Raw genomic sequence first — 122,294 nt, 5'->3', positions numbered from 1 at the left:
GTAGTAAACAACATAAAATGACAAGTAATATTTTGATTAATAATAGTTAATTAATCATTAATTATAAACTTATGAAAACTTTATTAAACTTAATATAATAATAAAAATTTATTTAAAATTTTGAAATAATTTCATATTTTTTAAAAATATTATACCTTTTACGTTTTAATAGCATATGCTATTTCCATAGAAACATTCTCCTTTGCTTTCAACTCTCCCTTTCTCCTATTTTTCCTTGTAATTCCCAAACAAAGACTAATTGACTACTATAATTTGAGCAAACAGGAGAAATTTTATTGGCTTAAAAGAAAAAGGATAAGGAAAAGTTTCATGTAATTTGTTTTGATGGATAAATATATTTAAATTAATTCAAAATTATGATTACTTTTTTAAAAGTTAAAAATAATAATTACTTAAAATGTAAAACATGTAAAACTAGTAACTTCTATTTACTTGGCAATTACTTTTTATTTCAAATTTTTTATTTTCTTTAACTTTTATTGAGTTTTAAAAAAATAATTTTAATCAGCGATATCAGTAAGTACCCTACTACAAGGTACTCAAGAATACCCAACCTAATTATATAAGATTAGATTACCCTATAATTAAATTCGGATAGTAATTTTTTTGCCCGTATTGAGTTTAAGTACCACTCTTTAGCTACCCACTACTTGAACTCTATATCAATTTATATAATATTTTATTATTATTTATATAATATATAATAAATGTACTCGAGTTCAAAATTTATACCCATTTATATATTTTATTATTATTTATATAATGTATAATAAATGTACCTGGACCGAACCCTATACCCATCTATATATTTTGTTATTATTTATATAATATATAATATATGTACCCAAACCTTATTCTATACGCATTTATATATAGATAATTTAATTAAATATGTAAAATTTTGTTGAATTTGAACTTGTGTATTAGCATTTTTACCAACTTTGTGAATAATTTATTTTGGTAGAAATTGATAGATATATTAATGATACATGATTTTTAGTCATATTATTAATATGGTGTCATTAATATACTTATATTAAAAAAATATTAGATTTTCAGTTATGTTTAAATAGTATGAATGTCCTATTGTATTATAAGAAATATAATTACTATTTTATATATATTTTCAATATAAATCTATTTATTTTCTATTTTATACTTTACAAAAATTATAATTTATAAAATTATTAGTTATAATAAATATACTTTTATTTATGTAAACTTATAATAGTATATATACTTAAAAAGAGGTTGTGAGATTAAAATAATTTTATAATTTTATAAATTATGTTAATTTATTTATATAATATCTTTCAATATATATGCATTTTTTATATATTATGTTAAGTTATAAAGAATATAATTACTATTATATATATACTTTTAATATAAATATATTTACTTTCTATTTGTGTTAACCTTATAAAAACTATAACTTATAAAAATTATTAATTATAAATATATTTACGTTTGTTTACATAAACTTATAATATAATATATATATATATATAAAGAGAGATTATGAGATTAGAATATAGTTATTGTTTGTCTGCTTTTATAAATTTAAATTAAACAATTATTATTGTAAATTTGTAATTTTATTGTTTATATGTTTTTATAAATTTAATTATTAGTAAATTGTGTGGAATATAGATGTAATTGTGAAATATAATTTAATCGTATATGGATATAAGATGGATTCAAGTTCTGATAATTGTATACTTATAAAGAATTAAATAAAATTTTTGAACATAATTAAATAAAATTTTTGAACATAATTAAAATTTTAAACAGATTTAGGTAATTATCAGATAGTGAGTATGTATTAGAGATCGGAAAGTAAATTTTAAAAATATTTGGATAGTTATGAGGTTTGAATATCTTAAAACTTAATAAAATTTGGATTCGAATATCTTAAAATTAACGAGTATTTTAACTTTAAAATTTTGAATGTATTTTATATTAAAAATTAAAAATATTTTTATAAAGTTGATAATCCATAAGTTTTAATACCAAAATGTAAAAAATATATGAAAAATAATTTTAGATATTATAAAAATAAAATATTAAATATTAAAAAAAGGAACAGATAATTTTAAAAAAATTTAAAAATAAAAAGAGAAAAGGAAAGCACAACCCAAAGAGTATTACTTGTACTATTTATTTGGAATTTAATAAGTTAATCAAATTAAAAAGCATGTTTCATTACAAAAGCAAATTAGGATAAAGTATTTTTCGTAAAAGGAGAAGGGAAAGAGACATTATCCAGTTTTTACAGCTGAAAGTGAAAAAAGGGGCAAGACTCAACGCGCTTCTAAGAAATCTGCCCGCATATTTCACGCTAGATAAAGACGCCCCTGCCTTCATCGGAACTTTCCTTTCTCTTCCAATCAAAATTCCAATCCAGATTTCTTTGGTTTCCTTAAGCTACATTGTTCCATTGACGTTCTTCGGTTCTTTGTAAATCTTCGAGGGAATTCTTCCTACAGTCTATAGATGTCGGTAAGTAAATTCCTTTAGTATTTATGGTTTTGATGGATGTGACCCTTTGCTTAGTTAGATCCAACAACTTCTTTTTTTGGAAAAAAAAAGACAAGACTTCATGAAAGCGAAATATGGGTGTTGTTCTGTTTGGTTGCCGGGAAAATGTAGGAAAAATGAGACCATAAAGACTGGACTTTTGAGTTTATCTTTACTAGAGCCAAATGGTTCTTTGGGTTTTTATAGTTGACCTCATTATAGTTCTTGGGTTATGAAAATAACTTAAATGCAAATATTCAGTTGGATACTCTCTTTAACTTTCTTGGAAGCAAATCGTGGAGTATGGGGACTGATATATATAGAAATTATAAATTGACCTGTAAACAAGAATGTAAATTTGATGATTCCACCCAGAAAGATTGTAACTTGTCCTGATCGTTATGTGGCACTTGGGTTTGATGGTCATGTCATTAACATTTGTAGGTTTGCCTTTAAAATTACATTTTTTGCTATATCTAGTTTATGCATCTTTTGTTATATAGTATGAAGTGTGGTAATTCTAAGTAGTATATTTGGTATTAGTTTGTAGGCTCAGATAGGATCAGTATAAAAGCCTGGTGAGAGCTATATATTGATCTTAAAAATAAGATAAAAGCTGGTTACTTGAGGAAGCATAAAATCTCCAAAGCAAATTATGTGGATGGTTTCCCTTTCGATACTTAAATATATGATTCAATTACGATTGATGTTATGATCCCAAAGCATTCTGCCAACAGTTCAGCGTTATTTGCTTTGATGTAGCAAGTAGAGATGAGCAATTTTCTTGGTAGAAGGAAAGAGTGAAATTTTATCTGTTTTATCCTTTTACTTTTTATGAATTCTGTGGTTGAATAATCTTGAACCTGGTTTTCATGTACATTTGTCTTATTCGTTTAGTATATCCATGTCAATCATATCTCTAGTTATCTCTTGCTATTATAACTTGAAATTACTTTTCTTACCAAGTAGAGCTTCTCTGCTTTAATCTCAAACTCCTAATTGATCATTGCATATGCAGGTTCCACTGGACCATACTAATCAGAGTCTTGGAGCCATTCCACAGACAAATGGTACAGCGAACTGGACAATCAATGTTTCAGATGTGAGGAAAAAATGTTTTTAAATTTGTTTTGGTTGGTGCTATTAACAATAGAGCTCTGTTGATCATCATTTGCTATAGTTAAACTTTTTTAGACTTTTAAATTAGAGTATTTTTTGCATCTTTTTGATAAAGTAGTATTGAAATAGCTGTGAAATGAATTTTAATTGTTTTTGCATTTCAAGATTTTGTGGTTGATCAGAGGAGAGAGAAAGAAAATTTTTTTTATCTCGATTCCAGTTGGAACTATCAGTTTACTTCTTTTGACTTCTTTGGTTTGTATGGAAAGAGTTTTTACATAAAGTTGTGCCATGATGCCACATTTCATGGAATCATATAAGTGTTATCTTAAAATGTTTGATGAGTCTGATTATTATGATATACACTGGCAGTAGAATCCTAAGACTCCACAAGCAGGTTTATGTCTTTGCTACATGTCCATTTAATTGTATATAAGGAATCAATTTGTTTAGTTGTGAAATTATTAAGCTAGGTTAAATGGACACGTGGTTAAGATAAAAAAACTGCTTGTGGCATCTTCAAACTCCACTACCAGTGTATAGGTTAATAACCCTAAATTTCAAAGCAATGTTTCCTTGTTAGAGATGCTGGCATATATTTATCTGCTCTTTTTTTTGTTCTGTACAGATAAGAACAGTTAAGGTCAGTAACATTTCTCTAGCTGCTTCTCAGAGGGATATCAAAGAATTTTTTTCTTTCTCTGGTGATATTCAATATGTTGAAATGCGAAGGTGGGTACTATTGATTGGAGTGCAACTGGTTTGTTTGGACAAGTCATCCTTCAGAAATATTGTACTGAATTTTGCAGGGAGACTGAAAATGCTCAGGTTGCTTATGTTACCTTCAAGGATTCACAAGGAGCAGATACAGCAATGCTTTTGACTGTATGTTAGTTAGCGAACATTAAAATTTTTATGCTTATGTCTCCTTGGAAAGTTTCACATTTATAGATAGTATCACTGGGCAAAAGCGTTATCATAGGCATCTGGATATCTAAGGATATCAGCTTTAGTGATTTACATGGAAAATTCTGGAAACAGTCAGAAATAATGGTCTTTGATTGGAAGTTTCAATGTCTGTTCTTTGTGATGTTGTCATCAGCATTGCCTGTGTCATGTGCTTAAAAGTTAAGACATGAGCTGGTTCCACAAGAGAATCACTCCTCTAGTGTAGCTGCTTGACTTTCAATTTGCAGCCTTACATGCTTGCTTGCAACTTAACTTACGTGAGCAGAATACTCATTTTGAATAAGTTTTTGACTTATTGATTGATTCAGGGTGCTACAATAGTCGATCTTTCTGTCAATATCACACCTGTTGAGGATTACCAGCTTCCCCCTGAAGCTCTTGTGTCAAACATGGTAAATTCCTCCTTTAAACCATAAGGATGATTATATGCAATTTAATGCTGTACATTACATGCTTCGGTGAAGTAATAATATTAATAATATTTGCTATCCCTTGGTTGTCAGGATTACATGGTGAATGCCAGATTCTGTGTTTTTTAGGTGCATATGATAATTAAGATAGTAAATGCATGTCTACTCATACTTCAAAACTACCTGGTTTTATGATGGTTGGCCTTAATGTCTTTCAAATCTTTGAATGAGCCTTTTGTGAAGATAGTTGGTGGACAGTAAATTGAAACACTGGGATGCTTGTTGTGAATATATGTTACTAATAAAGTTTTAACCCATTGTAACATTATTGTTGGACTAGTCTGGTGTTAGCCTGTTTGCAATTTATTATAAGAACACATCAACTGAACTAGCACCGAAGCTTACCAGCTGGAAATATTCTGCTATTTTGAGTCTTCTAGTGTGTGCATATATCTCTTTTCCAGTTTTCCCTCAGTGTGAATAAGGGAAGGGCATGTTTGTTGTTGTGCATCCATGAGAATTCAAAGGAAGAAGTGAATTATTGCATATTCACTATGTTATGCTTTTCTGTCATTGTGCAATTGCTTTATGAAGGAGGAAAAGCCAGCTGTTACTGATTCTACTGTGAAGAAGGCTGAAGATGTGATAAGCACCATGCTTGCCAAGGGCTTTGTCTTGGGAAAGGATGCTATCAACAAGGCAAAAGTATTTGATGAACGGCATCACTTGACATCAAATGCCTCTGCTGCAGTCACTTCTATTGATCAGAAAATGGGTCTGAGTGAAAAGCTAAGCATTGGGACAGCTGTGGTAAATGAAAAGATGAGAGAGATGGATGAGATATTCCAAGTGTCTGAAAAGACAAAATCCGCCTTTGCCGTTGCTGAGCAGAAGGCAAGTAGTGCAGGAACTGCCATTATGAGCAACCGTTATGTATCTACGGGAGCTCTGTGGCTTTCAAACGCATTTAGTGCAGTCGCAAAGGCAGCTGAGGATGTGGGCATGTTGACGAAGGAGAAGGTTGAAAAGGCGGAAGAGGAAAAGAAGGAGATCATTTACAAGGAGAGAACGGGGATCATCAGTGACTTTGCACAGCTCCATCTTGATGAATCTTCAGCAGCAGAGCCTCCAATCGTTCCAGTTGATTCAACTGATAGTAAGCTTGGAATGATATGATTGCTTTTGAATTTTCATTTTCCTTGAATGCCTTGATTCTTTCCTTCTTTTCCCTCCTTTCTGTTGTACAATACACTGTCACACGAGATTGTAATTCAGATGAATTTCTGAATGTGTGCTTTGATCTGTGTCAAAAACTCTTTTATCAGCATCTGGATCTATGAGATGCCAAGTGAATATGATACTAATCTTCGACAAATTTTTTATCGTGCTTTGAGCAAAACATAGCACTTCTGATTTGCGCATTGGAGGCTAGCAATTTTTTGCTCCTTAAATTATACTTAGGAATGATTTCATGAAGCCTTAATAATTTTGTTGACATAATCTCAAAAACAAATTTTGAAATTTTCATAAAAAATTTAAGTTTTAAGTTTTTTATTACTTTTGATTAAATTTTTGTATTTTTATTTTAAATTAAATAATTTTTTATAATTAATAATTAATTAATTATTATTAATTAAAATATTTATTATTATTTTTTATTTATATGATATTGATATGATATTGTTGTGAAAGATAAAAAATATGATATAATCATGATACAATATTATATTAATTTGTTATATTATTATTTATTATATATATGAATATGTCAAATTAATATTATATAATATAAAATAATAAATAATATTTTAATTAAAAATATAAAAATTTATTTAATTTAAAATAAAAATATAAAAATTTAGTTAAATTTAATAAAAATATAAAAATTTATTTAAATTTTTTTATATAATTAGAAATTTTCTTAGATATTATGTTTAACTTTTTTTAGTTATCTGCTACAAAGTACTTGATCTATTCCCTGACGCAGCAAAACATGCCATAAATTCACAATTAGAAATTATATTTACATTTCAATTGAGCTTGGTGCTGTACAAATAAGAAGCGGTAAAACTTGCTAAAACAACATTTGGCTGGCTATGAAGCTTGAGAGAATAGGTTTATGACATCAGAAAGAAAGTAGTGCAGACAACAGGAATCTATTGAAATATCTTTTTAAGGCCTTTCTTATAGGTGTCTTGTTATTTTTCTTTTTCTTTTCTTTTCTTTTTGAGAAGAAATGATGAAACCGTTGAATAACTGTCTTTGAACAGCTGTCTTAAACTTTTCCCGAGGTTTAAGAAGTTGTAATTTGTACTCTTCACTGGCAAATACTAACAGAACATTTTCAGTGAGCTGTAACAGTAATCAAAATGTTTGCCTTTTACCTAGTTTCGAAGTTATTAGTTAATCCCAAATAATAGTTGACTCCAGAACTGTTGCACCCAAATCCAGCAGCTAATGTAAGAGCAAGATTTAATATAATTTCTACTAATTACTACACTAACGTAAAGAGCATGAGAGGAAACACCAAGAAAAACAAAAACAAGGCAGTCTTATTGCTACAGCTATATAATTTTGTCATTGCAGGCATAGTGACAAAATGTTTTTTAGCACAACACTGCATTTGCAGTTATTGAGCATGCAGAAAAAATATAGTTGTGTATTTTACTTCACATGAGCTTCCACTACAATTATGAACAGCTTACAACAACTATCCTTCAACAGTAAGTTGGAAAGGAATATTGTTTCCATTACCCGATTTTTTGGTTTTCGGGGGAGGGTGCAAATTTTGTTACCTGTACCCGCTGGTTGATCGGGCTTTGCTAAGGTCTCAGCCACCTAGCTTCCAACCATATGCTTTTGTTGAGGAGGAAAAAGTGGTAATGGTAAATGATGTTCAGGTTCCTTTCTCTGCCGTTATGCTAGTTTACATACTGTACCAACCAGTCCAAGCTCTGTTTAGTCGACATTATCAGTGAATTTAATAATGTATCAATGATAAATATGAAGCAGAGCAGAAGGAAAAAATGGCAAATGAATATTATAAATACATAATTAGGAACCAGCAGCACTATCAGGCAGATGATGCAAAAGAAAATTATTTTACAACATAATTCCATCATGTAGTGACCATACCATCATGCATTCAGGCAAATCATTATCTTTGGTTCTCATATGAATCTGCAAAACAGACAAGAGTATTAAGATTGCCGGAGATTTTTAATGTATATCGGTATATAGATTAGTGCTAATACAAAGACATTCTGAAGATATTCTTCAAGGAGAACAATGATCAAGTTAAGATAGTACTGCAAAATGTGTGACAAATAGTTACATTATATCGTTCTCAATATAAGTATTTACTTAATTATTGGTGTAGAAATTAGTAATTAAATTCAAAAAGGATAATTATAGTTTTGCAAGCTAAAATAAAATATTTATCCTGTTTCAACCCTCTGTAGAACATAAGGCGGTACTGTGCCTTGCTTTTAGTGATATTATCGTGTATAATTATCTGCATAAGATTATCGACGAGGGGCAAAAATTATCTGCCTATCTCTGTTTCATGAGGCAATTCGAAGCTTCTACATCTTTCAACAGCACATCCTGATTGTAATATTTTGTTACCTCAATGACTTGGTGATATGATGCATGTAGATTGCCATCCATAGAAGCCATTATGACGACCCCGGCCGCAACAGTTGATGGCCAATAACGCAGCTGTTCGTGGTCTGACAGTGCAAGCACTGCTAGATACTTGGCCCGCTTTTCGACCTCTGCATCAGCCTTGGCTGCTCTCAGGTAGAACCTAAGATAGTTTTAGGAAAATAAATCAAAAATTGCAGCACGTAGTGTTCATAGAATAAATAATTAAAGGAAAAAGTCAAAAGAACGTGCATCAGCGTTTGAGTCTAAATGTGTTGAACACTACGTTCTTGGGACTTGGGAGGAAAAAGTGTACCACAGGAAGTTATATATGGTAGGCAGGAAACATTGGAAGTTGAGAACCTCCATCACCAGCCATTCCATGGCCACCACTTCATTTCTGCTGTACGTGTTGCTTCCCATGCAAAAATTCTTTTGCCGCACACTGACATATGTATAGCCACACATAAATTTAGTTTAGCAAGGTCCTTTCGTCAGAAAAAAAAAAATTCAACTCAAAAGGAACTATGACCCTCATTCTAAGGTTATTTTAACCTTTTCCATTGGCCTAGGCCACAGTGGGCTGTAATAAAGCATGTTAAAACAATCTAACAAGTTCCCATCGTTATTTTCTATGTTCCTTTAAAGAGGTTCATCGAAAGAGTGCGACTAGCTAGTCACCTGTTATACGGCTGATTTTCTTCAATTCTTATGGCCAACGCAAGACAGGCTATTCCAACGATCTGAAGACTCCTTCTACTTTTAAAGTATCCTTTACTAAGGAATCTGTCAAGCAAGCAAACTCCAAGGAATATTGTCTCCTGCTGGAAATCCTTTGCAGTACATTGCTGCTTATTGATAATCAGAAAACATACCCAATCAACTTTTACAACTCATTACAATTAAACGAATAAAGAAGAGATTATAATGCACGTTGCAAGCTAACAACAAAAAATAATTTGAAAATGCTCAGGGTTAAAAGGAGAAACACAGCAACGGAGATTGAGGTTTAGCTCAAAACAATGAGTTCTCAGATGCCTTAAGCCTTAACGATCAATGCCATCTATATGAAACGATCGACTTAACTTTACAGTTTACACCCAAGACTCATTCAGTTACAGCCTAAAGGGGATTCGATAGAATCTCCCACAAGGCACCGAAGTTACCGGCCACCGAGGTTAGCACAATCTATCACCAGGCGGTTCAAACAGCAAAATGACGAAGGAAAAATAAAAAATAAATAAACAAAAAGAAAACTTTCAAATAGCCTTGGCCAGTAAAAAGGAAGCAAAGGAAAGCGAACTATGGCTGGGATTCGTAGTAACCGCCGTTTCATGAATAGTTGAATAACACGAAGAGAAGTTGTGGTATGTCTTTCCATGCCTTAAAAGTAGTGACGTGTCAAAATATGATTCAATTACACCGTGCTCGTGGAAAATCCTCAATGCAGAGAAATATCTCAAATGTAGTTTTTGACTTGTGCTTCTTCTTCAAACGTGTCCAGAAAAGAAACTAAAGATCTAGTGCTTTGAGAAAACCAAAGATCCCCATAACGATTAATTGACTGACCTCAACGATCCAGCGGACGATGAAAGAACGTTGTTGGAGAATAAGATCGCCGTAGTCAGTCGCGAATCGGTATTCCTCGGCATAATCATGCAAAAACACTTGCCTTCTCTCTCTCTCCCTCAACCTCTTATAAGTCTCCTCGTCTTCTTCGTCTTCAAAAGTCACCAACTTAACAAAAATAGAACAAAAAAATCACTAGAATTAATTCAAATTAAAAAAATTCACTCAACGGAATAACTGACAAATGTTGTGTAGACTTATTACTGTATGATTAAGTTGACGCTCATCTTCAACGCGTGAGGCAAATTTAGGATCTAAAGGCGAGGTTGATCTAGAGAATTGTTCTTTGAACTCGAGAAAAAGAGAGTAAGTCAATGAAGTAGGAGAGTCATTGCTCGATTTCTCTGAGAATTGGCTTCCAGAATCGAAGAAAAGAGAAGGAGTGTAATCTGACAAATCTAAATCTGAAGTTTCCGGGAAAAAACCTGATTGCAGCCCAGAAAACGCAGTCTCGTGACTCGATGAGTCATCAGAGACGACTTTCTCAAATGAGAACTGTTCGTCACAAGCGAGTTGCGAAGAATCTAAACCGGAGAAGCTCTTCTGCTTTTGGTCCACAACAGACTCCGAGTTCGAAACGGTGAAATTGGAGTCAACGACGTCGTTTAGATTCTCTTTGAATAATGCAGTGCCGAACTTCGAAGTTGAGCAAAACTCAAAGCCGGAAGTCACCGAAACGAGGTCGTTCTCTTTCTTCTCCGATAAGAGTTTTGTGGTTTCATGAGGAATCAGCTCGACGCATGAAATATCCGATCGCGTAACGGCTTCCAGAGAAACCGAAACCGCGTCGTTTTTCTCAATTTCCTTCAAATATTCGCTTCGTCTCTTCAACTTAGAACTTGGTTCACCAAAAACACGAAAATCAGCACCAGAATTGGATTCAACGCAAGAAGATTCACTCACTTCGACTTCATTTCCTTTCGCTTCTCTTTCCTTCTTGTAATACGATCTCGTGATCCTCCTAAACTGCGAACCTCCAATTTCATCATATCCTTGATTTTTAGCTCCATAGCCACCTTGGATTTCACCAAACTTCCTCTTCTTCGGAGTTGAAACTCGGCTCGAATTGCAAGAAACTTCATTGGCGTCGAAGTAAGAGCAGGAACTGGAATCAACGGAGAGAGTCGTTCGCTTTTGGAGAACAAATGGAGCGATCTGAGAACGCCTTCTTCGAGGTCGCTTTGAACGGAGTTTCTTCTTTATAAACATCGTCGTCTCAGCTGCTGGTTCAGTCTTTTTGTTCTTCGATGATTTGATCTTCGATTTCATTTTCAGTGATTTTGCTTAGATTTTGATTTTTGAATTGGAAGTTTTGTTTGGATTTAGATGTTTGAATTGAGAGAGATGGTGCAGTGTGTAATACAGAGTGTAGAGTGTGGAGTTGAAGCTAAGCGGTTTATGGACGTTGTGGGAGTCGTGGGACTGGGGAGGGTGACAGCATTTTTATGCTGTATGCGGTCTCACGTCAGCACCCATGCACCTTCATTATCATATTTTTTTTTAATACGAAAAAACATAATTATTACAATATTACTTTTCATACAAAAAGACATAATTTTCCATATTAAAAATACATCAATAAATTTTTTTAAATTAAATAAATATAATTATCTTTGAAATGGAAAAAAATGGATGAAGGGAAAAAGAAAATAACGGAGAATTACTTAAATTATTTCAATAGGTATCAAATAATTATTTTTCGTATTTGAGTTTTTAATATTTTATAATACTTCAACAATCCTATTTATACATGTTTTCCATAAATATTATTGACAAAATACTTCCAAATTATCAATAATAGATAAAAGTTACTTAGAAAAAAAAAAAAGAGAGCATTTTTAAGGTTACTAAATTTGTGGATGATTAGTTATCAAAAAAGTTATAAAGCTATCTGATACTTCAGAACATTATATTTAATATTTCAATAAACTTATGTTACGGAATATTCATAGAAATAACTTTCAAGGTACGTCCAACATTACCAAAAAATAAATAAATATTGAAGATAATAATTGATTTTGAGGTTATTACTTTGCAAGCTAAGATTATTAAAATGTTATAAAATCATTTAATATTTCAATAATCAAGCATCAAACATTCTAATATTCTTAAGTTTGTGAATATATATCTATATACACACTTGATCTAAGTGTATTTATATTTAACATTTTATTAACACCTAGAGTGAATTAATTCTAAGCTTCAATTGGGACCCATTTTTTTTTTCATTATTTACTTTAAAATTTTGCTCTTCGAGGAAACTGTTATCTTCCCATTTTTTACAGTGCTAATTTCTAAGTATCCTCCATTGTCAAAGATTTTAACCCCATGCAACATCGGTGAATAAAACTACACGAGAGGCCAGTAAGGTTTAGCTAACTCCTTGAACCAAAAAACGTTTACTGCTGCCATGTGAACAAACTAGTACTCCATTGACTGCAACTAAGCTTACATTTCATTTGATTATAGCCCACAAACAAAAAAGTTGTAAATTATTCATAAACTTTAGGCCGCCCCTGGCACCTTTCCTCTGCTACCTCAATCAACATGCTTATTTCCATCATCAAAGCCGGTTTTTCTCTTGTTTTGAGGGGGATGGGCCTTTCTGATATCTTCCATTTCTTCCTCCGTTGGTTCTGCAAAAATAAGTAGTTGGTTATGGCCATGAAAGTTTACTTCAGTTTTTCGGTCTTTTGTGCCTTCGCCAGGCAATTGTAAGTCCAGCACTATGTGCCCGCAGTTGAACCAAAGAAAGTGATAACTCTAAAACAGAAATACGAGATGAGAAGATATATTATTGTAAGCTTCACACACTTTCATGTCAACGACCCTCCTAAAATTTGCTTCATTATAAACACCAAGAGTGATTTTGCAGTTCAAAACAAAGTTTTGCATCTTCATTTAAAAATGATTCCTCCAAGGTTATATCTTTGCCGAATCGGTGAGAAAAAGATATTGCTCCCAATGGCAATAATTTGGTACTCTATGGTGCTAAATCAAGAAGAGAAAAAAGATTGGATTTAGCAATCTAATGATTAAATTCCATCTTTTGCTGATACATGGACACACAGGCAAGCACACAAAGAGAGCCATACCTCAGGCAATATGCTTGGCCAAAGTAAGGATCTTGACATGCTTTTTCTTCCTTAGCTCATGAGGTACAGGCCCAAATACTCTAGTCCCAATTGGCTGGCCTTGCTTATCAACAAGTACAACTGCATTATCATCAAATTTGACCTCACTACCGTCACAACGACCCCTCTGCATGGCAGCCCGTACAACCACACCATAGACAACCTTTCCTTTCTTCACTTTTCCATTAGGCATTGCTTCCTTAACTGATGCAACTATAGTGTCCCCCAGTCTTGCTCCTTTCTTCCCCTTTAGAGCTTGTATACACATAACTTTTTTTGCACCTGAGTTGTCCACAACTTTGAGAACAGTCCTCATCTGTATGAAAGTCCTTTGCTGCTGTAAAACGTCATGAAAAAAAAAAACCCCACAAAAGTCTTGTTTAAAAGAGGTAATAAGGATTAGACATATAGAGTTTAGATTAAACAAAGGTCATTTAGGATTGACTTAGTTAAATAGCTGAAAATGAAGGCAAAAATATGTCTTCCCACCCCCAGCTAAGACAGACAATTAAATAAAAGTGACAGTATCTAGCCTTTGGTTAATATAGCATACATTTTTCTACATATAAGCACAGAATCATGTTTGTCTCAGAGGATGGAAACTAAGACAAATCTACAATAGCATCATCTCCTTGGTCTTTGGTTGAGGATGCTTGAAAGCCAGCCTGGCAGCCTCCCTTATTATTATCAGTCAAACTAAAAATTCACAGAAAAATGGAATCGATTTGGAAAGTTGACATGGTAACCATGGGCTCAGTACAATTTCAGATTAAGCTAGCACTAAGCTCAAGTTCAACAGAAATCAGAAGACGAATGTAGATTTGGTTTAAAATTTGCTCTAATCTGTCACAGACTTACAGCAAACTCAAGACATCAAGGCTCAAACTCACTGAAAACTTTTAATAGAATAGTTAAGAAGATAATAGTCAGTAGACAATCGGTATAACCTCCTAGTCAAATTCATTTACTTATTTCCATCACACTTTTTGGAAGATTATGAGAAACCTGTTCCTGGCTCTGTACTAAATAGATGAAGTGCTCAATAATCTGAAGCACATCGCACATGAAGCAAATTAAACTTCATCAGAATTACCTCATAAGCTTAAAACAAGCATTGGAAAGAATCACTCACCTGAGACCATACATTGTTGCCCACAACCTCATTCGACGCACTCTGCAAACCAGACAAGTTATTTCCAGGCCCTCCTAGCAATGAGCGGCCCACTAGTTTTGTTTTCCATCAGAAAAAAAGATACAGTGAGTCAACCAGGAGAAATACATTAAAGAATTAGAACCAGAATCAAAACCCCATTTTCATTTAAAGAAATCTGGGTAATACTAATAGCTACTAGAGAATTGGGCATAGGCTCCCGAACATTTTAATCACTAGCAAAGCCAAGTTTGAACAACCTTCAGCATTCAGAACCCTTCAGCATGAGACTATCTACATTCCATCATCAACATAATCTCATATCTTACCGTTTCTGATCCAACATCAACAAAATCACTACTTGTAGTAATAAACAGAAAGTTCATAAACTTACGTACCGCGGGAACATTTAGAGGCAAAACTAGCCGCCATTTATCCACCAAACGTTCCACCCCGTAACCTAAGAAAGGGAAGAAACGGAAAATCCTTTTCCTGTATCTTGCCGGCAACCAAATTGAGAAGCTTGAAAATTGAAATGGTAGAGAAGAAACCCTAAACAATTCAGCAAGACTCGTTTTGGGCTTTAGGCCCAAACCTTGACTCTCAGCCTTCAATTGGGCTTTAGCCCGATCCCTTTTTTTTTTTTTTGTAATTTACAGTTGCTTCTTCCACCTACTATTCAAAGCTCATTAAGTCTTCTCGCTCTCTCTATTTGGTTACTGAGGATCTGTGAAGCTCCGTCACCAAATTTTATTCGAAGCATTTCAGCATTTGATCTTCGCTGCCGTGTCAAGTCAGTCTTGTTGCAATTTTCCGTCGTTTTATCTGAAATTTCCCCTTCTTTTCCCATTAACTTTAATTCCATAGCTTTTTGTATTCAATTTTTGCTTTTCTATTTGTTTCAATTAGGTCCATTGAACCAGTACAAAAAATTTTTATGGGTTTGGCCTCTATTGGCACTGCTAGTGAAGGCATGCAACTCTGCATATTTGATTTGAGAAGGGGCCAGCATGAAGGCCAAGAACTTGACAAAATTTTATTCTTCTTTCCTGCTGATTTGCCCTTTTCGTCTCAACTCTCAGTGATTGGGCTCAGTGAAGGGCTTATTACATTCACGCGGTCAGTACTAACAACCGCTTTCGTGATGGGATGCATTCGAATTAAATTAGAACTAATTTTGTAGCGTAGCTAGTTCTTTGAGGAATAATTTGAGTTTCCCGCAGAATTTTCTCTCCGGAGGCGGCTTGCGAGGTTATAGAAGCAGAGAGACATTCTCATGTTTTTTACGAGGCAGAGCCGGATATCTGGATGATTATGGTATGGACGTGGTTGTAACTTTCTTGCATGAAATATTTTACTGTGTCCATCGTCTTCCGAATGATAATTTTAGAAATAGATGCATAAATGCTTTGTTATTCATGTCAATAGACTGTGTTGAAATCATTTTAACATTATATAGAAGTATTTCCTTAATTACCGTCGTTTTGTTGGAAAAGAAAAATGTATATATATCTTGGTCAATCTGAAACAGTTTGGTCCCTTGATATTAGAATTTGTCATTATAACCTTTGTCAAATCTGTTCTAGGTAAGTCTGATATCTGCTATACCTTGTTGTAGGTAGTGGAGAAAAGTAAGGAGTTGGAAGCCATATGGCGGATTGATGCATTAAGAGAGGTTCTTAAGGAAATTCACTCTCTTTTCATGATGTTTCATGGATCTATAAGAGCGTTGCTTGACAAAGAACCTGGTGGAGAACTAACTCGAGCTCATTTATACCCTTTCATCATGGATTATCTGAGAGGTAAATTGTTATGAAATTTTATGGGTGGTTAAAATTGTGCTAATTTTATTTGTCCCTTTGACTTTGATTCAAAATTTTTCATTGTAAGTCACTAATTGTCAGCATGTCAAAAGCGGTCTCCCTTGGATGAGTGCTGCTGGGGTAATGCTGAAGTTGCTGTATCAAATGGCCTTCACTGGATTTGTGCTTCCAAGTTTTGCTGAAGTTGCTATATCTCATGCCTTATGTATAACTTTTATCTTTGAGGCAGATTTTCTGGTTGGGAAGAAACTCCAGTTGCCATCATTCCGTGACTGTTTAAAGGAACGAAGGACTGTACAGATGCTAACTGTAGGACGGGAAGCTGCAATTGAAGTTCAGGTTTGTGATTATACAATCTGTTCGGTAGTCATATGTACTTGAAATGCTAAAATTCATTCATATTTTACCAAACAAGTGGTTTAAAGTTTCTACTTTTGATCAAGAAACTTAAATTTTGGTAGTTTCAGGTTATGTTCCCTTGTAACCAATTCATTAGTGACCAGATTGTATAATGTCAAATTGATAATTTCTGTGGTTGAATGAGTCTGTTCTGCTTACAAGTCTTTCCATAATCATATAGTTTAATTGTGAGCTTTGGGGCCATCATTACTCCGAATCAATTGATCCATCAAACCAATTTTTCCACCATAGGTGTAAAAGTTTCCCATATATTCTTCCCACCATCAACTTCTAGCTATAAAATTAGTGCGAAGTGACACTATAGATATTACTGTAATTATTTGTGGAATCATCAAGATTTTTCTCTCTTGTCAGTTGGCAAGTTAAGACAGTCAATTTCATCTGTAAGGTCCTGAATCATGAGTCCTCTATAGAACTGCTACACACTTATCAATATCATGTTGTCTTATTTTCTTCTAACTGTATATATAGGTATAGCATTAATGGATGAAGGGAATTGCACAATTTACAGGCATTAATGGATGAAGGGAATTAAGAAAAACTAGTAAAAGGAGTTTAATAGAGCACTAGATGCTTCTGTTTGCTTTGTTTTTTAAGTTTACAAGAATAAAAGATATAGCATTAATGGACGAAGGGAATTGGACAATTTTGATGGTTGATCTTGTAATTAAATGTTTGGTTGTTCCCAAAATGCGTTTGGATAGTCCTATTTGACCTTGTATTCCAGTTGCCAGAGTTGAGAGCATTCTATGGTTCTGTTTTTTTGTTCTACTCCAATTTTCAAATTGGTTTTATACTTGAACTGAAACATTTTAAAACCAGGATATTAGAAGCTTATTGCATTCAAGTATTGCTTCTATGCTTGATTAAAACTCTATCTATTTGTCTATTGTAAGCATATAAGTCAAATTGTAAAATATGTACCTTAAAATGGGAGTTGTGCAATTGTTATTTCTTTATAGTTTTAATGATTCCATCTTGTTTTGGCAGACACTGGTCAGGGTACTAGAATCGTGTGCTGGCAACACATCGTGCTCGTCACTCATTTTATTTCAGGACCTGCTCGTATCCACAACACTTTCCCCTGTATGGTCCAATTTTTGAAGCTGATGTAGCTAGTTTTCTCATTTTTGTTAGATGCCTCACCTTTTATCCTAAAGTGGCATAAATCTTCAACAGCTAAATAACTTTACCTTGTCAAAATTCTGATAGGAATGATTCCAGTTAGGCATTTTTCATATTTAATACTAATGCTCCTAATGATCTTGTTCTCAGGAGGATACCATAAACTTATTCACATATGCTGTTCTAAGGCTAACGCCACATGCACTATCCTCTGGTGCAAGTTCCTGGTCCTATTTACGCAAAGGAAATTCTTCATCACATGTTGCTACTGGATCAACCTTGGCCCACTCTGGATCTGTTTCAGAACAATTTTATGGCTCACGTGATACTTCTCCTGCTGGAGATAATAGATATCGTATCACAAGGCCCTTACAGCATGACAAGTGGTTCAAAGGGAAGGATGGTTTTCTTGGTACTGATATTTGGGGTATTGATGCTGGTAGCTTGAATGTTACCACTCCAACAGTTTGGCTACGGCAGACGGAGGAGAGGATGTATCTCTGTGCTTATCAGTACAGAAGCCTTACATTGATCCTTCTTATTCCTTTTGCATCCATCCTCAATGGGGAGCAAGGTGTTTCAATTGTGAAACAACAACTTCTTGAAAATGTTGGTTCTTACACGTGCTATATATCATACTTACCATCAGCATTTCCATTTGTCAACCAGTTCATTTAAATACTCTTCTGTTAGTTTCACACATTCGATGCAGTTTTCTCTTTGTATCCACGTTGTCTTTCTTATAGAGTTGACTTGCCTCTTGTCTAGTGTCACTTCTTATCCTTCAAAATCTTCCTTTTGTATCTTAGATCCTTTGCCCTCCTATAGAGCCCTTTGCCTTAGTGGTTTCTGCTTGTTTGGATTGCAAGTTATGATAGGTTATGTTTCTCTTTTTCTCTAAACCAACAGCACTATTTTGGGCTTGATATTAGATGTATATTCCTTTCTTTCCAAGTCTTCTTACATAAATTTTTTTGCCAATTCATTCATTTGTCACACTCAAAGTTTTGGCATCCATCTTTTTCAATATATAGTTGGTATGAAAAAGGATTGGTGATATAAACATTTGAAAACCTTCGTCTTCTTGATAGTTATAGTCATATTCTAAATGACACTCCTTTGTAGGACATCCCAAATGAAGGAATAAACATGATGTAAGCATCAAAGTAGTCCTAACAGACAATGGTCCTTATTTATTAGGTTCAACATAAATACACCAAGTTGAAAAATGATATGTTTCCATGATCAGCACAGCTGACCATCTCTTTTTTGTTGCTTTTTCTAAAATTTCTAGGCATCACTAAAGATTTTGAAAGTTGAAGAAAAGTTGTCAAAGGGATGGGGTGGAGAGAATGCTTATCACGTTAGTGGGTACCGTTACTTGTTAGTGGATGGTAACAGAGAGATATCCAGGGCTTCACCCCCAGCAAAGGTTACAACACTTACAAAGGTAATACACATTGCTGTTGTTTTGCATGGTTATAACAAATTGTTTGCTTGAACATGAAAAAATTGAATACTTATGATCAATTTCAGTGATTTAAAGTTTGCCAAATAAAAGGTGTTAGTATTTGTTGTGTCTTATAACTAGGTGATAATCAAATTCAAATTACACTTTAAATATTATGAAGAACAGTATTGTGGATAGGAGAGCATGGATGAGTTGAGAAATTTTAATCTTGCTTTATTAGGGGTTAGTGTTGCATCATTTTGATCATGTATATTTTGTAAGTTATATTTTTTTCAATTTTTATTATCATGAAATATGTCTGCCTTGAAGAATGGATTAGTGGATGTTCAAATATCTTATGCACCAAAATTATGAATTTGGAACTTCATCAATTGTTTTGTTGGCCAACTGGGTGCCTTATTTATTTACCTTTTCTTGGCAACCTGATTTAGAGCAAGGATCATAACCATTCATGGACACTTATCTTTCTCCATCCTTCAACCTTTAAAGTTAGTGGCTGAAGATTCACATAGATTTTTGTGAAGCCTAGATATTGAAAATGCTGATGGCTTACAATGTCTAGTTTCTGGGTCAGTGGAAAATATTTAAACAACCTTCTTATGGGGATCTTACAATTGAATCAGTTATGTTTTTGCTATTTTGCTAGGTTGCTGCTTACAGGCAACAGCGTTTAGGAGTGGTCCTGACTCCTGATAGAATTAAATTGAATTTTAGCATGTCCTTCTAAAAAATATTAAGTGCCCAGAGTTCAAGTGACCAAAGCACTAAGCAAAATTTTGCTCTTTCTTTCAGCAAGTTCATAGTATTAGATGATAAGATTGGTTTTGATGATCTATTTTACAGTAGACAGCCTTTATGCTTGTTCTCTTTATTGTTCCCTAAAGTTTATTCAGGTCAAATTTGATATCCAATTGTCAATTAAATTTCAGCTCTAAGAGTTGATAATAAGTTACAGTTGATGGTGCTTTCTGATGTTATCTAGAAAGTAGATGCTTCCCACCCTCAAACCTTCTTGCAATCCACTGAGTTATCAAGCTAAATTGTAAAGCCTTTGATGGCTCTTTGTTTTCATTATTATAATGCAGGAATCTTTGCTCGCCTTAAATAGGCTTAGAGAAGAAGTTGATTCAGAAAAGAGTCGAGCAAAATGGGATAATCCAGGTCATGACAAAGATTTGGAAGTTTGCATTAGAGCGAAAAATAATGCTTGGGCCATTGCTCGTATTACCGGAGGGAAGGAGCTTTATATGGTACTAGAGAAAGCTAATGAAACGCTCCTCTACGCATCTGATGCTGTTGAGAAATTCAGTAACAGGTAGTGGATTTTAGCTGTGATTGTGCAATAGTTCTTTCTACAAGATTGTTATTATCACTTTACAATTTATTCCTATTTATTAGTTCTTATTTCTCATATCTTGACTTTCTTCTTGCACATGAAAATACTCAAATATTTTATGGAGGTACGCAGTTATCATCAATTATTCTATCAAAGTATAGTTTGAGCTATAATGATTTATTAGTGAATAATTCTCTGCCCTGAGCTATTTCTTATTTATTATATGACTAAACCCATGGTCCACCCTACTTTAAAATGCATCTTTTCCTGAACACCAGAGTTTACAATATGATATCCATGGGATTTCAGATCTTTCAAAGGCAAATTCATGATTGTTATTTCTATGACGCTTGCAGATATTGCAGTGGAGCATTTTCTTTGGACTAGTGAAAACTTCCGGAGGAATTGGTATCATAATAGTGTAACAATAATGAGAGATACATATGGTGGGTGAGCATTTTCTTTCCCTTGCTTTGGCAACCTTAGCAGATATGAGGTTTCCTCTCACTACTGATATTTTTGGCATAAACTTAAAAAGAGAAAAGCTAAGCTTCTATCAGTTGTATGTAAAGTGTAATTGGTGGCTGATGCATGCAAAATTGTTTATTTATTCATTTATTTTTCTCTAGTGCCCTCATATTTTTCTGAACTGTTATTTATTTATTCTGTACAAGACATGAAATCGAGCACGGAGCCAGTGAATCTAGGGCAAATAGAAGAGCTGAATACTTTTATCTTCTCATATAGATGTAGTGTAACTTGTAAGAGTATGTTGTACTACTTTTGGCCTATTTTGTCATCCTAGTTTTCCACATGGATTTTTTGTTCTCAAATATAGAGAAGTCATTTCCAAGAACTGCATATGTTTTTCCCTTTGGTTGAATGAAAAGCCCTTAAAGCTAAAGCAGATTACTCTTCTAAGAGAGCTGTACGGTATACTTAAGCTATAACTGCTAAACAGAAAACATCAACAGCTAAAAAATTAGGGGGAAATGATTCACTGACTAATGTTGTGTAAAATGAAATACAAATTAATTCATTTTTGATTAATTTATATCAGGGCTGGGTTAATGGTCATTGACAGGCATTTGTTCGGGTTAGTTAAAGAAATGTTTTTTTTATTTAATGCAGTATTTTTTTTATCAAATTCAAGAATAAATTACACATTAATTATAAAAAAATTTACAAATATCATCTTAATCAGAATTTATAAAACATTTTTATATAAAACATATTTTTTATATAAATACTTTTTCCATATAAACAAGACAAGTGCTATTACACGTTTGATTCAAAGAAAATATTTGTATTTCTTATTTAATAAACTAAATTCAAAATGTTTTTATATCTTGAATAAAAATAGACGTTTGATTCAATGATAGTATATGTATCTCTTATTTAATAAATTAAATTCAAAAATTTTTTATATCTTGAATAAAAATAGAAAAAGATAACTAAACATTCCATTTGTTTTTATTGAATAATAATTGTTTTTATTTTTTAACGGTAAAATATTTTCATCTTTTAAGTTTTAATCTAAATTTCAAGTGGGTCTATTAGTTTTTAAAATGAATATTTTGTCTTAAAAAATATTTTTCACTAGACACATAAGTTTAACAATTAGTCAATCATTAATATTTTTATTAGTTTAATAATGTAGTAATATTGAAAATATAATTTTATTTTTTATTAATATTAAAAATTATTATTATATATTTTTTATTAATTTAAAAATTTTAGAGAGCTGAGAATCGATCGGTACTTGTTTTTTTTCAAAAAATTATATAATAATATTTTAAATTTATAAAAAAATATTTTAATTTTTTCATATTATTTTTTAATTGTGTTTACACTTTTAAGATAAAATATTTATTTTTAAAATTAATAAATTTATTTAAAATTTTGATTAAAACTTAAAAAGTGAACATATTTTATCAATTCTTTAATAACTCTTTGACCCAAACCCTGTAGTTGTTAATCAAATTAAAAGGCTTAGGCCCATAAACTAAACAAAGGCATAGCCCGAACCTTGATAACCATTGGGCTAAAGATGCAAACGCCTACACAGAAGTTCAAGACCAAAAACCCTACTTTAAAAGAACTAGGGTTTTCTTTCAGTCGTCGGAGTCTCTATAAAGCGGCTCTCTGCTCATCCGTTTCTCTTCAAATCAGATCTCATCGGTGTAGCGCCAATCAAGTAAATCTCTACTCTCCCTCTTCTTTTTTCTGCATTTCTCTTACTTTTTCATAGATTCTTAGCTAGTTTTTCGCTATTTTTTTATTTTCTGTTTAAATTCTTAGGGGTTTTCAATTTTCTAATGATAGCGCAAAATGTTTCTGATGATGATGTAAATCATAAAAACTTTCGTTCTTCTGAGAGGAAAATCGATGCGGAATCCTATATGGAGACCTGAGCTGAAGAGACATTTTAGTTTTCCCGCTATTTAATTTCAAATTTATATTTTGCTTTTTGTTTTTATTGATTGATTTTTCATGTTTGCCTCTGAGGATGATTGAAAATGAAAACTTTCGTTCTTCCGAGAAAGTGCATGCGGAGAATTTCTGGAGACCTGAACTGAAGAGGCTTCATTTCATCCTTACTGTAAAAACTTTTAATAGTTTTTGTTAACTTAGCTTATATTCGTTTTACAATTAGTTTTAGGCAAAGATTTTATTTTCAATTTTAGTTATTATATTATAACTTGTAAGTGACCATTTCTGGAATAGACATTGAAGGTCTTCTGTCACTCTGATGATGTTTACTATAAAAACTTTCGTTCTCCTGAGCTAATAAATGCTGAAAAATTATGGAGACCTGAGCTGAAGAGTTTAAGAAGATCATTTCATTGTGATACATGTGGTTTCTGTATGAAAATAAAGTAAAATGAAAAAATTGAACTGGGGTTGTTTGTCATTTTAAGTTAATTAGGTAAATCTTTGAAGAACTAGATTTTGCATATGTTTTCACTAGTAATCCTTTGTTTTTTGTTTCATTGGGCAATTTTCCGTGCAGCTATAATGATATCATTTCCATTCGGGCAATTTTTATGGAGCTGGCATAGTTATGCATTTTCATATACTATTAGTGTTTCAATAAGTTTAGTATTCTTTTTGTAGGCATTGAACATTGTTCCAGTCCCCATGCGGGTTCTATTTTCGAGTTATTGCTATTTTCTTAAGTTTCCTGTGTTTTAATGGTATTTTGTCTTGCTTTTGCAGATCTTTGTTTTGGTTTTACTGGGAGATAGTACTGAAAACTTCCATAGTTGAAAATGAGGTACTAATTGGTCAATCCTTTTTCTTTTCATTGGCTCGTTTCTGTTGCTTTTCATGTATGATACACTAACCCTTTCTTTTGGTTTGCTTCTTCTCTCTTTGCAGTCGGCCAATGGAAGAAGAAGTAAGTTATTTTTTATGTTTTCGTGTAAAATGTATTATGTTCGCTTATATTCATCTCTTGTTTATATATTTGCCTTGCAAAAGTCATTACCCCAGTATCTTTCCTATTTTTTATTGTCCAAAAGCTTATCAAAGTGTTTGTTGCAGACGACAAAGAATGAGGAAGAGGAATTTAACACAGGACCACTGTCCGTTCTGATGATGAGTGTTAAAAATAACACTCAGGTAATATGCCCATCTTCTGACCCCTAGCAAATACTCAACTACATTTGATTGAGCGTGTGCTTATTTAGAACTAAATTTGATTTTTATGAAAGCAGGTTCTCATCAACTGTCGTAACAATAAAAAGCTTCTAGGCCGAGTGAGAGCCTTTGATCGGCACTGCAACATGGTTTTGGAAAATGTCAGGGAGATGTGGACTGAGGTTTGTGTTTCTTTATAGTTTGTATGCTTTCCCCCAACTTATGAATCCATCTTTACATTTTAATAAAAAGGTTTGAATTGTTTCATCATCCTATTGTACAGGTACCAAAGACTGGGAAAGGCAAGAAAAAGGCACTTCCAGTTAACAAGGACAGATTCATCAGTAAGATGTTCCTTAGGGGAGATTCTGTTATAATTGTTCTTAGAAATCCCAAGTAATGTTTAGTACATTCGGTGGTGTCAATTATGAAAACTTCCTTGAGAGTATGGACTCTGCACTTGCAGTGGATTGCCCTCTCGTCCCTACTCCATTTACCTTCATCACTGTCTCTGGTACTGAAGTTAGTGTAGCAAGTATTGTATTGGTTGTAAATTACTAATTCTAGTAACTTGACAGAAGTGTTTTTTGAGTGACTTTTGCATGTTATGTGTTTCCTGAATCAGTACCGGTTATTTAGAGATGTGAAATGAACAGCAGGAGAGGATGTATGAAATGGTTATGTCATGTCATGTCAGAACCATGTTGGATGATCAATGCTTTTCAATGTTGAAGCGAGGCCAGCCTAAATCTGACAACGTCTAGTTTCTCCCTGAATGCTATCTTAGTTCTGCTTCTCATCTGTCTGGTTTTTTATCTTCTCCTTTGAATCGTAGCTTGCAGACTCTTCACATCATTTAATTCTTAAAAAACTCTGCAACCCCAACAATAGAGAAAATAAGATCAGAGGGATACACCAAGAGGTTAGGCTGAAATTAGCTAATCAAAAACGTTGCTGAACTTCCCTTTTATAAATCTATTCTAAAAGTTCGAAGAAAATCATGAAAATCGAATTTGAAAGCAGAGATGACAAATCAAGAATAATATAACAAAAGTTAATATTAAATAAAGTATAATATCCATGCAAGTTCTTAAAATATACCAAAAAGGTTTATTAAGTTTTTATATTTTTTTTGTGTTTAATTAAAGTGTTTATTTTTATTTAAAATTATACTTTTATTATATTCAATTAAATATTTTATTTTTAGATTAAATAAGTATATTTTACTTTTTATTAATTAATTATAATTAATAAGAATTACAATTGTAAATTATCATATCATCTATCACTGTCTGTGTCATATTAATGATAACACTGACACTCAAGCTGTCGCTATGAATTGAGTTTTTCTGTTTTGCCCAACCACGTTTCATAATTGGTTCAGGGAGCTTCAAATCAAACTCCAATGATTTTCTTGATATTTCATACTAAAATATCAAAAACAGGGCAGAAGTTAACAAAAAAAAACAAGAACTTTGATGTGTATTTCATACTAAAATTTCAACTCATTATAATGTTAACGTTTAAATATTTTTAATATAAACCCTAAAAAGATAAAAAGAAACTACTATAAAAAAAAGAAAAAAAAAGGATATAAGATATTAAAAAATGAAAAAAAAAAAGCACAAAACATAACCTTGAAAGGTGTAAGAAAGACGAATAAACCAGATTGAAATGGAGAGTGTATAAATCATAGAGCTAATAGATTGATAGAGCTGGAGGGTTATTTGCTATTACAATACCTTATAATGAGTTACGAAGTATTCTCAAGCCTACCAAGCAACAACCTGTCTTTTGTTTTATTAGTGAGTAGAAACAGCACAGCTGGATTCAACCTATTAACTCCCACTTGGCCACTTTCCATCCAAAAAAGCCAAGTTTTTCCTTGTCTATATACAAAATAAATGGCAGCAGTAACTGCTTTCCGTGGAAGCTCTCATGTTTGTTGTTGAATCTCTTTTGGCCTTCAAATGTTTCGGCGACCATGTCTTGGTTTGGTAATATGGGTTTTGAGTTAAATTTAATCCTGTCTACCTTCCTTAGCTAAAATTAATGGGGGTGGACGGTTTTAAATTCAAAGATAGAGAGAATCTGTGATGATGGCACTGCCATTGACAGACAAAAGGTGAAGAACAGCCCGTGCTTATCCTTCCCAGAAAGTCAGGTCGTGTGGCTCAACATATCTTGCAGAATATTCTACGCCTCCTTTTCTCCCTACCTTTAATGGCTGGCGTGTGCCTGCCACAAGCATCCAAAACAAAATATCATAAGGCAATCTAACAGCAGATTGCTGACAGTAAATCAGAGGAAAAAAACACAGTAAATTATGATGAATTACTATATATTTTGAGCAATTTAGTCATCAAATTGGTCAAGCAACCAGGATTAATAAACTCTAACGCTCTTAGTAATCAGCAGTATATAGTCATTAGTAACTAGAGAGAAAAGGTTCAGGATAACTTAATTTGTTATTCTTCAGAGATGGAGACAGAAAGAGAGAAGGCAATTTGAAATACACAGGCTAAATTCAGTGAATGGAGGAGGAGTAAGTGATGAAGGCAAATGGAAATGGGGAATATTTTTTTAATTAATTCAAAGTAAAGTAGAAACAGGTATGATGACCGAAAGCTAGAAGATATTTCACTAATCGAGGGGAAACCACATGGCCAGTTCGTACAAGGCAATGAATGAGTAGACATGATGGCTAGTAGTGGGTGGTCATGTTGGAAAGTTGCTCAGATATCAGTCTTCCAATGCTAAAAAGTGAAAGCCGACACTTCTTTGTTTTCCCAATTTTCTTTTTCTGTTTCGGTTTCATAAAATAGATCACTTGTTAATCATTTACTTGATCCAAATTACATAATGAAATCTATTACGGTGAGAATGAGAAAGTGAGTTATACAGTTCAAATATCATGTCAAATTTTAAAAAATAATAAATAAAATATTTTAATTTTATATCATAAAAATTTTTTAAAAAACTTGTAAACATAAATGTTATATATCTTTTTAAATTAATCTTTTAAATTTTATAATAAAATGAAATTCAATTCACACTAAACTCATACCAAATACTTCCTAAAAAACGACAAGAACATAATTGGATTGAATAAAAGAGAATAACACATCAAATAATTTTAAAAAATAAATAAAATATTTTAATTTCATATCAATAGGTAAAAAAAATCTTTAATAATTTATATAAATAAGAATGTTTTACATTTCATTAAGTTAATTATTGAAAAAAAAGATTAATCATAAACACTAAACCAAACCAAACCAAACTCTCCCTGTTTGACTTGTTATTAACAAATCAGAAAAAATTTGTGTCTTCTCAGTGCTATTTTCATTTTTATCCCCGATATACATTTTTGTAGTACTTTCATCAATAGCAATAAAGGGCAGAAAACTTTTTCATGTAAGTTCATGGACTTAAACCCAATGACAGTTAGCCCTCAGAAGGGAAGACTGGATATTTAGATCACGAGATCAAACCCTGGATCCTGATAAGTGTTCATGGTGTCTTATAAATTTTCTCACTTATAATTTGAACAGAGAAATATTCTTATGAAAGAAAAACAATATTGCTGGGTCAGCTTTTACAGCGTCTCGCTATCTCATGCCTGTAAAGCGCCTATCATGTGAAAAGTTTCCGACAAAGGCCATAGGCCTGTGCTATTCACACGCCGGGAAGCTTTCCCCCCAACTTCGAAGCATGTAAATCTTCTTATTTCGTCGTATATGGACGAGGCTTGTGCCACACACACGCCCTGTCTGCGTTTTAATCAATCATGATTATTACCTAAAGATTCTAAAATCTCAGGCTCAATCGACCTTTTAACTGTAGCCATGGTAGCAACACTTTTGATCTTCCCGTTTCAAAACCTTTTTGACATAATGCGCTAAGGACACGCCAATTAATGTGTAAACCTACGTACTCTTGCTATAAATATGCATAGTCTCAATTCTCTTGACACCCCGAGCCCCACCAGAACAGAAAGAGCTCAATATTTAGACTCTACACTAACATTTCCCATGGCAGCAAACGGTTACGTTGATCCTGAGAAGTTTAAGTTGCTTTTGGAGGATCAAAAAGAGAGTAAGCAAACAGAGAAACACTTTAAGTCCAGCGAGACTGTCCGAGACATTGTTCTCGGCGTCTCAGATGGCCTTACCGTCCCTTTTGCTCTCGCCGCCGGTTTGTCCAGCGCCAACGTGCCATCCTCTATTATTCTTGTCGCTGGTATTGCTGAAGTTGTAGCTGGTGCCATTTCCATGGGCCTTGGCGGGTACATTATTCTTTCCTTTTAAGTCAACATACTAAAGAAAATGGATATATTAAGCTACTTGTACATGAATGTTGAACAGATATCTCGCAGCAAAAAGCGAAGCAGAAGTCTTCAGCAGTGAACTGAAGCGAAAACATCAAGCCATCATCGACGATCCTGAGCTCGGTACATAGACCAAAGCAGAATTTGGCGTTTGCAATGGTTTCTTAATACATCCATGCTTTAACAGGACTGTTTCCTTGAAATGCAGAGGCTGCTACAGCTACAGAAATTCTATCAAAGCATGGGATAGAGCCACACGAATCTGAACCTGCGGTGACAGCTCTAAGAAGGAACCCTCAACTCTGGCTTGATTTCATGATGAAGTAAATTTCTTTTCAACTACCTATTATACATCATAAACATCTAATTACCTATATACTACAAAGTACTGACCAAAACGGTAAACAATGGCTATATATGCCAAAAAAAAAATTGCAGGTTCGAGCTTGGATTGGAAAAACCAGATCCCCTAAGAGGATTAATAAGTGGGTTAACAATTGCTACATCCTACGTGGTGGGAGGATCGATGCCATTATTGCCATACTTGGTCTTTCCAGTTGCTGGAGAGGCTTTGGTAGCTTCCATTGTTTTGACGATAATTGCATTAATGATTTTCGGCTTAGCCAAAGGCTACTTTACAGGCAGTAATACTTTCAAGAGTGCTATTCAAACTGCCTTCATTGGAGCTTTTGCTTCTGCAGCTGCTTATTACTTGGCTAAGCTTATCAAATAATAATAACTCAACAATAGTATTGATCTTCCCCTCCCTTTCTAGCTTTGTAGCCCTCTGATGTGAAGCATCGGGGCATATCCATTTTCATTTTTGAAGTTTTACGTTTCTTTTTCCTTCTAGCTAAGTATGAATGACTTATATATATTACCAAAAAAGCTTAGACAATATCCCATGTGATTTCTAATTACTTTTACTGGTAATTAAGGAGGGTGGAAGAAATTTTGACTTGAATTTAATTTACTCTAATAGGAAAATTATCTTAGTGCCATTGGTGGAGTTTCTTAACTCCACAAATGAGCTTCATCTCATGTCTTATTAAACTATAATTATTTATAAATTCACATAATTTGAACAATTTGAAAAATAAGTTTATGAAATTTAAAAGACATAATTGCATTTAATTTTTATGAGAAATAAGTCTAAATTAATTCAAATTGATTCGAGGTTATTTGAATAACAATTTATATTATATTTATCATTATTATAATTGAATTGAAGTTTAAAATAAGAAAATAATATATATATTATACTTAGTTCAAGTCCTTCCGTTTTTCACATTATGTTTTTGCAGATAAATTACGAATAAGATGGTTAGAATGATGTACACATTATTTGTTAATTGATTTTCCATTATATCATAAACAAATTATATCTTCTTTCTTTTATTTTTGTTTGAATTTAAAATCATATTGTTGGACGAATTTTTTACGAATATAACTTTTCAATGTCTTGTGCTTTTTAGAGATACTCTAAAAACAATGCTTTAATTTTATTAAACAATGTTATGAAAATTTTATTCTCAAGTGTTATTTTAACATAAATATATTATTTTTTATTTCTTTGTAAAAAAAAGTAATCATGACGAATCAAACACTTATAGCAAGTGACTCTAGTAATAAATTTTACACTATTATATAATTGACAAGTCTTGTAACACAAATTCAGTTATAAAAATTATAAAAAATATTATTAAAAATACCAAAATAATATTGTATTATTCAATTAACTTCCTATTTATTAAGATTGATGCCCACCTTTAAATTAATTTTCTCAAGCAAACTTATTTCTTTTTCACTTCACATGCACTAAAAGAAAATCTTTTTACTTAAAAAAATACAGAAATGTCTATTTCACAAATTTTTAACTATATTTCAATCTAGTTTCTTTTTTTATTTGAAAAAGAAGAGATTCATATACTTTTTGAGTAAAAAAATACACGTACTGAGACCAAACCACTATGAATTAGTTCATGTTATCTTTGTAGTCTAAAAGGATTAAACCATTATGTTGCTGTTCCTCACGTGTGTGTCACATTTATAGAGATGTACAGTACACTCATTTATAAAGAACTTAAGATCTTTTGTTTTTGTCTAATGTGGGATAGAGGTACTTTTCTCGTGACACTCTTTCACCTGATTTCGACAATGAGTCGACCACTTTACCTACCCTAGGTCTTTTGGACCCGAGCGCTTGACGTGAGTCAGACGAAGTTCGATTCGCTCTGATACTACTTATCACGGGTCATTATTCTCTTTTTCATAAACGTACTTATAGGGATGTACAATACACTCACTTATAAAGAATTTAAAATCTTTTATTTTTGTCTGACGTAAGATAGAGACATTTTTCACAATTATTGTATGTGAGACCACCCAACCAGGAACCACACCAAGGTCTGTTTTCCAATTTATTACTCGCACCAAGACAGCCTTTTCTTCACCTTTATTTCTACCATTTGGATTTTGGCATAATCATTCAGTTAGGTACCAAACAACAACAAGAAAAGAAGAGTTAAAAAAACACACACACACACACGCGGGTTTTCGCCATGGCTGGAGAAGAAATCATCAGGGGAAACATTGAACCCGAGAAGCAAAGCCTTCTCAATCAGCATAAGGAAAAGCATTTCACTGCAGGGGAGATCGTCCGCGACATCATCATCGGCGTATCCGACGGTCTCACCGTGCCCTTTGCTCTTGCCGCTGGATTGTCTGGGGCCAATGCCACCTCTTCCATTGTTCTCACCGCCGGCATCGCTGAGGTTGCCGCTGGTGCCATCTCCATGGGACTTGGCGGGTAGGTATCTATTAGAATTTCAATGGTTTAGTCTGATAGTTTAGTGTTTTAATATTTTCATTGACGGATATCGTTTGGTTACTAAGAAACTATACGAGAAAGAAAATCGAACATTGGAAAGAGATTGACAACATTAATGACCGCAATTAATTTCGCAGTTTCCCAAAGGAAAAGGAAGTGTAAACTATAAAGATGTTAGTAGGATTTTATGGGCTGTGTTTGGCTGTATCATAATGATTTCGTGTACAGGTATCTAGCGGCTAAAAGTGAAGCCGATCATTATGCTAGGGAGTTGAGAAGAGAGGAAGAAGAAATCCTTTCTGTGCCTGATACAGGTAACCAATTAAGTAAATTTGAGCCTTTCGATTTCGTTTTTGGTTTGTTTGATTAAGTTAAGGATGACATGAACTTGCGAATTAATGGGTTTGTTTTGGAAAATGCAGAGGCGGCGGAGGTGGCTGAAATACTGGCGGAGTATGGGATAGAGCCCCATGAATATGCGCCTGTCGTTAATGCTCTCAGGAAAAGGCCACGGGCTTGGCTTGATTTCATGATGAAGTAAGTCATTCTCTCTCCTTATCATTAGGTCAAAACACACATTAAAAACTTACAAATCTTGGTGCGGTGGCCTTCACCGCCTCAGGGCTGAGCCATAAAACGAAACAAGTGTTCTGTTTTTCTGTGAATGAACACAGAGTCAACATTACTAGACTTTGACAAATTTGAGTGGCTCCACTGTCACTGCCCTAAAGCAGAATGAAGTGCCAAATTTGCTTTTGAAATCCTCAGATAAAATGCTGGGTGCCCTTTCCATATGGAGACAAAGCCCATGTGGTCCGGAGACAGGGTTGATGGCAATGGCATGCAACTTGGGCCTTATTGTTTAAGGAAAACAAAATATTCTCTTGGTTTCAGAGATTTCGACCTTTTTCGTACATAGATTCATAACTTGGGGACACTTTTCCGATATTGTCATATTGATCCAATCCTAAAATATTCATTCTTCATCTCCATTGGATTATTGAAAGGTAAAGGCACCTTGGATTTCAGGACCTTTGTTCCTCTCTAAGTACTAAATGCCATTGTAATTGAAGTTAAATTATTATATAATGGAAAGATTTACTTGGGTATTTACACTGCATATTCGACTTAAAGTTTATTATAAGTGAATAGTAGAAACAGTTAAACTATCACTATCTTTTTTTTTTGTTTTCTTTTGGGGGTGGTATGAATTGTCATCATCTTTATCATCCAGGTCGCTTTCACAATTACTCCATGGCTTTTGCATTCGCAAGTTGTGTGCGTTTAACTGATATGATGGTTAAGCAAGTAATTTTCTGATTCTGGAGTGAGATTCATTCACAACCCGTCAGGCTTCCGTGTTCCCATTGTTTAAACGGAATCGACATACATACATATACAGGCAACCATTGATAAATAATGCTGGTAAATACAGGTTTGAGCTGGGATTAGAGAAGCCAGACCCAAGAAGAGCATTACAGAGCGCATTCACCATTGCTATTGCTTACATTTTGGGTGGATTGGTGCCCCTCTTTCCTTATATGTTCATTCCAAGAGCTAGGGATGCTGTGGCTGCATCAGTGATCTTAACCATAGCAGCACTCCTGATCTTTGGCTACGCCAAGGGTTACTTCACCGACAACAAACCCGTTAAAAGTGCTTTCCAAACTGCTTTCATTGGTGCCATTGCATCTGCTGCTGCTTTTGGCTTGGCTAAGGTTGTCCATCCGTAGGCCGTACCAATCTATGAACTAGATAGTTATCTTGCTTTTTACGGAAGTTTATTCGTGTTTGTTCTTAACGACAGAATTATCTGGATTTGTTTTCGTCTATTTAATGTGCTTAATTAGATTAAATCCGATATGATTGGTATTTTTCTCCTCATGTTCTTATTGCCACCTATGGTGAATTAGTTGCGATCAAAGTGCTCCTCCAGACTGGTACTAAATCATCATCTTGCTGAAATGAAATGCAACATGTTCACAATTGGAAAGATTAACAATGCAATAATTTTGAAAGGCATGACATTGATTTTGGAGATCTAAACCTCGAGGCGTGAGATCCACCAATCAGAGCTACCTGCTTTAGCTGAGTGACTCAAGGAGGGGAAGAAATGCCCTTCCTTTTGCTGGCAATATAGCTCAATTCTTGCCTGCTTGGGTTTGTGTGTGTTTGTGTTTTTATTTACTATTTCAACCCAAACCAAAGGAAATACTTGTCAAATTATTTCTTTCACGAAAGCAACAGGAGAAAATCAGAGTAATTGGCTTTGCAAACATCAATGCATAAAGTAGAAGATACATCTTTTGAATACGACAGAGTCAGGAATCTCCTATCCGTAATAAAGTGATCGACAAAAGTTATAAAGTTAGAATATACTAGTGCGCGGATAATCTCATCCAGTCTCAAGAATTTTGCAGAAAGGACAAGCAAGCTAAACGGTCCCATTTTGCAATCAACAAGCATGCACGCAACCATGTGCACACCAAAAGAGAGAGGGAGGGAGAGTGATCTCAGCACTAAGAACAACAGATTTGTCCTTGCATATGCAAGTGTATGCATTTGTGTATGTCAACAATCATATATATGTTTCTTTGCATGTGGTTGTGTGTGCACTTGCATGCTCAGTTAGCTTTCATATCAAGAATCCATTCAGTTATGGTAAAATCAAGTGATAATCTGTGTTAATAGCACTTTCCATATGCAACAAAATTATACTTAAAATACAGAAAGAGGGTAGTTATGATTGTTTTTTTTAACTAGGTAATTAGGTATCATAAACAGCACTAGCATTCTCAAGCAAATACATAATTTCTATCATAATAAATCCTCAGACTGCTTCAGAACTATATTGACATGCTTGTATGCAATGGAGAATAGAAGGCCACAAGTTTAAAATGACAACTTTTGTGGCAATTTCCTTAGATAGCTACAGCTACTTTGGCACAAACACAGTCACATATTATCCTCTCACCAGTCACTAGTTGTATTACAATTGTAAAAATTGCTAGGCAGCCCTTTCATGAAGAATATGCTGCATGTATTTAGATATGGTGTAACGAAAAGAATAGAAATGTATAGAAACAACTTACATATAAATTGGATATAGGCTAAGAGAAAACATAATGTGAGGAGATCACAGGACAAGCATTCTGCACGAGAAATTCCTAGTACCTTTCTAAGGAGTTCCTTGTAGTTTAGTACTTTTGGAAGTCAAATGTCCCATTTGTTCTGTCAGAAGTTCAAAGTCCTGATAGTTCTCCAACTGTGATCCATTTACCAGTGGTTGAATCTCCAGGTTTTGCGATTTCCCCATATTTTGTATTAGAAGTTCAAAATTACGAGATTTTTCCAAGTGGGTTCCAGAACCTGTTACCTCCATTTCCATACCGGAGTTGACGGGCCCTTCTTTATCTAGATTTCCATCATCATTATTCTCTACAAAGGTATTAGCTAAAAGAAGCTTTTCCCATGCACCATCATCTTGTAAATCTGGTGGAATGAAAGGTATATGACTTTCATCCATAAGCACTTTCACAAAATCAATATTCATCCAAAAATCTTTTGTTGCATCTGAAGAATTATCAGATTCATGAGGATTTTCAGAATCCACCATTGGTGTGAGTACCGGCTTTGATGTTCCATCGATTGGTGGCTGGTACCTTACTATCAAATGATCAAAAGGCACTGATTCACCATCCTCTGGAACTTGTTCTAGCATATTGCTTGCTTCAGCCATGCGCCAATTATTTTCGTTTGGTTGAATCAGTTGGACCAAAAAGCCTGGACTTTGCATGGCCATTACTAAGAATGACAGCAACTGCTGCTGACTTTTCTCCATCCCGTGAAGACGATCCTTCAAGAGGAGCATCTTATTGTCTGCAGTCTCCTGGTGCTGCCTAAGTTTAACCAACTCCTGCATAAGAGCATTTTTATCAGTCTTCAAATTCTCAACTTCTTTCCACAGCCCAACATTTTCATTGTTTTCACATGATCCAACAAAGTTCTCCTGCTGCTGTGGTGGCTGCTGCTGTAATGATTTACGCTGCTCAGATCCCTGGGAGTATTTCCGCCGAGCAATATTCTTCAGCAAGTCCTTTTGACCTCTGACAAACCCATCATTTGCAAACTCCCAACGATCTGTATCAATTTTTCTAAAACCCTGGAAAAACTTAAAGGGTTACTAATGTCTTCTCCAATGGTTAACAGTCGAAACAGAACACCCATGCAAACACACACTCACCCAACAAATGCTTTCTATTGCCATGCACACACATAGACACACATGCACAATTCACAGAAACAGAGATGCTACATTTGCTCACCAAAATTTTCCTGTTAGAATTCTATTATAAGCAAATCTATCACAATTAATAAGATTTTCTATTTATTACTCAATTAGTATAGTCCTCTTTTGGTTCGCAGAAATTACAAGAGCTACAATAGGTTCATAACCATACCTGCAATTGTTTAATGTCCAAGATAGCTCAAGTGAAGTAGCCAATCTCCCACTAAGAATATCAAATTTTACCGTATAGGCTCATGCATCAGATACAACTAAGCTACCTACTTTGTTTAGGCTCAGCATCAGACATTTAAATTTGGCAATTCATGTAATTTGAAACTACTTGAAATATCTAATTAATGCCCTAGCCAGCTAAATTGCAATCAAACAGCACAACTATTTTGGCAGCAGTTGTTAGAATAATGCCCTAGTAGATGCCTGAACTAGTGAGAAACTTCTATTACAATAGCAACTATTTTTGCACATTATGTATGAAAGAAAACACAGATGCAAATTCTATATATTAACTAATGAAAGGGCACCCCAAGAAAGAATAATCATAGCATGCAGAGTACAGTAGGCTATTGAAATTCATATCTTTAATACTTCATGATGGTACAGATATAAAGGGATCGTTTATCAAACAATGGAACATTGAACAATGATGGAGAAACCCAAAAAAAAAACAAAAAACAAAGACCAAGACAATGTCAACCTAAATTCTAGTAGAAAAAGGCCACATATATTTAAGCATTTGCTTCTGCCTCTCTTCCCACCCACTCGCAACAAAGTACAATGGAAAAGGTCCAACAAACTTGCAGAAATTCCTAATGAGTACTTCCTAAATAAGCAAGAAACAATAAATCATTGAAAGATATGACAACTTCAATGAATTAATTATTACATTCAGTGTTGCTAGGGTGTGCACCTAGGTGCTAAGACACAGCGCCAGATAACTGAACAGATATTAGACAACATTTAGATGTTGCTTATTCTTACAACTGTGAGAGTAACCACAAATGGCACCACACACAACCAACAATTTTCACTAGATTCAAAGGGTTACCAAATTTAGCTACTGCTAATCAGTATAGTGTCTCTAATAGATTTGAACCTAGCATAGAAAGATTGCGTTCATTTCATTCTTACTAATAGTGCCCTAATAATAGAAAATAATTAGTTATTTTCCTTTTTTCTACCCTTTTTAAGTTAGAAAACCTAGAAGTATCAATACAGAGAAATGCATATTGTGGACTATGCTTCATTATCATTTTCTCTAAACATTATCACTCTAGGAACTTGTGAATCTGACTTAGGTGTGTGAGTGTTTTGTCTGCATTCTTTCAAACATTTAGCCAAAAAAAAGTTTAAAAAAAAAAAACAGTAGAAAACTGCATACAGTAAAGCAATTGTTGAGTTCCCTAGACTACTGACATCAACTAGCTCTTTTCCCCTTTCATCCTAAACTAGGCATACAAGTTCAGAATTGAGAGCAAATAATTTCCCCCCTCTTGCGACCTTCTTTCTTTCCTATCCTATTTTCCTGCTACCGTCAAGGAAACTTTACAGGGCAATATAAATTGAACAGCACCATCCCGTGAAAATGAAAACAGCTATCTAGCAAAACTGTAGGACTATCTTTGGCACAACATTACAAATAAAGAAGGTAATAAAGACGAAAAATTTGTCCGGCCAGTAAATTCTTTTGCTTTTTCGCACAGTTCAAACTGATACTCCCTCACCATTACAGCATAATTGAGCAAAGGTTCACCTAGAAATACAGCAAGCAAAAATTTCTTTCCACCACTAAAGTAGAAATTGAAAACCAGCAAGATACCTCTACAAATTTACACTTAAAAACTTGAGTTCCCACTACTTAAAAACATAACATCCAAGACTGCAACTTGAACACACAACCAAGCTCTCACAAGCAAGAAACAAATCTCAAAACCAATAGCAAGCAATGTTAACAAAGGTCATAAGCAAGAAAACAAAACCCAATTGATCAAATAATCAGCATAAAAATAACAAAAAATTACTTCAAAAAGGAATATAATAATAACAAAAAGAAACCCAGAAACAGTTCGCATACAACACAATCAAAACCCGTTTGAGAACTCCAAAACCCAAAACCCAACCCAACGAAAAAAATCCCAACTTTGGCATGGTTTATAACGAAAATAAATACCCATTAAGAACTAGAAAGAAAAAAGACTCACATAAATATTGAGTTGCCTGATGAAAGAAGAGAAATTGCTGTGCTTGAAGTACTTAGGAAGCAAATGAATTGAAAATTCAGTCATATCCCAGATTATAAAACTATCACTGTTTTGGCTCCACGAAATTACTGAATCCGTGGCCTCATCATCTACCATTTCATAACTTTTCTTTAGAAAAGGTGCTATTGACTGAGACCCATTCTCACTTGGTTTCACCATAACTGAATTCTGATAAGAACCACAAAGAATTTTGACAGTGAGAAACTTCTATTTATATATATATATTTAACAAAGAGAATGAGAAGGGTAAGTTGGGAATTCTGTAAATGGAGAATATTGTACGGGCCTTGAAGGAAAGTCTTTGCTCAACCGCGTGAAGTTTGGAATATGCTTTCATGGAAAAACAATAACACTTTTCCCTTTTGTTTTCGAAGAGGCAAAGATAGTCTAGAGGAATGCTGTTTCGCCGTTGGTTTCTGTTTAGTTGGTGCGGTGTGGTCGTTTCGGGACCAATCAGTGAATGTCACGTGGAGGACGTTGTTCTTTAGCTTCGTAAATTATTCACTTTTACATCGATTTGTTCTGTCCTCGGAACCAGGAAGGGACAGCGAAGTTACTTTGCAATTGGGGAGGATGATTGCGATTGATAATTACGACTGACTTGACAAATGTTTTCGTTCTTTCTTCATATTAGGAGACTTTCCTTTTGGTTAAGTTCAAGTTTGCTACATGTATCATATACATTTCACGGATTTAATCTCTCAATTATAATCTTAATTTTATTCTATAATAAATTAAAAATGATCATTATCATAATAATATGAATATTCGACTATTAAATTAAGTAATTGAAGTAATCTTAATCATTTAACGTGGCACATGAATTTTTATATTAATTGATTACATATTTTGAACATTTACAATTATAATTACTGTAATAATCGAAAGAAATGATTAGCTAGCAAAATACACTCGATGTAACTAATATAATGTCGTCACGTCTATAAATTTAATGATTCAATATTTAAGTCAATGAAATTGATTACATATTTTAAATACTTACAACTATAATTAATGATTAATAATCGAAAGTAGTGGTTAGCTAGCAAACTACATTTTATGTAACCAAAATAAAGTCACCACATCAATAAATTTAATGATTCAATATCTAGGTTCGATGATTATTATATATATAAATTAAATTCGGTGAAAATTTTGATGTAAAGATTAAAACTTTATTATTGAAATAATACATATTTCAATGTTAGATGTCAATGTTGTTTTTATAAACAATATTTGAGAAAAAAATTTGAATCTTACTCTTTAAATAAAAAAATTATGCACCGTCCAATGAATTGCATTTAAATTAAAAATAATCATTATCATAATAATATGAATATTCAACTGTTATATTAAGTGATTGGAGTAATCTTAATAATTTAACGTGACACATGAATTTTTATATTAATTGATTATATATTTTGAACATTTACAACTATAATTAATGTAATAATTGAAAGAAGTGATTAGCTAGCAAAATACACTTGATGTAACTAATATAATGTCGTCATGTCAATAAATTTAATGATTCAATATTCAAGTCAATGAAATTGATTACATATTTTGAATACTTACAACTGTAATTAATGATTAATAATCGAAAGTAGTGGTTAGCTAGCAAAATATACTCTATGTAACTAAAATAAAGTTGACACGTTAATAAATTTAATGATTTAATATCCAAGTTTCGATGATTATTATGTATATAAATTAAATTTGGTGAAAATTTTGATGTAAAGATTAAAATTTTATTATTGAAATAATACAAATTTCAATGTTAGATGTCAATGTTGTTTTTATAAAAATGATTTGAGAAGAAAATTTGAATTTTACTTTTTAAATAAGAAAATTATACACAGTCTAATTAATTATATTTAAATATGTACATATTGTACGGTCCTTTTTAAAAGTGTTGAATTGTCGATGGAATTTTTGCATGCATGTCATGATACGTGGCGGAATTGCCTCTTGGAAGAGCGAGCAACACGTGACCTCGACGTCGAGAAATACGAGAGAGTTGGTTGCTATTTAAGCTGAAGAGTATTCTTGTACACATACCCTCATCATCTTCTTCGGCAAATTTTCCTTTTGCAGAGCCTCTGACAGAGAGTGATAGAAGCCGCAAATTAACCCTTTGCAATGGCAAACATGAACATTCTTTCTAAAGGTCTTCTCAAAAGCGAGGCTCTAAAAAAGGTTACTAAACCCATCTTTCCTCTGTCTCTCATTCTTTCTGTATATACCAATTATATGTTAAAAGTGTCTCAATTTTTATATTTGATAGTGCATTTATGATTTACCCATTTTCATGGAAGCAGTACATCTTGAATACTAGTGCATATCCTAGAGAGCATGAGCAACTTAAAGGGATACGAGATGCAACAGCACAGAAGTATCCTAACCTGTAAGTTGGATATTTCCTCTTTGAAAACAGTTTTGAAGGTATATACGACATGGGATTTGGATTTTTTTTTTGTTGTTTTTTTGGGAGCTTTCAGATGCGTAATGGGTGTACCAGTAGACGAGGGACTGTTCATATCGATGCTTTTGAAGCTCATGAATGCCAAGAGGACAATGGAGATTGGCGTTTTCACAGGCTACTCTCTGCTTGCAACGGCCCTTGCATTGCCTGACGATGGCAAGGTGTGTTTACTTAACCAATTAATTAGAACAATGATTTCAATTGATGATCACATTGTTTTTCTGTTATCATTTTTGGTGTGCTGAATTGGATTTGCAGCAAATGAAACTTGCAATTGACAAGCTGCCAGTGTATGTAAATTGCCAATACATCTTGAGTCGAGACTGATTTCGATCATCATATACATTGTACTTTGCAATCTACAAATTCTACTCAAAGTACCTTAATTATTCCCATAAACCCTTATACTGACTAAATATCAAATCTGATCTTAGAATTTGGGTATATCAAAATATTGGTTTTGCCCCAATCTCAGTTTTTTTTTCAATAATTAAGAGAAAGGGATTGAAACTCTGCTTTTTACATAAAAAATCATACACTAATTAATGAGTTAAATACTAAGATGTTAATCTTAGTTCTTTTGAGTTGCAAAACTTTCAATATTCTTGTGATCAACATGAATCTAGCAATTTCACTGTCTCTCTCTTTTTCTCATTCAGATAACAGCAATAGACACGAGCAGGGAGTTCTTTGAAGTGGGGCTGCCATTCATTAAGAAAGCAGGCATGGAGCATAAGATCAATTTTATCGAGTCAGATGCTATGGAGGTTCTAAACGAAATGTCGAGCAATGTAAGTTCTCTAATATCAACCCGATGTAAGCTGCCATATAAGAAAGAGAATATTTCAGATCTCAATTTTCTGCATGCTGATGATTACAATTCTTTTGTTGCAGGAGAAGCAAAAACCAGAGTTCGACTTTGTTTTCGTGGATGCTGACAAAACCAGTTACATGAAATATCATGAACATATAAAGAAACTTGTGAAGATTGGTGGTGTGGTAGCTTATGATAACACATTATGGCTTGGTTTTCTTACTCAAGAAGAAGCAGATGTTCCGGAGAGTGCCAGGGCTTCACGAAAGGCCATGTTGGATTTCAATATGAACTTAGCTTCCGATCCCTGCATGGAGGTTTCCCAAGTTTCAATCGGTGATGGTGTTACACTGTGTAGAAGGATTAGTTAAATTAGAACCAGTATCACCTTTACAAAATGTCTATGACTATGCTGCTCTTTTAATATGTTGACTTCTGTTTTAATTTGAAGTGAATTTGATCCATCATCTCAACTAAATTGGTAAGTTTTTACTTTATTTTTTAAAATTTCACCAAACAAATTTTCAAAATTTTAATTTAATAAAATAAAAGCATATACCCAGAGAAACCCACCTTACAACATAACTCAAAAAATCACATTTCAATCCAATTATGAAGTATTCTCCCATTGTTCATTGAACATGTCCTTGAGCACAAGATTTATGATGAAGTAAAATTAATTATGCTTTAATTGTTCACCATAATCGAGAAACAAAATTAGTGAATATAATCACACCATGTGTCCTTCATGTGCTGCAGTTTTTTAATTGGATAAAAGGTGTTAACTGACGGCATTTGAAGGGGTAAGGCCGTAGGTTTTCTCTTTTTAGGTTTTTTTTTTCTCTCTGTATTTATATAATTAAGCTACCAGTTCAACACCCTAAAATCAAAATTTTAGAGGTGGGTTTTTGTTTTTCCATTTTTGTTTGGTTTTTAGTTCTGGATTTTGAATTTGGTGATCTGGGTTTTTGGGAATTGTGGGGTTTTTGTCTAGAGAGGGAGGGGAGAGAGATTGGAGGATGGGATATTGTTGCAATGGAGAGTTTTCAGTCTTTGCTTGTAATTCTCCAATTGTGGGTTTTAATGTCACTGTGATTATCATCAACAAATGGATCTTTCATAAATTGGATTTCAGATTTCCTCTATTAGTATCATGCGTTCACTTCACATGCTCATCAATTGGAGCATATCTGTTAATCAAAGTGCTAAAGCTTAAACCTCTAAGTAGTTGTTGATGCTGGAGATTGCTGGAAACGGATACTTCCCATGTCTTTTGTGTTCTGTATGACCAAAGTGTTGGGAATCGTCAGCTTAGGCTACATCCTAGTTTCTTTTGTGCAGAGGCATTCACTCCTGCAACCCCACTTGTTTTACAGTGGTTGGTTCGGAGAAAGTATTTTTGACTGGCTAATTTAGGCCTCTTTGGTTCCTATTGTAAGAGGAATACTGTTCACATCTATTGTTAGAAAAAATATAAGAAGGAACATAAAATAAAATAAGTAAAAACAGTAAATGTTTGAGACGTAGTATTACTGTTTTTAAGGACAAAGTACAAAAATTCACTTGAATACAACCCGTGTATATTCATATGCAGTGGGAGAAATCTGAAATTTTTCAAAGTCTAGTCCAAACTTTTGTGTAGTGAGTTCACTCCGTTTTCCTTGCTTGCAACAAGCTCATAATGAGTTTTTATATATTAAGATATTCACCTTTCAGTATCTTGACAATGTGGGATGTTTGAACCTATGAAATACATTATTTTTCAACAATCCCCACATATTTCGTAAGGTTTTATAAGAAGTTTTGTTGTCAAATTTCATTTGAGTGTAATGCATCATGATTGGTGCTTTTTAAGCTATGAACCACTCTTAGAAAAAATGAAACATAAGTCATAGAATTTTGATGAAGTTTGTAACTTATATGAACCAAAATTCTTTATGTGAAATATAGTTTCATCAATCACATTACACCTTCACAATTTCTGATGTTCAATACAATTTTTCGTGAATAGGCCATACACATGCCTTGTTATTCATAAGTTCTCTAGAGAATTTGTCACAATTCTCATAAGAGCGACCCCACTCCATACTTATATAGGTTGATTCCATCAAGTATATACTGTAGTATAATACACTACCATAAAGGATATGAAATTCATTAAGAGTTTAATTCAACCTCCTTACATTGCAATTTTATACTATTCAAACACCATAGGAGGGACAATAATTTTAATAGTGCATCAATTTATTAATAAATAACTTGTTATTACCTGTATAAATCTAAGTCATGGATCTACAATTACATAGGTTGGGTTACCATTATTTGTTGATTTTCTCATTTGGCTTAAATCCCGTTCCCCTCAATGTAGCATTAATTAATTTTCTTCTCAAGGGTTTAGTCAGAGGATTGGCCAAATTCAACTCTGACTTCACATAATTAATGGATATAATTTCATATCTAAGCAGCTACTTTACTACATCATGTCTCAAATGAATGAATGTGTCTATGTTTACCATTGAAAGTTTTATTCTTTGCAATGGCTATTGGCGCTTGGCAATCACAATGCATAAACATAAAAGGTGTTGGTTTCATTCCCAACGGAATATCTGCCAAGAAGTTTCTCAACCACCTAGCCTTATTGCTAACCAACTCTAAAACTACAAATTCTGACTCTATTGTAAATTTAACAATTTTTGTTTGTTTGACTGATTTCTAAGTTATAGCACCCCTACTGAGGGTGAATACATAACCATTTGTGGATTTCATCTCATTTGAATCTAAGATTCAGTTAGTATCATTATATCCTTCTAATACAATGAAAAATCTATTATATAAAATACCATAGTTTATGGTACCTTTCAAATATTTCATCACCCTGCTCAACGTATTTCAATGATCTTTATTAGGACTTTTTGCATATTTGTTTAATCTACACACAAATATAAACTATGTCTAGTTGAGTGTAATTTATCAAATGCATCAGACTCTTAATAATTTGTGCATATTCTTACTGAGCTACACTATCACTTCTATTTTTCTTTAATTGGATATTACTATCATAAAGAGTACTCACAAGTGTGACATCCAAATGTCTAAACTTTTTAAGTAACCTCTCAACATAATACTCTTGTGTTAACATTAAGCCAGTATTACATCTTATGATTTTAATACCCAAAATAACTTTAGCTTCTCTCATATCTTTCATAGTAAATTTAGAAGCCAAAAAACATTTTGTTTTATTGACCACATCAATGCATGTACCAAAAATAAGCATATTATCAACATATAAACTAATAATCACACGTTCACTATCAACAGTTTTTGTGTACACACATTTATCAACATTAACAGTGAAAAATCTATTACTAGCAATAACTTGATCAAATTTCTTATGCCATTATTTTGGTACTTGTTTCAAGCCATATAATGATTTAATCAATTTACAAACTTTGTTTTATTGACCAGGAAAACACATCCCTCGAGTTGTGCCATATAAATTTTTTATTCTAAATCACCATTTAAAAAGCAGTTTTTACATTTATTTGATGAACAACAAGTTTGTAAATTGAAGCTAACGCAAATAAAATATGAATTGATGCAATTCTTATTACTAGAGCAAAAGTATCAAAATAGTCAATATATTAATTTTGAATAAAACCATTTGCAACTAATCTAGCTTTGTATTTATCAATGAAACCATCAGGATTAAATTTATTTTAAAAATCCTGCAACCAATTGGTTTGGCTCTAAGTGGTAAATCAATAAATTCCCAAGTTTGATTTTGTAAAATCGAATCAATTTCATTTTGTATGATTTCTTTCTAAAATGAACTTTCTTTAGAAGAAATTGAATCAGTATAGGTTAAAGGTTTATTATCTACAAGATAAGAATAAAAATCATTATAAAATTTTTTTTCTTTCTTTGGTCTTTTATTCCTTTTCAAATCATCATTTTGTTTGTCAAAATCATTTTTATTAAAGAGTGCATGAGCAATTGTATAAGTCCTTAAAGCAAAAATATGTTCAAAAAATTCAGCATTTTTTGTTTCAACAATTGTATTATAATCAAGAACATCACTTTTTAATACAAGAATCTATATGCAGCACTATGTTCAGCATAACCAATAAACATACAATCAGATATCTTAGAATCAATTTTTCTCTTCTTAAATTCAGGAAGTATTATCTTAGCTAGACACTTCCACACTTTCAAATATTTTAAATTAGGAGAATAATCTTTCCATAATTCATAAGGTGTCTTATCAATTTTCTTATAAGGTATTCTATATTGATTATGACATGCAGATAATAAAGCTTCACCTCATAAATTTTCATGTACATTAAAACTAACAAGCATAGAGTTCATCATATTTTTTAATGTTCTATTTTTTTTTCAGCTATATCATTTAATTTAAGAGAATATGGAGAAATAATTTCATGAATTATTCCCTTTTTGTCACAAATATCATTAGTCGGTATATATTTACTCCCTCTATCTGATCTAACTCTTTTTGTCTTTTCATTTAGTAAATTTTTTGCCTCATCTTTATATTTAACAAACATGTTAAAAACTTCATCTTTATGCCTAAGTAAATAAATTTTAGTAAATCTAGAATAATCATCAATAAATGTAACATAGCATTGCTTGCCACCTTTAGTCATAGTTTATTTTAGATTTCCTAAGTCAGTATGTATTAAATTTAATAATTCAGATTCTCTATTTACTGAAACACAAGTTTTCTTAGTTGATTTCATTTCAGCACATATCTCACACTTATTAAATCATCCATTTTTAATACTAGAAATTAAACCAAGTGATTGCATTTTTTAAATGTAGGAAATGCTAACATGTTTTAGTCTACCGTGCAATAAATTAATAGAGTTAATCATGTAAGCGGAAGAATTAGCATTTTCATTCAGAACATTATAAATGTTAAGTACAAAGAGTCTCTGATTACAATAACCCTTACCCACAAACACATTATTTTTTATCATTATGATCTTGTCAAATTCGAATGACACTTTCACCCTAACCTTGCCTAATGAGGACACAAATACCAGGTTTGCCCTTATATTAGGAACATGAAGAACATCATTTAAAGCTAGGGTCTTACCAAATGTCGGCTTGAGAAGGACTTTTCCTTTACCAAAAACTTGAACAGTTCGAGAATCACCAAGGTCTATTATCTCTTTTCCTTCCTTTATTGGAATATAGGAGGTAAAGGTACTTTTGTTTGCACAAATATGCTTGGTAGCACCTGAGTCCACCACCCATTCCTTCACACTAGCCACCACATTATCCTGTGAAATGACTGCAGCAATTACATCATCAAATTCATCTGCTTTGACCAAGTTGACTCTTGGATTAACAGGTTTGTCATTTCCTTTTGCTCTTTTCCTGTATTTTGTTGCATGATGCCTTAGCTTTCCACAAACAAAACAACTACCATTCTTTTTGAAGGTGGGATGAGGAGTTTTGGGTTTGCGATCAGGTTTGTAAGGGTACCTTTATTGACGCTGAGTTATACCTTGTACCATATTGGCTTTAGTTGCAACTTTCTTAGCTTTGGAGGTCTTAATCTCCCTTCGAGTTGTGTCTTCAATGATGATGTGTATAATCAAATCTACAAGTGACAACTGCTTTTACTTGTGCTTCAGTTGTTGCTTGTATCCATTCCAAAATTCTGGCAACTTCTTAATCAGCAACCCAACAACGACCTCTTCTTGCAAGTTAATTTTTTCAACCTTCAAATCATCCACTAGCTTGTGGTATTCATTGATCTGACTCTTGATGTCTTTGTCATTTGTCATCTTTCAGTGACAGAAGTTGCCCATCACGAACTTCTGTTTCCCAACATCTTCAGTAGTGTATTTGGCTATCATTGACTCCCATATTTGCTTTTCTTCTTTATAAAGATTGTATACATCAAACAACTCATTAGAAAGTGTGTTAATGATTGTATGCCTGCATACCTTATTTACGTGCATCCATAGTTCTAGCATCTTGACATCATTTGGATTGGAATTAATTAGTGCAAAAGCCACCTCATGAACACCAAGGATTGAAAAAATCTTTTCTTGCCACCTTTTGAAGTTTTTACCATCAAGATTTTTATTTTGAAAATATCTGAAAACGGTTTGGCATATGAAATCGAATTATAGCCAATCTTGTGTATATTCAAGCGTAGGGAGAGAAATCTAAAATTTCTCTAAGTCTGGCCCAATCTTGTGTGCGCATGAGCTCACTCCATTTTCCTTACTTGTAACAAGTTTATAATGGGTTTTTATATATAAGGCATTCACCTTTTATGTATCTTAACAATATGATATATTTAAATCTTATGAAATACACTATTTTTCAACATCTATAACAGAACCTTGATTTTTCTTTTTCTTTCTTCCTTTTGAATGGCTATTGCAGAACTTAGCTTTAACATGTTAGGCGTTTTTTGCTGCCTTATTTGGATGCTTAGCTACTTCTACAAAGACTATCCTTGCAGAATATCTTTGCTGCATGGATACAAGTTTGACTGGTAATGATGTTATCCTTGCAGAATCTTTTCTTGCATAGAAAAGATAGAGAAAAATAGTGTATTTAAAGAAGAAGCCAGGGAGCAAATTGGAGAACGCCTTATCCCTTCAAACTCCAACACGCGATGGGCAGGGGATTTCTGTTCCATAGGAATACTAGCTAGGCATCTATAATGAAGCAGAAATTAATTATGCTTTAATTGTTCATTATAACTGAAAAAGAAAAGTAACGACAGAAAAACTTGCTAGGCATCGAGTAGTTTTGCCACAAATTCATCAATGTTCTTATCTGAACTGCCACCTTCATCAGTTGCGTCTCTAGCCAAATTCTTCCACTTGTTTGCATTTTCCTTAACCTCTTTGCCCCTTTCTCCTTCCATTAGTTCCTTTATGCACTGTTGTATAATCTCTCCTCTCACAATACCTTTCTCATCATGGAAGGCTCTAATTCCAATTCCCCAAATCTCTTCAACGTGCTTTGCATTTGTGGCTTGGTCAGCCCATTGCGGCATTCCCAGCATTGGAACCCCTAAACACAATGCTTCAAGAACAGAATTATAGCCACAATGAGTAAGAAAGCATCCCACCGAGTCATGTGCCAGCACGTCCAACTGAGGGCACCATGCCACCATCAAACCCTTCTCCCCAGTCTCCTCTTTGAAATTATTTGGCAGCTTGGTCTCTTCTGATTCCCTCACTACCCACAAGAAGTAGCAATTGCTTACTTTCAAACCCCAAGCTATCTCTGCCATTTCTTCGACTCCTAGTTCTGCCAAGCTCCCAAATGAGACATAGACCACTGAACCATTTGGCTTGCCATTTAGCCAATTCATGCAAGTGTCAGTGTTTGGGTTGAAGAGATTCATGCCATAGTCATTGTTACCTTCTAGCCTTCTGTCCAAGTGCATGGATGGAATGGTTGGACCTACTGTCCCTAGCTTCCAGATTTCTGACATCCAATCTACAACCTGAAAAAAAAAAAGACAACGCAATAATTTCTTTCCATCTGTCATGTCCGCAAATTAAGAAACATTAAAAAAAAGTCAACCAGGCTGTAAGAAGATAAGGGTACCTCTTTCTCCAATTCGTAAAATGTGTTTACCAGAACCCAATCAGCTGCATCAACATTGGAGAATTGATTCACGATCACATCAAACCAGGCCGGGTATGATCCATAAAGATACACTACAGATGGCAGCTCGGAAACTTTATATAGAGGTAATCCAGGAAGGGAAACATTAGGTCCTTCAAGTGGCAGCTTAAGAAGCCCCTCGCTCACATGATAATTTATGCTGTTAACAGCACAAGACTGCGTGAAAAACACTGCTCCGAGTAACCCAAACTGCCTTGCAACATCAAGTGCCCAAGGCAGAAATGAATCATAGATAATGGCATCAAGTGGAAAATCAGTATCACCAAGTTTCTTGATTAAACTTGCCAGACTTTGAGAGCCTACTGACCGGAAAGTTGACAGGTAAGCATCAGGGCTCCCGGCCTGAGCAAATCCACCTTCGTCGAAGCCATCAGAGATTGACTGGAGATCAATAGAGCTGGTTGGGTCAGAAAGAATGGAGTTGGAGAGGAAGATGGTGGTTACCATTGTGGCTTTGACGCCCTTGGAGACTAAGCGTTTGGCGAACTGAAGCATAGGGTTCATGTGGCCTTGGCCTGGATACGGAAGGATAAGAACATGAGCTTTGTTGGCCTTGTTTTCCTCCGCCATCGTTTGGACTTTCAGGACGTTCTTCACTTTGCTCGCCTTGTTTAGCCCACTTTTAATATATATATATATATATATATATATATATTGTGTAAATATTTCTAAGCAGATTTCCTTTCCTTTTTTTCTTGATAAGAGCATATCTCCTCCACAATTTCTACATGGAAAGTGTTTTATTTTTCCCTTTTTTGTGTTATTTTATATTTCTCTTCCTTGTGTTCTACAATATTTTTTCTGAATTATGCCTCATCTTGCTCTTTTTTGGCTATCCATGGCAAGTTGTACTGAAGAATGGTTTATCATGTTATTGGTTTTTGTAATCTATTTGTCTCCAACATAAGCCTAATAAGTTTTAGCCATATTTGATGATACTACCTTGCCCGGTAATTTCATTTGAAATAAGATGGAGCCCCATGAGAGTATAATATAATAAAATAAGAATGAACCCAAATTAGAGCAAAATGGAAAGTGTGACTTTAAAAAATTGAAATCGAACTCAACCATCAAGAAATTTTACCACTGCAATTTAAATTGAATTGAACCATCCCATGAAATGAAAATGAAAACGTTTTTCTAGTAAGAATTGTCATGATTTTATTTGAATCGACATTACATTAATAACATTTTAAAATAAAAATAACAAAAAATTATTTAAAAAAATGAACTAACAATTGTTACATATAAAATGCTTAAATCTCCTAATCAAAACTTCAAAAATTCAAAACCATATACACATGTGTTTATGTTATGATATTTCATATCAAATAGATAAAAGAAGAATTTTGAGTTAATAAGTGATTGATTTTTTACAATACTTTTTTGTGATAAAGTGATATTAGAGTTGCCTTCAAAGTGACATCAGGTGTCTTAAATAAATCACGAGAGTGAAAGTAATTATTATTATGAATGAGACACGTGAAATTTTATAATTTTAAAAAACTTAAAAAATCAAAGGAATCAATTGATGACATCTTCATAGAATAGAGGATTCAATCGAAGCAATTTAAAGTTAGGAGCATCAAACGGGAAAATAATACAACTTCTGGGTTCGGGTCAAAAAGTTTGAGTTTCTCCAACTTCTCGCTCCTTACTGCCTCGCTTTGCTCTTCCTCAGTAAGCAGTTACCGTTAAAAGCTCACTACTTTTTTTGTTTTTTTGAAATCTATGATGATATTTATAGTTTCTTGATTCTCTGTTTCGAGCAATTTAGCGTTTTTGGGTAGTTACTCTTTGGTGGAATCAGGTGAATTGAAGGCATGGGTCGGTCGCGGACAGTCTCTCGCTCCACTGAAGATGATCTCAATCAAAGGTTTCTTTTTAATTTTGTTTAAATTTCAATTCTTGTCTCAATAAATTTTAATTTCAAATTTTCCCCCCTTTTTGGGTTTTTAAATTGTATTTTGATTTCGATTGTTCCAGTAGATCCAAAAGGAAAAGGACTGTGTATGGTGGCGTCGAGAATCTAGAGCTTCCACCTTCGGGTATCGGATAATTTGGGCTCCGTTCAATTGTTTTAGTATTTGCTTGTTGTTAAACAAACGTAATTTTACTTTACTTTTTTAACAATTTTTGGAAATATTAAATAACAGGAAATCAGGCAACAAAAGCAACACTCAAATGGAACCCTAATTGTCCGTAAAGTTGTTTATAAAAAATAAAATGCTACTGGTTTATCTACTCGGTTGCTTTTGCTCGTTTTAGTTTTGAAATCTTACTTTCTGTTTTAGTGGTAGAAGTTATGAACTTATTTACAAGGATGTAAATGTGGCTCTTCTAATCTTGTTCTTCTCCACTGATTCGATTTCTTTCAATAAGGTGTTGGACATGTAGCTAATGAAGCGAAAGGGCCAGCTCTATATCACTGTAATTATTGCAACAAGGATATTTCTGGAATGGTTCGGATTAAATGTGCAGTTTGTCCAGATTTTGACCTTTGTGTGGAGTGTTTTTCTGTTGGAGCTGAGGTTACCCCTCACAAGGGCAATCATCCATACAGGGTTATGGTTAGTTCCCGTCTTTAGAGTTACTTTTTCCATTGTCATTTTAGCAATTGATGGTCATTGCATGATTGCAGATAGTTAGCTCCAATTAAGATTGTTTGCTATCAGTCTTATCTGAAATCTGAAACGTGCTGTTTCGTCTCGTCCTGCTTGGGGAGTATATACAAAATTTAGGATCAGAACAAAGGAATCTTTTTCTTTGAAATATTTCCAGCCTTTCATTTTTTATTTGAGCAAGTTGTTAGCTCTATAATACAGAGAAGTGATGTAATTTGAATAAATGGAGACTTTTTTTTTTGGAAGAAATAGTAAATGAAACTGTGGACATTCATTGATAAATAGATGTTATAAGAACTGTTTATCTGTATTCCTGTTTATTTTGACATAAAATAAAAGCATTAAATGTGTATAATGCATAAATCAACTAGAACTTGCTTTGCAAAACAGATGTTAATCATCAGAAGATGTCTAATCTCCATTGAACATTTTGGCATCTGCTTGGTGGCAGAAGGTTCACTTTAATAAGCTAAATCATCAAAGATTTACAATCATGTGCTTCACGTCATTTGCTTGGTCACAAAGGGTTACCATCGAAGTGCAAGTCTCTGTCCAGGCTTGCTTGTTCAATTGTCAGGAAAAAATAAGCAATGTGAGCATCCTGTTTTAGTAAATTTTAAGTCATTTTAGACTAGAAAGTATAGTCATCTGGTTTTCAGACACAAGTGCAGGGTGGAAGAGATAATGAAGTCTCTCTTTGGCAGATATTGGAGCTGGTTCTTTGTCAACACTTCTGTCTATATACCTCTAGATTGAAGTATGAAGGTGTGCTTGGGCTGTAAATGCATGGAAATGGAAATTAATTTGAGGTTTGATTTTTTTTTAAAAGAGTCCCACACAGGTAAATGAGTATAGCATACTAGAGCACTTGAAAAGAAGTCAAAGAAACATGGTTACAGATTATAAGCGAGTTAAGAACAGATTAGTTTTCTGTTTACTACCAATGGCATTTTCAGCTGAAGTTCAAACCATAGATTTCATATGTGTGTCACAACTGCATCCCCCACCCTCTCTCCTTTTTTGTGTAATGGTGGAAAATTCTTTTATTCACCTTGCCTGAAAATCTCACTTTGGTGGGACATAAATGGGTGATGACCACCTGTAAATTTCTCTACTAATTGTTTCATTAATGCTATCATTTTTTCATCATCTTTCCTTCAGCAAGTCTCAAGATGAATGATTTCAAGCATAGTTTTGTCCCTTTTGCTATTGGTTTGGTAGACATGTTATGAGCATATATTAATCATTTTCTTCCATGCAGGACAATTTGTCTTTCCCTCTTATTTGTCCAGACTGGAATGCAGATGAGGAGATATTACTTCTTGAGGTCTTCCTATACGCTATAATCGCTGCATTTTTGAGGCATAATTTTTTATTGATTGATCAATATATCCGGTAAATGCTGCTTGTATTGCTCCTGATTCTGCATTCCATTGGATTTGATGGTTAGAGGGTGGATGTCTTTATTTCAGGGAATTGAAATGTATGGATTTGGGAATTGGACTGAAGTTGCAGAACATGTTGGAACCAAGAGCAAATCGCAATGTATTGATCACTATAATGCTATATACATGAACTCTCCGTGCTTTCCTCTCCCGGTAAGACTTGTGCCATAATCTTGGCTTTGAAGACATAACCCACATAAGAACATGCAAATGCACAGAAGCACATAAATAAACATGCAATTTCCTAGTAATAACAATGATATTCCATGGTTATTTTCTTAGGACTTGTCTCATGTTATGGGAAAGAGCAGAGAGGAACTCCTTGCTATGGCTAAAGGGAATGGTCAAGTTAGAAAAGGTTAGAAAAAACCTTTTCAAGTAATTCTCCTGTCACTGATGTGTTGTATTGACATGATTTTATGGCTGTTTTCCATCCCACCGTGGCCTTTTTTTTTTTTTCCTTTTTTCTGGGGAATATGGGTAATCTGCAGATTCTCAATATTCTTGTCTGATATCTTTGGTTTCTGAGAGTCCTAGTTTTTACGTGTGCTTTTGTGAAATGAGATTGCTATGTTTATTTCTGCAGAGTTCACTGCACATGGTGAGCATACCCTGAAAGAAGAGTCTCCCGTTGCTGCAAAAGTCAAGTAATCTTCCCTGTGCTGTCCTTTTTTTCCTTCAATTTTACTTTATTTTTGGATATTTATTTACTCTTCTCCTGCTGTGCTTGATCAGATATGACGCACCCAGAAAGGATGATCCAGCTTATCAATCATCATCTAGCTTAACTGGAGGTATGACATTGGCAATTTTGAGACAGTTTTTTTTTTCTCTCTCTCTCTCTTAAGGCATGAATTGGTGGCAATATTGGCTTGTATAAAGTTAATACATTTTCTTTGACATCAGAGGTAGGGTCCCATATAGATTCAAGCAGTGGTAACTCATTTCAAGGTTCTGGTAAAAAGACAAACTTGGCCCAGAGTAAAGATGGCATTAAACTAGAAGGTATACATTCTCTCTCATTTTATTGAGCATCATGACTGTTGCTCGTGGATTTACATTCTGCATGAAGTCATTGACTAGGCCACCTTGAAGGTGCTGATACTTAGTTTATAAGTATTGAGAATGGAGACTTATTCTGAGGCTTTGGACTGTAATGCTCCCAGTCATACTTTATGAGGCAAATGCTAATTAATTACTTTTCTATCTGTAACATGAGTTAGAATGAGTCAGAGTTTGTTTAGTAGAGAGCCCTTTCTTTCCTTTTCCTTTCCTTTTTGATTTTTGGTGATTAGTATGATGTATTATGTTGTTTATCATGTTCCATGGATTTTTTTTCAAGTACTCAATACTATGTTTTTTTTAAACCTTGTTCTTAGAACCTCAAGCAGACAGGAGCATTGGTGAGAAAAAACTTAGGGTTTCCACTGACGAGGAACCTTCTATGACAGAGCTCAGTGGCTATAATTTCAAGAGGCAGGAGTTTGAGATTGAATATGATAATGATGCAGAGCAGTTATTGGCAGATATGGAATTTAAGGATACTGACACCAAGCCCGAGCATGAATTGAAGTTGCGTGTGCTACGTATCTACTCAAAAAGGTATTTTTCTACTTAAAATGTGTATTCATGTTGTAAACAATGTTGACATGGCAAAGGTTGTTGACCAATCAGCATTTTTCAGTACTGTAAGGGATCTAAGACGGAAATGTAGAAAGTGGGTTGTAGGCGTAGTCAATGTGAAAATAATGGAGTCCTTTAAGAAATGATGTCTTTGTTCCTAATTATTATGAATGCTCTTAAGTGCTGATCCTCGAAAAAGTATATGCCACTGTCTGTCGGTGGATTGAAGCAATTTATCTAATCACCTAAACCTCTGGTTTGAAAACCAGCTGAAGCTGCCCTAAGGAGTGTAAAACTCTAGTCCATAGCATGTGAGTTTTCAGCTTCATGCACCAATGCGTTCACTTGATAGAACTCTCCTACAATGTCGTGAGAATTTCAACTTTATTTCAGAATCTTGTTTCTCTACATTAAGTCTTGAATCCAAACAGTTTAGAGCATTCCAAGTACATTCAAGGCTGGTTGGTTTGTGCTTGCTTTCTTTCATTTATTCAATTCTATGTTTATCATTTGAGTTGTACATCTTATGTGTCTGCTTTTACATTTAGTTGTCAGTTGGGTTCTACCATTTTATCTTAACTAGATACTCGTAGGCCCATGGACTGGTACTCAATGTCATGCCATGTTTGCCAAAATGTGTTGAATTGTGTATCGTTACTTTTGTATCATTTTTGGTATTTAGAATTATTCTATGGTGACTTTTTAACAGGCTTGATGAGAGGAAGCGTAGGAAGGACTTTATATTGGAACGAAATTTACTTTACCCTGACCCTTTTGAGAGAAACCTCTCACCCGAGGAGAAGGAAATATATCAGCGTTACAAGGTCTTTATGCGCTTCCACTCAAAGGAAGAGCATGAAGAGTTGCTTAAGAGTGTCATAGAGGAACATCGGATTGTCAAAAGAATACAAGACCTTCAGGTTAAATGCGTGCCTTATGCTGACTTTGTCTGCCTTATTTGCTGCTTTCATGCAAAATATTTTTCAATTGCTCGAGCTCTGTTAAACAATGAACTAGTGTAGACTCCCACAAAATGTAAATTAGGTTTCCATGGAACTATAATTACATTTTTTCTATTCCTGGAGGGTGGTGCCAAATATTAGAACTTAGAAGTCGATATGCCTTCAATTTGGTGCTGGGTTTCATCCTTTAATTAGGCTGTTATATTTCTTCATATTCAAATGGTTCAATTCGATAAGGATTTCCTTCCTTTAGGGCTGAAACATTTTGCTTCAGATACATCTATTGAAGCATCTAAAATTTGGAGCATTTATCTTGACAGACTTTAGCCACATTTTGCACATCTGCATTCATCTATATATGCATCATAAATACTCTGTACTCAGTTAAATTTTTCAGTGCAGGAAGCTCGAGCTGCTGGTTGCCGAACTGCTGCTGAAGCCAATAAATTTATTGAACAAAAGAGGAAAAAGGAAGCTGAAGAAAATGCCCAGAGACTGAGGGAAAGTGTCCAGGCTGGTCCTAGTGGTAAGGTGTTATTGCATGGAAGCCCACAGGGTGTCATGAGGGGGTCCACTAGTTTACAGCCTATCAGTAAAGAAGCTTCAACTGTCATTGGAGGAGCTACCACCCTGGATGATTGGGATATTACTGGATTCATAGGGGCTGATTTATTGTCTGATACTGTAAGGATACCTCCCTCTCTTCTTGTTCTACATCACTTACACTCTCATGATTATCTGATCAGATTGCTGTTATTTTTACAATTCAATTTGCATTCTCCGGGATACTTGATTCAACATTTAAGTCATTGAATAACTGTCAAAACTTAATGGATGCATTTGACACGTAAAGTAGCATCAAGTTTAATTGGAAACCATTTGCAGTCTGTACTCATCTGAATGTCCATTTCAGATTTTCAGTCTCCTATAATGTCCTTTTGTGCAGGAGAAAAAGCTTTGCAGCGAGATCAGAATACTGCCTTCACATTATCTCTCCATGTTGCAAACTTTATCGGTGGAGCTTATGAAGGGCAATATTGGCAAGAAGTCTGATGCTCACAACCTGTTCAAAGTTGAGCCAAGCAAGGTGGATAGAGTCTATGACATGTTGGTGAAAAAGGGGATTGCTCAAGCATGAAAAAAATTCAGCATCTCCAATTTTGTAGATCCACATTGTACAGTTATGATTCGGACAGGTGAAAAAGACAAATCATATTGTTCATTCATAGAACATTTTATCATAAGCAACCACATTTATAGGAAGAGTCAGGCACTTAGTTGGAATATGGTACCAGATTCTTTTGTTTTTTCTTCCTTTTTGGTCCTTCCACTTGAGCATACGTTAAAGTACACATGTCAACATTTTCTCATTAACCAATCATTGATCCATAGCTCTATCTTTCTCACGCAAGACCAAGCATTTTCCAATCAGAAAGTGTAGAGTTCCCTACCGTCTTTAGATGGCAATGCCTCTACCAGCATTAAGGAGACCTGCATTTTTCTATTTATAAAATGTGAACATACTGTTCAGAGTTGAAACACGCGTATTCTCTTAGTGTATATTTAATGCATTTTGTAGATTTTTACGGATACGTACATTCAAAGAGTCAATATAACAAGAACGATGCACGATTATATGAACCAGAATGTCATAGATCATACATCAGTATAAATAAAATGATTCATAGATTTATAAATAATAATTATTTTTGCATAATAAATATTTATTTATAAATATATTTTTTTTTACGTACTAGTGCATATGCGACAATTTATTTCAATAAAATCTTTTTAAGCAAATTTTATCCACTCGTCAAAGACCACTAATATGCCCTTTTGTAGTACTTTTATATCGAACCTAACTTTATCATCATCGTGGTCCTCATCAAAACAACTACTAGAAATGGTGACCACTGACTATTCTCACATGATTTATTCTTCACTAACTAGTTATTTGGGGTGGTAGGTGCATGAAATTTCCCATTCAAACAGCTGAACTGGTTCGTTGGAATAAACAATGATTAGACAGTGATAATGAGAAGGAATCACTTCCATACTCCTAGTGCTATCAAACTTTGCGGCTCTCCTTTCCTCCTCCTTCACAAGCCTGCCTCGTTGAATTGCCCAATGCATGGAACGCTTTATTCCATTACTTAAAAGGGTTATAGGACAAAGGGGAGTTTGAAAAGCAGCAGCAAGGATTTCCAAATCTAAGCCCCATTGAAGGATCCTCCACTAGTTATAAAAAGAACGGTGATCAAAATATATAAATCTATCTTGTCACGCTCGGAATAAGGTAAATTTAATTTAAATATTGTTATATTTTCTGAACCCAAGTTTCAAATATATCGAAGTTATTTTAACATTCGTGATTTCGCATTATTTAATTAAAAAAAAGTATAATATTTATAAAAGTTTCATAAAAATTTAAATGAGTTTTTATTTTATTTATTACATTTAATCAAACTCTTATATTTTTATTTTGAGTTAAATAAATTTTTATAATTAATAATTAATTAATTTTTATGAATTAAAATATTATTTATCAGTTTATATTATGTGATATGTTGACTTGTCATAATGAATAATGACATTACATATTGATATAACATGCTAATATTATCATATAATATTTTTCATCTATCATGTGAACATAACATGATTAATGATAATTAATCAACCATTAATCATAAATGCCTATATAGTCTAAAATAAAAATGTTCCTTGACTTGATTGAACTTAATATAAAAATAACTATTTATTTGCATTTTCTTAAATAGTTTTGAGATTTTTTTAAATTTTATGTTTAAAAAATAATGCATTTGCTTTTCAAAAATTTTATTTGCACACTTTAAAATTTGAATATAAAATTTTCAAATCTAAATTTTAAATTCTAATTTTAACATGTTCAAATCATAAATACATACACTATTTCTATTTATGATTGAGCATTGAAGGAAAATTCTCAAAAACTTATAGTTAAGGTTTCAAGACCATAAATAAAGTGATTAGACTTGATTTTGAGTTATCTAATAACAAATAATACGCATTTAGTTGAATATGAAATTTTCAAATTTAAATATAACGTGCTCGAATTGTTAATACATATAGTATTACTCACTTTGATGCAATTGGAGATGCTCTCAACATCAAATAAAAGAAAAAGGTGATAGGATCATTAAATTTTCTTTGTGGAAATTAGGGATCGTTAATTATGTTTATGTACTTTGGACAACACTTACTTAAATTTTACTTAGAATATTTAGGGGTTTTCATTGTCAAATTCACTGCAAGCCGCGACATGAAAACGCCTCTAATGATAAATAAACCATTGATTAATAATAAGACCCAAAAATCTCCAATGGGAATTAATCCCCACGTGTTAAGAGCTGATTGGTAGGTTTTTGTTTAAGCTCCCCTCCACTTACGCCACTTTGGGGTTTGAAGTGGCGTGTGACTTTGCTAGAGTGCTTCCCCCAATAACTTGTATTTAATTTTTGCCAATAAGAATAGAGTCAATTCTTAAACTTTGCTAAATAATCAACTCTTCATTCATCCAAGAGCCATCATGTATAGTTGAGAATTTACTAGTGAAATAATTTATTGATTATAGCAAACACAATTGGAGAATAAATTAATTAAATGCATCAAACCATAAAATAAATACACTCTAGCATTTCATCTTGACTAATATCAAGTTGGGAATAAATTAATAGATACTTATCAAGGTCATTGTCTGTTTATGGAGTAAAGCATAGAGGGCTAGATAAGGCTTTGCAAATCACGTAATCTCTTAGGTAGAGAGTACTTTTTGCTTTTTGGGTAAGCTTTGAGTGGCCATGTCCTTCTAAAACCACTAAAGACTGCTTAAAGTTTTTAAATGTGACCTAAGTTAATTAGGAGAAGGAATATCCTAACGTAAGTGCATTCGCAATATGGAATTAATTTAATCCACAAGTTCGGTAATCTTTTTTATCAACCTTAATCTCCAACACATTTGAAAATTATCGGATGAGGATACAATTAAATAATATTAAGGAAAAATGTAAGAGCCAAATGCATGTATGATCACATGTTGGAGTCCAAAAATGTTTGTTGCTTTGTCACGTCAAGGTGCAAACGGTAGATAGAGAAGAAGGCCTCCTGAAGCATCTCTTGCTCCCCATCTAACCTTCATCTTTCCTTTGTCCCTCTTTGCCAATTTCAAACCACAGAGAGGTCAACAAAGAATATAAGACTAGTTTCTTTTTCTTCTTTATTGTTTTAATAAATGGGATGTGTTTGTTTTTGTGATAGGAATTTCGTATTAATGAAAGATAAGATGAGTTTTAATTTATAAACAAAAGTGTTTTTCTACTTACGACTAACATGCTTCATGATGTCTTTATTAAATAGATAAAGTCTTGTCATTACGATCACAAATATCAAATATTTTAAAAATAATATTTGTAAATTTGAATTATAATTATAATCAATCAAGGTTTTATGTTTGTATACAATTAATATAACAATTATATTTAGTATAAACAATTAACAAATAAAATTATCATAGAATTGTACCACACTCATATATTATTATAATTATTAAAATACTTAAATTTTGTTTTACATGTGACAATTATTTGAAGAGTTGCTATTTTATGAAATCAAATAGGATTTTATATTATATTATTATCCCTTTTTTTATAAATAAAATCATTCACCCCAAATTTCAAATTAAATATTCACTTTTAATTTAATATAAAAATTAAAAAAATAGTTTGACTTGATAAAGATATTTAACATTGATATATATTACAATTTTTAATATCAAAAAGCGAAAAATATTAAAATTTAATATAAAACATAAAAGAAAAAATTTTTAGCACAATTTAAAAATGAAATTAAAAAAAAAAAAACATTCCTTTTATTCCATTTGAAAATTGCATACCAACTTGTTAAGGTCCACCCAAAGCCGTACTTAAAAGAGATTCCACCCTATCCGTCCATTCTCAATGCAAATATCCCAAACTTTTAGCCTACACTCTGCAGTGCTACCCCATCCGCTAGATCTAATAACAAGAACGATCAAAGGATAATATCTCTCCACGTAATCACTCCCATCATTTGGCCATGTGCCGCAGTTGTAAACGGCACAAACCTTACTTAAAAACCTTATCTTTAAATTTTCAAGGGGAACTGTGCAAAGGCCATTGCCGGCAAAGGGGTTTTGTCGTTACAAAGTTCTTTCTTTTTTTTTTTTTGGCTTTGCAAATTCAGACAAACAAAACAAAAACATGTGGGACACGTGGCGGGTGGGTGGAAGTCCACACTTAGGACTGCTCATTTATCCGTGCTTATCCACTTAAACCAGCTCTTTTTTTAAAATTAAAAAACTTCCCTGTTTGCGTTGTTAGCGAATATGGTCTTGTGGGTCCCATTGATGACGTGGCGGATAAGTCAATCTGACGTCCAGCTGTTGTAGGCCCTCACGCCCCACTTTGTATCTTTTTCTCGTTTCTCCCCGATATTTTGATTTTAATGATTAGAATTTGAAAATAGAAAATAATAATAATAATAATAATAATTATGCGTGTAAATTACACAAATTTGAAGGTAAAAGGATTAATATATTTTATTTGCGATATTTCGATTGTTACTTGTTTGAGTTTTTTAGTATTTTATTATTTTTTGAAATAAATGACTTAATGTTCAATTTTTTGAAAAAAGAATTAACATTTTTAAAAGATTTTAAGTTTGAAGAATCTTTAAAAAGTAAACAAAAAATTATTTCTTTTTATATTACTTAAATTTAATAAATTTTAAACAAATTATATTTTTTACTAGCGTAAAATCTATAACATTCAACATGATTTAATTGTGTAAAGTTTTGGACTTGTAAGTATAAATCTTTTTTCACTTGAAAGTTATATTTTTTAGATTAAAAATACTAGTTAAATTTAATATTTTAATATAAAAATTTAAAATGTAATTACATCATTCAATTTTAAAATATTTTAATAATATGATAAGATTTATTGATTACAAAAATTGTTTCCTTTTAATGTGTTATATAAATTAAATATAATATTGATTGAAATTTAATTAATAAGGAAATAAAATTATAAAGTCTTTTAAATATCAAATTTGTTCTTAAACTATTATTATTTTTACCAATCCAAACATTTGCTTTCTTTTGACTTCAAGTAAAAGTAAAAATTAAGTGACAAATATAACAATAAAAAAAAGGGAAAATCCACTTGCATAAATGACATTTCCACTTTGGTATCAAACATGCCTTGTATTTGTACAGGAAGAATTCAATCTTATCCTTTAACGAGAGTATTGTCGGATCACGATATTTTGACGTTTTAAATTTTATTATCCCATGAGATATCGTGTAATTGTAGTCAAAACGAGAACACATATCTCGAGAGACCAATTTCTTGTTTTGTCAATGAAGCAAGGAGAAAGCGCCACGTAGCCTAACTAGGCCTCTAAAGCCCAATAGTTGCAGGCCACGTGGGATATCCCGCGAATCATTTCCAGCTATTTTCAGACAAGACCCTAACTTTGTGGGTCCCGCCTCCGCATGTTGCCTCGTGGCGAACTAACCAAAGGACAAGAGGATAAGAACTTCAAGTGCACATTTTCCTCTACTCTGCACCTTTGGATCACACTACAATATCATCCAAGGGTCAGTGTTCATCTAAATTATTTAACCCCCATAAAAAAATGAAAAAAATAAATAAATTTCCCAAAAAAATAAGTATATTTTAAGCTTTTTCTCAGTGCAAGCTTTGGCTAGGGAGTGTTGATTTGGCAAAGAGGATTTGAGATCAGCTAGAGCTTCAAGGAAAGCTAATTGCATATTTTTTTCTGTTTAAAGCTCTAAACTTTTTGGGTGAATTCGAATTTTCCTAACTACCCAATAGGGAAAAAGAAATGGAAATTCTTCAAATATTCAACGACAACAACAACTGCTGGTAATTTCTAGAACTGTTCTTGATTTATTTTTTAACTTCCTTTCAACTTTAGTTTTTTCAATAGTTGTTGTTGTTGTTGTTGTTGCAAGTGTGACAATATCTAGTGAAAATTCTTTTGGTTTAAGTATATTTTCTTAGCTGTATAATCTTGAATCTATTCCATTCCTCCTTTTTTCGTTTTTCTTTTTTTATTTATCTAGATATCAACTTATGTCCACCATTTGTTTTTGATTCACTTCTTCTAAGCTTATCTCCCAATTTCATTCTTTCAACTGGTTTCATTCACCATTTTCTTCCTTAAAAGATTGCACCCTTTTTTCCATTTGTTTGCACTTAATCAAAGAGCCAGTCTTTACCCTGAAATTATTTATCTTGTTCTTTAATATTTTTTAGTGATTTAGAGCTTTTTAGTATAAATTCTGTAAAAGGGTGTCTTTTAATTGTGAAAAAACTTTCCCCTTTAATGGGACTTTTTCTGGATGTGGGCATGGTAAAAGCTCGGTTTTGATTAGCTCTAAGCAATGGTATCAAGATCGTATTCGAATCTCTTGGAGCTTGCCTCTGGTGAGGCTCCATCTTTTGGCCGAATGAGCCGGAGGATTCCCCGGATTATGACGGTCCCCGGAATCATTTCCGATATTGATGATGATCCATCGGAGAGTGTGTGCTCTGATCCATCATCATCATCTGTTCAGAGAGACCGAATTATCATGGTAGCTAATCAGCTGCCTATAAGGGCACAGCGGAAATCGGATAGTACTAATAATAGTAGTAGTAGTAGTAGCAAGTGTTGGATTTTCAGCTGGGATGAGAATTCACTTCTCCTCCAAATGAAAGATGGGTTAGGAGATGATGATATTGAGGTGATTTATGTTGGTTGTTTAAAGGAAGAAATCCATCCAAATGAACAAGATGAGGTCTCGCAGATCCTTTTAGAGACCTTCAGGTGTGTGCCGACTTTTTTGCCGCCTGATCTTTTTAGCCGGTATTATCATGGGTTTTGTAAGCAGCAGTTGTGGCCTTTGTTTCATTATATGTTGCCTTTATCACCAGATCTTGGTGGTAGGTTTAACCGGTCTTTGTGGCAAGCCTATGTGTCGGTCAATAAAATTTTTGCTGATAGGATCATGGAGGTTATTAATCCAGAAGATGACTTTGTGTGGGTACATGATTATCATCTGATGGTGCTACCAACTTTCTTGAGGAAGAGGTTCAACAGAGTTAAACTGGGGTTTTTCCTTCACAGCCCATTCCCTTCATCAGAGATATATAAGACATTGCCTATTAGGGAGGAGCTTTTACGTGCCTTGTTAAATTCAGATTTAATTGGGTTTCATACCTTTGATTATGCAAGGCATTTTTTGTCTTGCTGTAGTCGAATGCTTGGTCTTACTTATGAATCCAAGAGAGGGTATATAGGCCTTGAGTATTATGGAAGAACTGTTAGTATCAAAATTCTCCCTGTGGGGATACACATGGGTCAGCTTCAGTCAGTTTTGAGCCTTCCGGAGACTGAAGCGAAAGTTGCAGAGCTCCTTAAGCAGTATTGTGGTCAAGGCAGGACAATGTTGCTTGGGGTAGATGATATGGACATATTTAAGGGTATCAGCTTGAAGCTGTTAGCAATGGAACAACTACTTTTGCTGCATCCTGAGTGCCAGGGGAAGGTAGTGTTGGTTCAGATAGCAAATCCTGCTAGAGGACGAGGGAAAGATGTGAAAGAAGTGCAGGAAGAGACATATTCAACTGTGAAGCGGATTAATGAAACTTTTGGGAAGCCTGGGTATGACCCTGTTGTATTGATCGATGAACCACTTAAATTTTATGAGAGAATCGCATATTATGTTGTTGCAGAGTGTTGCTTAGTAACAGCTGTAAGGGATGGAATGAATCTCATTCCATATGAATATATAATCAGTCGACAGGGTAATGAGAGGTTGGATAAGGTTTTGGGGTTGGAGCCATCTACACCAAAGAAAAGCATGCTGGTTGTTTCAGAATTCATTGGCTGCTCCCCATCTCTGAGTGGGGCAATTCGAGTAAATCCATGGAACATTGATGCAGTGGCAGATGCAATGGACTGCGCCCTTGCGATGGCAGAGGCAGAAAAACAGCTTAGGCATGAAAAGCATTATAGATATGTGAGTACCCATCATGTTGGATACTGGGCTCATAGTTTCCTTCAAGATTTGGAGAGGACATGTCGAGAACATGTCAGACGAAGATGCTGGGGTATTGGTTTTGGGTTAAGTTTTAGAGTTGTGGCTCTTGATCCGAACTTCAGGAAGCTCTCAATGGAGCACATAGTATCAGCTTACAAGAGGACTGCTACTAGGGCAATTCTTCTAGACTATGATGGTACTTTAATGCCTCAGGCTTCCATTGACAAGAGCCCATCATCTAAATCCATTGACATCCTAAATAGCTTGTGCAGAGATAAAAACAACATGGTTTTTATTGTCAGTGCCAAAAGCCGAAAGACACTCACTGAATGGTTTTCTCCTTGTGAAAAACTAGGAATTGCTGCTGAGCATGGCTACTTCTTGAGGTGAAATGACCCAGCTTTGATTCTAATTTCTATTTCTATTCTTACCATAAGATCGTGGTTTTGACCTGATAGTTATACTCTATTGTTTCAGGCTTAAGCGAGATGCGGAATGGGAAACATGTGTACCAGCAGTAGACTGTGCTTGGAAGCAGATTGCCGAACCTGTGATGAGGCAATACATGGAGACTACTGATGGGTCCAACATTGAAGATAAGGAAACTGCACTTGTCTGGTGTTATGAGGATGCAGATCCAGATTTTGGATCTTGCCAAGCTAAAGAGCTTCTTGATCATCTTGAAAGTGTGCTGGCCAATGAACCTGTTACAGTAAAGAGTGGGCAGAATGTTGTGGAAGTTAAGCCACAGGTTTGGATCATATGTTCCCTGATGAAGTTGTAGAGTACTTTTATTTTCTTGGCCACATTGAGCCATAGAAGCCTCTTTTTAAATTAACAACATGAAATGTTAGCTATGCAAACTGAGATGGTTAGCTATACTGAAAAGCCTGTAGCTTAGCGGCTTCCTGTTCCCCAATCTAACCACACTTTTGTTAGGGTTTTTGACAGAGTAGGGGTACCTCCTTTAGATGTTTGCTTCTGTCCTTGCTTTTATTCCTGACACAGTCTACGCATTGTCCCAGGATAGGCTGTTTATGGATGTTCCTTCTAGAGAGAAGGGAATTAACATCATAAAATTTTTCTTTAAAAAGTCAATGATCATATTTAGATCCTCATGAAGCCAAGGAAGGCCAAAACAAAATAGGGTTAGCGCTTTGAAAGAAATTGATTGTTAGGTTGTTAGCTTTCTAATTGATATAACTATGCAAGTTGCTGGTTATTGATACTATCTACTTGTTGCTCATTTTCCTAGTTTGCTTTTGGATATCAAATTGCACCTTTTACTTTTATTGAGAGCTTTAAACCAGTTAGCTTTTTGAATCTACCTCGTGTTTGTATAGCTCTCAAATTATCATGCTTCCAAAGGTGTGTTTCTTCATGTTTTTGGAAGCATTCTCTAATTTCTTTTGGCTATATGCAGGGTGTAAGCAAGGGTCTAGTAGCTAAGCGCCTACTTTCCACCATGCAAGAGAGGGGTATGTTGCCAGATTTTGTTCTGTGCATAGGAGATGACCGATCTGATGAAGACATGTTTGAGGTAATCACCATTTCAATAGCTGGCCCATCGATTGATCCCAGGGCAGAAGTGTTTGCATGTACTGTTGGTAAAAAGCCCAGTAAGGCTAAGTACTATCTGGACGACACGGTGGAAATTGTTAGGTTGATGCAAGGTCTGGCTTCTGTTTCCGATCAAATGCTTTCTGTGTAGCCTTAGCAAAGACAGACAAAGGTGCACCGTTCTTTGTGTTTGTAACTCTCAAAAAGATATGTAGGCTGGGCGGTAGACTTATATTTCCTTGCCTTGTTTTGAAATGTACATTATCCTAGTTTTACTAAGAGAACCTGTGCAAGCGGATACCTTTTTGTGTTTGTGCTTTCTAGTAAAGCTGTAAATATGTGCTTGTGCCATGAAATTTGAGCTTCCCAATCTCTCCCCCTCAGTCTTCATGTCAAACTAAAATTTAGCTTTTCTTTAAAGAGGATTTATGAGATTCAATGCATTGTTGGTTCCGGATTCTTGAAGAGTAAAGTTTCAGCTAAAGTTTCTAATCTGCTGTGGGTGCTATTTTTGGCATTGAAGTATGTTTCTGTTGGTATTCAAGTGGTTCCCCTAGTTATAGTTCTCAGTTGCTGTGGAATGTCAGCTTCGGTTTTAGTTCCAAGTGTTCTTTCCTTGTGTCATTTTCTCCCTTGGTGCAGTGCTTTCTACAAAGTGGACGTTTCACCTTGCCTGCTTCAACTCTTCTTTAGCTAAAGTCTTGCATTTCCATACGCAAAAAGTAAGAAAAAAGTTAGTTATATTTTCATTTTCCTGAGAATGGTTACTATCATTTGACAATGTCTAATTGCAGAAACGCGTTTGAATGGAATCATATTCAATTCTCCATATTTGAAAGTTACAAGGTGCAGTCGCTATTAATTTCTGTCAGCTTCCCTTGTGCCTTGTGGGGGGAGCTTTCCTTAAAAATGGACTTCAGAAAAACTCAGTTGTAGCATTTGGCTTCATATTTGGTGTCAAGCAACCCCAATTCTGTCCTTCTGCATTTGTTTGTATCATTCGTCTTATTTATTTGTCGTCAATGGTTGTTCCCATGCAAATACAAGTGTAATAAGTTGAACCAACTGCTATAAAATATGGTTATGGTCTCTGCCCAAATTAACTTCATGGGCAGAAGAGGGAGGGGCAAACTCAGACCAAAAGCTCTTATAAGACTTATTTGATTTTTAATTTGTTTTATAAAAGATTAAAAAAAATAAAGTTGAATAATTTCACCGCTTTGATATTTTCAGAAAAAAAAAAAAGATGCAAAGTACTTTTGGTAATTCTCTATTTATTGTTGATAAAAATTCTAGCAGTTCACTTTTGGTAGAAGATTTCCCCTTAAAGAGAACTTATATATAGTATACTAATTATTAATTCGAATGTTTATACCCCTAGTTTCATTTCTTCTTTTGCTTCTTTATTAATTCTTTTTAAATATTAGTACAGTTTAAATATAATAATTTAGTTTTTTTTTTATTAATTTAAGCTTGTAGAAGAGTCAATTACCTAGTGTAACATGATATTGAAACTCTCGAATTTGATCATTTTTTATCTAATGTTTTGTTGTTCATTGGACTATGAAATCAATGGGTTTCTACGTGTTATCTAAATGAAATCAATGGATTTTTTTTTTATCAGTTGAATGGGTCATCAAATATAACAAGAAATAATGAAATTAGTGACTAATTGATCTTATACTAACTTGCCACACTTGCTTTGTCTTCTCTTTCAGTCTTGCTATCTAATAATTAAGCGTGGAATTCTTCTTAAGAAAAACTTGATGAGTATACACATTTGATTTCCATGATAATTCCTTTGAGCAAGAATCTTTTGCTTGACCAAAAGTCAAGCCAAATACCAAGTCTCCCTTCTTACCACCTTGTGATTTGTGAACATGGCTTTTCCAACTGAAAATATCCAGTCCTGTGAACACATTTGACGGGGTTAGTCTTCACCCCCATCGATACCATTTTTCCAGTGAAGAAGCAAATATTCTTGGGTGGAACAATAATTGAACAACTGGGTCCATTTTGGTCCCCAATAATCATCTGTCTGAGATGATACCAACACGTTTTGTTGATGTGTTCTCCCTTAATAACACAATTGCTTGGTCCAAGGACTACGTGTGTCTACACAAAGGCCTCTGCTTTCACACTTTAACTTCAGAACCAAGTTTGGAATCCTCTTCTCTCTCTCTCTGTGGTGTGAAAACTACCAAAAATAGTCGGAGTTCCATCAGACTGTGAACACAAGCTTCAAGCATTGGATAGAGAGAGAGAGATTGGTGGGAAAAGAAACGGAGAAGGGTTTAAATGATTTCCTCCTCAAATCAAAAACCAAAGGCAACCCATTCAGCGGGTTTGCCTTTGGAATTGTGATATCTATTTCCGCGTGCATAAGGAAACTCCACCTTGTTGAAATCGATAATATCCTACTACTCTCTTACCTGTCTTAAAGTTGACTTCGTTTCTGACAAAGAATGCATTTCTCTCATTTCTTGTAAAAAAAAAAGAAGTAAAATTATAATTAATTTATGATTAATTATTCATAAATTGGAAGGTCAGTCAAATTTGTTTACTTGAATCAATTTAAGTCGAGCTCTTAATAACATTGATTAAGTTTGAACCCGACTTAGTTTCTAGACTATTATAATGTTAATAAATATTATATTTTTTAATTTTAATGAATTTAAATGAACAATTCAATCCTGAGTCTTGATTTTTTTAGATGTCAAATGAACTTGGCCCCATTCATGACACCTTATCTTATGAAATGACGGTCGAAGGCTAAGCATATTAGAACTTATAATATAAAATTTCATGTGATCCATAATGTTAACAAATGCAAAGAGTACGGCAAGGAATATGAAGATTTGCTAGGCATCCACCTGAAGATGATCATTAAGAAAAAAATTAAGAGTTATAACTAGAAGACAATTTTATAGCTATTTTATAGTTTATTATTATATATTAATAGATATCACCCAGTTATTTGGTTTGGATCGGTGGGCTCCCTTTCTTTGTCATCATTTGACCTTAGGGCAAGTAAAATACTTGGGAATTGAAGTATTCAATTCTTGCAAATAATATCTTACTAAGACTTCGTTTTGTTATGCAAAAGATATATGAAGACCTTGACCATTATTAGTTCAAAGAATTATCTACTTATATATGCTCAATTTCTTTTATAAAATTTGACTTTTAAGTAATTGATTTTCACAAATTTTTTTAACTATTTGTAAGTAGAAATTGAAATGGTCAATGAAAAATCATTTAAAACTCGATGGAAAATAAATCTGAAAACTTGAAAATTATTTTCAATTTTATAAGAGTAAAAATCAATTTTCAGATTAATCAACGAATAAAGTAGACTTTTTACCCTAACTAGACTTGTCTACGAGCTGGCTATTCCACTTAGATCAAGCTTTAAACGAGATTTTTAGGCCTAAGCCTGACTTGACCAGATTTAGAATTTTACTATATTAATAAATTGTTATTATTTCATTTTAATTTAAATATATATTTAAAAATGTTAAAATATTAATAATAATTTTTGCTATTTTGAGTATAATTATTAATATTTTAATATATAAATATTACTATTTATTATTAATAAAATTATTCATAATAAATATTTTTATTATTTTCATAATAATATTATTATTAATATTAGTATTTTTAATATTTTAATAATAAACATTTTTCAATATTTAATAATTTTAAAATATATTTTAATGCTTATATCAACGTTACTATTTGGATAGAAATGCAAATTTTTCAAAAATAGCCAAACAAAAAATTATAATATAAATATTTTTAACAAAAGCATTGAAAGAACAAAATGGAAATTAACAGTTTTAAAAATTGAAAACCCATTTCCACCAAAATCATAATTTAAGATCCAATATAAGTTCCTTTTGAGAATTGTGTATTTGCACATTAATTTGATATCAAAATGAGGAGTAAAAATCATTCCATGTCCTTAAACCTTGAATTATTTTTACTAGAAAAATGATATTTTCTTTCAAAAAAAAACAAATTCATTCACTTACAATTGGATAAGGTACGTATGAAGATTATTGGCACCAAGAATTACTCCTCAGTCAATCCAAGTAAGGGTATATATGTAAACTTGTCTTTTATCTTCCAAAAAAAAAAAGAAAGCTTTATTTGGGCCTTTTGTTTTCTATGATATGAAAGCCAGTTGGTGTGAAAGGATAGATAGACAAGCAAGCATTATTCCGTTATTACATATATATTACAATGGTAACACCGAGAGGAAGAGAAAAAGAAGCAGTCAAAGCTTGAGCTCGAAAACAAGAAATGGAACGAAGCCAAGCGAAACTTCCTAGACCTTTTTGATCAGAAATTGTACCATTTCGCTGCGTTTTCATGAAGACCCACCACAAATATACCCACTCCTGACATTCTCTACATAACCCCATAGTTTTCTTACGCCTTCCCTTCTCAGGGAGAGGAGGAAAGAGACAGAAAAGAGGAAGAGAGAGAAGAGATGAGCAGAAATGGAATAGTGGAGAAGGCTCTTAGCAGCCTGGGAAAGGGATTCGATTTAACATCGGATTTTCGACTCAAGTATTGCAAAGGCAAGGAAAGGCTCATTTTGCTCAACGAAACTGAGAGAAGAGAGATTGCCATACCTGGTTTTGGAGCTATCAAAGACGTTCCTGTTGATATCAAATGCGACAAAGGTGATCGTATTCGTTATCAGTCTGATATTCTTGATTTCAGTCAGGTAATATTTTATGTTACAAAACACTATATTTAATTTTTTAACTTTTATTTTTTTCATTCGAATTCCTGACAAAAACTTGAAAAAAAAAAAAAAAAACCAAACTGATTCGCAGATGGCGGAGTTTTTCAACCAAAAATGTTCTCTGCCTGGGAAAATTCCATCAGGGCAATTCAACTCAATGTTTGGTTTCCAAAGCAGTTCATGGGCAAAAGATGCAGCCAATACCAAATTCTTAGGCCTTGATGGATATTTCATCATATTGTTCGATCTTCATATTGATCGCTATCCGCTCCTTCTCTCTGATGAAGTCGTTAATGCAGTTCCTTCTGCGTGGGATCCTTGTGCCCTAGCAAGGTAATGCTTTTTTTTTTATTATATATACACACATATATATTCTTTCATCTTCTTTTTATGAACATCATGATTGTTTTTAAATAAAAAATAACTGAAATAATACAAGATCGTCATCATATAATTAAAAAGAAATACATATTAAATTCAAGTTACAGTGTTATAAATTCTATATTCGTAAGAGATGAGATGAATTATAAAAGTTTTTTTCAACATAAGTTTAGATCGAAATGTGAATATTATAGCAGAAATGAAAAATAAAATTTCAGGCTATTAAACATCTTTAAGAAAGAATTCATGGAATTAATTAATAAATACAGGAATCATTATTGCTAAATGACATTATAGAGGATGCCGTTTCAATTTTTTTATTTTTTGGGGGTGAGGGCTGTGGTGAAGATACCGTTTCACATTTGAATTCCTTGGTTGGACTTTGCCTTTAATAGTCTAATATTAATAGCCACATCCATATTTGGGTTGAGAGAGTAACCATGGAAATGGGATGTTGACTTTAAGATAATTATAGTCACATTTACAATAATAAATGTGCACGTTAAGTTCATATAGTATAAATAGAATTTAGGATAGCTATGTAAACTTAGTCAACCAATCACTAATTCTAAATTTGAAGATTTCAAACTTAACCATTCAAAGCAATTGTACTACACCTCTTCAATTTCAATTGTTAAAGTATTTTTCAATTTTGAATTGTTAAACATATACATTCATCAGTAAATCAAATATTTTGTATCCTTTTTTTAAAATTGTTATAGCTGTTTGAAGCTTTTTTTTAAAAATATTTTCTATCTTTTTTTTTAATTTTAAAATAAATTACAAAATACAAAAAAGAACTGGTTGTTTTTATGATCTATATAATGTTTGTAGGAAGAGTAGAAAGGTGTAAAAATTTTCAATTGTTAATCTATTTTTATTTATTGAAGCTTCATTCTTATCTACTTTTTAGGTTATAGGATTTTTTTTTCTGTAAAGTACAAAGTGAATAGTATTAAAGTTAAAATCATTTTATTTTTGTTGAGTAAAGATCATAATGTCAATGTGAATCTGAAGTTTTGTTTGAGTATGATTATAGATTTAACTCGACATTTTTGTAATCTCATCTTTCATTAATATATAAATTTATGACTTTCAAAATAATATTTAAGATCATACTTTAATTAGTTGAAAATAATAAGCATATGTAAGCATATATTAGTAAAAAGCAATAAGAGTGATAACTAAATCAAAAATATTAGTAGGACAATTCCATGGAGTGGCATGACAAATAATATCATTCACGTGTTGCATGTTTACTTTGATTTAATTCATGCAATCTTAGGCCATCTCGCATCATTTTATTTACTTCAATTGCATGCCTCACATGATTTAAACTAAAAAAAAAACCCTTCAGTAATTTTAACTTTATACATCATCCCTAAATTATTTAGTCAACGAAAAACTTTAAAAACATTCTGCTGAATATGAAATTTATTAAATTATGTACCAAGAAAAAAAATAAATTAATTAGTTATTAATTTATGCTATAGTCAAAAGCTTAAGATTCAACAATAAGAATGTTTTAATACTCCAAGACTTTGCGTAATATAAAGTGCTAAATTTTCTAAGATTAAGTTGACTTTATGATATGTTATTTTCATAATGAAGTTGACATATTTTTGCCTTTGCATATGACTATATATTTTGGCAGCTTGGTAATTGATTAAAAACTAATAGTTTTTATTTACTCAACTAGGTTCGAATTCGACGATTAATTAGGGAAATTAATTAAAGAAAATTTTGATAAGATAACCTAATGGTTGCTATTCCTTTTTAAGTGAGATTGAATTTGTCTCATGGAAATTTGCATACGTCAAAGAAAAAAACAAAGGGCAAAAGAAGTGTGGAGGACAGATTGGAGAAATGACAAACTGGGATTCCTCCAGTCAAAGCAGAATTTGTGTCCAAAGTGGGGCTCTCTTTTCTCCTTACCTGACAGTAAATCTTGATCAGAATTAGTTCTAGTCTTGATTCTTTAGCAAAAGTCAACAATTTCACCTACTTGAAAGCCTTAAAAACCAGTTTCAGCCTGTTTCAAACCTTATCATCTCCTACAAAAATGTCAATAAATCTGGCTCATCAGATATATATATATATATATAATATTTTTTATTGATTTCTAGAAACTTAATAAATGCAGTACCCTTCATTCATGGGAGAATAGTAAACGCAACCAAGAGAAAAAAAAGGGGTTTGTCAAAATTATACGTTGGCTAGCATTTGGTTGACAATTGAAAGCAGACCTTGGAAGTTAGGTTAGCAATTAGCCAGAATGTCTGAAGGTATTTAATTAAAAAAGAAAACTCAATTATGAAAATGTCAAAGTAGTTGTTAGACGATATACCATTTAGTCATTGAATGTTAGATTAATCCTTCCCATATTCAACTCCCCTCCCACCTTCTCCTCTATAGATTCTCCACTGTTAATTACCCGAAACGTGGACTGGAGCTGAATCTTTTGAATGCACCCCACCCCTCATACTGTTCTTCAAATGAAGTTTTCATTATCGATTTGATTTATTGAACTTTTATTAATTGATTTCTTTGTCGTGTTAGTTGGTAGAAGAATGTGACCAATACCTTACTTGATGTGATCAAATATTTGGAAATTATGTGGCAGATTCATTGAGAAATATGGGACTCATGTCATTGTGGGGTTAAGCATCGGTGGTCGAGATGTCGTTTTGGTTAGGCAGGACAAATCTTCCAACTTGGAGCCTTCACAGCTCAAGAAACATCTCGATGACCTTGGAGACCAATTATTTACAGGCACCTGCAGCTTTACGCCCAAAACCAAAGAGCAAAAGCAAAAGGTTCAAGCTACCCCTTCTCCGTTGTTGCTTTATTAATCCTACACTACAGTTTGATTGTTTGACTACTCATAACTCATAAGAAACAAATGTTCATGAATTTATTTTTTATTACTTTCGTGTTATTTATGAGTAACCAGACTATCCGACTGCTAGATAAAATAATATTATCCTTTCATTTTAATATAAAATCAAATTAAACTAAATATTGATCTGATATCAAATTCTTAGTACATTTGAACTTAACCAACAAAGTCAGCATCCTGCTTATTCATTTTATTACAATTACCTAAAGTTAACATTTTCTCCTAACTTAATTTTTTTTTCCATTTATGCTGTCCAGGTACCACAGGCTTTCAATATCTTCGATTCACAACCTGTTGCCTTCAATAGCTACCCCACCAATATCAGTACCAAAGATGTAGGTCCGATTATTAATTCTATTTAAAATTTTCTTCCCAAATTATATTTTCCTTTTTGTCCATCTAATAAAATGTGGATCTAATTACTTTTTAAAAAAAAATAGTGCTTGAATATTAATTTTGGATTTGGAAAAGAGATCATACAAAACAAGGGAGTAGAACTTTTATCATTCTTCATCAGTATTAAAAGCATAATGTATATCAGGGGCCAATCCAATTCATATCTCTGCAGTAAGCACTTGATGAAAGTTAGGTCAGCTTTATATCCGAACGAATTCAGCTGAAAGAACTAGCTTGATATTGGACTGGATATGTTGAAAATGTATGTTGTAAGTAGAAAGCAAGAAATTACTATGAAAAACAAATGGAATCTATAAAAAAAAAAAGGAACCCTTTTGTTTCTTGCTTACCATAAACTGCTGTAAAGCTTTTTTTAAAAAAATGAAGGACTAAAGGATTAATAAGAAAGTGAATGGCTTTTGCAGGGAATCATTGTTTTATGTTCGAAGAAGGGAGGTGACCCAGAAGCTCATAGCCATTGTGAGTGGCTTCCAACAGTTCCACAAATGCCTGATGCCATTCATTTTAACTTCATTCCCATCACTTCTCTCCTCAAAGGTGTCCCTGGCAAAGGTTTCCTATCACATGCCATCAATTTATACCTTCGATGTAAGTTTTTGGGAACCGGCCATCTCTCCATGCATATATGCAAAACTGCATCTTAGCAAAGGCATAGGCATTAGCCAAGCCTTTGCATTGTTAGCATTGGCTAACTCTATTTTTGAAGATTATTATGACTTGAACTCAATAGTAAATGGTAGCATGTCCTAATTGGATCTTTGCATTTATTTCATAATAAAACATGATACAAAAAATCCATCAAATTGAAGTGTATTGCAATAAATTTTCTTCAAATTTTCTTATACTGCTTTTTTACTCTTTCTGTGTTCCAAATTTTGCGTAATTGCAGACAAGCCTTCTATAGATGATCTACGGTACTTTCTTGACTTCCAAGCACACAAGATTTGGGCTCCCATCCACAATGACCTTCCGCTGGGTCCTTCTCCAAAAAGGGCTTCTTCAACCCCAGCTCTTCATTTCAACTTAATGGGTCCTAAGCTTTATGTAAACACTTCTCAGGTACATCTAAACCTGTACATTCATACATAGAATTCCTTTCTTTACCACCATGATCAATTAAGATTGTTATCTCTAGATGTGGTTTGATCAATACTTCTATTTTCCTTTTGTAAAAATTGAATGGAAAAAGAAATAAAAAAAAGACAAATATGTCAGTGTTCTAACAGATTTCACTTTATATTTCATGTTTCATATTGAAGTAAAATGGTAAATCAACTAACATGAGTGACCTGTGATCGTATCAGGTCACAGTAGGGATGAGACCTGTCACTGGGATGCGCTTGTATCTCGAGGGCATGAAATGTAACAGGTAACAATACCTTGGCTAGTTTGGCAATTTGTTTAATATAATTCTGCTTTTTTTTTTCTTATGTTTCAATTTAATCTAATCAGGCTAGCTATACACCTTCAACATCTGTCAAATCTACCAAAAACATTCGAAAACAAGATGGACGACATACAATACTGGCAAGCATCAGAAGATACAGCTAATGTTCGATTCTTCGAAGCTATTCATCGCAAAAAGTTTTCTCACATATGCACAGCCCCAGTTAAATATAATCCGAAATGGACTGCTGGCAAAGATGTTGTCTTCATTGTCACGGGTGCTCAACTTCATGTAAAGAAACATGACTCCAAGAGTGTTCTCCATCTCAGACTGTTGTTTTCCAAGGTCTCGGATTCTTTCCTGGTGCAATCAAGCTGGGCACAAGCAGCCTCTGGGTTTTCCCAAAGGTCTGGCTTACTTTCAGCCATAAGCCAATCATTGACAGGCAACCCTGTCAAAGAAAAGAAGGAGGTGGTTGTGGTGGATTCCGCCGTGTACCCAACAGGGCCGCCAGTGCCAGTTCAAACACCAAAGCTATTGAAGTTTGTGGAAACCTCGCAGTTATGTAAAGGGCCTCAAGATAGTCCAGGGTATTGGCTGGTTACGGGTGCCAGGCTACAATTGGAGAAAGGGAAGATCAGCCTGCATGTAAAGTTCTCTTTGTTAAATATATGTTAGCCAAAAAGACTAATTTGGGGATTAAAGTGATAGAAAATTGTAGTATTAGTGTCCTTTTTTATTTTTTTTATTTGTCATTTCACCTTGGGGGAATGTGGTTGTTTAAAACAAAGATGGAGTTTTGTTTGACCTGAAACTAAGAGGTTATTAAGTTAGGGGAAGTTTTGTTATAATTAAGCCTAGGCACAATATGGTTTTGATGTGTAATTTCCTGTAAAATGTACAAATACAAATATTTTTAATGGAATTAATTAATTTTTTATAATAATATTCCAATTTAATACCTAATTCATTCTCTTTCTTATTGAAAAACATAACAATCGATTTCATTATTTAATGATCGTTATAAAACCTACTCAGATAGTAGTGAAGCAGAACATCACACGAGGACAGAGATCTCCTCTTATATATATTTACGTATGGAAACATGATAACAATCTAAAACAGTTGTATTTAGGATCGGACAAACCAATACTCACTTTACACAGCATGTCAGTATAAACAAGAACCCTAAAGAACACACACACGCGCGTACTACATACATATATATATATATATATATATATATATATATATATATTTGGATCAGAGCCCGGGCTTGATATATTTTTGACGGCTTCTCGTTTTCCTTCCCAAGTAGGCTTAGGCAAGATCATAACAAAAGCCCAGCCCATGCCAGCTATAGTCTTCTTTAATTGTAAGAAATTATAGATATACATATATGAACAAGTCATTGCAAGAACGCAACGAAATTTTTCCCATGGAAAATGATTGCACAGAGTTTTTTTTTTTTGTTTTTATGTTAAAGTAGACTCACCAACCTGCTTTTCTGTAGGTGTAAAAGGGACTTAATTTATTTGTTTTCATGCTTTCACTTTTAATTCTAATGTAGTGACAGCATTGCACATAAAAGTTGAACCATACCAATGAGTCCAATTTTTACTTGGCTTGGATTCATAATTCCTCAAAATTAGTATCTGACCTTAATAAGCTAGGATTTACGACCTTATAGAAATGAAATTATCTCCACTTTTGACTCTTAAGTTAGGGTTTAATCCCAAGTTTAATGATTTCTTTTATTGATCATTTATAGAGTAAGAGTGAAAATACAAATAAAAAATAATTTTCTAAACAAAACAAGCCAAAATGTGTAAATTTACATAAAATTGATTTGTGGATGAGAAAGAATAGAGAAGGAAAGACATGAACACAAGATTTATGTGATTCAATCACGCTCTCTTACATCCATGGAAAAAAGACCCAAAGTCAAAAGGATTGTGTGAATTTTTTTTATAAAAAATATAACTCCATTAATTAATTGATAATAGTTACACAAATATCAATTTAAATCTATTATCATGAATGATCCAGCTACAGACTCGTGTAACATTATAATTACAATTTAATATCAATTTTAAGTGTATTTATTTAAAAATATTAAACACTTTAATATTTCTCTAATTTTATCTTTTTTTTAGATCTCTCTTTTTCTATCCTTAAAAAAGAGAAAAAAAACCTCTCATATCTTAATTTTAATTTATATAAAAGTGCCCATAATTCGAGCCAAGCCTACTGAACTTTTCTTTTAAAAGTTAAGTAACCTCTCAACACTTGAACAGCTACCTCTGATTTTAACCATGTATGTGTGTGGGTGGGGGGGAAAATGTAACGAATTTCGATTGAAAATTAAAAATTTATTCAACCCTACGTCAGTTAAAAAAGAGTGAGCTACAGCTATAGCTAGAGGATTAATTTAAGATTTTTAAAATATTAGTTAGTGTTGGATACACCAATTGGATCGTTCCTTTGCGCCCTGGTCGTCTGTCTCCTTTCAAGAAATCAAGCGGGGCTTTTAGAAGACACAAAAAGTCTGTGCAAACTCCAATATGTTAACCCTAATGGGGCTTCAGGTTTTCCAGCTCATGAGTTGCCTCCTTTATCTCCAATATTTTCACTTTTATTTTAGTGTTTCCTTTTTTTCCTGTTTTGATTATATCCTCGACAGATCAGTCCTGATCAGCTAGCTCAGCTAGACCTTGCGACTACTAGTTATAATCATCCTTTGTTTTTCCCATCTTAGCCATGTGATCAGCTTATAGTGCATCCATCATGGCATTGGCTCAAAAGAGCTACAAACCAAATACTAGTATTAATAAATTTATATGAAAAATTAGACATTTTTAACTATGAAAACTGTCATTCTCCATTATCAGTGGTTTATGGAAATTTTGATATCTTTAATAATAAGATTTAATTGGCTTTTAGGGTTTCATGTATAATTTTGTATTATTTTTCGAAGAGACTTTTATCTCAATAGTAACGAAGAAGTCTTAAAAATTCTGGATCCCAGCTATAAGTTAAGGTCATATTATGTGTGGATCTCATATAATTTCATGTTAAAATTGTGTATATATTAAAATTTTTTAATTGTAAGGAAAAACTACAAAATTTGAAAAAAAAAATTCTGAATATATAGTTTGAATAAGAGATATAAAATCTTTACTCTTAAAATTTATATTATTGACACACACTGTTATTATAGTTAATTATAATTATAATTCTTATTTATATACATAATTTAATTTCACAAAAATTACACTAATTAATTTTTGTGAAAGATGACAAGTTGTAGCCTGGGGAGGACCTGTATACCTAGCCACTGGCTAGGTTGATAGGGAGTTTATTAAAAATATTGGCAGGAATAATGAAATGTTTTACAGTTGGTCTTATTCATAAAGAACATGGGGAGAGTTACAGATTGGCTGTGGCTTTCCTGTCATATGACCAGAAAAATTCAAAGTTGAAAAAATATATATGAATTAATTTTATAAGCAGCAACCAAAATTCACTTTACGCATGCACCATAAAAGATTGGTGTCGATTATCTACCATCAATTTTCTGTCTTATTTTATGAAGTAGATGCTTTTATTTGGAACCTTTTGTACTATTACCAATATTTTTTATAGCAAGGTTCGGAGCATTTGACCGAATGCTCTTTGCTTCTTGCTGTTTCATTGGTTTTTAGGGTATAAATTCTTCAATTACCTTTTTCCTTTCTCTATAAAGTGTGCTTTTTTCCCAGGTAAAAAGTTGGAAAACGAAAGGAATTTCTCAAAAAGCAACAAGAAAAAAAAAAAACAAGAAATCAAATTAGAGTAACGAGAATGCTTCTTGCTTCCAATGGTCGGTCTCTCATTATGCAACAGTTCTATAGAGAAAATAAACCCCAATTTAGAACAAACCAAACAACAACGACAAGAAGAAGTACTTAGCAAATTGTTTTTGGAAAACCATGTGTGATTGAATTAATTGATGTTTGATATTTCCAAGGATATCGATCAAGTCTCTAATCTTTAGATTATAGATAAAAGACTAGATTTAGCACAACTCCTTTTATCACAGTGTATCACTATAAAACTTTTCTTATCAACGTCGATCAACACTTTTTAAATATTTACGAATTAAACTTATATTGTCTTATTTCGAAGGTTCTCATGTAATACTAACTCATCTTCTACATCAGTAATGAATTTAAAGACCTTTTCTAATGATCATAGGGAGAGTTTTTTTTTTCTTTTGGACTGAGGATCTAAATTTTTTGTTTCAGGAAATTGGGTGCCTGCTCTAACTGATACAATATCTACAATTTGAAGAAATACAAACCATGCATTGCTTGGTACAAAGAAAGAAGATTATCATGTGATAGAAATATAAAACATCTATCTTTTATCTCTTTGGCCAAAACCCTAAGCTAAGGGTCTTTGATAACTTGAGGTCAGAGAGTTGACTGTGTAACGGTACTGGACCATTGCCAGTAATGCACCAATTTATTAATATCTCACTACCAAGCTAGAATACAAGAAACTTTAGTAAAATTTAATTGCAGAATTAGTTTTTTAGTTGTTGGTTGCATATGTTTGGGGTTGGACCTCAAGGAGTTTTCTTCTTTATAGCCCTCTTTCCATGGATTTAGATATCCTTGATATAGCTTTTTGCAAAGAGAAAAAGTGCCATTAAGGAATTCCATAATAGCATTGAAATTTAATTGAAACCACCAAGTTTGACTTGTGATTGTTTGTTAACACTTCTTTTGGTTGCTTTTGAATGTGACCACACGTGCTTTTGTGGTTCAAAAAGAGTAGTTTGAGCATACATTATTATTAAGCCCGAGTCTTCTTATTTAGTTTCTTTACCCCCAAATTAACAACAGTCTACCATTTCATAGCAATATGAAACCCTCACGTATAATAATTATAACCATAATAATCTTTTACCAAAATGTTCAAATTGTACAATTTTTTGAATTTTTTCATCATAAAAATAACGATTCCAAAGTGGGTCTTATTGTGGTTGCACAATGGTGAATCTCAAATACAATTAGTGAACTAAGTAAAAGTGTTTTCAATAAATTTCTTCTAATTTTGCAATTTAATTATAATTTCTATATATATTAAATTAAAATAAACACCACAAAATTGATTCTTTGAATTTTATGATTTTTTAAATAATGGTCTAGGTATATGAACATTCATCAATTAATTTGCTAATGAATTTACACTAGGATTTATATATTTGTGAATTAATGAAGAGAAATTTATTTACACTTAATTTAATTCCATACCTATATATATACTAATGTGAATATATTTCAAAAATCAAAAGTATGAGAATCATAAGTTGAAAGAATCACGTGAGAAAGAACAAATTAATTAAAAATTTTCAAGCATATATGAAAGTGTAATGATCAACATCTGGTACTGTCTCTAATAGTTTTAATCTTTCTTAGAGGGTTGAGATCTAAGGATTGAATCAATTCCCCTACATCCTCATATACTTTTTAAAAAAAGAATCTATATATATAGCCTTTATAGCAGATAGCATACAATAATTTAAAAAAAGAAAAGAAAACAATATATTATGCATTCCTCCATGATGCTAGACTGCTAGTATGGTTGGGTACCACGGCATTCATGCTTCTATATATTCTGGATATTACTCAGCACTAAACCTTGTTCCATCATCAGTGCTCTCTACAAAACAGCCATGGCAAAGGTAGCACATGATCCATCCTCACTCATCGACGGCGGGGAAACCATAAGTGTAAGACCAGTTCCAGATTCATCACTCCATGTGAACGGTGGAGATGGCCCTTACAGCTACACCAGGAACTCCTACTATCAGGTATATAATTAATATACCTCTCCTTCTGTTCCTTGATGTATTAATTTTTCACCATATTTCAACAAATCCATGAACGAAACATCATGCGAGCATATTGCATGCATAACCAGCTGCTGCTCTGAAATTATATAACCTGTCTTCATTAACCCAGTTTGTGTCTTGAACAACATCTCTGTTTTCTCTGCACTTTTGTTGTTTATGCGACTATAGAGGTGGATCTATGTGATAAAACTTAAAAAAACGAAACTACTCTCTCAAGAAAATGTGGTCGGAATTGGGTTAGTGATTGCTTGGTTGCTTAATGCAAGAGTTGACTCCTCTGTAGATGGAAACCATGGCCGTTGGCCAGTTTAATGCAAAGATTCTTTCTCATGCTGATTAGGCCCTAGCTATATACCCTATGTGTTAATATTCTATGCTAATACAACCAATGTCTAGAACCCTGCACACACTTCAATTTTCCATTTTCTTGGACAACTATATCTTTGTTTATACCAATCAATGCAAAGTTTTTCTTTTTGATTTTAATTTTTGCCTATATACATACATACACACAGACACACACACACACACACACACACATATATATATATATATATATATTAGTATTTTATGATTTCAATTTATGTAAACAATTACACCAATTGCATATTACCATTTTCTTCATATTTTACAAGTTTGAAATTTCTTTCGTATAATTTTCTGTTATGAACAATAATAAACAATTACATTTTACCATTATGCAAATCATTTTTATTCAAATTGTATCATTTCTTTTATTTTCCTTTTTTTAAAAGAAAAAACTGTATAGGTAGATCATTTCAGTTTAATTAATTGGTCATCAAAAGATGATGTCTATATACTATATTGTCTACTAATTACTCTTTAAATTGACATTCTCGATAAAATTTTCAAATATGATTTCTTTATATTTTTAAATTTCTATTGGTTATTTTTTTTAAAAAAAGTTCTTTAAAAACTTTGAATATAGTAATTTCAAATACTTATTTTTTTTAGATTTAATTTAATAAAATACTTAAATTGTTAAAATTAAAGCAGAAAAGTTGTTTGTCATAGCAGATTGGACTTCAAACATGAACATGAAGAGCCAAAAAAAGAAGGAATGGAGAAGAGAAATTGTATCTCATTGTTCATTATTAGAATCCTTCATAAATAGACTTGAGCTATATTTCAAGGGGTCACTCGCTCCTATTCCATAAGACCTAATCTCCTTTCTTCAAGATTTTTGAACTTGAGATCTTTATATTGAAAGTTCAAAGTTCTAAATATTGCAGCTGTCCTTTGTTTTAATACTTAATTAATTAAGTTGAAAAAGAGTAACTATGTATCAATTATATATGGAAGCCTTCAAGGAGATACTTGATGGTTAGAGCTTGCTAAGATCTTGAATTTTTTGAGAAAGGGGAGTGAGATTTATGGGATGGGAGAGCTAATGTTATTTTTGTAATCCAAGTCTAATGGGTTTTCACATTTAAAAAAAGTATAAAGTATTAAATTCTCGAATTTGATTTAAATGTGTAGTACCTTATTTCATTTAATAAAGCTATGTAAATTGAATTCTAATATGATTAAATTCAACTACAGATTAAATTCAACTACAAGTTAATAATATATATGTGGTATCCAAAAATTAGTAATAAAAACAAAAATATAAAATTTTTGTAATAATAAATATTGTGGATATGGAGGATTCGAAAATTTTTATAACCACTTCTTTAGGGAGATATGTGACTTCTAATTATTGAATTAAGATGTATTCTATTAATTAATTATATATATATATAGACTTGTTCATTAATAATGAATTTTATGTATGCGAAACATGATAATGAGTGTATTGAAAAGTAATTAATAAAAAAGTAACATAGGAAAGCAGTATTATTTGCATCATAAATGTAAAAAGTATCATATACAACAATTAAAACCAAACGATTAGTTCTAAAACCAATTATTGTTATATGAAACATTGTCACCCAAATTAATATACGAGTATTAATGCAGCATTCTTTTAGTAATACAATCCTTCTTGCTTGTCACAAAAATCTTTGTTGACTTTGATATAAAAAATGTGGGTCACAATTGGCAGAGACTAGCTGCAAATGTGGTTCAGAAAAAAATCAATGGAGCAATTACAATGAAGCTTGATGTGGAAAAGCTCTCTTCTGGATCGAATACAATTTTTGTTGCAGATTTGGGATGTGCTGTTGGGCCGAATACCTTCGATGCAATGCAAGATGTTCTGGAGTTCATTAAGCAGAAGTACAAGCTTCAATGCCCCAAGTCTAAAATGCTTGAGTTCCTGGTGTTTTTCAACGATCAACCCTCCAACGATTTCAATGCACTCTTCATGTCTTTCCCACAGGAAAGGCCATATTTTGCAGCCGGCGTGCCCGGTTCTTTCCATCAGCGATTATTTCCGGAATCCTCCATCCATTTGGTGCATTGTTCGTATGCACTCCATTGGCTTTCCAAATTGCCGCAAGAGTTGTTAGATAAGAATTCTCTTGCATGGAACAAGGGGAGGGTTCACTACACAAATGCTCCCGACGAAGTTGTCAAGGCTTATGCATCTCAATTTGCAAAGGACATGTTGGACTTTCTCGATGCTAGAGCAAAGGAGCTTGTGATTGGTGGGATGATGATCATGATCATGCCAGGTATGCCTGATGGGATGCCTTATTCTCAGCTGGCAGCTAGTCTGATGTATGATTTTATGGCATCTTGCTTCATGGATATGGCAAATGAGGTAAGTTATCCAAGACATTAGTGATTAAAGCATTAAACCATCTAATTTTTCTTCTCTCTTTTTGGCTTTTGGTACAAGAAAGAGATTTTCAGGTCGAACCCAAGATCTTCACCCAAATCTCATTATATTTGTTAAATTGAATTAGAATCACTTAAAAATATAAAGATTGAGCTGAGTCTGGTGTCATACCTTAATTTAGAAAGAAGGCATAATTGAAATACCCTTTGCATCTTTCGAATATTAAATTGACCCCCCGCAGAGAGGCAAAATCAGATACATATGACCAATACTTTTCTAATACAGGGATTGATAAGTGAAGATCAGGTGGATTCCTTTAACTTGCCAATATATACCCCGTCTGCGGAGGAGATGACCGCTCTGGTAGCCAGAAATGGGCATTTTAGCATTGAGAGTTTGGAGTTAACCAACCCAGCTTCCTTGGTGGATGGTCCAGTCGATATAAAAGCTTGGGTAATTCATGTAAGGGCAGCAATGGAGGGAATGTTGACCAAACACTTTACCGGCGACAGTATCGATGAAATGTTTGAACGACTGACCCAAAAACTATTAAAGTTTTCTGAACAGGTGGAATCAGGATACAAGGAACGAACTCAGCTACTAGTTGTTTTAATACGAAAATGAGGGTTTAGTGATTCTATCTTACTGTTTCTTGCCAATTCTTCTATGTTAAATCTCCTTTTCTGTATCCTCCCAATCCACTTAATTTACTCGCTGTTTTACCTTTCAAAAAAAAAATTTACTTGTTTTGTTGCAATAATATATATTGTAGCTGCAACACTACGTCAGTTACAATCTAAAATTTTATTAACAAAGTATTGAGTTTGAATCTTAATATATAGTGTTATATATATATATATATATATATGAGATGAAAATGTTTTTTTTTATTTTTCATTTTTTGTAATTCAAGGTTAGTCATTCATATGTGTCAAAAGAAAAAACTTGAAACTCCGTTTCAATAAGATAATGTGAATTTTAAAAATTATACAAGAGTTTAAGTTAATGATCATGACTAATAATTTGAATTTAAACTTTTGAAGTTATGTAGTTTAGACTTTGAAAATTGTTATGTCAGCGGTACTTGACCCAAATTGTTATATTATGAATTTCACATTTTCAACTCATGCTTAACATTTTTTTTTTGAAAAGTGGAAATAAGAATTTCATTGTAGATTAGAGAAGAACCAGTGCTTACAAAGGCAAAAATCACAGGAATACAAAAAGCTGCGGCTAAGGAACCAGTGCTTAACATACTCATTTTTTTAAATAATAATTTTATTATGACATAATATTTAAAAATTATTTTTTAAAAATATTAAATAAATTTATATTTTTAATTATATTTAATTAAATTTATATACCATAAATCACTTTATGTCACATAACAAATTGAAATATCATTATAGATAATGATGTGATATATTAACATAATTATGTGATATTTTTAATTTTATATTATTATTACATTAAACTTGATATATTGACATATTATAATAAATAATAAAATAATTATATGATAGCTTTAAATTTCATATCATTACCATGTTAACATCATTATAAATATAAAATAATATTTAATGAATATTAATTAATTAATAATTAATTATAATAATTTATTTAATTTAAAATAAAAATATAAAAATAAAATATCAAAATACAAATTTATTTAAAAATTTTTAAATACTTTAACGATTGTTTCAAACCTAATACCTTTTATTATTTAAAATTAAAAACAAAACATAAAACATTAAATAATCACAGTGGATGGCAGCCTCTCTTATTCGTTCCAATTCAACTTTACTTTTTCTTTGACAGAACCCTCGCGTTTTGTACGAGACAAGTGACAAGTGACAAATGATTTAATGTGTGGATACCCTTTTAAGTCAATCAAAGCAAGCTAGCTAGCTCTCCTAGCTACTACCATTTTAATAAATAATTTTAAAGATGTGCAGACCAGATCGCAAGGACCACAGCCAAGACATGGGGCTCCCATTTATTTAGTGAAATCAGTATCATGATTTTTGGCCGGAGATTAACGACATATTAACTAATGCCACCTTTTATTAATGCAATATCATTTCTAATTAGTTAAATATGCATCTGACAACGAAATCGATCCATATGATATTGATGCCGTACAAATTGATTGGAAATATAATAATCTTAGGTCTCAATCCATATATATTGTGGTCCTTAATTCGTTTTCTGTTTTTTGGCCCTTTTGATGAAAGATGTGGTCCTTAACTCGTGATGCATGTACCATATGACAGTAATAAAGAAATACAATTTTTTATGCATGCACCATATGGGATGAAGTAAGCAGGAAATAGGATTAGCGAAGAAAATTAATTTCCTTTTTTTTTTTTAAGTAAGAAAGAGGAAAAGGAAAGGGAAAGGCTATTCATCCAAGCAAAGAAATAATACCTTTTTTTTCTTTTATTTTCTTTCTTTTCCTTCCTTCATGCATGGTGTTAGTCATCCTGTGTTAGCCCGTGTATGTCCCAAACGAAAGAAATCAGCCAAGTTAATTAGAATTAATTAAGCTGTTTGTTTTGTTGTATATTAGAGGGATCTTATATGTGTGCTTACAACCAAACATCTAATGATTCTAATGTAGTCTGTTAAATATTGTCTGTAATCAATGTAGTACAAGGGTCAATATACCATCTAAAAGATACATTAGTACAAAAGGGAATATTGGTCATTTTATTTTTTTCTTATATGCAAACCAAAGTACCTCACTTAACATATGATTCAGAGTTCTCTTAATGATAATCCACTTAATTAGTAGTCGAGGGACTTCATGCGTGCATGGCTAACCAACTAACTTAATTCGTTGTTAGCTTGGGATTTGGATGAGTATTATCAGCTTGAATTTATTAGTTTTACTTATATAATAATTTCATCTGTTTATCACATGTAAAGAATGATAACTTTTATATCGATCAAGAATTCTTGAATTATATTCAACATTTAATTCTATGATAAATGTATATATTTAAAGAATTGGATTTGAATTAATTTTTTTTAACAAAGCATAAGAGAGTTTCAAATATTTTTTAAAATTGAAAATGACATTAAGTTAAGCTTAAACTACCATATCCCTTTCATTTAGAGTCAGCTTGGACCCATGATTTTAACATATATATAAACTATTTAATTTATTAGAAAATGACATTTCATGCCCCAAAAAACATTATGGCCAACGCATTTCGCATGCATATATGATCTCACATACTCCTCTGCCTATATATGTGCAAATTAAGTTTACTAATTGTAGTCACTAAGCCTTGCTCTAGTGATCTAAAGAACACAGGAATTAATTAGTTCGTCTCAAAGAGACAACAAGAGAGGAGGGATGGCGACTATGGTGTCTAATTTACTTAAAAAGAAGAGCGAACCAGCAGTGAATTCGCCAGCGCAGGTGATCGGTGGACATGGCACTGACAGCTACTCCAACAACTCCTTCTACCAGGTTTACAATTTAACCCATAGTTGAAAAAAAAGAAAAGAAAAGAAAGAATTTAACCAATACGATCAATGCTCGAAATCTCGTGATATTGATTACTCCATTCGTCTCTTTTTTGTTATTTTTCTTTTATTTTTATAAAAATTAAGATAAAAAATTTGATTTTAATATATATTATATTAAAATTTAAATTTTTTTTATAATATAGATGTTCAATATTTTTAATATGAAAAAGTTAAAAAAAATCATGAAAAGTAAATTTGAAATATTAAAAGTGAAAATAGATGCATGAAAAAGGGAAAAAAAGACTTCAATTAGGGACATCTTAAAAAACAAAGATGAATAAAGAAAAAGGGGCAGAAGGGATAATGTATTGCATGTCCATGTTAATTTGTCCATTTATATTTGCGTACACACACATGAGATTCACGATTAATAATTGAATTTTATTTTATTTTATTCCGTAAACCAATCAATATATAAAAGTATTTTACATTTTGAATCCCTTCATCTTATTAATGAAAAAGGTAAAGTGACAACCTTAACTATCTTAGTAGTAAAGTAGATGCTAGAGATTAATTGATTTTAAATTTTGGATAAATATTTATTTAGTTACCTAATTTTTAATTTTTTTTATTTTTGTCAATTAATTTTGAAAATCATGTTTTGGTCACTAATGTTTATAAAAATTGAAATTTTAATTACTCAATCATTAAAAATTAAAACCCATATTATATAACTTTTTAAGTTAATTGAATTTGACATGTGACATGTCCATATCAACTTATTTGTCACATGATAATACATATGCCACCTGCATTATCTTTAGATAAGTCATATAACTAAAGTTAGCAGATTTGAAATTATGTAAGATAATCGATAGTTTTAATAGTTGAATGATCAAAATATTAATTTTTATAAATGTTGATAATCAAAACGTAATTTTTTAAAATTAAGTGATTAAAAAATAAAAATTATTGAAATGTTAAGTGATTAAATTGGAGATTTATTCTGTAATTTTTAATTAAGTTTGAGTTTCTTATAAGTTTTCTCATGATTTATGGATGGTTTCCGCCTATATATATTGGTTCTCTTCTTTAGCGTATATTAGCAATAACATATATAGCAAGAGTTTGACTATTTAATAAATTGGATTTTCTGCTAATAAACGTATTTTGTTAAAATTTGGCTACTAGTAAATTATATAGTATTTGTTATCACAAAGAACAAAAAAATTAAATGAAGGGCCTACTTATACCCTATTTGCAGAAATTAGCAGCAAATGTTGTGAAGAAAAAGATTGAAGATGCAATTATGATGAAGCTAGATGTGGCATCCTTCTCTTCCACTTCCAACATAATTCGTCTTGCAGATTTCGGTTGTGGGGTTGGATCAAATACAATAACCGCTATGCATGATTTACTAGAGTTTGTAAAGAAGAAGTATAGGTCTCAGTGTCCTGTGTCTCAAATGCCAGAATTTCAAGTGATTTTCAATGATCAATCCACCAATGATTTTAACACCCTCTTTACCTCTCTCCCGCAAGACAAGGAATACATGGTGGCTGGGGTGCCAGGTTCTTTCCATGACCAAGTGCTGCCCAAATCATCTCTCCATTTAGCCCATTGTTCGTATTCACTTCATTGGCTCTCTAAGTTGCCAAAGGAATTGCAAGACAAGCTCTCTCCTGCATGGAACAAAGGCAAGATTCACTACACCAGTGCTCCACAGGAGGTTTTAAATGCGTACGCAACTCAGTTCGCTGAAGACTTGGACAATTTCTTGAATGCTAGAGCTCAGGAGATTGTATCAGGAGGAATGATGTTGATTGTTGGCTCAGGTATACCAGACGGGATGTCTTATTCTCAAGTTGTAAATGGTTTGATGTACAATTGCATGGGATCCATCCTCATGGACATGGTGAAAACGGTACGTTTATTGCACTGGCAAACATATAAGATGACGAGTCATTAGAAAATTTTGGTATTCGTTTTCTTCTGATATTCCCCTGTTTCTAGTTCTTAGAATTTGAAACTCTGTTACAGGGATCTATCAATGAAGCTGAAATTGATGCGTTCAACTTGCCTATATACGCTTGCCCTCCTGGGGAATTCACTGCGGGAGTGGAAAGAAACGGGTTGTTTACTGTAGAGGTGATAGAATTGATGAACCCTGCACCATGGCTGAAAGGTCCCATCGACATCCCTGCATTTGTGAAACATGTGAGAGCTGCAATGGAGGGAATGTTCAGCAAGCATTTTTCCAGAGAGACCATTGATGAATTGTTCAATCAGCTTGTTCCAAGACTGTCAGAGATTTCTCAGCAAATGGAATCATGTTACAGGGATGGGCTTCAGCTATTTGCCATACTAAAACGTAAATAGATTAAGATTCAAATGCTTGAAAGTCACGCCTAAATTTCGAAAATTTACTACTGCACTGTAATTGTATTAAGAAGTAATGGAAGTGCAAATTTATTCTGTGTTTTTGGATCGACTGCATGTAGAAATGGGCATATGTGGAGTAAGTGAACCTATTCATGAAGAAAATACTTATTTTTATAAAATAATATTTTGATAGATAATGAATAAATTCAAGAGAGAAGAGTGAATTCTAACTTTAAATATATAAAAAATAATATATTCATTTTATATAAAAACTAAAAAAATCTCATGATTTTAAATCTAAGTCTATTTTCTTATTAGCCACTTACTTTCAAATGTAATATAAAAATAAATAAATACATTCTCCCACTAGTATTTATATTTATTAGAACCATCGACTTTTGTTTAATTTGATTTATTTTATTAATACAATGATATTTGATATATTTTATGCTTGTTTTATATATTTTTATAAATAAAAATATCAAAGTAAAAACAATCTTAACATAATTTGTAAAATATTTTACCTATTTTATGAAAATTATTACCTATTTTCCTTATTTATGTTAATAACCGAAACTTCAATTTTTCATGAAATTTACCTTAGAATCGCTGGCAAACGTAAAGTTGCTGTAAAAGTGACAGTTGATTCTCTTCATTCTTTTTGAAGGGATAGGGCGGAGCTAAGTCGCCGCAATCAAAAAGCCTCCATGAAGCATCACTATCGCCGCCACTGCCACCAAGTCATAACCGTTAACCGCCGCCACTATGCCACCAAATACATAGCCAAAATAACCTCAACTTCCCCAAGCGGCCGCATCCTCTCCGCCGAAGTCTTCACTCCTATCCTCCCCGCCGACTCCCGCGGCTACCCAATCCCACGCCACCACCTCATCTGTAAAGCCACACATATTCTTACCAAATCCCCATCCGATCCTTTCCTCGATCTCTCCCAATACCTGTCCTCCCTCTCCCCAACGCTCACCACCACCGAAGCCTCCCTCATTCTCAAATCCCTAAACTGCTCTTCGCTCGCCTTAAGGTTCTTCCACTTTTGCCCCTCCCTTTGCCCCAATTTCCGCCACGACCCTTTCACCTACGCGCGTCTCTTCCTCATTCTGTCCAAATCATTGCGCCCCGACCGCTTCGACACCGTCCGGTCACTCCTCCACGACATGGAGAAATCCGGCACTCGTGGCAACATCTCCATCATCAATATCCTCATCGGATTTTTTGGAAACACTGAGGATTTGGACACTTGTAAAATGCTAGTGAAGAAATGGGAGTTGAAGATGAACGCTTATACTTATAAGTGCCTGGTTCAAGCTTACTTAAGGTCACGCGACTCCGGGAAGGCGTTTTCGGTTTATGAGGAGATGAAGAGGAAAGGCTATAAATTGGATGTGTTTGGTTATAACATGTTGTTGGATGCTTTGGCAAAGGATGAAAAGGTTTGCTTCTCTTATCTCTTCTTAAATTGATGGATATGTTCTTACTTCTTACAAATTTTATTTGGTTTTCTTGTGGTTATTGCCCAATGCTTTATTATTTGTACAGTTCTCTTTTGAGTGTGAGGAGTTTGACTCCATTGAGAATATTCGAAATCTTTTGGGTTTTTGGAGTAAGAGCAAATACTGCATTGATTGCAAAAGCAAAGTTTTTGATTGATTGTGCTTGATGGTCGGAATTTATTGGGAGCATTTACCTCTGAACCTCATACATTTCTGTTTTCGAACTTCAACATTGTTATTTTGAGTGTGAAGTTGCTTAGCAGTAGTGTTAGTAGGGTACTTTTATTTCCTTCTAATAATTTTGAAAAATTCATAGGAAGGAAACATTTCAATATAATTGCGTTAATATCAAGTTTTGATTTTGTTACTGGATGTATCAGTTTCATTGGCCCTGAAGTGATAATCTGATTTGCAGCATTTGACAGGTTGATGAGGCATACATGGTTTTTGAAGACATGAGACGAAAGCATTGTGAGCCTGATGAGTACACATATACAATTATGATCAGATTGACTGGAAAACTTGGTAGATGTGATGAATCACTGAAATTTTTTGATGAAATGATATCGAAAGGCTGTTCTCTTAATTTAATTGCTTATAATACAATAATTCAGGCACTAGCCAATGGGCGGATGGTTGACAAGGTTATTAGCCTCTTCTCTAAAATGGTGGGGAAAGGTTGTCGGCCCAATGAATTTACATACAGTGTCATTCTAAACGTTCTGGTTGCAGAAGGGCGGCTTAATAAACTAGATGAAGTTATTGAAGTATCAAAGAAATATATGAGTAAGTCAATATATGCATATCTTGTAAGGACGCTGAGTAAGCTGGGTCATGCAAGTGAGGCTCACCGGTTATTTTGCAACATGTGGAACTTCCACGATAAGGGAGACAAGGATGCTTATGTGTCAATGTTGGAAAGCCTGTGTAGTGCGGGTAAAACAACTGAGGCTCTGGACCTGCTAAGTAAGATTCATGAAAAGGGAATAAATACTGATACGGGCATGTATAACACAGTGATTTCAACACTTGGTAGGTTAAAGCAAATATCCCATCTTCATGACCTTTATGAAAAGATGAAACAGCATGGCCCTTCGCCTGACATATTTACGTATAATATTCTAATCTCCAGCTTTGGAAGGGCTGGAAAAGTTGATGAGGCTATCGAAATCTTTGAAGAACTTGAGAAAAGCGATTGTAAACCTGATATTGTATCTTATAATTCTTTGATCAATTGCCTTGGGAAAAACGGTAATCTTGATGAAGCTCACATAAGATTCAAGGAGATGCAAGAGAGAGGATTAAATCCTGATGTTGTAACATACAGCACACTCATTGAGTGCTTTGGCAAAACAGATAAAGTTGAGATGGCTTGCACATTATTTGATGAAATGCTTGCTGAAGGCTGCTATCCTAACATTGTGACATACAACATTTTGCTCGACTGTCTCGAGAAAAGTGGGAGGACTGCCGAAGCAGTGGATCTCTATGCAAAGCTTAAGCAGCAGGGGTTAACACCTGATTCAATTACATATGCGGTGCTTGAACGGCTGCAAAGTGGTCCACGGAAGAAATTCAAAGTTCGCAGGCAAAATCCCATTACTGGTTGGATTGTTAGCCCTCTGAGATGATGGTGATGATTAAATTTTCAATGCATGACTACAAAAGGTTACACATAAATTTAACCACTGTTCATTTGGTTAGCTAATTTGAGGTTTTTTTTCCACCTTATAAACCCCTTTATGAGTCAGAATTGAGAAAAAGGTTTCTAGAGCTGACCCTAAGTAGTTACATATCAAGGCTAGGGTGAGTTGAGTTGTGTGCTTAGCTGGTTGGTCGGAGAAGCTCCTTAAGGGATGTATCTGGTTTAGATAATATTGTTACAGAGTATCTAATTGGTTCTCAGTACATTGTGGATTACTTTCATAGATAAAGTACAATAGGGCACAAGGGGAGAAGATTTTGCTTATTTTGGCTCCTACTATGCTTGTTGGTTTGCTGCTAAGCTAGTGACAGCAGGGGAGGGCCTTAATGATGACACAAGCATTTCTATCGGAAATAAGGAGCCTGCAAGCTTTGAGCCTGCTAGAAACCTTCTCTGATGATATATCAAGGTTCATAATGCATTTGGCTTCTTAGAATGCTCTTCCCCTCCCCTCCCTGACCTTTTTCTTTGGATAAGCACTGTATCTGTTCTCAATCTGTACCATATCTGTTTATTTGCAGATACTTTTGAATCTGTGCCCCTTCCAATTTTATTAAAGGCTGGCATTCTGAATAACACTTACATATTGCAATGAAGTTGTAGGATAGGGTCTTGGAGATCCCCCCTTTGCAATCCGAATTATCTTTCTTCTGGTGTTGTTCAAAAATATTCTTCGTTCTCAATTTTATATAGTGAAAATAATAAAATTTACTTATCTCCCTTTTTCCTCATTGTTCTTTTGTTAGGGCCATATCCAATGCATCTAGGTTTAGCCCATGAATTCATGATGCATGGTTGCATGGCATATATAGCTTATTAAAACGTGTATAGACCATTAGCATTGATCATTTTATTGTTCATATTTAATATCAAACATGTTTTATGTGGGTGCCTTTATGAAATATTGGAACTTCAGCAGAATATTGTGGTTTGCAAGAACTGTTGACAAGTGATGATTTTCGTTTTGTGATAAAATGGAGAAAATTAAGATAGGCTCTTTTCTCCTCATGGACAGTTAGTTACTTATCATCGAAAGCAGGCTATTAAGATTCATTCCTCAATATTTAGCGGTGAAATTTAGTTATCCAGTGCATGCACTGCATCCTTGTGCTAGCTTTCTAACGCAAGACCTGGACTTGGTTAATCTTATAATTCGTCCCGTCTTTGCTTTCTAACAGCGCCATTGCTGCACCTGATAAACCATATGGATCCCAAGATTCAAGGCAGAAATCCATCATCTGGGTTTACTTGCCATCAAGGTTCATCGGGGAGACCATTAATTCATTATGTCTGGAACTTGAAATTTCCACCCGTGTCCCGCCCTTCAACCCTCCTCCCTCCCTTCTTATCTAGGTATTGAGGCTGAGCACAAAAAGTACTGCTGGTAATCACCAAAGACCAATATGTAATAATTAAATTAATAATAATAATATAAATAATAATTCTTAACTAAATTGCTACTTAAAAATACCCTAACTATAAATTGGCCCTTCTTGATTTTTATACCTAGCCTCCCTCTCCAGAAAGAAGAGACTTGAACTATACTTTAAAGAAAATGGAAATGGAATTACACCGTATGAATTATTGAGTCACATATTTAAGTGAAAATTAACTTTTAATTTGAAGAGAAGAATGCGTATATAGATTATCAAATCAATCATTAAGAAATGCTTTAATTGCTTAATTACTATGCCGAGTTTGCATGCAAATTTTGACCCATGAGTCTAAACCTATGCAAACGGTCTAAACATAAACGTAATATCCTTCCAACTCTCCGGTGAGTAAAGCTAGATCACATGCATAAAATCCAAGAGGAATAGCGGATGATCATTTATACAGATGCCCTAATAATAATATAATCCTCTACAATACAAAGGGAAGGAGTTGGAGATAATTTTTTAGGTATTTTTTAATGAATAAAAAAATTTTATTTATTTATTTATTTATGAAATGATTTAATTGATGTAGTGGTAGATGTTTTATTTTATTCTATTTTTTGGGTAAATACAACTTTATTCAAATTGATTTTTAGTTTTTAAGCATTTTCTCCTTGTAATTAAGTATAATAAATTTACCAATTTATTTCTCTTCTAAATTACAAACTTATAAGAAAATAAATAATAAAATGATAAACTAAAATAAGTTAAAAAAACTATCAATATAATAAAGCTTAAGCTTGCAAAAGCTTGATTCCATGTATCTTATTTCAATATGTACAGAATCAATTGAACTCATGCACTAAAATAGACAAATCGTCAAAAACCAGCCACCATGTGAACTGGCGGTGGCGAATCAGTCAAATGCATATGCTTTCAATTTTTGTTTTCTGGAAAGCTGCTACGGCGGCCGAGCCTTCACGATATTAATAGTGTAAGCACAATTTCAACTCTAAATTATAATTAAAACAATTTAATATTATTCATCGAAAGCAATTTTATTCAAGAAATTGAATTATTCACGAATAGAAAAGAGATAATAAATAATAAATTTATAAACACATATTCTTTTATGAATACTAAATTATCTGCTTATCGAGACACTTAAAACATTATTATTATTATTATTATTATTATTATTATTATTAAGCCAATTGACAAGAACTACTTAATAATCTTAAAGATCTAAAACTAAATATTTAAATGAGATATTTTTTTATTAAAATTAAGAAAAAAAATTTATTAAAATTTTTAACTAAATTTTTAAGTCAATAAATCAACTATTATATAAAATAGAAACAATATAACAATATAATATAAACTCTAACTTAAAGTAAAAAAAGTTTGTAAATATTAAAATAATATTTTTTAATTATTGAATATTTATTGCAAACAGCAAATGAGATCAATGACTTTATGAAAATAATAGTATAATAGATTTTTTTTATGTTTTTTGGAAGAAAATTGAAGTTAAAAGAAAAAATAGCAAATGAGAAAATAAGAATTCAAAAATGGATATTATAAATTGAAAAAAAAGTTTTATATATAAAAAAATAGCTATTGGAGATAATTAAATACATTAATTGATTGAAAATAGAAAAAATAGTTGAGAAAAAAAAAAGCTGTTGGAGATTGTTAAATACATATTAATGTTGGTTAATTAGAAATAACAAAAATAATTGAGAATTAATAGTTTTGTAGGAATTGAGAATTGATAAAAAAATTAAAATTTATCAAGCACATAATTAGAAAAGTAAAAAAATATCTTATTTTATTAATTATCTTAACTTTTACATAGAAAATGAGTCAAACAATTAAGAATTAATAAAAATGTGAAAAAGAGATAAAATAAATATTTATTAGATCTAAGAGAATAGATAGATGTTTTATTAATTATCTTTATTTTTATATATTTTTAACACAATTAATTATTATTTTTATTATAAAATTAAAGGCTTATAAAAATTTATGGCCCAAAGCCCCCTTACCCTTGAGCCGGCACTGCTAATGGAATTAGTTTAATTGAACTAGGCATGTGATGACTAATCTGCATCGGAAAGGCCAAGTCCTAAAAGCGTCGGCAACTCACAAAATTGTAGATAAGAGCTTTGGACTTCCATTTTCTCTCCAATCCTTTGTGATTTTCTGCCCTTTGGTGGGTTTTCTTTTTCTAATTTCAGAATTGTCAACGCTCATTCATAATTGTAAATAGAGTGATTGGTGACATATCCACAATATTAGGAGTCCATCCCTCCATTATTAGATGAACATATGTTTATATTTTTTCAATTCCATTATGTCTACAAACAATCAATCCAAACATAAAAGATTTTAAGCTGGCAAATAAGGTTTTAGGATTGTGATAGAGCTTTGATTTGATTTAGGAGAGATCTGTGGGCAAAAGGGCTAAACAAAATGCCTTAGGAGTGACTTTAACCCTTTTTGGTCCACTTTTCCACTCTAAAAAAGCTTATAAGTTAGATCAAATAGAATGTTTTTTATAAAGGAAAATATTAATAGGCTTATTAACACTAATTAAGGTGATAATTTTAAAAATAAACTTGTAACAAATGCATATTTTTTAAGCATAGTGAATTAAATCACAAAAATATTTTAACTAATCTTAACCGGTATTTAGTATTTATAAGCACCCGTTACTCGGACCCTTATTTTTATAAAAACTAAGCAAACCCATATTCCAATTTTGAATCGTTACTTGACAATGACTATGAAATGATTAATTGAGAATTAATCCAAAAATGGGTTTTTGTTCTCATGGTTCAATGTATCTATTTATGTATTACTTTTCTCCACTTTTCCTATCTCAAATAGTCCTGCCTTTGAAAAGAAGGAATACCAGAGCCGGTTGAAGCTTGGCAATGGTGTCTCTTAAAATCCAAATATATAAATTCTTTCCTGTTTTCATGTGACTTGTTTGTGGCCTAATGATCACTTAGAGAAACATATCATGAACTTTAGATTCTCCAAATATTCTCCCTTGTGTATATGGTCAAACATACTACAATTGCTTACACTGTTTTGAAACAAATGGAGAAGCAGAAATCTCATCTCAGAGCCATCATCTTGACTGTACATTTCAGCAATATATGTGTGGAAAATCATTTCGAAAATGATTTCCATTGCCATGTAATACAATCCATCAAACGTGAATCACATGAATCCCTGACATATTTGATTGCCTGTTTCAAAAGTCAAAACTTAAACGCTTGAAGCATAAACAATAAGATTCCCTCTTGGAAAAGGAAAATAAAAGACAAAAGAAATCTAGAAATTAATTAAAAAAGCATAAAACTTTGAGTAATTCGATCATTTTCATACATTCAGAGATCCAAACATTCATAGAATGATTCACTTTGTAAGCAGTAGATTTTAGAAATGAGAAATATGAACAGTATATTTTAATAACTATATAGTCTTATTGTTATTTTTATTATAAAGTTAATCAAAAGGACTCAGGTTCCAGTTAAATAAGTACAAAAAGGAGACACGATATACCCTTTTTAAACAGGAGGAAACTGGCTTAGCAGGCTATGTAGCAAGTAGAATAATCTTGTTATTCTAAGAGCAAATCACACCATGGCATTGCTCCTAGTCTTGTTTCTTGCCGACATTCTAACACTCTCACAGGGATCATCACAACCGGATCATGTCCACCGCCATATTCACCTCCTCCGGCCTCAATCCGGTGCCGGAGGAGATCTTGTACCTGGTTTGTCATGCCTGAGCTGGCGACTTGGCGTGGAAACTAACAACATTATTGGGTGGAAGACTATTCCACAAGAGTGTGGAGGTTATGTAGGTCATTACATGTTAGGGAACCAGTATCGGAAAGACTCCAAAGCAGTAGCGGACGAGGCTTTTCTCTACGCCCGAAGCCTGAAGCTGCCTAGAGACGACAAAGACGTTTGGATCTTTGACGTAGATGAGACGACCCTCTCCAATTTGCCTTATTATGCTGAGCATGGATTCGGGTATGTAATCACTCACTCCATTGTATATATTTTATCATATATATATATAAATCATTTTTACTTTGTCTGTGTAAGGAATATTATAATAGTTTCGTAAGAAAAATATGAATTTAAAAAAAATTCAAAATAATCTTATTCTGATCAAATATCATACTTAACTCTTTAATTAGTGTATGATTTTTTTTATTTAAAGAGTAGAGTTTGAATTTTTTTTAATTTAAAAACAAATTAAGGAACAATGCTTACACATTTCATAATGTTTTCATAGTACTTAACAATGAAAGAATTTTCATTTTCACCTTAATTTCTCTCATCCTGTTTGGGTGAAAAATCTTAAATGTAGATAATCTTTTATTAGATAATCTGATAACTTTAAATTACTAGATAATCTTAATGCTTATTAAACATCTAATTACAATAAATACGATTAAATATATTGATTAACAATATTATCATTATCATTATAGAGAGAAGTGTAGTGTTTAGATTCAATTTTAGAATAATTTTTGACTAAATTAAGAGCTAATCGAAGTGTTATTATGTGAAACATGCGACTCCTTAAAAGTTGAATATGAAACCATTTAAACCATTTTTTTTCTCTTTTCGCATTTCTTATGCTTATGGGCGGCTGGTTTACAATCTTTTTCTCATTATTACTCCTCTGTGTTAATCAAAATTATAAATAATAAGGCAAGTGTGGCCAGTCCATGATTAAATCTATGATGTAAAATTAATATTTAAGGCTAAACCCATTTCTTTTCCTCATCAATATCTGTATATATCTTGACAAGTTTTATCTAAAGATTCATAGAAAAAGTTGGGTGAAAAATAAAAGGAAACGCAAATGTTTTCTTCTTCTCCATTGGGTGTCCCCGCCCGTCCTCTTTTCTTTTCTCTCCAGACAATCAGAGCGTCGTTTATCAATTTGGCATGGTCGTTTTGCATTACTATAGCTATATTTTTTTTCCTTTTTTTGTCGAATTCTGTAGCATTTCATATCGTATTATTCAACCATGTTGAGGTCTAGTTACATTTTGCACGAGCATGGAACACCTGAATATTATGCTAAGGACAGATATATTTTGGGCAGTGTGCCATGAAATTCTATAGGATAACGATATGTCACAAATGTCAGAGCATGCGAATCTTTACGTATCTTATTAAGTATTCAATTCTCCAACTTCGAGGACAGATTAGCAATCCCAAGGCTTAATTATTACATTATTTATTTCTTTCCACATGTACTATAATAACATGAAAATTACGACGTCCGTTGGCCAGTCATGTTTAACTTTTTGTGGAAGGATAGAAAAATTTTAAAGAATGGGTGAAAATGAGTAATGAAATTTTAAATAGAATGATCCAAATGATTGAAAATATTTTTGATAATTTATTTAAATAATATAACTATTAAATTATAAAATATTTTGTGTAAAAACATTTCAAGACCAGAGTATGTAATACATTTTTCTTTTGTTTTTGAATAATTAGATGGGTGATTTTGTTGAATAATGTTGACATGAATGAAATTTTCAGGGTGGAGCCATTCAATGCCACATTGTTCAATAAATGGGTAATGGAAGGCAAAGCTCCAGCTTTGCCTGAGAGTTTTAAGCTATACAAGAAGTTATTATCTCTTGGGATTAAGGCTGTTTTCGTAACTGGAAGAGCAGAAGACCAAAGACGTACAACAGCTGCTAATCTAAAGAAAGTTGGATTCCACACTTGGGAGAAGCTTATACTCAAGTAAGTTTCATTACTTAAAGCCATTGCAAATTTGTCTTACTTTTATTGTTTGAAACTATATTGTCTCGAATCATAGACAAAATGATCTAGCTCGTAAATAAATCAAATGTAAGAGAATTATTTTTTGTATCTACTCGAACATGACATTCTTCATTGCAGGGAATCATCCTATTCAGGAAAAACATCAGTAGTATACAAATCAAATGAGAGGAAAAAGCTGGAGAAGAATGGGTACAGAATCGTTGGAAATATAGGTGATCAATGGAGTGATCTCTTGGGCACCAACACTGGCAATCGGACGTTCAAGCTGCCGGATCCAATGTACTACATTAGCTGAAGCTGAAGTTAAGAACTATGACAAAAATGTTGCTGCGCCTGCCCTTAGGAAAACCCTCTAGCTGGAATCCGTATTATCATTTCTTTACTCTATACCTTATGTCTGGGAAAACTTGCAAAAGTTCAAGGGCAGGATTGATGCAACCCATTGTTAAGATAAAACTAGCTTGAGCTTTGTTTATTTTCTGAACTAAGTATTGGGTATGTGTCCATTACTTGATAGATATTGTACAAGTGTTAATCATGCATGTAGTGTATCTATATATTTTTTTTATATAATTGGAGAAGGGGGATTCTAACCTGCTCTTTAAATAGGGAGATCATATATTAACCAATGAATTAAATGTTCGGGTGCTGCATGCATGTATTACATATATATTTGTATCTCTCTTCAATTAATGCTATGCTCGATGTTTGCAAAGTTACTTTCTCTTAACTTTGTTCTAAGTTCTCTGCATTATTGTTTTCATAATCTTTAATGCTTTGAACATCTGTTTTGATATCAACCATAACACCCTTCAATTTGATTTAAATGTACTAAAAATGCAGGTCAAATAATTGTTAGCATCACTAGAATTCCGAACTGAATAATCAAATTTTGATAATTTCTTTATTGTTAATTATGATCTTGTCTCCGAAGGAGCAACAAACAACTTAAAGATTGGTAGTATTTTGATAGGTACTAACCAGAAAAGGGAGATACTGGAAATAATTACATGATCTCCCCTGCATCGCATGGATTCAAGAACTAATTCCCAAAAGTAACAGTAACAGATAGGACAAAGATCAGTCCCTGTCCAAGTTCGGGCTCTAATGTGCAGCTGCTTCGTATATTAACAAGCGAAAAGCATCTCAGCTGTCCAAACTGCAAAAGATACCATCCGAAATTTAATATAGTTGGAAAGGGAGAGAGATTCTGAAATGGAAGAAAATGTTTGCCGCTTCAAGGGAAAATCTCATGGGTTAGACACCAAAGAAACAGAGAATTCTTCCCTTTGTTAATGCCAAAAAACCTGTCAGGTTTTCTCAAGTGTAGACACCAAGTCTATTCTTTAACAACGATCTTCACATATCTTTCTTTGTGTCTTATTGTAATAGGAAACAGTCAATCCTGGTATTGACAAAAAAGGCAGACTTCTTCCTACTAGTATACAAGAATATTCCAAGACAAAAGAAGTCAATTCTGATCACTACAGATCAGAATCAATGTCCGCCTCGTTGAAGATGGAAACCAACAAAATTCGTATCTAAGAATTCACGTTACACTTTGGCATTGAAGCGTATATTTAAGCTAGAAGTTCACATTCCAACGTGACTTGCATAGGGAGATAGTCTTGATTTCTGACTAATTAACTAGACAATCACAATGGCGGAATCATATCCAATGAATGGGGGAAATGGCACCTACAGCTACACCCAAAACTCCTATTATCAGGTGGAAATCCCTTATTGTGAACATTTTCATTTGCTAGCATACTTATATTTCTATTGTAGTTGGTGCTTACCTGATACTCTATATTTTTTTATCTGTACAATTACATATTGCAGAAGACAGGTATAAATGTTGCGAAGGGGATGGTCAGTGAGGCAATTGGGGAGAAGCTTGACATCAATAACTTCTCTTCTTGTTCAAACTCATTTCGTATTGCTGATTTGGGGTGTTCAGTGGGACCAAATACCTTCACTACTATGCAGAATATTGTAGATGCTGTGCAGCACAAGTACCAATCCCAAGGCCTTGCTTCAAAAATTCCTGAATTTCAAGTGTTCTTTAATGATCAAGACTCCAATGATTTCAATACCCTCTTGACCTCCATGCCAAAGGAAAGGCAATACTATGCAGTCGGTGTACCAGGGTCTTTCCATGACAGATTATTCCCAGAGTCTTTTTTACATTTCGTGAACTCCTCTTTTGCATTGCATTGGTTAAGTAGGGTGCCAGAAGAGTTGCTGGACAAAAACTCCCCTGCCTGGAATAAAGGGAGAATACACTATACAAATGCCTCTGATGCAGTAGTTGATGCTTATTCAGCTCAATTTACCAAGGACATGGAAGGCTTTTTGGATGCAAGGGCTAAAGAGCTTGTATCTGGAGGGATGATGGTAATAATCACACTAGGTTGCCCAAATGGGATGCCATATGCACACCTTGCAGCTGGGATAATGTTTTATTGCCTGGAATCCTGCTTGAACGATATGGCAAAAGAGGTGAGAAACTCAACAGCTGTAATCTTTACTGAAAATATTGTAAAATCCAACAGTTGATTGCAATTGTGTTGATAAAATTTCACTAATATATGGCCAAAAATTCCAAAAGATGTGAAACTGAAATGCTATTTAAACATTACAGGGATTATTAAGTGAAGATCAAGTTGATTCATTCAACTTACCTATTTATGCTCCCTCTCCCAAGGAGATTACTGAGCTGGTGGAGAGAAATGGATGCTTTAGCATTGAGAGACTGGAGTTAACAAATTGGCGAACTGAGGCTGATCCCAGAGGTGATGTAAGGGCATGCGTGATGCATGTAAGAGCTGGCTTCGAATCAATCATCCGCAAACATTTTGGAAATGAAATTATAGATGATTTATTTGAACGGCTTCTTAAGAAAGTCAAGGAATCTTTCCACTTGATTCAGTCAAGCTACATAGGAGGAACTCAGTTATCTGTTATTTTGAAACGCAAATGATGGATTTTGCAGCTGAAACTAGCACTGTTTTCAAGTACATTTCTCTGGTCAGCATAACTTTTGTAATAATAAGACTACTTTGCTATAAGCGAATAAACATATATATATGTTGAGAACGAACTTGCAAGCAGCCTCATGGCTAATTTCTTATAGTTGTACTCCTTTTGTGGACAGTAGGGAACAATCATATCGCTGGTCTTTCCATGGGATTTAATCTAATTACTGTCCAACTAATAGAATTGCTAAAACTCAATATGCTTTTTCAATCTTAAAAGTCCATATGTTACATAAGAAGCACTAATGAATCAAATCCATCATAATTTCTGCTTGTTCTTGTCTTCTTCTTTACTCTGAGTTTTTTGAATTAGTCTTGTTCCGAGCAACGCTGGCCTTCTCTCCATACTCAAGCCTCTCCTTCCTTTTCCCCCCATTTCCCCCTCTCTTCTCTCTTTCTTGCTCCTTTCAAGCACATCCAATTACACTACCCTGTCTCTCCACACTCCATTGTCACTCTTTGCTCTATCTGTTGCTTTCACTCTTTGAAATCTACTTTCAATATTGCAGACAAGTCAACTGCTTTAAACTCCAAACCTTTGGCCATGACATTGCTCCGAAGGGAACTCAGTAATCTGTTCCTTTTTTAAGTTAAAAATATTGCTCTTTTCTATATGTATATATGATACATTTCTCTGATATTTTTAAGGCTACTCTGCCCCCATGTTGCACAAACATACATTGAGAAAATGTTTATGAACCCTTTTGCCCGTTGAGGTTTTGATCAACAAGTGCCCAACTGTTGATCATCATCCATCCTGTACGTTTGATCCCATCGATGCCATGCTTTCCATTTGTTATTATCTTTTCTGCCATCAGGCTTTACACTATTCTTTCTTTTTGCAACTAGCATCAACATCTATCAATGTAGTCTGAAGTGGGAAAACGGCAACTTTTCACAACAACTTGTTCCCTACACTGACAGCTCTCTTTCAGGAGCGTTGTGATATGATTTTGCGAAGTGACAGAGCCGGCTTGAGCACAAACCATCAAAGACTTTATTTTAGGTCCCACACTTTTATTAGTCTCACCATTTTATATAATATAATTAATTATATTAAAAATATATAAAATTTAAATAATTAATAGAATATTTTTAAATTAAATATCTATTAAATATTTATTTTCTCTTATTTCTTACCTTTTATTAATTTTCCATCACTTATTTCATTTTCTCATTTATGTTAAAATCAAAATAATTAATAAAATTATATATTTTTTACTTTTCTAATTATGTGTATAATAAATTTTTATTTTTTTATTACTTCTTAATTCTCATACTACTAATAACTTTTAATTATTTTTTATATTTTCAATAAATATAAATATATTTATAATAATCTCTAACTAATTATAATTTTTTTAATTGTAGTAAAAAAAATTTATTTAAATATTTAATCATTTTAGACTTTTAAAAGTATTGAATTGCCATGAGATGTAATATACTCACTCACAAGTTTCACTTCTCTTCTCACTCTGTTACCTCATTTGAGGCCATCGATCATGGTTCGCCTTGAGTGATAGACTGCCGTAGTCCGTAGAATAGGAAGTGATGGTGAATTCATCATATGTTCATACATGCATACATTCATTCATGTACATTCCCTAATGTGAGACTTTTCCGTCCCAAGATATCTATAATTTTTCTGGGTAAGAAGAAGATTTCAACATCAAGACAGGTGTCTATATTTGACTTTCGAATCAGCAATCTAGGTGTATTTAATGGTATTTATTATTAATATTAGTACAATTTCCATGTCACTGCTACACTGATTTTCTGATCAGACTCACTGAAACTCCCGTCTATATCGCTTGGTTTGAAGTCAACTGTTAACCACTAGAATATCTTTGGGTTGGAACTATTCCAAATCCTTGCATCTTTTGAAGATTGACATTCTATAAATAGGCGAAACCAAGGCGACTCCCACCCCAAGCCACACAGGTTGCTTGAGTGAGAGAGTTGAACCGTTGAAAGGCTTAAGGATGAGCAATAACACTGGTGAAGTTCTGGAGTCACATCCCATGAAAGGCGGTGACGGAGCTTACAGCTACGCTAAGAACTCATACTTTCAGGTATGCCTTTTTTGATCTTTTGGTACTGCTCGACATATGATCCAAAGGACAGGACGGTCGAGACTTTTGACCTTAACCCATCATTTTGGGGTCTGTACTCCTTTCCTTGACCAGTATGCGATGTTGCTTTATGTCAAAACATGTTGTTGCATTTATATCTGTCAAGGTGATTTAAAGGTCTGCAATTGTAAAAGTATGTACTAGATTCATGCTCCTTACTTTCTTAGTTTGTTTTTGTTTATTTTTTTTCCTACCTAAAATATATTGAATTTATAAATTTTGATCATAATTTTACACAAATTGAATATTTATCTTAAAATTTTTTTTTCCTTAAATACATAAGTTTAATCATTAAGTGATCATTAATATTAACATTTTTATTAATTTAATGATATAATAATTTTTTTAAATAGTTTTATTTTTTATTAATTTTAAAAAATATCACATTATATAAATTATTATTTTTTATTTTAAAATTTTTTTCTCCTATTATAAAAAAATTCTCTCTACCTTATTTCTCGTGGGTCAATCATCCTCGTAGTGTGATTTGATTGTAAGGAGCACACCCAAATCGCACTCCCCTTGGGGAGATCCGACCTTATGGCTAGCCGACGCAAGTAAGCGTAGTCAATAAACAGATTTGCAGTTAATTTTACAATCATTATCCTTCGGTATGCTTCATGGCATGCTAACGAGTTTTCTCGTCAGTTTCCTAGCCAAAGTGAGTGTCAAATCTGGCTTACTGGTTTGGCAGCACCAGATCCTCCTAAGACAGACCTTAAGAGTCTTCGATGAGGGCACTGAAAATGTCAATATTATTTCACACAACAATAATAAGAAACAAGTAGCTGAAATTATTAACTTTTTGGTAACACCACAAGCTAAGTGAGATCAATAACTGTTGCAGAGAGCGGCTACAAGCACTACAGATGCAAAGATCCATGAAGCGATAACGGAGAAGCTTGACATAGTGAAACTCTCTTCTACTTCGAACACATTGCGTATTGCAGATTTAGGATGCTCAGTTGGACCAAACACCTTCATTTCTATGCAAAACGTGCTAGAAGCGATGCAGCATAAATACCGAACTCAGGATCCTCCTTCCAAATTGCCAGAATTCCAAGTGTTGTTCAATGATCATGCTTCCAATGATTTCAACACCCTGTTTGCTTCCCTCCCATCTGAAAGGCAGTATTTTGCAGCTGGAGTGCCAGGATCCTTTCATAACCGGTTATTTCCCAAGTCATCCCTCCATTTTGTTCATTCCTCCTATGCATTACAGTGGCTGTCCAAGGTTCCAGAAGAGGTGCTAGACAAGAACTCCCCTGCATGGAACAAGGGGAGGATTCACTACACAAATGCTGCAGAAGACGTAGGCAATGCTTATGCAGCCCAATTTGCCGAGGACATGGGGATATTTTTGGATGCTAGAGCTAAGGAGCTTGTGGCTGGAGGGATGATGGTGCTCATCTTGACATCAATCCCTGATGGGGTACCTAATTCTCGCGTTCCAGTAGGTGTGATGTTTGACCTTCTGGGTTCAACCCTCATGGACATGGCAAAGGAGGTAAGTCGCATCATCTGTTCGCGAACCTAACAAACTATAAAATCCAAGCAAGAGCTTTTGCAAGTTACACTGAAATGTCTAAAACAAGTATATAAATGACGAAGCTGATATGCTTTGCTGCAGGAAATAATAAGTGAATCCCAGGTGGATTCATTCAACTTGCCTATTTATTCTGCCTCTCTGAAGGAGATGAAAGACATGGTAGAAAGAAATGGCTGTTTTAGAATTGAAAATATAGAGACAACGAATCCCGTATCTAAGATAGATGCCCAGGTTGGTACACGACCTTGTACAATGCACCTAAGAGCTGGCATGGAGGGAATCATCAGCAAGCATTTTGGGAACAAGATTATCGATGAATTATTTGATCGATTCGACAGGAAAGCTGAAGAGTACTCCCACGTGTTGAAGGCAAGCTGCACTGCAGGAACCCAGTTACTTATAGTTCTGACCCGCAAATGATAGGTTTCAAGATGGTACTTCAGAATCCTTTACCACTCTGCTTTGGTCATTTAACTTGTTTCTCAGCACGAACTATGTTGTAGTGTTCTATAAATTTAGCATTGAATAAGACCCATAGTCCAAAGCAAGTCCTTATTTGGGCTAACCTGATGTAAAAATTTCTATTATCGTATGATATTTCCAGTTTGAGTAAATTTAGAGCTAATGATGATGATTTAACCCACCAGGATATATAACTTCCTGAAGGCAGCAAGTTCATTACAAAGTACAGACTTGTCTATGGTTGGACACAGATCTCATATTTATATTCTATGAACAACCAATATGCACAAAAAAGAAGAATCCTAAGGAAAGTCATGACCAGCCGTTTTCTTTTACCTGAGCCCAACCATCAGCAACCTTGCGCCTGCAATGAAAGCTTGTACAGAAAAGAAGAGCAATGTATTGGAAATCTCTAGGTTTTTAGCACTCCAAATCCTCTAATTCCATGCACCGGTGCATGTCATTGAACAGCTCCAATGATTATGGGGAAGTGAAACCCACTGTGATTTGTTGCACAATCTCAAGAAACCAAACCAACATAAATAAGTAGCATATTGTACAGTGTTCTTTCTCGAACATCACCACTGGGTATTTACATTAGATAGCATTCAGTCGCTACCAATACCAAACATCAACACTGCGTATTTACATTAGATAGCATACAGTCGCAACCAATATAATATTTGGTATGAATATATACACACACCTAACTAGGAACGACGAGCTATCGATATTTATCTGCTTCAGACTAAAGGGGAACATCCACCAAATCACTCAATGCAAACGCAATCCACGTGCAAACAGAGATTCTAGAGATGACAATCGCGAATTTCTTCTACTAGTCACCTTTTTCTTGATGAGGATCAGCTTGTCATAAACACACCAAGGAAAGCTCAGAAAATGATTCCTATTCATTCCCTCATTATACAGGCCCCAGTAACTTGGATGATACGTGACATGGTACCAAGCAGAGGCTTTTGCAAATAGATCATCTGCTTCAGAATCTAACCCACTTCCCTTTTCATTAAACCATGACCTAGCTTCCTTCCTCAAGGACCTCACAGCCACGCCAATTGCTTCTGCATCTCTTTTCTTTGTGAAAGATCTCGACATTTTCATGATACCCCCACTGAGTATTTCAGCCTCAGTTTTGATCCCATAATAGTCCATCAAGTTCCCCAATTTGTAATCATAATTACTTTTGTGATAGAAAGCATCATCAACATAATCCTCATAGCCATCAACTTCCATATCAGGATCATAAAACCTCCCCAATCTTTCCCGAGTTAAGGACTTGATAAAGCATTCATTGGGTGCAAGGTCTTTCACCTCTCGGAAAAGCTTTCCGATAACATTGTATGATTGATAGGTTGGCTTATCTGGCTTCTCCATGAAATCTGGATACTCTTTAACTCTCAGTTCTTGTGGTATTTCAGCTGGTACACCAGTTTTTGGAAAGTCAACTGCAATTGAAAACAGCTTTGCAAGCCGTATACATTCGCTGCTCATTGCTTTCCCAGGCTCTCTATCAGCAAAAACAGTATGAGCATTTGCAATGATTCCTAAACTGTCATTGACTATGTAGTTTGTGAAATACTCTTCAACTTCCTGCACCAAAATGAACATCATTCATCTTGAATACAGGAGAAATTATTCTCATTTTTAGCAAGAGAGAGAAATTTCAGGGGAGCATTACAGTCATTAATTCATATGGTCTTGGTGCAAACAAAGATGTAACATCATGATCCTTCAAGGATTTGGGAAGTATCCAAATGTTGCATTCACAAAATACAATTTAGAATTAAGCATGACGCTGCAAGCATGTAGATATATTAGTTGTATAACTATTTGATGTAGTCAACGTTTCTCCACTCATGAAACTTTGCTTTTAATTCTACTTTCCTTTTCTCTAAGAAGGGTGGAAAAGCAGAGGAAAGGAATTGGGCATTTTTAAGAATATAATCACTAGAAAAGGGGTAGAGTTGCTCTGGATTCGGACTCTCGTTCGAAGAAATACAAAAGAAAGAAAAGGGATTTTGAGGACAAAAAAATAGTAGGTTATAAAGGCTTTGGCTGTAAGAGGATCAAAGATACACAGGACAAGCAATGTTAGGTACCAAAACAATATGCACACTTTTGTGGCTATGCCCCTCTTTTGACCCCTACACCACCCCTCCCTCCCCTCTTTTCTTTTCTCAGGAAAGAAAAGGTGGATAATAAAGAAGTGACCTTTAGTCCCCCTCCCCTCCCCTCTTTGCTTTTCTTAGGAAAGAAAAGGTGGATACTATAGAAGTGACCTTTAGTCACCTCCCCCCCCCCAACTCTCTCTCTCTCTCTCTCTCAATTATTATTTTTTAAGGTATTTTTTGGTAGCCGGATAAAGTGTAAAATCAAAATTTTCAACAGTTGTAGTTTCTCCAATATATTTGTTGCTAATTTTAAACACTAATTAACAGAATATTTTAAGTGAAAACGCATTGAAAACATCAAGTAATAACCTGTTTAGTGTTCTATGCAGAATATTTCAATTAAAATGGTGATAGCTTTTATTTCAAATGATTTAGCTCTTTCGTATTTTTCACTGCGCATTCTAAATACCACTTAAGAGAACTAAAGACCTACTTATGTTGAATGCAAAAAACAATTTTAGTATAATTGGTTATAAGAAAATATTATTTGACTACCTTATACCCTAAATTCTAATTAAATTTCCTTCTATACCATCTTTTCAATTCTTATCAAATGCAAGAGACTCATGCACTAACCACTAGGTATCCGTCTTTTATTGTTACTAATTTGTTTACTAACATTAAATGTCAATATCAGGAATCTCACAATTAATTCTACACAACCCAACAAAAGAAAATATAGATATCAATTCTGAAACTGAAGCAGCCATAAAATGTATTACAACATAGTACAAAAACTATGCAGATGCTTTGATGTTATAAGAAAAGAGAATTGTAACTCAATACTTAATTTCAATTTGCATATCAAACAAGTTCAAAGCAAATTCAACATTAAAAGAGTAGCACATAATTTTCAACATTGAAGTCTTTTACTTTATCAAACAACAGTCAATAAAATTAAAATGTTTCTCACAGGCAATCAGCCAGTTCCTCTATGGAAGCCTAACTAAATAAAGAGTCCAGTAAAGAAAGGGGAGGAAAAGAGCTATAATTCCATCTTCATGCCAAAGAAAGTTCCTAAATCGTCTTGTTTTCCTTATATAACTTTTTTTTATTAAATATGTTTTGGTTACTGTTTTAGTTTTCAATTTATTGCAGTCCTCTCTATTGTCTCTCTTTTTTTCTCTCTATTATAGTTAGCTAATACGGATAACTGTAGTTTTTTCAAATTAACTTGCTTCACTTTCCTAAAATGTGGATTAAATGAAAATTATCCAAAACAATTGCACAGATGCTCATGCAAAATACCTTAAATAACACTATTGTTTAACTATCTTGTTGGATTACCATAATCTGCATTATCATACATTTGATTTATTTAGATAATAATTAGTCAACAATATTTACTTTCAATTGGAGTCCACAAATTTGCGCACTAATTATAAACTTATCTAGTTTTGAGCCTTGGAACCCTGAAGTCACAATTTGTTACTGACATTCCTATTTTGTAAAGAGAATTTACTTTCCATAAGCAAATGCCAAATACACCTTTATGCATATATCATAAGAGGAGTTATACAATCTAATGTAAGCAAAAATGTGTTAAAACTGACTTCTAAAATAAGAAGCAGGATCCAACATGTAACATTAAATAATTGGTCCTTAGCTGTTACATTGGTGCCACATATAGATCATTAAATGGTTGACAACATGAACCCATAAGAGTTTTGAACAATGTCAAATTGATAATATCCTTAAACCAAAAAAAAAATGTAGCAGCGAGAGAGAGGGAGCGTAAATCATCCATTTTAGCACCAAGAAACTATAACAAGAGAATACGATAACAAGGGCAATGTTTTTTTTTTTTTTGAAAAGTGGATAACAGGCACAATTAGATAAAATTATGCAGAATATTATCTGAATGATTCATTACCTCAATGGTAACTTCATGATCCAATGTCGTAGTTGGAGCTGGTGAATAATCCATAGGAGATATTTGTTTAGATGGAATCAATTCAGGGTCCCAACAGACAAAGTAGATATCACCATCCAGATCACTTCCAGAACACTCATTTGGATGAGGTCTAAAAATTAACACAGTTTTGGGTCAATAAATCACTCTGCATAGTGAAAATTCTAAAGAAAACAGTCAAGTTGCCTATAATCTTGTTATGTGTAAATACATCAAAAAAAAAAAAAAAACAAGACAGATAACATCCATAAATAGGACATAACTTATCCATATAATACAAAAGGATATAGAGTATAGCAAATATGTAATTCAGGAATACCCTGCTGAACAAAAATGTATGCTACAATAGCTAAATCCCTTGAAGGCGTCAGGTGCAACCACTCCCAAGATCTCAACCCTGAGAAGAGCTACAATTATAATCACATACGTAGTTTCACATTTTTTATCCCAAATTTTTTAATACAATCTGTGTGCTCACTCATTTATGAAGTTGTATCAAGTTCAGAATGGTCATGTTAGGAACCCCCAGAGGAAGCAGAAATAATTTTCTCCCAACTGTAAGTGTCAGTTGGTCCGTTAAGGTATATTTCCCAATTTTAAATACACGGCCAACTAGTTCTACCAAGAAGAAAAGGAAATATATGTTTTAGTACTGTGTAACATCCAGTGATGGGGTACCTTTAAAAGGCACAAGCAAAAAAAGCTAAAAATCAATACCCTATACAAAGAGATTCAAAACAACCAGCATAATTTGTGAGTGATGTACAGCCACATAAACTAACCAAGCCCTCATGACAACAAACTAGCAACAATTGCACAATCAAAATAACCAGATTCTGGAAATGGAAGAGATAGACTATAGTGGAAATGACAATTACAATGGAGATAATAAAAGTGCCAGTTAACTCATAGTACCATATTGAGTCCATATAAAAAATGCTTGATAGAGAGGGAGAATAAACAGAAAGCTTTGACCGAAAATAAATAGATAAAATATTTGACAACATAATCAATTGTGCGCTGCTAACACCAAACTTCTGTTCAATTCATACTTGGCCTTATGCCCCACCCACTCCATATTCCCCATAGACAGTAATGCGCACATGCCTACTTCAATGTAAGATGCATGTACTTATTTAGCCAAAATGAGATTCAGACCAAATCTGGTAAGGTGCACGATAACCACAGTCATGTAGATTTTAGATTTTTCAGCACAGTACAATGAAGAAAGAACACTCTTCGTATAGTATTGCAAAAGGTTGAGTATGGTCTTGATTTACCTGCTTCCTTTCTGTGGAAAAACAACACAATCTACCATATGGTTCAAATCAGGCACGTTGACAGCCGTTAAAACACGCACATCGCCTGGGTGCAAGCAGGGATTTTTGGCAACAACTACCTCACCTTGAACAATAAAACGTTGCTTTGACCTAAAGCCCGAAAACTGCACAAAGACCTCGCCATAATCCAATGTTCTGGTTTCATCTAGACATCCCATCATAGACCTTCCATTCGGAACAAATATCCTGGTTTTAGTCCGCAACTCCAGTAACTTTGATGCTCGAAATGTTTGCAACATCATGGAAAGGAATGGTTCAACATCAGGTTCATAACCACACAAGAGCATTTCCTTGAGAATGTTAGTATTCTCTCCAGGAGACATTAACTCCAGAGCCTCCTGTGCCTTTAAAGGATCTGTTAGGATAGCATTCAGTTGATCAACTACCTCTCTTTGTTTTTTCTCAAAAGCATGATCTGGAACTCCAAGAGTAGATAAGAGAGTGATCAACTGGCGATTCAGAAAACAAGGTTGATACTTACTCCAAGCCAAGACATCCAGTTTTGTGTTCTCTGATTCATACTTTGACATGCTCCCTCTAAGGGATAATTTCTTTGATGAGGTGGGGTCAACAGCCACAACACCTTTGAATCCACCAATCCGAATCTGAAATGCTGAAGGAGTGCAACCATTCAAGCGACATTTCGCGGCCACCTTCTTGGCAAATTTAGCCGATATTTTTCCAATTCCATCAGAAAAGACATACTTAATTCTATCCCTTTTAATTTCTACATCATCAATAATTTCGATTTCATCTTTAGCAACACTGAGAGTTTCGGTTGATGAACTGAAAGATTGGCCCAGTCTAGCAGCATACTTTGCCACATTTCTTATTTTACTAAAATCTCCCATCCATGCCCTTATATCTGCTGCAGTGAGCCCTTCTCTTGCAGCAAACATCCATGCTGAATTTTCCCGTAATTGACTTGATGAAAAGGCAAGAAATTCAAATCTCTTATCACCAATGACTATGCCATTTTTAAGAGTAGAAAGAATCCTTCCATAAATTTCAGTTCTCCTACCCCTCGTCAACAAATCTGTGGAATGGATCTTTTCCAACTCCTCATCAACAAAAGTGATGCGAAGAAAATTATCAATATCATCATGAAAATGGCGTAGCACACGATTTGAAACATTAATCTCAGGACCAGAGAAATACACCCTAGAAGGTGTTATCTGAACCCTTCTTACGTTTACCAAACCATCATCTAAGGATATAACAGGTGACCCTGGGTTTTTCTTAGATGCGATGTAACTTTTGTACTGCTCAAGGAGCCACCTTGAAGGTTCAAAGCAGCATTCTTTAAGATAATAAAGTTTCTCCAGAGCATGGTCGATATAGACTTTGTCTATTCGACGTGGATTAACCAATCGGTAAAAAGTAGCATCAAGTGCTGGTCCTGGGATACACCCATTTTGGACCAACAAATTAATCTTAAACAAGATTTCATATGGCAAGTCAATTCCCAGCGGAGGGCCTACAATTGGGACTAGATTAACATTACGGGAATAAGAAGAACCACTTTCCAAAACAAATTTCCCTTCACTTTCCTTGTAGTAAGCAAAGTTCTCTCGGAAATTTGGAAGTTGCAGGTAGTAAGGAAGCTCCAAACACAATACAGAAGACTGCCCAATACAGGATGATTGAGTGAAATCAGTTGTCCTTACCCATTGATCATCAGGCACATCCATAAAATAGTTAAGCGAGGGATCCTCAAACACAAGTCCAGAAGAGCGTACATCTTTCTCATATATCCGAGGAGCGCCAAATAACTAAAAATTACCAAAAAAAAAACACACAGAGAACTATAATAAGCATTTTTCATATATAAGAGTTAAGCATAGCAGAGGATAAAACTTTGGGAAATGGTATTTTCCAGCATCAATAGAATAGCTTAAATTTCTTGCAATGGAAAAGCTAATTCCTCGTGTTTGTCTCTGTGTAGTCTATCAAAGACCTTGCACAAGCCAAGTTTCAGAAGACAACATTTAATTCATCTGTAAATCACCATTTTGAACTGCCTGTTCCAGACTTTAAAGTACATATAGGCTGATCTGTAGTCTTTCTCAAATACATATATACTGATCCCAACCATTTTCTTATTTGCATAAATTCTCAATTGCAAAATATAGCTCATCTTTAATACAAGTGGCGTTTGTTACTTAGAGTGAAGAATCCCATCGAAATCCCCTTTGAACAACCTTAATTAAGAGAGAATATGAGTTTTCTAAATTATCTATTTCAGATCATATAGATCCATAATTTTATGTACATCAAAGTTACCCTAGAAGATCATAGAATTACTCTCAGATAAGTTTTTTAAAGTCACCAACATGTAGCAATGTTTTGATGGTTTTAAAAAGTATAAGTTGTCATATAATGGAAATAAATTTGTATTTCTCAAAAAGCAAGGCAAGAGTAGTGCCAAATCATTAACTTATCCACAAGTCCATAATGACTCTGAAGTAATGGGATGTGTCACCCTTCAAAGAAAAAACTTTCTATTCCCCTATATCAGCAGTAATGACAAACACTATACAATTTTTATGGAAATAACGTCGACAGCCATTTAGCAAGTTCACATTCAAATCATTTCATGGTAGACTAGAAATCAGCAAAACAAAAGTGACATACACTGCTAAGGACAGTAAAATTATTCAACCTGATACATCAAAGCAATTATGATATGTTGAAATATTATTTCTAGGTACCTAATGTAATACCATAGAGACTAACGATGAATTTATAGTCAAAATTTAACAAAGCAACCTGAATCAGAAGGTACTTTGATGTTCGATTGCGCGGACGATGCAGCTCAATCTGCCAGATGTTCTCATAGAAAAGATCCAGCCTGTATTCTACCGAGTGATGTGACAGTAAAAATTGGAATTTCCGCATTCCCATCCCAAAATTCACCACAACATCAACCTCTTCCCAGAGAACATAAAATTTTTCATTTGAGACTTGACAACCAAAATGCAATGTCACATCTCCCATGGTATGCAAAAAGGTTCTTGGCTTTGGCACAATATCATTCTCCATTTCTCGAGACTTGAGATATGAACTCCCATAGTATAGTCTTTGATTCGTCAACCTTATGATCAGCTCAGCATCTGTGCTTTTGGTAAATTGCACAATAGCATATGCTCTTCCTCCCTTTTTTTGCTGCCTAATTTTTAGAGCATAAACAGTTTCCTTGCCTGTATACAACTCCAAAAATGATTTAACTTCCTCTGCATGCACACTTGAGGGGAATCCAGAAACTTGAATTGTCTTACCCATGGAATCAATTTTCTTTATGCTCTTACCACTTTAAAACATAAAAGTCACCGCAAAAACCAGAGACCAATATTTATATAAATACTGCAAAATGCACCAAGATAGGGGACAAATTGAGCAGACTTTAACTGAAACAGTCAAGCTTTCAAACCAAAAAAGAAAGAAAGAAGCAACTAAAATTCTATGTATTTTTACAAGTAGTAGTAGAAGATGCATTTAATAGCACAGATATCTGGCGATTTTTATATTAACGCCCTGCATGATGAGGATCTGCGTTCCCTCTGCCCAAACAACACAAAATATTTGCAATGCTGCATGATCCAACATCACCAGAGATTCCTGTTTATTTGCAAAATACTCTTAAATACAGGTAGTCACTGAGCAAAAATATATTAGTCCCATCCAAATACAATATCAGTCCCGTCCTAAAGGGTAACTGGTTCACTCCTTTTTTCATGTGTTCAATAGTTTTAGAGAGTACCGTGTATAAAACTACATGTTTGTCTAATCATTGATCAATTTTACCTCCTTAAAGAGCATATAATCTCACAACCGCCGCCATATAAAAATAAATTTCCATATCAGTTTACTCCAGGTTAAACCATTTATATCAAGTATTTGAACAAGTTATAAACTATGAACAAAGGATAAATTGAATATTAATATTATATATATATATGACAAATCATCATCAAACAAACACTTGCGAAACAGAAATAAAAGCAAAGTAAGATGGAAAAATGGAGATGCATCCAACTTCTAAGACAGGGAAAGATATCTAACTTCTCCAGAGTCACAAAAGGTTTACTATCAAACAAACAGACGGCAAAAGAGAATTGTTTCGAATTGACTTTCCGCTTTTAATCTTGTTTTCTTGGAACAAAATCAGCTTTTATCATCACTTCATTATAATATCATGTGCAATTAAAATTTCAAATATAAGAAAGAACGGATATAGAAAATAATTGAGAGAATGTGAGTCATGCAAGAGGAAGAAATCACGATGATCCCAGAAAAACAAACAGATATTATTTTTATCATGAGGAAACAAATAATCCTTACCAGAGAGAAGGAGATGAGATTTAGAACAAGAACTCAAATGCGCAAAGCTTCTTGACTTCACTTCACGGAAAGAGAAGGAAAGAATCCATCGTCAACTCTGAGTCAATCACAAGACTGACGAGAATACTGAAGAGGCGAAGAAAATAACCTTATAAGCTAGCAACAATGGCCTCGATCACCTCCATCGCGGAAGTTTACAGTTAAATTACTGCGACTGACACTAACACGTTTCATCATTCCATTGCTTGTCTCTGACTATTAGGCAATGCGTTTCCGCCACGTCAGTAATTGGTGCACTTGAGAATTTCGTGGGATTTGTCTCATTATGTTACGAAGTCAGATTATTTAAATTTATTAAAAGGAAAAGGCACGCTTCCGTACGGTAAGATGGGCCCATATCATATCATTTTTTTCCATTTCCTGGGACCGTAAACTTTTGCGAAACTTGCTTAGTAAGGAGTTCGTAGGAGTTATCCTCTGTGCACAATCTTATTTTTCCAAAAGATACGTCTCATCATCACCCTCCTACATAATAATAATAATTGCTATATTTATTTTTATTATTTGTGTTTATATCATTTTATATATCATTCAACACATAAGAAAGGAAAACAATTTCATTTTATAAATGCAATGAGTTTTTTAAATTTGTACTAAAAAGATTGACAAATCTCTTTTTTTTCTAAACTAGATTTTTTAAAATAATAGTAATTTATTTATTTATTTAATAAAAAATAAAGTGACATTCTCTATTATATTAATATTTTAAATTAATATTTGATGAGTATGTTTATGCACTCAAATATCTATTTCAGAAAAAAAAATCAAAATTATTTACATATTAACATAAGGATCATTATACAGAAAATACATTATTTAGTATTATTTATGAACAAATATTTTTTGTACTTGGGATTATTCAAAGAGTAAACAAATTGAGACTCACACAAGTTTTCTATTGCTTAATTCACATGAAAGAGCAAACATCCCACAAACTAGTTTTCTGATCAGAATCCAACCCACCAAGATTGAGCTTACGTTCTAATGACTTTTTGCTGCTGTTCTCCTTAATCTGGAGAAGCTTGTCGTAGACACACCATGGAAAGCTGATGAAATGCTCTCGATCCATTCCTTCATTGTAGCAACCCCAAAAGCTGGGATGGTAGGTCACATGATACCAAGCTGAAGCTTTTGCAAATAGATTGCGCACATTAGACTTTGACTCATGACTTGCTTTTTCATTGAACCAGCCTTTGACTTCTTTCTTCAATGACTTGACAGCCAAAACAACTGTTTCCAAGTCCCTTCTTCGATCAAAAGATTTCGACATTTTTATGATGCATCCACTGATCATTTCAGCCTCAGTTTTAATCCCATAGTAACGCATCAGGCTAGAAAGTTTATTATCATACTCACTTTTGTAATGGAAAGCGTCATTGACATAAGCCTTGAAGCCGTCGACTTCCATGTCAGAGTCATAGGATTGCTCTGCTACTTTCTTGGTGAATTGTTTAGCACCACTCACCCCCGTCCCCATAGCTTTCACCTCGTGGTAAAGCTGCCCAATGACACTCTCTGATTCATATGTGAATTTATCAGGCTTTTCCATGAAATCTGGATATTCATGGACACGTAGACGATGGGGTATTTTGGCAGGAACACCAGTTTTGGGGAAGTCAACTGCAATGGATGATAGCTTGGCCAGCTCAATGCATGGCTCACTCAATGCCTTAGTAGGCTCCTTATCTGCGAAGACTGTGTGGGCATTCGAAATGATCCCCAAGCTGTCATTGATTATGTAGTTCGTAAAATACTCAGCAACCTCCTGTACACCATGAAGTCGATATGTTAAAAGGTAGACAGATTGCAATTAAAATTTAACACATATAGAAGCAAACATTCCTTCCTGGCTGCTATAAATAGAGATACAGAACCCAGGAGTTTAGTAATACCTCTATAGTAACATCATGATCCAAAGAGGAACTTGATGCTGAACCATAATCCATGGGCGGAAATTGGCAGGGGGGAATCAGATCTTCATCCCAACAAACAAAGTACAAGTCGCCATCCAGATCACTTCCCGAACATTCATTTGGATGAGGTCTGTTTGATCATGTAAACAGTATCAGTGAACGAAGTGTTTTAACTATAGAAAGAAACCTGTAGATAATTGAGTGCTAAAAGGAAACATCTTATGCAATGATATGATAATTAAGTGCTAAAAGGAATTCATAATTCAAAAACATTCACAAAAGCAAATGAATATCGGGGATGGTCACACCTATTTCCTTTTTGTGGAAAAACAATGCAATCCACCATGTGATGCAAAACCACGGCATCCACAGCCTTCAGAACCCGTAGGTCTCCAGGGTGCAAACAAGGATTTTTAGCAACAGCTACTTTCCCCTCAACAACATGGCGACCATCGACTTTGAATGTTGAGAGGGAATCGTCGGAAAGTTGCCCCCTGCTAAACACAGAATACTGCACAAACACCTGACCATATTCTAAAGTCCCCGTCTCATCTAGACAGCCCATCATGGTTCTCCCATTTGGAACGAAAATCCTCGTTTTGGTCCTCAAATCTACCAATTTTGAAGCACGAATGGTTTGTAGCATCATTGACAGAAACGGTTCTGAATCTGGGGGGTAACCACACATGAGCATTCCTCTTAAACAATTGGCAAGTTCTCCATGAGATATCCACTCCATTGCCTCCCGTGCCCTTTCTGGATCCATCAAAATTGCATCCAATTCATTTAAAACCTCTGTCTGTTTCCTTTCAAAAACAGAATCCTTAACTCCAAGAGTGGACATAAGGATGATTATTTGGCGATTAAGATAACAAGGGAGACGCTTGCTCCATGACAGCACATCTAGACTAGTACTATCTGCATCGTACTTCTGCATACTCTTTCTCAATGATAATTTTACTGAAGATGTTGGATCGACAGCTACAACTCCTTTGTACCCACCATATCGAATTTGAAATGCAGATGGAGTGTGAGTTCTCAAGCCACATTTCAAGGCCACTTCCTTAGCAAGCTTTTCAGATATCTTTCCAATGCCATCAGAGAAACAATACTTACTTTCACCAGTTTCCACTTCAATGTCAGGAATGATTTTAATTTCATTCATGCTCACTTCTATAGTTTCCCTAGATGAGCTCAAAGACTGACCTAATCTGGCTGCATATTTTGCCACATTCCTTATGACATGAAAATGACCCATTGTCTCTCTGATATCTACTGCTGTAAGCCCAGGTTTTGAAGCAAACATCCAAATGGAGTTTTCTCGTAATTGACTTGTTGAACAAGCCAGAAACTCAAACTTCTTGTCTCCAATGACAATGCCCTTTATAAGAATCGACAAGATCCTGTCATAAATTCTATTGTGCTTTCCATCACTCGTAACTGATGTGCTTGAAGACAAATCTGTGGAATGCATCTTTCCTAGTTCCTCATCAACGAAAGAAACGCGAAGAAAGTTATCAATATCTTTAATGTAATTACGTAGCACACGATTTGAAAGGTTCAATTCCGGACCACAGAAGTACACCTTAGATGGTGTGACTTGAACCCTTCTCACTGCTACTAGCCCATCATTAGAGGGAAGAATGGGAGGCCTTAGAGGTCTTTCCAACTCACGGTATTTCTTATACTGCTCAGCCAGCCACTTTGCAGGTTCATAGCAATATTCTTTTAAGCTATACAATTTCTCCAAAGCATGTTCTATGAATACAATATCTATTCTACGAGGGTCAACCAACTGATAGAAATCGGCATCAAGAGTTGAAGGGAGAAGACAACCATGTTGGACCAGGGAATTTACTTTGAACAAGACACCATATGGCAAGTCAAAACCTTCAGGTGGAGTTATCATAGGAACAAGATCAGGGTTGCAAGAAAAACTACAACCATTCTCCAGAATGAAATTGTCTTCAACTTTCCTATAATAAAAACTCTCATCAAATTTTGGGAGTTTCACACCTCGAGGGAGCTCCAAACATAAAGCAAAAGTCTGACCAATGCAATGGCCCGGAGTAAAATCTACATCCCTAATCCACTGGTCATCGTCATCTTCACCAACTTCCTTAG

The 122,294-nt window shown here is 33.6% G+C and overlaps 20 protein-coding genes, 1 long non-coding RNA gene, 3 other non-coding genes and 2 pseudogenes across 42 annotated transcripts in view; 20 read left to right on the top strand and 6 right to left on the bottom strand.

The window, feature by feature from the left end:
• The first annotated feature begins 2,288 nt into the window (after nucleotides 1–2,288).
• Nucleotides 2,289–6,414, top strand: LOC110423315 (RNA-binding (RRM/RBD/RNP motifs) family protein). Of its 2 annotated transcripts, XM_021437503.1 has the most exons (6): nucleotides 2,289–2,523; nucleotides 3,560–3,643; nucleotides 4,289–4,392; nucleotides 4,470–4,545; nucleotides 4,938–5,021; nucleotides 5,634–6,414. In XM_021437503.1, exons 1-6 carry the CDS (start codon nucleotides 2,518–2,520, stop codon nucleotides 6,213–6,215), a joined length of 936 nt encoding a protein of 311 aa, XP_021293178.1. In that variant the 5' UTR covers nucleotides 2,289–2,517; the 3' UTR covers nucleotides 6,216–6,414. The 2 variants fall into 2 exon arrangements, with proteins under 2 accessions (XP_021293178.1, XP_089640847.1); XM_089784721.1 differs by lacking the exon at nucleotides 2,289–2,523 and having other exon boundaries at nucleotides 3,554–3,643.
• A 1,180-nt stretch (nucleotides 6,415–7,594) lies between these two features.
• On the bottom strand, nucleotides 7,595–11,705 carry SDS (Cyclin family protein). Of its 3 annotated transcripts, XM_021437419.2 has the most exons (8): nucleotides 10,739–11,705; nucleotides 10,518–10,597; nucleotides 10,254–10,421; nucleotides 9,366–9,532; nucleotides 9,001–9,129; nucleotides 8,667–8,847; nucleotides 8,175–8,219; nucleotides 7,595–7,993 (listed from the first exon to the last, which is right to left on the bottom strand). In XM_021437419.2, the coding sequence occupies exons 1-8, from the start codon at nucleotides 11,580–11,582 to the stop codon at nucleotides 7,961–7,963; spliced, it is 1,647 nt and encodes a 548-aa protein (XP_021293094.1). In that variant the 5' UTR covers nucleotides 11,583–11,705; the 3' UTR covers nucleotides 7,595–7,960. The 3 variants fall into 3 exon arrangements, with proteins under 3 accessions (XP_021293094.1, XP_021293092.1, XP_021293093.1); XM_021437417.2 differs by having other exon boundaries at nucleotides 10,518–11,705; XM_021437418.2 differs by having other exon boundaries at nucleotides 7,595–7,972; nucleotides 10,518–11,705.
• Nucleotides 11,706–12,726: 1,021 nt separating this feature from the next.
• On the bottom strand, nucleotides 12,727–15,147 carry LOC110423051 (Ribosomal protein L14p/L23e family protein). Of its 2 annotated transcripts, none has more exons than XM_021437154.2 (4): nucleotides 14,996–15,147; nucleotides 14,580–14,671; nucleotides 13,409–13,781; nucleotides 12,727–12,949 (listed from the first exon to the last, which is right to left on the bottom strand). In XM_021437154.2, the coding sequence occupies exons 1-3, from the start codon at nucleotides 15,027–15,029 to the stop codon at nucleotides 13,410–13,412; spliced, it is 498 nt and encodes a 165-aa protein (XP_021292829.1). In that variant the 5' UTR covers nucleotides 15,030–15,147; the 3' UTR covers nucleotides 12,727–12,949; nucleotide 13,409. The 2 variants fall into 2 exon arrangements, with proteins under 2 accessions (XP_021292829.1, XP_021292828.1); XM_021437153.2 differs by having other exon boundaries at nucleotides 13,409–13,784; nucleotides 14,996–15,146.
• Nucleotides 15,148–15,260: 113 nt separating this feature from the next.
• LOC110423050 (vacuolar fusion protein CCZ1 homolog B-like) lies at nucleotides 15,261–21,409 on the top strand. Of its 2 annotated transcripts, XM_021437151.1 has the most exons (11): nucleotides 15,261–15,390; nucleotides 15,507–15,716; nucleotides 15,821–15,914; nucleotides 16,216–16,399; nucleotides 16,502–16,540; nucleotides 16,650–16,759; nucleotides 17,831–17,926; nucleotides 18,116–18,574; nucleotides 19,260–19,415; nucleotides 20,522–20,751; nucleotides 21,129–21,409. In XM_021437151.1, exons 2-11 carry the CDS (start codon nucleotides 15,535–15,537, stop codon nucleotides 21,157–21,159), a joined length of 1,581 nt encoding a protein of 526 aa, XP_021292826.1. In that variant the 5' UTR covers nucleotides 15,261–15,390; nucleotides 15,507–15,534; the 3' UTR covers nucleotides 21,160–21,409. The 2 variants fall into 2 exon arrangements, with proteins under 2 accessions (XP_021292826.1, XP_021292827.1); XM_021437152.1 differs by lacking the exon at nucleotides 16,502–16,540.
• Nucleotides 21,410–22,858: 1,449 nt separating this feature from the next.
• On the top strand, nucleotides 22,859–25,095 carry LOC110423206 (uncharacterized). Of its 2 annotated transcripts, none has more exons than XM_021437363.2 (6): nucleotides 22,859–22,969; nucleotides 23,992–24,049; nucleotides 24,154–24,172; nucleotides 24,319–24,396; nucleotides 24,492–24,596; nucleotides 24,698–25,095. In XM_021437363.2, the coding sequence occupies exons 2-6, from the start codon at nucleotides 24,045–24,047 to the stop codon at nucleotides 24,812–24,814; spliced, it is 324 nt and encodes a 107-aa protein (XP_021293038.1). In that variant the 5' UTR covers nucleotides 22,859–22,969; nucleotides 23,992–24,044; the 3' UTR covers nucleotides 24,815–25,095. The 2 variants fall into 2 exon arrangements, with proteins under 2 accessions (XP_021293038.1, XP_021293039.1); XM_021437364.2 differs by lacking the exon at nucleotides 22,859–22,969 and adding an exon at nucleotides 23,025–23,374.
• LOC149526737 (small nucleolar RNA Z159/U59) lies at nucleotides 23,106–23,197 on the top strand. The gene has a single exon (XR_016351719.1). It is a non-coding gene; the product is annotated as a small nucleolar RNA Z159/U59 (small nucleolar RNA).
• LOC149526736 (small nucleolar RNA Z159/U59) lies at nucleotides 23,272–23,357 on the top strand. Its single transcript, XR_016351720.1, has one exon. It is a non-coding gene; the product is annotated as a small nucleolar RNA Z159/U59 (small nucleolar RNA).
• Nucleotides 23,518–23,602, top strand: LOC149526735 (small nucleolar RNA Z159/U59). The gene has a single exon (XR_016351721.1). It is a non-coding gene; the product is annotated as a small nucleolar RNA Z159/U59 (small nucleolar RNA).
• A 3,269-nt stretch (nucleotides 25,096–28,364) lies between the features above and the next one.
• Nucleotides 28,365–29,572, top strand: LOC110423388 (vacuolar iron transporter 1-like). The gene is made up of 4 exons (XM_021437610.1): nucleotides 28,365–28,702; nucleotides 28,782–28,867; nucleotides 28,953–29,067; nucleotides 29,183–29,572. Exons 1-4 carry the CDS (start codon nucleotides 28,365–28,367, stop codon nucleotides 29,475–29,477), a joined length of 834 nt encoding a protein of 277 aa, XP_021293285.1. The 3' UTR covers nucleotides 29,478–29,572.
• Nucleotides 29,573–31,112: 1,540 nt separating this feature from the next.
• LOC110423305 (vacuolar iron transporter 1-like) lies at nucleotides 31,113–33,533 on the top strand. The gene is made up of 4 exons (XM_021437493.2): nucleotides 31,113–31,553; nucleotides 31,803–31,888; nucleotides 31,997–32,111; nucleotides 33,010–33,533. Exons 1-4 carry the CDS (start codon nucleotides 31,306–31,308, stop codon nucleotides 33,305–33,307), a joined length of 747 nt encoding a protein of 248 aa, XP_021293168.1. The 5' UTR covers nucleotides 31,113–31,305; the 3' UTR covers nucleotides 33,308–33,533.
• Nucleotides 33,534–34,448: 915 nt separating this feature from the next.
• On the bottom strand, nucleotides 34,449–38,449 carry HSFA8 (heat shock transcription factor A8). Its single transcript, XM_021437779.2, is given in 3 exon segments — nucleotides 34,449–34,791; nucleotides 34,794–35,736; nucleotides 38,079–38,449. Coding segments are annotated over 3 exon segments (1,182 nt in total). The 5' UTR covers nucleotides 38,298–38,449; the 3' UTR covers nucleotides 34,449–34,771.
• Nucleotides 38,450–40,202: 1,753 nt separating this feature from the next.
• On the top strand, nucleotides 40,203–41,912 carry CCOAMT (caffeoyl-CoA 3-O-methyltransferase). Its single transcript, XM_021437626.1, has 5 exons — nucleotides 40,203–40,334; nucleotides 40,457–40,542; nucleotides 40,637–40,781; nucleotides 41,280–41,411; nucleotides 41,515–41,912. Exons 1-5 carry the CDS (start codon nucleotides 40,278–40,280, stop codon nucleotides 41,803–41,805), a joined length of 711 nt encoding a protein of 236 aa, XP_021293301.1. The 5' UTR covers nucleotides 40,203–40,277; the 3' UTR covers nucleotides 41,806–41,912.
• A 259-nt stretch (nucleotides 41,913–42,171) lies between these two features.
• Nucleotides 42,172–47,970, top strand: LOC110423440 (GDP-mannose transporter GONST5-like; annotated as a pseudogene).
• A 239-nt stretch (nucleotides 47,971–48,209) lies between these two features.
• LOC110423515 (UDP-glycosyltransferase 74G1-like) lies at nucleotides 48,210–49,687 on the bottom strand. Its single transcript, XM_021437734.1, has 2 exons — nucleotides 49,037–49,687; nucleotides 48,210–48,932 (listed from the first exon to the last, which is right to left on the bottom strand). Exons 1-2 carry the CDS (start codon nucleotides 49,685–49,687, stop codon nucleotides 48,210–48,212), a joined length of 1,374 nt encoding a protein of 457 aa, XP_021293409.1.
• Nucleotides 49,688–50,649: 962 nt separating this feature from the next.
• On the top strand, nucleotides 50,650–58,005 carry ADA2A (ADA2 2A). 9 transcript variants are annotated; one of them, XM_021437519.2, is made up of 14 exons: nucleotides 50,650–50,797; nucleotides 50,928–50,993; nucleotides 51,107–51,165; nucleotides 51,500–51,687; nucleotides 53,003–53,068; nucleotides 53,214–53,339; nucleotides 53,469–53,544; nucleotides 53,773–53,833; nucleotides 53,922–53,980; nucleotides 54,093–54,191; nucleotides 54,566–54,788; nucleotides 55,519–55,729; nucleotides 56,174–56,455; nucleotides 56,718–57,162. In XM_021437519.2, the coding sequence occupies exons 2-14, from the start codon at nucleotides 50,941–50,943 to the stop codon at nucleotides 56,907–56,909; spliced, it is 1,695 nt and encodes a 564-aa protein (XP_021293194.1). In that variant the 5' UTR covers nucleotides 50,650–50,797; nucleotides 50,928–50,940; the 3' UTR covers nucleotides 56,910–57,162. The 9 variants fall into 9 exon arrangements, 8 of the variants coding, with proteins under 8 accessions (XP_021293194.1, XP_021293190.1, XP_021293197.1 ...); XM_021437515.2 differs by having other exon boundaries at nucleotides 51,104–51,165; XM_021437518.2 differs by having other exon boundaries at nucleotides 50,660–50,797; nucleotides 50,895–50,993.
• A 4,521-nt stretch (nucleotides 58,006–62,526) lies between these two features.
• On the top strand, nucleotides 62,527–66,930 carry LOC110422940 (alpha,alpha-trehalose-phosphate synthase [UDP-forming] 6-like). The gene is made up of 3 exons (XM_021436999.2): nucleotides 62,527–65,284; nucleotides 65,376–65,649; nucleotides 66,322–66,930. The coding sequence occupies exons 1-3, from the start codon at nucleotides 63,258–63,260 to the stop codon at nucleotides 66,607–66,609; spliced, it is 2,589 nt and encodes an 862-aa protein (XP_021292674.1). The 5' UTR covers nucleotides 62,527–63,257; the 3' UTR covers nucleotides 66,610–66,930.
• Nucleotides 66,931–67,098: 168 nt separating this feature from the next.
• Nucleotides 67,099–67,659, top strand: LOC110422941 (uncharacterized). The gene is made up of 2 exons (XR_002445793.2): nucleotides 67,099–67,180; nucleotides 67,253–67,659. It is a non-coding gene; the product is annotated as an uncharacterized LOC110422941 (long non-coding RNA).
• Nucleotides 67,660–70,679: 3,020 nt separating this feature from the next.
• LOC110423576 (MAC/Perforin domain-containing protein) lies at nucleotides 70,680–77,247 on the top strand. Its single transcript, XM_021437813.2, has 8 exons — nucleotides 70,680–71,196; nucleotides 71,309–71,550; nucleotides 74,222–74,414; nucleotides 74,755–74,832; nucleotides 75,319–75,502; nucleotides 75,804–75,973; nucleotides 76,219–76,283; nucleotides 76,367–77,247. Exons 1-8 carry the CDS (start codon nucleotides 70,957–70,959, stop codon nucleotides 76,977–76,979), a joined length of 1,785 nt encoding a protein of 594 aa, XP_021293488.1. The 5' UTR covers nucleotides 70,680–70,956; the 3' UTR covers nucleotides 76,980–77,247.
• Nucleotides 77,248–82,023: 4,776 nt separating this feature from the next.
• LOC110423514 (loganic acid O-methyltransferase-like) lies at nucleotides 82,024–85,770 on the top strand. The gene is made up of 3 exons (XM_021437733.1): nucleotides 82,024–82,161; nucleotides 84,269–84,928; nucleotides 85,232–85,770. Exons 1-3 carry the CDS (start codon nucleotides 82,024–82,026, stop codon nucleotides 85,568–85,570), a joined length of 1,137 nt encoding a protein of 378 aa, XP_021293408.1. The 3' UTR covers nucleotides 85,571–85,770.
• A 2,537-nt stretch (nucleotides 85,771–88,307) lies between these two features.
• On the top strand, nucleotides 88,308–90,802 carry LOC110423602 (loganic acid O-methyltransferase pseudogene; annotated as a pseudogene). Its single transcript, XR_016351708.1, has 3 exons — nucleotides 88,308–88,424; nucleotides 89,688–90,347; nucleotides 90,464–90,802. The product of XR_016351708.1 is annotated as a loganic acid O-methyltransferase pseudogene (transcript).
• Nucleotides 90,803–91,416: 614 nt separating this feature from the next.
• ABO5 (ABA Overly-Sensitive 5) lies at nucleotides 91,417–95,145 on the top strand. Its single transcript, XM_021437865.1, has 2 exons — nucleotides 91,417–92,253; nucleotides 92,739–95,145. The coding sequence occupies exons 1-2, from the start codon at nucleotides 91,513–91,515 to the stop codon at nucleotides 93,942–93,944; spliced, it is 1,947 nt and encodes a 648-aa protein (XP_021293540.1). The 5' UTR covers nucleotides 91,417–91,512; the 3' UTR covers nucleotides 93,945–95,145.
• Nucleotides 95,146–99,023: 3,878 nt separating this feature from the next.
• LOC110423506 (acid phosphatase 1-like) lies at nucleotides 99,024–101,529 on the top strand. Its single transcript, XM_021437723.1, has 3 exons — nucleotides 99,024–99,446; nucleotides 100,983–101,192; nucleotides 101,352–101,529. The coding sequence occupies exons 1-3, from the start codon at nucleotides 99,052–99,054 to the stop codon at nucleotides 101,527–101,529; spliced, it is 783 nt and encodes a 260-aa protein (XP_021293398.1). The 5' UTR covers nucleotides 99,024–99,051.
• Nucleotides 101,530–102,894: 1,365 nt separating this feature from the next.
• On the top strand, nucleotides 102,895–104,217 carry LOC110423535 (loganic acid O-methyltransferase-like). Its single transcript, XM_021437756.1, has 3 exons — nucleotides 102,895–102,963; nucleotides 103,077–103,736; nucleotides 103,879–104,217. Exons 1-3 carry the CDS (start codon nucleotides 102,895–102,897, stop codon nucleotides 104,215–104,217), a joined length of 1,068 nt encoding a protein of 355 aa, XP_021293431.1.
• Nucleotides 104,218–106,115: 1,898 nt separating this feature from the next.
• Nucleotides 106,116–108,567, top strand: LOC110422951 (loganic acid O-methyltransferase-like). Its single transcript, XM_021437013.1, has 3 exons — nucleotides 106,116–106,344; nucleotides 107,252–107,911; nucleotides 108,035–108,567. The coding sequence occupies exons 1-3, from the start codon at nucleotides 106,255–106,257 to the stop codon at nucleotides 108,371–108,373; spliced, it is 1,089 nt and encodes a 362-aa protein (XP_021292688.1). The 5' UTR covers nucleotides 106,116–106,254; the 3' UTR covers nucleotides 108,374–108,567.
• A 368-nt stretch (nucleotides 108,568–108,935) lies between these two features.
• LOC110422950 (RNA-dependent RNA polymerase 1-like) lies at nucleotides 108,936–118,481 on the bottom strand. Of its 3 annotated transcripts, none has more exons than XM_021437010.2 (5): nucleotides 118,198–118,481; nucleotides 116,626–117,474; nucleotides 113,797–115,628; nucleotides 112,478–112,628; nucleotides 108,936–110,023 (listed from the first exon to the last, which is right to left on the bottom strand). In XM_021437010.2, exons 2-5 carry the CDS (start codon nucleotides 117,136–117,138, stop codon nucleotides 109,190–109,192), a joined length of 3,330 nt encoding a protein of 1,109 aa, XP_021292685.1. In that variant the 5' UTR covers nucleotides 117,139–117,474; nucleotides 118,198–118,481; the 3' UTR covers nucleotides 108,936–109,189. The 3 variants fall into 3 exon arrangements, with proteins under 3 accessions (XP_021292685.1, XP_021292684.1, XP_021292687.1); XM_021437009.2 differs by having other exon boundaries at nucleotides 116,626–117,219; XM_021437012.2 differs by having other exon boundaries at nucleotides 116,626–117,056; nucleotides 118,198–118,480.
• Nucleotides 118,482–119,058: 577 nt separating this feature from the next.
• The window catches only part of LOC110423116 (putative RNA-dependent RNA polymerase 1), a 4,750-nt gene continuing 1,514 nt past the window's right edge, over nucleotides 119,059–122,294 (bottom strand). Inside the window, exons 3-5 of one of the 2 annotated variants that reach the window (XM_021437250.1) lie at nucleotides 120,479–122,294; nucleotides 120,150–120,300; nucleotides 119,059–120,022 (exon numbers count right to left, since the gene is read on the bottom strand). The exon at nucleotides 120,479–122,294 is cut by the window's right edge and continues 52 nt beyond it. In XM_021437250.1, coding sequence (XP_021292925.1) covers nucleotides 119,165–120,022; nucleotides 120,150–120,300; nucleotides 120,479–122,294 — 2,825 coding nt within the window. In that variant the 3' untranslated portion in view covers nucleotides 119,059–119,164. The remainder of the gene's footprint in view (nucleotides 120,023–120,149; nucleotides 120,301–120,478) is intronic. The other variant, XM_021437251.1, reaches the window with a different exon arrangement.

Source organism: Theobroma umbraticum, unplaced genomic scaffold (assembly GCF_002168275.2).
Source record: "Theobroma umbraticum cultivar Fairchild unplaced genomic scaffold, ASM216827v3 scaffold_20.0, whole genome shotgun sequence".
Lineage (NCBI taxonomy): Eukaryota > Viridiplantae > Streptophyta > Magnoliopsida > Malvales > Malvaceae > Theobroma > Theobroma umbraticum.
Note: the sequence above shows the minus strand (reverse complement) of the source record. Positions and strands in the feature narration are given on the sequence as shown.

What these genes read in the sequence shown, in the direction of transcription:
- LOC110423315 (XM_021437503.1), top strand. An exon ending in CAATATGTTGAAATGCGAAG is followed by an intron (nt 4,393 to 4,469) that starts GTGGGTACTATT and finishes TGAATTTTGCAG; the next exon opens with GGAGACTGAAAATGCTCAGG. An exon ending in ATACAGCAATGCTTTTGACT is followed by an intron (nt 4,546 to 4,937) that starts GTATGTTAGTTA and finishes TGATTGATTCAG; the next exon opens with GGTGCTACAATAGTCGATCT.
- SDS (XM_021437417.2), bottom strand. Translation starts at nt 11,582, where the DNA reads ATGAAATCGAAGATCAAATCATCGAAGAACAAAAAGACTGAACCAGCA. An exon ending in AGCGTCAACTTAATCATACA is followed by an intron (nt 10,422 to 10,517) that starts GTAATAAGTCTA and finishes ATTTTTGTTAAG; the next exon opens with TTGGTGACTTTTGAAGACGA. An exon ending in ATTTGCCTGAATGCATGATG is followed by an intron (nt 7,994 to 8,174) that starts GTATGGTCACTA and finishes TCGACTAAACAG; the next exon opens with AGCTTGGACTGGTTGGTACA.
- LOC110423051 (XM_021437153.2), bottom strand. Translation starts at nt 15,029, where the DNA reads ATGGCGGCTAGTTTTGCCTCTAAATGTTCCCGCG. An exon ending in TGCCTCTAAATGTTCCCGCG is followed by an intron (nt 14,672 to 14,995) that starts GTACGTAAGTTT and finishes AAACAAAACTAG; the next exon opens with TGGGCCGCTCATTGCTAGGA. An exon ending in GCAACAATGTATGGTCTCAG is followed by an intron (nt 13,785 to 14,579) that starts GTGAGTGATTCT and finishes GACGTTTTACAG; the next exon opens with CAGCAAAGGACTTTCATACA.
- LOC110423050 (XM_021437151.1), top strand. Translation starts at nt 15,535, where the DNA reads ATGGGTTTGGCCTCTATTGGCACTGCTAGTGAAGGCATGCAACTCTGC. An exon ending in CTTGGATGAGTGCTGCTGGG is followed by an intron (nt 16,541 to 16,649) that starts GTAATGCTGAAG and finishes TCTTTGAGGCAG; the next exon opens with ATTTTCTGGTTGGGAAGAAA. An exon ending in AAGCTGCAATTGAAGTTCAG is followed by an intron (nt 16,760 to 17,830) that starts GTTTGTGATTAT and finishes TTGTTTTGGCAG; the next exon opens with ACACTGGTCAGGGTACTAGA.
- LOC110423206 (XM_021437363.2), top strand. An exon ending in GTGTTAAAAATAACACTCAG is followed by an intron (nt 24,397 to 24,491) that starts GTAATATGCCCA and finishes TTATGAAAGCAG; the next exon opens with GTTCTCATCAACTGTCGTAA. An exon ending in TCAGGGAGATGTGGACTGAG is followed by an intron (nt 24,597 to 24,697) that starts GTTTGTGTTTCT and finishes CCTATTGTACAG; the next exon opens with GTACCAAAGACTGGGAAAGG.
- LOC110423388 (XM_021437610.1), top strand. Translation starts at nt 28,365, where the DNA reads ATGCATAGTCTCAATTCTCTTGACACCCCGAGCCCCACCAGAACAGAA. An exon ending in CATCGACGATCCTGAGCTCG is followed by an intron (nt 28,868 to 28,952) that starts GTACATAGACCA and finishes CTTGAAATGCAG; the next exon opens with AGGCTGCTACAGCTACAGAA. An exon ending in TGGCTTGATTTCATGATGAA is followed by an intron (nt 29,068 to 29,182) that starts GTAAATTTCTTT and finishes AAAAAATTGCAG; the next exon opens with GTTCGAGCTTGGATTGGAAA.
- LOC110423305 (XM_021437493.2), top strand. Translation starts at nt 31,306, where the DNA reads ATGGCTGGAGAAGAAATCATCAGGGGAAACATTGAACCCGAGAAGCAA. An exon ending in ATCTCCATGGGACTTGGCGG is followed by an intron (nt 31,554 to 31,802) that starts GTAGGTATCTAT and finishes TTTCGTGTACAG; the next exon opens with GTATCTAGCGGCTAAAAGTG. An exon ending in TGGCTTGATTTCATGATGAA is followed by an intron (nt 32,112 to 33,009) that starts GTAAGTCATTCT and finishes TGGTAAATACAG; the next exon opens with GTTTGAGCTGGGATTAGAGA.
- CCOAMT (XM_021437626.1), top strand. Translation starts at nt 40,278, where the DNA reads ATGGCAAACATGAACATTCTTTCTAAAGGTCTTCTCAAAAGCGAGGCT. An exon ending in GCACAGAAGTATCCTAACCT is followed by an intron (nt 40,543 to 40,636) that starts GTAAGTTGGATA and finishes GGGAGCTTTCAG; the next exon opens with ATGCGTAATGGGTGTACCAG. An exon ending in CATTGCCTGACGATGGCAAG is followed by an intron (nt 40,782 to 41,279) that starts GTGTGTTTACTT and finishes TTTCTCATTCAG; the next exon opens with ATAACAGCAATAGACACGAG.
- LOC110423515 (XM_021437734.1), bottom strand. Translation starts at nt 49,687, where the DNA reads ATGGCGGAGGAAAACAAGGCCAACAAAGCTCATGTTCTTATCCTTCCG. An exon ending in TTTACGAATTGGAGAAAGAG is followed by an intron (nt 48,933 to 49,036) that starts GTACCCTTATCT and finishes TTTTTTTTTCAG; the next exon opens with GTTGTAGATTGGATGTCAGA.
- ADA2A (XM_021437515.2), top strand. Translation starts at nt 50,941, where the DNA reads ATGGGTCGGTCGCGGACAGTCTCTCGCTCCACTGAAGATGATCTCAAT. An exon ending in CTCCGTGCTTTCCTCTCCCG is followed by an intron (nt 53,340 to 53,468) that starts GTAAGACTTGTG and finishes TTATTTTCTTAG; the next exon opens with GACTTGTCTCATGTTATGGG. An exon ending in CCCGTTGCTGCAAAAGTCAA is followed by an intron (nt 53,834 to 53,921) that starts GTAATCTTCCCT and finishes GTGCTTGATCAG; the next exon opens with ATATGACGCACCCAGAAAGG.
- LOC110422940 (XM_021436999.2), top strand. Translation starts at nt 63,258, where the DNA reads ATGGTATCAAGATCGTATTCGAATCTCTTGGAGCTTGCCTCTGGTGAG. An exon ending in GAGCATGGCTACTTCTTGAG is followed by an intron (nt 65,285 to 65,375) that starts GTGAAATGACCC and finishes CTATTGTTTCAG; the next exon opens with GCTTAAGCGAGATGCGGAAT. An exon ending in TTGTGGAAGTTAAGCCACAG is followed by an intron (nt 65,650 to 66,321) that starts GTTTGGATCATA and finishes GGCTATATGCAG; the next exon opens with GGTGTAAGCAAGGGTCTAGT.
- LOC110423576 (XM_021437813.2), top strand. Translation starts at nt 70,957, where the DNA reads ATGAGCAGAAATGGAATAGTGGAGAAGGCTCTTAGCAGCCTGGGAAAG. An exon ending in GATCCTTGTGCCCTAGCAAG is followed by an intron (nt 71,551 to 74,221) that starts GTAATGCTTTTT and finishes ATTATGTGGCAG; the next exon opens with ATTCATTGAGAAATATGGGA. An exon ending in GAGGGCATGAAATGTAACAG is followed by an intron (nt 76,284 to 76,366) that starts GTAACAATACCT and finishes TAATCTAATCAG; the next exon opens with GCTAGCTATACACCTTCAAC.
- LOC110423514 (XM_021437733.1), top strand. Translation starts at nt 82,024, where the DNA reads ATGGCAAAGGTAGCACATGATCCATCCTCACTCATCGACGGCGGGGAA. An exon ending in CCAGGAACTCCTACTATCAG is followed by an intron (nt 82,162 to 84,268) that starts GTATATAATTAA and finishes CACAATTGGCAG; the next exon opens with AGACTAGCTGCAAATGTGGT. An exon ending in TCATGGATATGGCAAATGAG is followed by an intron (nt 84,929 to 85,231) that starts GTAAGTTATCCA and finishes TTTCTAATACAG; the next exon opens with GGATTGATAAGTGAAGATCA.
- ABO5 (XM_021437865.1), top strand. Translation starts at nt 91,513, where the DNA reads ATGAAGCATCACTATCGCCGCCACTGCCACCAAGTCATAACCGTTAAC. An exon ending in CTTTGGCAAAGGATGAAAAG is followed by an intron (nt 92,254 to 92,738) that starts GTTTGCTTCTCT and finishes AGCATTTGACAG; the next exon opens with GTTGATGAGGCATACATGGT.
- LOC110423506 (XM_021437723.1), top strand. Translation starts at nt 99,052, where the DNA reads ATGGCATTGCTCCTAGTCTTGTTTCTTGCCGACATTCTAACACTCTCA. An exon ending in TATGCTGAGCATGGATTCGG is followed by an intron (nt 99,447 to 100,982) that starts GTATGTAATCAC and finishes TGAAATTTTCAG; the next exon opens with GGTGGAGCCATTCAATGCCA. An exon ending in TGGGAGAAGCTTATACTCAA is followed by an intron (nt 101,193 to 101,351) that starts GTAAGTTTCATT and finishes TCTTCATTGCAG; the next exon opens with GGAATCATCCTATTCAGGAA.
- LOC110423535 (XM_021437756.1), top strand. Translation starts at nt 102,895, where the DNA reads ATGGCGGAATCATATCCAATGAATGGGGGAAATGGCACCTACAGCTAC. An exon ending in CCCAAAACTCCTATTATCAG is followed by an intron (nt 102,964 to 103,076) that starts GTGGAAATCCCT and finishes TACATATTGCAG; the next exon opens with AAGACAGGTATAAATGTTGC. An exon ending in TGAACGATATGGCAAAAGAG is followed by an intron (nt 103,737 to 103,878) that starts GTGAGAAACTCA and finishes TAAACATTACAG; the next exon opens with GGATTATTAAGTGAAGATCA.
- LOC110422951 (XM_021437013.1), top strand. Translation starts at nt 106,255, where the DNA reads ATGAGCAATAACACTGGTGAAGTTCTGGAGTCACATCCCATGAAAGGC. An exon ending in CTAAGAACTCATACTTTCAG is followed by an intron (nt 106,345 to 107,251) that starts GTATGCCTTTTT and finishes TAACTGTTGCAG; the next exon opens with AGAGCGGCTACAAGCACTAC. An exon ending in TCATGGACATGGCAAAGGAG is followed by an intron (nt 107,912 to 108,034) that starts GTAAGTCGCATC and finishes GCTTTGCTGCAG; the next exon opens with GAAATAATAAGTGAATCCCA.
- LOC110422950 (XM_021437010.2), bottom strand. Translation starts at nt 117,138, where the DNA reads ATGGGTAAGACAATTCAAGTTTCTGGATTCCCCTCAAGTGTGCATGCA. An exon ending in CAAAGTACCTTCTGATTCAG is followed by an intron (nt 115,629 to 116,625) that starts GTTGCTTTGTTA and finishes GGTAATTTTTAG; the next exon opens with TTATTTGGCGCTCCTCGGAT. An exon ending in ATCATGAAGTTACCATTGAG is followed by an intron (nt 110,024 to 112,477) that starts GTAATGAATCAT and finishes ATTTTGGTGCAG; the next exon opens with GAAGTTGAAGAGTATTTCAC.